Here is a 139,300-nt window from a genome sequence, read left to right as displayed (position 1 = left end):
GTGCCTCTGCAGTGGGGCGCCCCTTAGAGGCTGGCTGGGGGTTTGGGGGGAGGCGGTGGCTTTCACAGCTGCAGCCGACCCCACCATGTCCTGAGACCTGCATTGGTAACAGGAGGGGCCCACTGTTGCTCCCCCTCTCTGGACCTGTTCCCTCGGGGATGGGAGGAGGAGGTAAGGAAGGGAAGTGTGGGGCCAACCTGTTTTCATCGAACCTCTAACTTTTCTTGAGTGCCAGCTGGGTGCCTAATCCTATGTTGGCTGCCAGGGACTCAGTGGGGAACCAAAGCAGACAAACCTGAGTTCGAGTTGATAGGGTACGGGTAAGGAATGCCCTGGCAGGGGGCAGAGCCAGTGCAAAGGCCCTGAGGCAGCAGGGAGCACCATGCTGCAGCGGAACAGGAGGAGCCCGTGTGGTGGGAGCAGAAAAGGAGAGAGGAGCAGGGTGGAGGGTAGGGAGCCTGGGTTACAGTATTGCTCAGCGTTAACTCTCAATATTTATTAGCGCCTGCTATGTACCAAACACCGACCTGTGGGTTTTACCTGCCTCATCTCCCCGGGACCTTACCACTACCCTATAAGCACACTCCTCTTACAGACAGGAAACGGAGGCCGCGGAGGGGAGGTCACTGGTCAAGGTCACGGAGCAGGTGCCCAGCAGAGCTGCGGTTTGGTCCTGGGTTTTGAGCAAGACAGTGGTCCCTTCCTTAGCAACAGCCCCTCAGCCACTGCCCTCACCACCCACGCCCCCTTGTTTCCCCCAACTTCACTCCGGGACTCCCTGCTCCGTCTTCACGGGGTGAGGAGAAGGACGTCTGTAGGTTCTGATGCCCGGAGTTTGGTTTGAACCCACCTGCCCTTCTCTGTGACCTCGGGGCGGCCTGCCGCTCTGTGCCTGATTCCTGGCCGGTTACAAGAGACTGTGGGAGACCCTTCTCTCTCAGACGAGGTGAGAGGGGGGAGGGATGGGCCTCACCAGTAAGGGCTGGGAGCGCCCTGTGCCTCACACCCTCTCTGGGCCCAGCCCTGCTGTGTACCCCCATAGCCCTAGTCAGGCCCCAACTCTCACTGTGCTTTGTGTGTGTGTGTGTGTGTGTGTGTGTGTGTGTGTGTGAATTCTGCTGTGCACCCTGTGGCCCTTTGCCTCCTCCTTGGGCCCAACCCAGCTGTGTGTTCCGGTACCTTTTCTGGGTCCGGATCCCCGCTGTGTACTCCCTGAGCCCTGAGCCCTTCTCCCAGTCCCTGTGCCCTGCACCCTCTCTGGGCCCCACCCCCACTGTGTGTCCCTACACCCCAAACCCGCTCTGGGCCCCACCCCCACTGTGTGTCCCTACACCCCAAACCCTCTCTGGGCCCCACCCCCACTGTGTGTCCCTACACCCCGCACCCTCTCTGGGCCCCACCCCCACTGTGTGTCCCTACACCCCAAACCCGCTCTGGGCCCCACCCCCACTGTGTGTCCCTACACCCCAAACCCTCTCTGGGCCCCACCCCCACTGTGTGTCCCTACACCCCGCACCCTCTCTGGGCCCCACCCCCACTGTGTGTCCCTACACCCCAAACCCGCTCTGGGCCCCACCCCCACTGTGTGTCCCTACACCCCAAACCCTCTCTGGGCCCCACCCCCACTGTGTGTCCCTACACCCCAAACCCTCTCTGGGCCCCACCTCCACTGTGTGTCCCTACACCCCAAACCCTCTCTGGGCCTCAGTCTCACTGTGTGCTTGCTCCGTGGGTCTCTCTGCCCTGCACCCCCCCCACCTCCCAGCTCCAGCCACCACTAGGTGGAGTGAGGAGGCCAGTGGAGACCCAGCACAAGCAGAGCCCGGCTCTGAGTCTCCCGCCACTGCTGGGTGGATGCCTCAGACACCAGCAAGCGCGAGCCTCCTGCCCGACAGACAGTGGCCCTCGGAGGGAAGCACCAGCTGTGGTCAGACAGATGGGAACCAGGAGCCCAAAGGCTGGTGTCCAAAGCACCTGAGCGGCACACAACTGTGACCTTGGCCCCCGACCTCTGACCCCCAAGATGCCCCTGTGGAGTTCAGAATCTCCATCTCCTGATGCCTGTCCACAGTCCGGCAGCTGGGCATATGGGCAGCTGGGGAAACTGAGGCTGGATGCCCGGCCAGCAGGTGTTAGGGTGCGGCTGAGGCTCAGGGAGAGTTCTGAGTCTGAGGATAACCTCCCGCCCACAGGCAAGGACTCCATGACACGGGAGACGGGGGGCTTCTCTGAGGAGGCAACGGCCCCGCTGAATCTGACGTATGGGGAGTGCTGGGCAGGGGTGTGCCAGAGGGACAGTTTGCTGCGGTGAATACACTGTCCCGTAGAGAGGACTCCCGTTTCATTTCGTTGTTGGTTGTGTGTGTGTGTGTGTGTGTGTGTGTGTATGTTTGCTGTGCAGAAACTCTTGTTTCATGTAGTCCAATTTATTTATATTTTCCTTTGTTTCTTCTGCCATAGGAGATGTATTGGCAAAAATATTGCTACATAAGATGGATGAAATTTTACTCCCTATGTTTTCTTCTAGAATTGTTATGGTTTCGAGATTTACATTTAAGTCTTTTATCAATTTTGAATTTATTCTTGTAAGTTGTTGGTTTAGTTTCTTTTTTGCATGTGCTGGTCCAATTTCCCCCCTCCTCCCCCCAGCAAAAAAAAAAAAATTTATATATTCAGCAAATCTCCATAAAAAAGCTACTAGACTTAATAAATGAATTCGGTAATGTATCAGGTTACAAAATTAACACCCAGAAATCTAAGGCTTTATTATACACCAATAATGAACTCAAAGAAAGAGAAACTAAAAAAACAATCCCATTTACCTTTGCACCAAAAAAATTAAGGTATCTAGGAATAAACTTAACTAAGGAGATAAAAGACCTGTACTCAGAAAACTACAGGACATTGAAAAAAAGAGATAGAGGAAGACATAAACAAACGGAAGAATATACCATGTTCATTGGTAGAATCAACATAATTAAAATGTCGATACTACCCAAAGCAATCTATAGATTCAGTGCAATCCCCATTAAGATAACAACAGAATATTTCACAGACCTATAACAAACTCTCCAACACCATTTTTTGAAGGGACTGTCTTTACTCCATTATATGCTCTTGCCTCCTTTATCAAACATTAATTGGCTAGAATGACATGGGTTGATTTCTGGGGTCTTTGTTCTGTTCCATTGGTTTATATGCCTGTTCTTATGCCAGTACCAGGCTATTTTTATTACAATGGCTTTGTAATATAGTTTGATATCCGGTATTGTGATGTCTCCAACTTTGTTCTTTCTCAAGATTGCTGAGTATATTTGTGATCTAAATTTTGGAAAAATTATTCTAGATCTTGAAATATACCATTGGTATTTTAATAGGGATTGCATTGAATCTGTATATTGTTGGGTAGTATGGACATTTTAATTATGTTAATTCCTCCAATCCATGAACATGGTATATGCTTGTATGCCGCGCCAGCACAGCCAAGGGTTCAGGGAGCCTGAGGGAGGGCCGGCGAAGGATGAAGAAAAGACAGACGGAAGAGAATAAGCTGGGTCTATGTGGATCTTCTATGCCTGGCTGAGGCCACAGAACAGATCCAGACTGCAAGCTGATGCTTTATTTTATCGTCAGAGATAAACAAGGTAGTGGTCACCATAGTTACAATGTTCTTGTGAGTTTCACTTGTTTTGGCAGCACTTGCTGCACCTCCCACAGCCCATTAGCTACTCAGGAAGGATCTAGGGAGTGTCATAAGGTCAAGCTTGATTATGCTAAGAGGGCTGTGCCCTCTAAGCTGGGACTTGTTTTTGGCTTTACCAACAGGTCAGTCCAAGGCTTAACCCTATAACTGCTCCCTACACACTTGCACTTGTTTTGTGTGTTCCTCTGTTTCTTTTTTCTATGTCCTATACAAGTTTTTTTTTCTGAGTACAGGTTGTTTTTTTGTTTGTTTGTTTGTTTTTTATCTCCTTGGATAAGTTTATTCCTAAGTATTTTTTGTTGTTGTTGCAATGGTAAAAGGGATTTTTAAAAATATATATTTTATTGATTTTTTACAGAGAGGAAGAGAGAGAGATAGAGAGTTAGAAACATCGACGAGAGAGAATCATCGATCAGCTGCCTCTTACATACCCCCTACTGGGGATGTGCCCGCAACCAAGGTACAGGCCCTTGACTGGAATCGAACCTGGGACCTTTCAGTTCCCAGGCAGATGCTCTATCCACTGAGCCAAACCGGTTTCAGTGGTAAAAGGGATTTTTTTTGTTTGTTTTGTTTTTCTAAGAGTTTATTATTGGTGTATAAAAATGCCATTGAGCCCTGGCCAGTTTGGCTCAGTGTAAAGAGCATCAGCCTGTGGACTGAGGGGTCCCAGGTTTGATTCCAGTCAAGGGCATGTACCTCGATTGCAGGCTCCTCCCTGGCCTGGGCCCTGGTTGGGGCTCATGCAGGAGGCAACCAATCGATGTGTTTCTCTCACATCACATCTGTCTTTCCCTCTCTCTAAATATCAATGGGAAAATATCCTCAGGAGAGGATATTTTTTTTAATTCTATCACCTATAAAGTAAAATTTTTAAAAATGCCATCAATTTCTAGATATTATTTTGTATACTACTACTTTACCAAATTCATTTATTAAATCTAGCAGTTTTTTGTGTGTGGAGTCTTTAGGATTTTCTATGTACAATATCATGTCATCTGTGAACAATGAGTTTTATTTCCTCCTTTTCAATGGATGACTTTTATTTTTTCTTCTCTGATCACTGTGGCTAGGACTTCCAGGACTATGCTGAATAAGAGTGGTGAAAGGGGACCTCCCTGTCTTGTTTCTGATCTTAAAGGAGACGCTTTAGTTTTTGCCCATTGAGTATGATGTTGGCTACAGGTTTGTCACATATGGTCTTTGTTATATTGAGGTATGATTGCTCTATTCCCACTTTGCTGAGAGTTTTTATCATAAATGGGTGCTAGATTTTGTTGAATGCTTTTTCTGAGTCTGTTGACAAGCTCATGTGATTTTTTTTTATTTTTCATTTTACTTACGTTTATTGATTTGTGAATATCGTACCAGCCTTGCAGCCCCAAAATAAATTCCACCTGCTCATGGTGTATGATCTTTTGAATGTATTGCTGGATCTTGTCTGCTAATATTTGGTTGAGGATTTTAGCACCTATGTTCAAGGATATTGGCCTGTAAGTTTCTAGCCATCTTTATCTGGTTTTGGAATTAGAATAATGCTAGGCTTATCAAAAGAGTTTGGAGGTCTTTCCCCATTGGGGTTCAAGGCACCAAGAGTCACGAATCGGGCCCTGCATCTCTCCGCTTGCTCCCTACAGCCCAGCCGCCTGTGCTTCTTGGAAACAAACCAGTCTTGTTCTTGCCGCAGGGCCTGTGCACAGACCGGTTTCCTCTCCTTTGATCGGCCAGGCAAAGAGCAGCACCGCCCCCTGCTGCCCACCTGTGACCACGCACCCCCTCACCTGCTGATTCAGATTTTTAAAAAATATATATTTTATTGATTTTTTACAGAGAGGAAGGGAGAGAAATAGAGTTAGAAACATTGATGAGCCGAAGCCAGTTTGGCTCAGTGGATAGAGCATCAGTCTGCGGACTGAAAGGTCCCGGGTTCGATTCTGGTCAAGCGCATGTACCTTGGTTGTGGGCACATCCCCGGTAGGGGGTGTGCAAGAGGCAGCTGGTCGATGTTTCTCTCTCATTGTTGTTTCTAGTTCTCTATCCCTCTCTCCCTTCCTCTTTGTAAAAAATCAATAAAATATATTTAAAAAAGAAAAAGAAAAAGAAACATCGATGAGAGAGAATCATTGATCAGCTGCCTCTTGCACACACCCCACAGGGGACGTGCCCACAACCACGGTATATGCCCTTGACCGGAATCGAACCCAGGACCCTTCAGTCCACAGGCCAAAGCTCTATCCACTGAACCAAACCGGCTTCGGCTAATACAGATTTTTATTTTCAGTTCAACAACGTTTATCACAAATGGGTCAGGTATTGTGCACCTTAGTGAGCGAGGTGCAGTCCCTTCCCTCCGGAAAGCCACAATTGAGGACAGGAGACAAATGTCCTAAAAAGATGGAGCCTACACGAATAGAATAAATTACCCAGAGAGCAGTGGGTTTTTATTTTTATTTTTCCCCCCAGATATAATTCAAGTACTATGAAGTTCACCCACTTAAAGTCTACAGTTCCGTGGTTTTTAGTACCTTTGCGGAGTCATGCAACTACTATCTAACTCTAGAACATTCCATCACCCCAAAAGAATCCCATCTCCATCAGCAGCCACTCCCTATCCTCCTCCCTAAGCCCATGTCAGCCACGAATCTACGGTTCTGGGCATTTCATGCAAATGGAAACTGTGTAGTTTTGTGTTGTCTTCCTTCACTGAGCGTCATGTGTTCAGGGTTCATTCATGTTGTAGCGAGTGTCAGTGCTTCCCTCCTTTTCATGGCTGAGTAATACTCCACTGTGTAGATGTTTCCACTTTAAAAAAAAAAAAGTATTTTATTGATTTTTTACAGAGAGGAAGAGAGAGGGACAAAGAGTTAGAAACATCGATGAGAGAGAATCATCGATCAGCCGCCTCCTGCACACCCCCTACTGGGGATGTGCCCGCAACCAAGGTACATACCCTTGACCCGAATCGAACCTGGGACCTTTCAGTCCGTAGGCTGACACTCTATCCACTGAGCCAAACCGGTTTCAGCTGTTTGTTTGTTTTCCTGTTCTTTTCTCCGTATTGGTCAGGGCCAGCATCAGGGTCCTAGGAGACACGTGTGAACATTGCCTGTAGGCAGCTGGCAGTGTTCACACATGTCCCTCTGGGCCAGCTGTCCACTCTGCCTTCCTCCTCTGGGCCAGCTGTCCCACTCTGCCTTCCTCCCTCTGGGCCAGCTGTCCCACTCTGCCTTCCTCCCTCTGGGCCAGCTGTCCACTCTGCCTGTGGACCATATCTCTGGCCACTTCCCCGTATGGGATCCACCTTCTCCCTGATTCCCCATCTGCCCCCACCCTGCACAACATACATGGCCTCTGCCCACTCCCCTCACCCAGCCCGTGCTCTGGGCCAGGCCTGGTTCACTGCCCCATGCTCCCTTCTTCCTGGAGCAACCCCGGGGAAAAGTTCAAAACCAAAATGAGCCCGGGACGCACCCCTGTGGCTCCCCATCACCCACAACGTGAGTAGGAATCGGCGTGGCCAGACCTCGCTGTGGGCTGCGTGATGAGGCTGGAAGAGTCTCAGAAGGACGGAGACATGGTGCTCCTTCTCCCAGGGGCAGGAGACAGGAGAGCGGGGACGTGGGCAGAGCGGGACGCTTTCTGGGTGAGGAAACGCAGGCTCTGGGGCTGAGAGGTGAGATGGGGCTCGGTGAGTGCTGTTCGCAGCCACGTGAAGGCATGCCAGACCCCCGATGACCAGACCCCACTGCCTGGCCGGCATTCCCATCCAGCGGCCCTTTCTGGTGGCTCAGAGACTCTACTGCTGCTTCTGGGCTGGCAGCGAGCTGGGGAGGGTCATTGCCAGAGACCCTGAGACCGGCGGGCACAGCGCCAGCCTAATGAGGGGCCCCGGGGCCCCTACCCGGCCTGGGCTGGGAAGAAAGGCCATTGTCTCTCTGTCCCCGCCGTAGCAGGACTGGGACTTTTGAAGTTAATAGGAGATGAAGAGGCTTCGCGGGGCCTTTGTGTGCCTCGCTGGCGATGATAAAAGTGCCGTGAAATCAGCAGTGTCACCAGTGCCCAGGACCATGGCAGGCCCCGGGACTTGAAGAAAAGAAGGCGGGGAATCCCCAAACAGTCATACAGGTGCGTGTGAACGTACGTGTGTATGCAGGGCTCTGGCCGAGGCAGGAGAGTCTGAGATACCAGGATGTTTTATCAGCAAAAAAGGTTTCTGGCCCTGGCTCGGGAGCTCAGTTGGCTAGAGGGTCATCCCAATTCACCAAGCGGGTTTGGTCCTCTGTCAGGGCACACACAGGAATCAACCAATGAGTGCATACATAACTAAGTGGAACCACAAATCAGTGTTTCAGTTTTTAAAAAGTTTCTGGCCCTGACTGGTTTGGCTCAGTGGATAGAGCGTCGATCTGCTGACGGAAGGGTCCCAGGTTCGATTCTTGTCAAGGGCTTGTCCCTTGGTTGCGGGCACATCCCCAGTAGGGGGTGTGTAGAAGGCAGCTGATCCATGTTTCTCTCTCATCTATGTTTCTAATTCTCTATCCATCTCCCTTCCTCTCTGTAAAAATCAATTTAAAAAAATAATATATATATATAAAGTTTCTGGATTTTCAGAACTGGGTCTGAGAGTCAGAAGCCATTTCTCACCCGTGGCTTGAAGCTCTCTGCTGGCATGCCTCTGCAGACGGGAAGCTCACTCTCTTGGCTTCCAGACAAGGCTTCCTTGGGTGTGAAATTACAGCTTATCTGGGTGTGGACTTCCAAAGTTGGGGAGGAAAGCTGACATAGGCCGGAGGGACCGTCATGTTTTTAAACAGCTTAATTGAACTATTTGCATACCTTACAGTTTGTTCATTTAAAGTGTACAACTCATTTGTCTTAGTGTATTCACAAAGTTATGTGTCCACCAATACCCTCGATTCTGGACTGTTTTCAGCCTCAGAAGAAACTCTGTCCCCAACAGCTGTCGTACCTCACCTTTCCCGCCCCAGCCACCACGAGCCCACTTCCTGTTCCTGTGGATGAGCCCGTCCTGGACATCTCACATAAACGGAACCACACGCTGTGTGGCCTTTTGTGCCGGCTGCTCTCGCTGACTGTCGTGTGTTCACGTACTATCCGCGCTGTACAAGTGTCAGAGCTTACCCCTTCTCCTGGCTGAGTGACATTCTGCGGTGTGGATGGACGTTGTGTGTGTCCATCCTCCATGGAGAGGCCATTGGTTGTTTCCCCTCTTCGGGGGTTTATGAGGGGAACAATTCTAGGAGAAAACCTTTCTTCGGACCTCCTGTTGGGCATTAAACCCTCACACAAGTGTAACGCCAAAGCAAAGGGCAGGTCCCAGTCCAATACATCTGGGGCACAGGGGCGTGGAGGCAGGTGGCAGGTACAATGTTGCTCCTTGGAAGCTGCCCCGCTCTGCCCGGGGATGCCCGGGGAGGCCTGACCCCCCCGGGGCCCTAATGACCCATGTCCCCTCCTTTCCTCAGTGCGCCTTTCCCACCCCTGAAATGGTTCCATCCCCTGCTTTTCCTGAAGAAGTTCTGAGATGGAGCAGAAACAGCGTTGGACAGAAAGGCCATGGGTCCAGAGAGGACACAGGAAGGCCAGAGGCCATGCAGCAGGTGGGAGACAGAGGAGAGATGTCATTTGAGCTGAAACCGGAAGGGAGAGAAGAAGCCATGTTCTCGGTGAAGATGAGCGCCTGGGCAGAAGAAACAGCAAGTGCAAAGGCCCTGGAGTGGGATGCAGCCTCTGGGCGGCAGGCATGCTGGAGCAGGGGGAAGTGGAGGGAGAAGTGGGGTTCACCCCAAAGGTACTGGGGAGCCACGGCAAGCTTTGTAGCAGGGGAGGGATGTGATGGAGGCACATTCCTATCAGGAGGACCGTCCTCCTTGGCCGTCATTGCTTCCCTCGGGAGTTGCATAAAACAACGTTGTCCCCACAGACCTCGCTCCCTGAAGGAGACTTTGAACGGTGCATTCCGCAATGCAGGCCACTGTCTTTTATGATTGCTTTGGTGAACGGTGACCTCGCCTGACTTTTGCAATATAAAGAAGGAAATTAGGACGGTAACTTTGTCATTGAGATGAAACTTACACCGCATAAAATCAGTGAGCATATCCTCGGGTGAGGATTAAAAAACGTGCATATGTTTTAGTGTCATTCATAGAACCATAAAGTCCTAGAAGAAATTCTAGATAAATATATTCTTTAAGTCTTGAGGTGAGGAAATCCTATCTAAACACACTCTCACATCTCAGAAACTAAAAGAAAACCTGCACAGATTGGACCTCTGAAAAGTTTTTTTTAAAAATTGCATTGTGTAAAAGCTGGGATAATTAATATCCTTCAAATAAAAACATTTGCCACTAGTCAACAAAGACCAACGACCCAGTAGAAAAATGGGCCACGGCGGTAAAAATGCAGCTATCAGGGAAGAAATGCGATGGGCAAGTGGAAGTGACCATCAGCATCCAAAAGCAGAGCATTCCCCTGGGCGCAAAGGCCTTTTCTCTGGTCTTGGAGACCAATAGCTTCTGGCTGTGAGACAGGACACGGCGCACAGAACACGTGGAAGACACAGAGCAGCACCCAAACAAACCCCGGAATCCGCGCCCTGAATCCTCTCTGGCACCGAGAGGCACATCTCCAAACCTCAAACACACGTGTGTGTTCTGGCACATGTGTGCGCTGATCTGTTCTTGCTTTTGCTTGTTGATTTGTGACCTGTTATCACTCGACAGTGTGTCACTACACGGCCCTCTTCCTGTGTGGATTCTTCTGGGACAGAGTCTGTGGAGCCTGCCCTGTCCTGGTGGCGGGGCTGTGGCCGTCATTCACTGTGACTTCTCGCGTGGGCAGACCCCTCTGGGGCAGGCCCTGCACCGGTGTTGCCTATTTGCCCCTCCCGGAGGGCCTGCTGGCGTCACACACTAACCCCCAGGAAGCAGACAGAGCTTTCCCCATCCCGGTGCTGCTTGGAGGGAGGCCCTGAGGGGAGAGGGGCTGAGGTCTGGAGGGTGGGGCGGAATGACCTGCTGGGGGGACCCCCTGAAGCTGGTGGTGTGACAAATGGGGACGGCCGAGGCCTCCACATTGGATCCCGGACACTCGCTGTGGGGTCACTCTCTGCACCCCAACCTGCCTTCCCATCTCTGACCCTGTCCCAGCTGTGCCCAGGAGTCCTGGTGGGGCTGGAATGGCCGATGGGGGGCGGGAGGCAGGGGCTCAGCAGGCCGGCTGAGCGCACTCAGGGGAGCCCGTTGGTCACGGCTGCAGGAGCCGAGGCCTCTGGTGGGCCAGGCATGGACACACAATGCTCCTGTCAGTGAGTTTTCTGCTGTCCCAGGGCCGCTGTGCAGATTGGGGGCTGAGAGCCCTTGCAGAAAGGCTGTCTTTGTCATTATTTAGTGCGTCCCCCTGGGGAGACAATAGGGGGTACTTTCCTCTTTACCCTCTGGACAAGGCGGGCGATGGCTTTCGGCTGACGGCGTCACGGCCAGACCCTCAGCCATCTGGGCACTTGAGGGACGGGGCCCACACCCCCTGCTCACCCTGCTCTCCCACTGCAGGCTCTCCGGGGACCGCCTCCTCCTCACCGGGGGCGTTCTGCACTGTGACTGGTGTGCCTCTCAATGCCAGGCCTAACCCAGTTAGAGGGGCTGAGGGGTGGGAGGCGAGCAGCCGCTTGGCCTGCTAGGTGCCCAGGTGGGAGCGGGGCTTGGGGTCCTCAGCCGGCGCAGGACCACCCTCAGAGCCGCATGTGTGTGTCATGGTCAGGCGGGTGGGGTTTCGGGGAGGAGCCCTGGTCCAGGCCGCTTCTGGGGGTTCTTCCGTGAACTCGTGGGGTCACTCATCCTGCTCGTTTGGACTCGGGTCCCGGGGGGAGATCTCAGGACCCACCAGCACCTCCCGCATGTTCCCCGTCACCCATAACCCGGCTGTTCCGTGTTCTAAAAACTATTCCGTTTTTGGGGTTTTGTGTGTTTTACTCATTTTATGACCTTTAAAAATTAAGTTATATGGGAAGCTGGGAGGCTGGAGGAACCCGGAGGCTGGTGACCCTTGAGCTCCGGCGAAGGTCAGGGCAGTCTGCCCACTGTTTAGTCCAGACAAGGACAGCTAAAACGACTTCCCCACAGACAGCCTGGTAAATCCTCACCGATAAGATAGTCTGCCCCTCACTGGAAGTCGCCTGCCTAAGGCTATGGGTGTATCCCAAGGTGAATAAAAGGAGGTGAGACCGGCCCAAGCGGAGTCCTTCCTCTTCCGCTGGGCTCCCGCCTGGTCCCCAAATATTTCCAAAAATATTATTTCCTGTCTCGTCTCTTTGATTTGAGTGCAGCCCCACTCCCACAGCTCAAACCCTGAACCATGCAGGACGTGGGTATTCACAGTTAGACTACATGTTCTGTAATGTCTATTTTTTCTTGCTTTTAAACTTTTAAGTAAAGGAATCATACTCTGGGGGGGGAAAAACAACTCAGCTCCCAGGATCTAAAAACAAAAAGTAACAGTTTTGAGTTTTTGGTTTTTTTTTTTTAAATACTTAAATGTTTGGCTGTTTACATTAAAAAAAAAAAATGTGGCTAAAACCGGTTTGGCTCAGTGGATAGAGCGTCAGCCTGCGGACTGAAAGGTCCCGGGTTCAATTCCGGTCAAGGGCACCTACGTTGGTTGTGGGCACATCCCCAGTAGGGGGTGTGCAAGAGGCAACTGATCGATGATTCTCTTTCTTTCTTTCTTTTTTTTTTAAATATATTTTATTTTATTTTTTATTTTTTTTAAAAACATATTTTATTGATTTTGTACAGAGAGGAAGGGAGAGAGATAGAGAGTTAGAAACATCGATGAGAGAGAGTCATCGATCAGCTGCCTCTTGCACACCCCCCCACCGGGGATATGCCCGCAACCAAGGTACATGCCTTTGACCAGAATCGAACCCGGGACCCTTCAGTCCCCAAGCCGACGCTTTATCCATTGAGCCAAAGCAGTCCCAGCCGATGATTCTCTTTCATCGATGTTTCTAACTCTCTATCTTTCTCCCTTCCTCTCTGTACAAAATCAATAATATATATATATATATATATATATATATATATATATATATATATATATATATTGATTTCATAGAAACATCAATGATGAGAGAGGATCACAATCAGCTGCCTCCCGACGCCCCACACCAGAGATCTAGCTCGCAGCCTGAATGGGAATCAAACCAGGGCCTCCCGGTTTGTAGCCGATGCTCAGCCACTGAGCCACCCGGCTGGGCAGGAAGCGATTATTTTAACAGCTGGTGGCTTCTCTAGGACCATTTTTAAAAATTCTTCTTGCCCTGGCCAGTGTGGCTTAGTTGGTTTGAAATATAGTGGCAACCATACTTCGGTAAAAACTGCTGTTTGAATTTTAACCCTGCTAAGTGTGGCTGTTGCATCTGATTAAAACACTGGGTACTTACCTCAGCTTCCAGGTGGAGACCTGGAGGCTAAGGCAATTTTCCCTGGCCTGGGCCCAGGCCCACAGGAGATTGATTCCCACGGACTCAGTAGCTTCAGGGATAGAAACTGTAGATAACCTTTAGAGACTAACCGCTGAGCTCTGCTTCTGTGTTATCGCTATCGCAAGTTAGGGCCACATTCCAATGTCCAGCAGGATGTGACTGGGAACCAGCCCTGCGGGCTGTCCCCAGTCTTTAGAATTTAGTCTTTAGGATTTAGAATTTAGAACAAAGGAAAATTCCTGTGGTTTGAACCTTTAAAAGGGACTGCCTATCCCTGAAACGGTGCAGTCATTTGGAGTCCACCTGCCTGTGGTGCTCTTGTGGCTGTCCTGGCCAGTTCAATAAATCCTTGCTGCTTTTTAAATTAATTAATCAGCCTCCGGTGGTCTAATTTTGAACCCAGGGTTCGACCCCACAACAGGTTAGACGTCATCCAGTGAACCAAAAGATTGCAAATTTAATTCCTGGTCAGAGAACAAGCCTGGGTTTTGGGCTTGATCCCCAATGGGGGGCATGTAGGAGGCAGCCGATTGATGTTTCTCTCTAAAAGTCAATTTTAAAAAATTCTGTTCTTTTACCTGAAAAATGAATAGAGATCTACACACAGCAGGGACTCTCTATTGGGGTTATTCTGTCCCCAGGGGACACTGGGCCACGTCTGGGGACTTCTGTGGTTGTTACTTGTGGTTGTCAGGACTGCTGGCATCAAGTGGATAGGGGCCAGAGATGCTGCTTAACACCCCCTGGTTCCCAGGATGGCCCCCCCCCAGAGATACCCCCAGTGACCCCAGTGTCCAGAGGAGCACCCTGCCCTCCACTGAGCATTCCCTTTATCTGTGTCTGTGTTCAGACTTCTTTCTTCTTTCCTTCCTTTCTTCTTCCTTCCTTCCTTCCTTCCTTCCTTCCTTCCTTCCTTCCTTCCTTCCTTTTTTTCTTTTTTTTTTTTTATAAGGTAGGGACTATGATTGCTTCCATTTAAAAAATAATTTTATTGATTTCAGAGAGAAAGGGAGAGGGAAAGATAGAAACATCAATGATAAGAGAGAATCATTGATTGACAGCCTCCTGCACACCCCCCACTGGGGATCAAGCTGCAACCCAGGCATTTGCCCTTGACTGGAATTGAACCTGGGACCCTTCAATAGAAGGCTGATGCTCTATCCACTGAGCCAAACCAGCTAGGGCTTTTTTTTTTTTTTAATTTAAACAGGGACACTATCACATTGGATTAGGGGCTACCCTGCTCCAGTAAGACCTTATCTGAGTAAATAACACTGTTTCCAAATCAGGTCACATTCTAAGGTCCTGGGGGCTGGGGCTCCAACAGGAGAATTGGAGGTCACAATTCAAGCCCTGAGCCCGCCTTCTCTTTGTGTGAAGGAGTCCCTGCTGCCAAGGTGGTGCACTGATAACTTGTCAAGGTCATTTGAATTCTAGTCCTATCCTCCCAGGGGCCATTTGCTTCAGGAGGCAGGCACACTGCTTAAAAGCTTCCTTTCAGCTCATCCCCTCCATCCTGGGGACTGGCACCGTTTTCCAAGCTGGAAAGCGTTTTTGGATTACGTACGAGGTTACTGTCATGCCCTGCCTGGGGACCCGTGGGCCTTTCATCTTTTTGGGAGCAGCATGGAGTGGCTGCCTGTTCCCTGGCTGAGGGAGACAATGGGACAGTCTCTTTTAGGGAGCCCCCACAGGCCCACTGCTTTGCAATTCCCAGGCGCCCCCAAATGAACAGGGGTATGTAGTTGCTGCAACTTATTGGGAACTTTATTTTAAGCCACTGTACCACCTCCCTCCTCCCCCCCCCCCCCCCCCCCGGGGCACAGCGGTAGCCTCACTCCAGTCTGGGGATCCTGTGGGTTCCATGTGTCCATGTTTTCCCAATCCTTCTGAAACTTTGCTTATGCCGTGGAATGTTAGCACTTTTCGTGTACTGTGGGGTTTTTATTTTTATTTATTTTTAAATATATTTTATTGGTTTTTTACAGAGAGGAAGAGAGAGGGATAGAGTCAGAAACATTGATGAGAATCATCTATCAGTTGCTTCTTGCACGCCCCCTACTGGGGATGTGCCCGCAACCAAGGTACATGCCTTAGACTGGAATCGAACCTGGGACCTTTCAGTCCGCAGGCTGATGCTCTATCCACTGAGCCAAACAGGTTTTGGCAAATTCGAGTTATTGATGTGGGGGTGGGGGAGGGGGTGAGAGGATGGGGGGGTGCTGGCCTGTATGCTGGTGGGGGACTGGGAGGGGTGGTTGTGTGGGGGTTGTCCGCGGGGTCCATGTGTAAGCGTTTCAGACAAAGAGGAAATTTATGCCCGGGAACAATGTGAGGTAATATGATAGAGGACCTTGAAGAAAACAAATAAAAGATGGCTGTAGATTACCCTCAGTCTGGGGGAAGAAAGGAAAGGAAGAAAATAAATCCCTGTGAGGTGCTTTTTTGAAATGCAGATGGCGTTGTGTAGCTCGCCCTGAAATGCCTAATGGTTGAAATGAAAGGCTTGCTTTAAAGAATCAAAGGCAAACAGGACAGAAACTCAATGGGCCTAATCCTCACCTCCGCTGAAGAGACTCCGCAGCACTCGCCCTTTTCTGGTTGGGGAGGACAGAGACAGGAAAACCATTTGGAAGGGGAGGGGGGGAAGGGGGGAAGGAGGGGAGGGGGTGTTCCTGGTGGGGTCACATTCCCGCCAGGCTGTCTGTCACTCTCTGATCTGAACGGTGAACACCTTGGGAAACATCGCACATGGTATGCGAAATGTTTGCTTGTACGAATGGGGTGTAAAACAATTTTTAATGTGTCAAAATAAGTACAACGTAAAAACTTAACCATTTGTTACCATTTTAAAGTGTGCAGTTCAGTGGAATTAAGCACATTCACATTGTTATGCAGCTGTCACCACCATCAGTCTCCAGAACTTTCTCATCTTTTCAAACTAAAACTCCATCCTCATTAAACATGAATCCCCCTTCCCCTCCCTCAGTCCCTGGTTCCTGATAGATCCTCCCTTTCCCCAACTGATGGACGGAGTATGACGTAACCTGCACCTGCAGCCTGGACATTCCTGAGCACCTAACCAGGCGCCTTATATGGACTGTACACTGAACCACCAATCAGCACCTGCCCAATACCCTAAGCCCCTGATTCCCAAGCATCTAAGTGCCTAATCATGTGCCTTATATGAAACCACCAATCAGCGCATGCTGAGTACCCTAAGCCCCACCCTTTCCCGTTCCTCCCCCTCAAATGGCGTGTTCCCTAAAAGGCGTGTTCCCCTCTACATGTGTTGCTACCTCCCCTTACGGGGGCAGCCTGGCAGGGGTCCTTCCCCTCTAATAAAGCCTGTAGTCCTGGTTTTTGGCGCTGTCTCATCTTTCAGTTCCTACCAGCTACTTTCCATCTCTATGAACCTGACTCCTTTAGGGACCTCCTGTGTGTGGAATCACATAGTGTTTATCTTTCTATGTCTGGCTTATTTCACTGAGCATAATGTCCTCAAGGTTCGTCCATGTTGTAGCAGGTGTCAGAATGACCTTCCTTTTCAGGGTTGAATAATATTCCTTTATGTGGATGGGACCATGTTTCATTTGTCCTTTCATCTTTTTTAAATAAATCTTTATTGTTCTGATTATTACAAATGTGTTCCTCTTCCCCCCCCCCCGCCACAATTGCTCCCCTACCAGGTTCCCACCCCACCCTCTGCCCTTTCCCCACCCCCCATTGTCTTCATCCATAGGTGCACAGTTTTTGTTCAGTCTCTTCCCGCACCTCCCACTACCCTTTTCCCTGAGAATCGTCAGTCCACTCCCCTTCCATACCTGATTCTATTATATTCACCAGTTAATATTGTTCATCAGATTTTTTAATTCCCTTGGTTTTTAGATTTACTTGTTGATAGTTACATATTTGTTGTTCATAATTTTTATCTTTATCTTCTTCCTCTTCCTAAATAACCCCCTTCAGCAATTCATATAATTCTGGTTTGGTGGTGATGAACTCCATAAGCATTTTTTTATTTGTGAAGCTCTTTATCTGGCCTTTGATTCTGAGTGATAGCTTTGCTGGGTAGAGTATTTTTGGCTGTAGGTTCTTGCTATTCATCACCTTGAATATTTCTTGCCATTCCTGTCTGGCCTGCATGGTTTCTGTTGAGAAATCAGCTGACAATCCTTTATAGGTAACTACCTGCTTTTCTCTTGCTGCTTTTAATATTCTCTCTCTGTCTTTTTTTTTTTTGTTTGTTTGTTTTTTTTTTGTTTTTTTTTAATAAGTTTTTATTTTTCATATTATTACAAATGTTCCTTCCCCCCCCCCACCATTGCTCTCCTCCACCAGGTTCCCACCCCACCCTCTGCCCTTTCCCCTCTCCCCATTGTACTCATCCATAGGTGCACAGTTTATGTTCAGTCTCTTCCCACTCCCCCCTCTCCCCTTTTCCCCAAGAATCGTCAGTTCACTCCCCTTCCATACCTCTGATTCTATTATATTCAACAGTTAATATTGTTCATCAGATTTTTTTAATTTCCTTGGTTTTTAGATTCACTTGTTGATAATTACGTATTTGTTGTTCATAATTTTTATCTTTGTTTACTTTCTCTTCTGAAAGAACCCCCTTCAGCAATTCATATAATTCTGGTTTGGTGGTGATGAACTCCTTTAGCTTTTTTTTATTAGTGAAGCTCTTTATCTGGCCTTCGATTCTGAGTGATAGCTTTGCTGGGTAGCTTATTTTTGGCTGTAGGTTCTTGCTATTCATCACCTTGAATATTTCTTGCCATTCCCGTCTGGCCTGCATGGTTTCTGTTGAGAAGTCAGCTGACAATCGTATAGGTGCTCCTTTATAAGTTACTACCTTCTTTGCTCTTGCTTCTTTTAGTATTCTCTCTTTATCTTTTGCTCTTGGAATTTTAATAATGATGTGTCTCGGTGTGGTCCTCTTTGGATTCCTTTTGTTTGGAGTTCTGTGCGCTTCCTGGACTTGTAAGTCAAATTCTTTCACCAGGTGGGGGAAGTTTTCTGTCACTATTTCTTTCAGTATGTTTTCGATATCTTGCTCTCTCTCATCTTCTGGGACCCCCATGATTCTGATGTTGGTTCGCTTGAAATTGTCCCAGAGGTTTCTTACATTATCTTCAATTTTCTGGATTCTCTTGCCTTCTAGCTTCTGTGGAGGAGTGTCTTCTGGCTCTTTATGTTCCAAATCTTTGACTTGATTCTTGCGATCTTCCCTTCTGTTTTTAGGACTCTGTAGAATATTTTTTATTTCAGACAATGTATTCTTTATTTCTTGTTGATCCCTTATCATTTCTTGTTGATCTCTTTTCATATCCTCATAGGCCTTATCCATCTTTTCTAGGAAATTCTTGAAAAACCTTATAAGCGTAGATTTGAACTCTATATCCAGACGCTTTTTGTCCTCCATTTCTTTCGTTTGTGATCTATTTTGTTGCCGCATTTCGCAGTTACAGATGGGACGGGGTTTCAGGGTGGAGCCTGCAGCTTTGGCTTCCGTCAGCCCCGCCCTATGCGGGTCCTTCAGTGCTCGCTGCCGGCGCCTCTGAGAGAAAGGTGCCCTCGATTTTCGCCTGCTGCCAAACAGTCTATGCTCTCCCACAATGAGCCCGGTATTGGGGTTCAGTTCAGTTGGAAGTGGAGTTGGAGGTGGCGTTCAGAGCAGTCTGGAGCCCCAGTCTCCTTCCCGTCAGGGCAATCCCGCGGCACAGCCGACCGTCCCTTCTCTGGGGGCAGTGTGTGCGCCTCCGGGACCTCCTTTCTCTGCTACCCCAGGGTTCCGACTTACAGCCCGGCTCCCTATGGCTGAGCCTGGTTCCCCGGGGTCTGGGGAACTGGGGTTCAGAGCAGTCGGGGGCCCAGCACAGTCGGAGTTTTATCTCCTTTCCGCTAGGGAACGCCCGCCAGGCACTCGGCCTCCCTCCTCTCCGGCTCCGACCTCTTCGCGTGCGCCGCGTGTCTCCGTACCTTAGGCTTTTACAGCTCCTCCGTGCTTCCTTCTGGTTTTCTCCTTGCTTCTTGTTGTAGGATTTCCAGTCAGTCGACTTTCCTGTAGTTCTGGGTAATGTCCATTTTATATTTTAGTTGTATTTTATTAAAATTGTTGTGTGCGGCTGCGGCTAGTTGCCTACCCGAGCAGCCATCTTGGATTCTCTCTGTTTGTTTGTTTTTGTTTTGTTTTGTTTTGTTTTGTTTTTTGGCATCCCTGGGTGGGACCGAATCTCTCTGTCTTTTGATCTCGGAATTTTAATTATTATGTGTCTTGGTGTGGTCCTCCTTGGATTCCTTTTGTTTGGGGTTCTGTGGGCTTCTTAGACTTGTAAGTCTATTTCTTTCCCCAGGTGGGGGAAGTTTTCTGTCACTATTTCTTCCAGTATTCTTTTGGTGTCTTGCTCTCTCTCTTCTTCTGGGATCCCCATAATTCTGATGTTGGTTCGCTTGAAATTGTCCCAGAGGTTTCTTACACTATCTTCAACTTTCTGGATTCTCTTTTCTTGCTTCTGTGGAGTGGCCTCTGGCTCTTTGTGTTCTAAATATTTGTCTTGATTCTTGCGATTTTCTAGTCTGTTTTTAGGACTCTGTGTAATATTTTTATTTCAGACAATGTTTTCTTCATTTCTAGTTGATCCCTTATTATTTCTAGTTGCTCCCTTTTCATATCCTCATAGGTCTCATTTATTTTATCGGCTTTTTTTTTTTAGGATATTCTTGAATAACCTTATAACTGTAGTTTTGAACTCAGTGTCCAATCTTTTCCTCCATCTCCTTCCTTTGTGTCCTTCCTCTTGTCTGCATTTTAGCTGTTTCCCTGATTTGATGGAATAGTTTTGTGTGCTAGGTGTTCTGGTAGAGCCCAGTGGCACAACCTTCCCAGTTACCTGCGGTGGACAGTCTTGGTGTAGCCCTTTGTGGGCTGTGTGTGCAGTCTTGTTGTTAAGCCTTGCTGGTATCACTGGGAAGCGTTGATCTCCAAGCCAATTGGCTGTGAAGATCAGCAGTGTCTCAGCTAGGAGGGCTTCTGTACTCCGCTTGGATGGGGCGGGGTCTCAGGATGGCACAGACAATCTTTGGTTCCCTGTCAGTCTCGCCTTAGAAAAGTCCTGTTCACGGTGAGTTCGGAAGCTGTCCGTTCATTTGTTGATGGACACTTGGGTTGTTTCCACCTTTGGGATGTTATAAGTGTGCTGCTGTGAACATGGGTGTGCATGTATGGGTGTGGTGCTTTCAGTGCTCTGGGTATGGGCCCAGCAGCGGAATTTCTGGGTCATATGGTGAACCATGTCCAGCACAGCCAGGGGTGAACCTGAGGAGGGGCAGTGCAGGATTAAAGAAGACCGACAAGAGAACACAGTTGGGGCCAGATGGATCACTGTCTTGATGAAGAAACAGTGACCCAGCCTGTAAGCAGAAGCTTTATTTTATGGTCAGATCACACAAGACAGTCTCTGCCTCTGTCTGCACGTGGCTTTTCCTCTTCTCAAAGTATCTAATCTCCCCACCTCCCTCTTATAAGGACACTTGTGGCAGTTGGGGCCCATCCAGACAATCCAGGGTCATCTTTCATCTCAAAATCCTTAACTTAATCACATCTGTAATTCCTCCCCCCCCCCCCCAATAAGAAAACACTCAACAGGTCCAGAGATTGGGATGTGGATATATATTCTGGCCCTTATTTAGCCTTCCACACCGCACAGTGAAATATCACTCAGCCATGAAAAGGACTGAAGCATTGACACTCACTGCAGCATGGATGGACCTTGAACACATGCCGCTCAGTGAGAGAAGCCAGACTCCAAAAGCCACACAGTGTTGTGGGTCCATTTATATGAAATGTTCAGACCAGGCAAACCCACAGAAATAGGAAGTGGGTTAGTGGTTGTCAGGGTCTGAGGAGGGTGACAGCTGATGGGGATGGGGTTTTATTTTGGATGATGATAATGTCCTAAATAAGATGACAATGATAGTTGTAACTTTGTGAACATACTGGAAGCCAGTGAATCATACACATCAAATGGGTGAATTGTATGGTGTGTAAATTATAAATACACTATAGGTCCCTCAGGGTGTAAGTCCCAGATCAGAAAAGGCTTGGCATTCTGTAGATGGTTTTAAATTTAATATTTTTGGTCTTGAAAAAACATACAGAAGTCATACAGATCCCAGATAACCAAAGGAAACTAAGGAACACAACAGAATCCTGCCTGATTCCTCCTCCAGGACACCCACTGCCCAATGTCAGCACAAAGTCACCATGACTGGGCCAGGTCTATAGTCTTGGTTCCTTGGTGACCTGAGCATGTTGGGGTTTTGTTTTAATTAGCAGCGTGGTTCTCCTTGGGTTTCTGGTAAATTGCAGGCATTTTTCTGATAATCATGTTAATTTTCATCCTTTTTTGCCGACACTGTCCATCCACTGGGTGCTAGCCAGGCCCTGGGTGCCTAGCTCCCCCTGGCTGGCAGGCTCCGGGATGTGGAGGCTTGTTCTCTACTTTGGCTGAGTGTGTCTAGATCAGAGAGCATGTGGCCGAGCCTGCTTCAACGCACAGATGTCCTGAATGGATGTTGTTCGTCCCTGACTTCCACTTTACCCTTGGGGTTGTCTGTCTGTCTCTTGAACTCCATGGCTCCCACTTCTCTTCCAAAACAGCAGTTACCTGTCATCAGGGCCTCCCTTGATGTTCCCTCATACTAATTAAGGTACCGTATTTTTCGGATCATAAGACGCACTTTTTTCCCCCCAGAAGTGTGGGGAAAAAGTCCCTGCGTCTTATGGTCCAAATATAGCCTACACATATACTGTAAAAAAAAAGTTTTTTTACTTGCCTGGCTCTGTGTGGTCTCTGTGTGCTTGCCCAGCTCTAAAATGGTTCTAAATGCTGCTGTTTACTTTACAGGGTTGATTACATGTGTTTATGACTGTGATGTTGGGTTTTAATGCACATAAAATATTTTAGGACACTATTTGTTTCAGAATCTTTTTTTCTTCATTTCCCTTCTCTAAAAACTGGTGCGTCTTATGGTCCGAAAAATACGGTATTTTCCTAAACAAGCTTTATGATGAGTCTCTAAAATGAGTTGTGGTGCCAGCTGATCAAATTAATTTTCCCCATCTTCTTATGATACAACTAGGGGCCCAATGCACAAATTTGTGCACCTTGAAAGAAACTGTGGGCCGAGAGGCTGCAGTAGGCACGGGGTGGATCTCAGCCCATCCTCTGCACCCCCCTCCCAGCCCCTCCTGCTGTGGCCCCTGGTCCCGTCTGCCAGCAGCGCCACTCCCACCACCACCACTCCCACATGCTGAAGGTGCCAGCCCCACTCGCACCCGCTGATGGCACACAGCAATTGGGGCTGCTGCCCTGATCACCCCACAGGAGCAGGGGGAAGTGGAGCCCTCAGGGGAGATCAGGGGCGGCAGCCGCCACTTGCACCGCTGACAGCTCTGAGTGATTGGGACCGGCGCCAGACAGTGGCAGCAGGTGCGAGTGGGGCCAGCACTGGTAGTGGGTGCAAGTAGGGCTGGCGCCAGCACCAAGTGCAAGCACTGGGTGGGACTGCAGTACTTGGGAGCAAAGAATTTTCAGTAACCACTAGAGGCTTGTCCCAATGACAGCAACAGGTGACCCGCCTTGGTGTGGTGCCCCCGTTCACCTGCTCCACCATCCTGCTCTGGCCAATGCCCATCATGTTCCGCACATGCCCCCGGTGGTCAGTGCATGTCATAGCGAGTGGTTGTTTGGTTGCTCTGCTGTTCAGTCTATTTGCATATTAGCCTTTTATATTATATAGGATAATAATAAATGATACACCACTTCTTATCAGTGGGAGGTCAGCCTCTGGGGAAAGACAAGTGTGTAGACAAATAATTACATTACAATGAAATTAACCCTGCTTTCTGAGGTTAACCCTACCCATCAGCATTATGACAAAAGAAAATGCACTCTGGCTATAGCATTTTGGCCCAAGCAATTGGAAGTAAATCAACCACATACTCACACCTCCCAGGAGAGAGAACCAAACAGACAGGAACAGCTCCAGTGGCCACCATAATTAGGTACAGACTGGTCCTGGGCTCAGAAGGAGGGGTGCATGGAAGAGCTAAAACTTGAGCTTGGCCATGGAGCACAAAATGAAAACTGAGGGAGGCAGGAGAGGGAACTGGTCATTTCGCCGTGGTGGACAAAGGGTCTCCTGAATGTTTGTTTCCTGCTGTGGGGCTGGGCCTCTGTTCAGGGTCTCCAGGGTGGCAGTCAATGTGTAGGTGAGGCTGTGTCTCCTCTGAGAGTAGGCTAGGGCCTATCCCAAGCTCACAGGTTGTTGGCGGAATTTCCTTCCTGGCAGTTGTATGACTCATTGCATCCTGCTTCTCTATGGCCCAGAAGACAGCTTCTTTGACCTTAGGAGGACCCCTATCTCTCTTTTGAAGGTTCCTCTGATTAGGCCAAATCCACTTTTGATTAACTAAAGGTCCACTTTAGATTAACTAAAGGTGCATTCATCAGGGACTTTAATTCCATCTGCAAAGTCCCTTTGCCTTTGCTATGTAATCCTATATAATAAAAGCCTAATATGTTGTGTCTGTTCGTTTGACTATTCGACCAGTTGCTATGATGTGCACTGACCAATAGGGGGCTGACGCTCCAATCAGTAGGTTAGCTTGCTGCTGGGGTCCAGCTAACTGGGGATTGGACAAGATGGGCCAGACACGCCTTAGAGCCCTCCCATATTCCCTCCCTGGCACCAATCATGCACCAGTGGGATCCCTGTGCCCTCTGAAACCCGGGATCCCTTGGGGGATGTTGGAGACCAGGTTTTGACCTGATCCCTGCAGGCCAGGCTTAGGGACCCCACCAATGCACAAATCTGTGTACCAGGCCTCTAGTATCATATAATCAGGGGTGCAATCCCCAGCACATCACAGGTTCTATCCACACCCAAGGGAAGAAAAGTGAGCCATTGGAGCCTTTAGCACACCTCTATTGTTGGACGTTCAGGTGACTTCTGATTTTTTACACAATGTAAATCATGTACAGAAAACCTGCTGCCTACACATTTTGGGGCATGTTTGTCTCCTTGTAAATCACTGGAAGTGGAAATGGCAAGGCTGGAAAGTCTGAAACATTTTATTTTTTTAATTTATTTTAATATATTTTATTAATTTTTTTACAGAGAGGGAGAGGGATAGAGAGTTAGAAACATCGATGAGAGAGAATCATCGATCAGCTGCCTCTTGCACACCCCCTACTGGGGATGTGCCTGCAACCAAGGTACATGCCCTTGACCGGAATCAAACCCGGGATCTTTCAGTCCCCAAGCCGGCACTATATCCACTGAGCCAAACCGGTTTCGGTGAATCTGAAACATTTTACAGGCATTTGACAGATAAGTTGCTTTTCAAAAAGTTACCAATTCACATTGCCCTGTTTACAAAGGCCCACCTAACCCTGTGTTAGGGCCAGCTGTGATTATTCCTTTCCTCTTTGTTAATTAGATGGTGGGTGAAAATGTATAAATCTGTTATTGAACCATGAACTGAATCAAAGATTAAAACCTACTCATCCATGCACACCTAGTGAGCCAGCCTGAGCCAGAACTGGATCTATATTCTAAAATGAACGAAATGGAACATCAAAATAGCCTCTGAACTGAGACTCACCCATTCAAGTACCTAATTAGGCGATAAGGGGACCACACCGGAAACCTTGACCATGCCCGACCTTATAAACACTGACTATAATCCAATCAGCAGCCAAAGTCCCGCAGGAGCTTTATAGGTGATGAACACAGTCCCCTTTAAACCAGGTTTAACACCAGAAATTCGGAGAGCTAGGGGCAGGTGTGCCACCCCAGGAGGATGGTGGGTGGGCAAAGGCCTCAGGGCTCAGGCCCTGGGATACAGCTCCTTCCCTCCTTCCCACTCACCCCACAATGCAGCCCTGGGGGCCACATTAGGACCTGAAAGTCCCTAAACCCCAAAAAGATGTAAACTGAACCTCCACTCACCAATTTCCATTTTCCACCTGACATAACACTTCCATGCTGGGCCCTTATTAGCACAGGATTGAAATATGTCAAGAAGCGACAGAAAAATACATCCATGTATTACATCATTATGGTGTACACCTGACACTAATATACAATAGTCCCCCCTTATGAGTGGTTTGTTACCCAAGGACAAGTACGGTCTAAAAATATTAAATAGAAAATTCCAGAAATAAACAATTCGTAAGTTTTAAATTGTGCGCCGTTTAAGCAGCAGGATGAATTTTCTCCTGCCTGCTCCATCCCCACCATGCCCTCCAGGTGAAGCATCACGTTGTTCTGCACACACTCCACCCGGTCACTTAGCAGCCTCCTTGGCTGTCAGAGGGACTCAGATGAATTGTGTTCAAGTCACTCTTATTTTACTTAATAGCCACAATGGCTCTCACCTAACTTTTATTACAGCCTATCGTTATCATTATAACATTTCATTGTTAGTCTCTTTGTCATAGTTATATTAGTGTGATGTTTGATTTATATTTTAAGGATTTAAAACAGTGTGAGAATAATTATTTGTGTGATTTAAAATAGGAGTGAAAACATTTATTTTTTATTTTTATTTTTTTTAAATATATTTTATTGATTTTTTTTTGCCCCCCTCCCTCCCATACATACCCTCCCTCCCCAGAGTTTTATGTCCATTGGTTGTACTTATATGCATGTATACAAGTCCTTCGGTTGATCTATTATGAAAACATTTATTTTTATGAGTGATTCATAGTTTAAGTGTAAATTGTATTTCTGATCTTATTCTGATTTTAGTTTAAGTAAAAGAAATTATTTGAAATGTGTTCTAGGCTTAGTATAAGTAACTCCACTCAGTGTGACTTAAATCGATTTTGTAAAACTTAAGTTTTGAAGTGACTCGGAGCCCCGACTGTGTGAATGCCCTAACATGTGCTTATCTGGAAAGTTGTAACTGTGTGAACGCCCTAACATGTGCTTATCTGGAAAGTTGGAAACCGAGGCAAAAAGTACCTGTGAGACCCCCAATAGGACACACTGAAGACCCATTGGTTACACCCAGAAGAACAAGGGAACACCCAGAAATGGCCATAAAAGGGACCTAGAGGCACTGGTCAGAGACCACGAAGGGCTCCTCCACCCGCCGTGCTCTCTCCGCTCCCTTGTCTCCCTGTCTGAGATACTGCGTGAAGCTCTGCCCGAGTGAGCTGTCATCTGCCCGGGAGCCGAACCTCTGAGGCCTCGATCGTGACCGAGACGCTGCGCGGCGTGTTCCTGTCCAGTGTGTGTCTGTCAGTGCGATCTCCAGGTGACCTGCCTAGGCTTCTGGAAACCACCAGGACTCTGGTAAACAAAGCCTGGGATTCGTGCATCTTAATATTTGTCATCTTTTTTTTCTTTTTTAAATATATTTTATTGATTTTCTTACAGAGAGGAAGGGAGAGAGATAGAGAGCTAGAAACATTGATGAGAGAGAAACATGGACCAGCTGCCTCTTGCACACCCCCTATTGGGGATGTGCCCGCAACCAATGTACATGCCTCTGGCCGGAATTGAACCTGGGACCTTTCAGTCCGCAGACCGACGCTCTACCGCTGAGCCAAACCAGTTTCAGCAATATTTGTCATCTTAATATGTGTTTAGTTTATGCTTGGTCAATCTTAATTAAGTACTGTGGGCAAACCCGTATAAGTCCAGTTCTCTGGCTGAGGGACCCCAGTCACCTGTGCATACGTTCCCACCTGAGGGTGAGTTGGAACGCTCTTGCTGTACCTAATTTATAATTTAAACTTCATGTACTGCTGATCTTTGTAAGGAATAAAGTGAGCCCCCAAATTCAGGGATCCTGGTGGAACACAAAACACACTCAAGACATGCCAGGCAGCAAGGCAAATGTCTGTACTTCTGCAAGAGGGTGCACGTGGCTCAGCTTTTTAATCCTTACAAAGGTAACCTGCCCCTTATGCTTGATGGGAGAACAGGTTGGCCTTTGCCATTTAAATATGGTGGCCATTAGGGGAGCTGCAAGTTATGGGTCCAAAATGGTGGCTGTCTAAAGCAAGCAGGTCAAACGCCTGCATGCAGCCCACCAGCCAAAAGTCTGACACGCTTGGTCTAAACTGTTCTTTGACAGAAAAGATTACTTGTTTATGCTCACATCTTGAACATCAGTTTGGATTGCACAGGTCCATTTACTCATGGAGTTTTTTCAATAAATACACTTGGCCTTCACGGATTTCACTGGCGAGTTCAGTCAACTGCAGGTTGAAACCAGTATTTCCACATTCCCGACTGCAGGTTTTTTATTCTTTTCTAGCCAGCTTGCCCAAACTGTGAGGACAAAAATATTTCTCCTCTCACCATGTTAATGCTTCCAGCTGTTATAGAAATCAAATTAACAGGGGCAGAGAAAATTAAATTTTAATACATACATGTGGGGAATTCACATAAGCATGAAAATTCCAGACAGTGAGGCAGCATTGGGTATGTGACATTTTGGACAAAGGAGAAAAAGGTGGTGGGGAAAGGGAATTAGATTTTAGAAGTAACTGAGGAAGAGCAGAACATAAGGTACATAATTCTTTTTTTTTTTAAATATATTTTATTGATTTTTTTAGAGAGGAAGAGAGAGGAATAGAGAGGAATCGATCAGCTGCCTCTTGCACATCCCCTACTGGGGATGTGCCTGCAACCAAGGTTCATGTCCTTGACCTGAATCAAACCTGGGACCTTTCAGTCGGCAGGCTGATGCTCTATCCACAGCCAAACCAGTTTTGGCAAGGTAAGTAATTCTTACTAAGCAGCCCAGAAACTATGGGACAGAGGGTAGCAAACAGGTCCCCATTTGACACCTTCCCACCCACCATAGTCAATGCAAATTAGGCTGCTAAGGCAACATCCTAAGATTTCCCTCCTGGAGCTGGTCTTTGCCTCTGAAATCTCTGGGGCAGAAGTGGGAGGGACTGAGACTTGTTTCTTTTCTTTCTTTTTTTTTTTTTAATTTTATTTATTTATTTTTTAAAATATATTTTATTGATTTTTTACAGAGAGGAAGGGAGAGAGATAGAGAGCTAGAAACGTCAATGAGAGAGAAACATCGACCGGCTGCCTCTTGCAAAACCCCTACCGGGGATGTGCCCGCAACCAATGTACATGCCCCTGACCGGAATCGAACCTGGGACCTTTCAGTCCGCCGACCGACGCTCTACCACTGAGCCAAACCGGTTTCGGCTGAGACTTGTTTCTTAACCAGCTTCAAATTAATAGCCCAAAAGGCAGCTTCAGGTGGCAAGTTTTGGTCCCCTTCCGTCCCAACCCCGGTTGTTGAATCCACAGATTTAAAGGGCCAAAGATGGAGCCAAAAGGTATAGGAAGGAGCCCTGGCCAGCGTGGCTCCATGGTTAGAGCGCTGGCGAGCGCACTGGTTCGATTCCCTTAAGAGCTGGGGGTGGGGATAAAGGTATAGGATCGGTGGTACAGGGTCTGCACACCTCAAACCGCCCCCCCCCACGCCTGGGTCAGGGCCAACCGCACGGGGGTGGGGGGTAGGATATCTGTGTAGAGGGCTGGGCACTCCCACGGCTTCAGGCCTCAGTGGGGGTCTTGGCCAAGATGCCAAGGGTGAGGAGGGGCACGGACAAGGGGAGATTATCGTGTTCTAAGACATTACTTCAATTGAAAAAAACACCAACAGCATCATAGAGAGAGAGGCGGGGGCCCTTTGGACCGACTGCAGAGCGCCGGCCTTCCAGGAGCCTCCTTCCCCAGGCACTGGACTGAGGAAGCAGGTTATTTGCAACATGCGCGGGGGTGGGGGTCGGTGCTGAACTTGAACTGTTTCAGCAGAGGATCTTCAGGAATAAGGCTCTCCCAGATTCTTTTTTTTTTTTTTTTTAAATCTTTTTTATTTTTTATTAAATTATTATCTGTGTACATATTTTAACATTACCCCCCCTCCCATACAAACCCTCCCTCCCCAGAGTTTTGTGTCCATTGGTTGTACTTATATCCAGATTCTGGAAGGTTCCCTCAGGGTCCGCTGAGGCTACGGGCGCCCCAAGGCGGGTTTACAAAAAATCTTGGAGGCCCAAACCCCTTACAAACTGTGGCGGAGAAGTGGCCGGGAAGATGGAGACCGCCCGCCCGCCAAGTCAGTCCCGTGCATTCCTGCCCACCCGCGCCCGTCACTCACTCACTCCGCGCCCGCCAGTCCCGCACCCACCTGTCAGTCAGCCAGCCTCGCGAGCGGCCCGGCGGAAGGGGCGGGGCGAAGGCGCGAGCGCACGCGGTTCATTGGTCCGTTGGCGGGGAAACTCCGCGGCGCCGCGAGACTGGCTCCGCCCCCGGCCGGGAACGGCGGCGGCGGCGGCGGCACGGTGTGCGGAGGTGGTGAGCGCAGGCGTGGGCCGCGGCCGCGGCGGCGGCTTGGGCGGCGCGGGTGCGACCGCCGTTGGGCCGCCGCGGCCTTCTAGCTCCCCACGCCGGGCTTGGAGACGCCGCGCTCGCGAGGCCAGGGGTCCGGTGAGCCCCCGTCGGGCTGTGCCTTTCGGATCGGCAGGGACCGAGGATTGAGGCGGCCGTGCCTGGTGGGGGAGGAGCGAACCCCGAAAGAGGTTTCTCGGGGCGTTGACCCCGCGCTGCCGCGGGAACCCCTTTCCCCTGCTACCTGAGCTGCTGCTCTGTTCACAACTAACCTCCCCGATTGCCCGACCCTCCCCTTCTGCAGCCCGACCTCCCCTGCTGCCTGAACTCCTCTGCTGCGTGAGCCCCCCTCTCTGCTGACCGGCACCTCCCCCCCCCCCCTCTGCTGCCTGCAGCCCTTCCGTGGCTGCCCCCACGTCCCTTCCTCTGTCGCTTGTACCCCTCCTCTGCTGCTCGACCCACCCCTTTACTGCCTGAATTCCTTCTGCTGTGCAAACCGCTTTTCTGCTGCCTTAAGCTCCTCAGCTGAACCCCCGCCTTTGCTGTCTGGCCTCCCCTCGCTGCTGTGGTGAACCCCTCCTTTACACAGACGATGCCCCCTCGCCCCCTTTCCGTTTGAGCTGGCAGCCCAGCCAGCTTTCCCATTGATGGAAGGAGCGTCTGCAGCTGTCCCATCCTTCAGGGCCATGGCGGCTAACAGAGCAGGCCTTTCCCTCCGATTTTATTTTTTTTTGCTCTGTGCCCTAAATGGGGGAGGGTTATGGATTTTGTTGGTTTAAAATGCTTCCCCTGCTGAAGTCCCGAGGCAGTCTTCAACATAGAGATGATTTTCTAAGGAGCCCTTTAAAAAACAATCTAGACACAGCCTTTGGGGTGGGAGTTTGGCTATTTTATTTATGAAAACAAACAACAGGTGCTCTCCTGGGTTCCAGGGCCAGTCATCTCGTTTTGGTATCAAGTATCTCTGTGCAGTTCCGTGCAGGGTTGCACATGAGGCTAAGCCCCCATAAAGTGGGCCTGAAGGGTTGGGTTGGCGTAAAAATTACCAGCAAAACACGTGGGAAACCGCCTTGAAAATTTTGTTGCAGGGCCCTTTGCGCCGGACCTTCAGGCACTTCGTGTCTAATCTTGACCTCGTGCCCCATGAGCCCAAATCATGACGGACGCCAAGTATGTCCTGTGCAGATGGAAAGAGCGATTATGGCCTGCAAAGGTGACAGCATTATTTTCTAATTTCAGGAATAGAAATGACTTTTGGGTGACAAGTAAAATATTTATCAAGAGGGACTTAGGAGTTGCTTCAGTGGAATAATTGAGCCTGAACAGTTGGCTGCTGTTTCTGTTGGCACCAGATCTCATTCCCCATTTAATGGGATTCTGGTGGAGTACTTACAAGGTTAAGCTGCTGGAAATGTGGTGTTTTTTCACACTGGAAAAAAAAAAAATAACAGCTCTAAAAGGCATGTATGGCAGTAACTCAAGGAAATTTCTGGCAGGGAGCCCTGTGATAGTAAATAATGGGAGGATCTGGGGAGACTTTCCAGCCAGAGCTGAGGAAGAGAATCAAACCCAATGTAGAAACCCATCCTAGTCAGGGTCTGCCACCGATCTCTTGTGCCTGTTTTCCCACTTCAATATCAGGAAGATTAGACAGAATATCTTTGAAGTTCTATGCTTTATACTGCTACAACATAAACAGATGAACAAAAATAGGTCCAGAGGCAAACACTGATCAGACCCTCAACCTCAGAGGGAAGGCAGGGGAGGGGGAGGTGGTAAAAGATCAACCAAAGGGCTTGCATGCATGTGTATTAGCATAACGAAAGGAAAAGACACTGGGGGGTAGGCGTTTGTCCTGGGGGGTGGGAGTGGTGGTGGTAGGGGTCAATCGGAAAAAGGACATACGTAATACTTTAATCAATAAGAAAAAAATCCATAATAGAAACCAAAAGAGGGATATGTAACTATGTTTTGGAAAAAGAAAAATAGAACAAGTAAGGGGATTGTGGTGGATTGTTTTAGTAAATGGGAGAGTGGGGAAACTAGGGTCACCAAGGAGAGGTTAGAACAAAAACTGAACTCTAGCCAAGCCAGTGTGTGGGCAAGAGTTCCAGCAGAAGGAACAGCTGTTAAGATCCTAGTGCAGTGTATGCATGCATATCAGCATGACCAATGGATACAGACCACAGGTGGTGGGGGCTTGCCTGGTGTGGGAATGCTTCAGGGGGTGTCAACTGGGGAAAAAGGAGACATGTACAAAACTTTAGACAAAAAAAAGGATCCTAGTGAAGAAATGGGACTATTATGTTAATAAAACAGGAAGGAAATTAGTATGGTTGGGGTTCTGTAAGCAAAAGGAAAAGTATAGTAAAAAGTTAAAAGTGCAAGAAATTATCTGCTACATTTGTACCTGTTGTCACTGCTTCTTACTCTGTGTCAATTGTCTGTTGTGTCTTAATAACAAGGATTTTTTTTTTTTTTTTTTTTAAACATAGGTTTTGGCCAGAACCGAGATGTCAACAACTAAGAAAAAAAAGGGATTTTTCCTAAATGTTCAAATACTCTCCTTAGACAAAAAGTTAAGTGTGACAGTTTTTTCAAGACTTTATTTCCTTACTAGGGACCTAGTGCACAAATTTGTACACCTTGAACTGTGGGCTGCAAGACTGCAGTGGGCACCAGCAGGTCTTGGCCATCCTCTGCCCCCCCACCTGGCCTTTCCTGTCACTACCACTCCACTGACAGCATGAAGCGATTGGGGCCAGCACCCGCAGTGGGTGCAAGTGGGGCTAGTGCCATCAGTGGGTCAGTGGGTGTAAGCGGCGGCTGCCGGCCCCAATTGCCCCTCAGGAACAGGGGGCGGGATAGAGAAACCCTGGGGGGCAGTCAGGGCTGGTAGCCACCGCTTGTACCCACTGAGGCACCCACTGGGTGCAAGTGCTGGACAGGACCATGTCATGTGGGAGCAAAGAGTCTTCAGTAACCATCAGAGGCTTGCCCCATGATAGCCACTGGCACCTGCTTTGGTCTAGCGCCCCCACTCACCTCCACCATCCCACTGCAGCCAACACACGCCATGTTCCACACGTGCCCCCTGGTGGTCAGCACACATCATAGTGATCTTGTTCCACCATTCGGTCTATTTGCAATATTAGCCTTTTATTATATAGGATAGGATGGGATTTCTGATTACCATGCCCCCACCAAAATAGTGAAGTCCATGCCTAAAGGCTTATTAAATTTTTCAGTTAGTATAACTTCAGTTATTGTAACTGATTAGTGCTCATCATAATCTTAAGAAGTAGCTGATTTTAATTTTATGTCAGTTTGGAAATTGAAGACCTACACAAGGCAGTGTGTGATCTTCAAGGAGACCAGTACAAAAATGGAATAAATATAAAATTACACTAGGGTAAACTCTCATCATTGGTGTTCAAATAGGGGTATTTTCTGCCCACTGGTTTATTTGTGTCTCCCTCTCCCCTCCAGAAATTTGTGTAATAGACTCATCAGTTTTCAATCCCTCTAATACACTATTATTTAGAACTCGGAAGGCACACACATGATTCTGGCAGCATATGACGGTTCTCCTGATTACCTGGAATGTTAGGACATAAGATTATCTAGAGTGAAGATAAAAATACTCAGATCAGATAGGACTGGCATCGTGTGTCTGATGGAAGAATTCCCAATTCTAAATAGAGAATTAAAACCAGTGGGCTTCCTTTGCATCTCCCCACCCCTCTTTCTTCAGAGCCTCCTCCTAAGCTTGTTTAGTCCCCAGCTTACACTTTCCCCGCGGCTGGGGAGGTAATTGAATACTGGAATTTGAAAGGAAAGCATATCCTTTTAGACTAGAACACACCTGCTGGGCTGTAAACATCTATTAGTGACATTATTCTCTGAAAATCGAATTGAAGGAATTATTCGTGCAGTTGAAAGTAGGATTTGCCTTATAAAAGTCACAGTTTGAATTCATTTGTACTCTTAAATCCAGCCAACCTTTTCTGTCTCTTTAAAAGGGGGAAAAATACCACATGAAACATTCACTAGGGTCCTTGCTGACTCAGACCTCAGGCACATGGTTTCCTAGTTGGCTATAACTTGGTTTAAGTGAAAAGTTGAGAAGAAAAGCCTAATTCTTTTGTAATCTGAAGAAAACATGCTTGAAAATGTCTCCAGTGGCCTTGGTGGGTAGCAGGTAGTATATAACAGTCATTTCTGTCCCTGCAGGGTGAGGGTGAAAAGCACAGAAGCCAAGATTCTGAGGAAGTCCCACATCGAGGACATCGCCACCTTATTGGGTAATAAGGACATGTGGGGACTTACCAGTTAGTCTTGTCATCCACAGCTCCTTACCACGGTGTTTATAAAATAGGGTCTGTATTCCTATGTCTTTGGAAAAGCAGCTGTTTATTTTCCAAGCAGGTTTCACCCTTGCACACCCTGGGCATGTCAGCCATCACCTCTCATTTGCCACCATCTATTTGCTCAGGTTGTGTTGGAGGCCAGTTGTTTGAGGGTGCTTTTATATGAAATACAGGAAGTCCTGTGTTGATGGAGGTTATACCCACTGAGCTGGGAGATTTCATTTGTCACTAGTTCCCATGAATAGCATCAGGTGTGTGTGTTGGAATGAATAAATGATGCTGTTTCAGCAGAAGGGCCAGGCTGAACTCAATGCCCGGAGTTCTTTCAATCTCTTTCCTGCCTTTGAGATGCCCTTGCAAAAAAGTATGGAAAATTGACCTGCCAACAAGGAGTTCTTTCAGTCGGTTATTTCCCACTCTACCCTCCACCTCAGAATGCATTCCTCTCAAGTTCTCCTTTTAATATATTTTTATTGATTACAGAGAGGAAGCAAGAGAGCGAGATGGAAACATTGGTGATGGGAGCCCTAACCGGGTTGGCTCAGTGGTTAGAGCGTCAGCCTATGGACTGAAGGGTCCCAGTTTCGATTCTGGTCATGGGCATGTACCTTGGTTGTGGGCATATCCCCAGTGGGGAGTGTGCAGGAGGCAGCTGATTGATGTTTCTAACTCTCTATTAACTTCCTCTATGTAAAAAACCAATAAAATATATGTTAAAAAAAAAAAAAGAATTGGAGTTAAAAAAGAAACATCAGTGATGGGAGAGAATCATTGATCGGCTGCCTCCTGCACTCCCCCCGCTGGCAATCATGCTTGTGCCCTGGCAGGAATAGAACCATTCATAGGTCGACGCTCAACCCCTGAGCCACGCCAGCTGGGCCCTCCCAATCCTTTATGTCCTTGGAATGGGTTCTCATTGACCTTGATTGAATTGGAACTTGTCAGACTACAAGAGGATTTGTGAAACATCTGAGTATGTTTTGCTGGCAAGATTATTTTGTAATCTGGAGAAATTTATTTTTGTCAATCAGATTAAGGTTACTCAATTTGTTCTTTTTTTTTTTTTTAAGTGCACAAGTTTTTTTGTGTTTTTTAAAAATATATATTTTATTGATTTTTTTACAGAGAGGAAGAGAGATGGATAGAGAGTTAGAAACATCGATGAGAGAGAATCATCGATCAGCTGCTTCTTGCACACCCCCTACTGGGGATGTGCCCGCAACCAGTGAATCGAACCCGGGACCTTTCAGTCCGCAGACCGACGCTCTATCCACTGAGCCAAACTGATCTCAGCTCAATTTGTTCTTTTTTTTTTTAATATATTTTATTGATTTTTTACAGAGAGGAAGAGAGAGAGATAGAGAGCTAGAAACGTCGATGAGAGAGAAACATCGACCAGCTGCCTCTTGCACACCCTCCACTGGAGATGTGCCCGCAACCAAGGTACATGCCCTTGTTCGAAATCTAACCCGGGACCTTTCAGTCCGCAGACTGACGCTCTACCACTGAGCCAAACTGGCTTCGGCTCAATTTGTTCTTTTAAAAAACGGAGCCCCGCAGCCCTGAATGCAAACCACAGCCAGTTATGGTTTTGCAGCCCTGCCCCTCTGGGGAAGACAGAGGGGAGAAGTGTCAGTTCTCCCTGTAGGTGGAAAACTAGCTATAGAATGAGGCCGAGCCTGTAAAGTGATGCTCTGATGGCAGTGCCCGGCACCTGGATGTCACCAGGTTTGTTTGTTTACATCCTTCAGCCTCACAGAACAAGGTTTCAGCCAGACCGGTGGAGGAGTTGACCTACAGACGGTCGCTTAGAGTGGCTCTGGATATTTTGAATGAGGAAACACATTCTCATCAAGAAAACTCTTCAAGGGAAGAAAGAACTGCTGTGTCTGCAGGAGAGAAGCACGTGGAACTGGCATCCTCACTCTGTGACCGCAACGCTTCATCTCTCCATGAGGGGGTGCTGGGCAGTTCCGGACCTGAGCCGAGGGAACGTGTACACCAGGAGCTGTCAGGCTCGTCCACTAGTGAAAATGAGATCAAGTGCCAAGTGGACCACAAGAAGGGGATTGGGGAAAGTGAAAGCCCACTTACTCGGGCGGTGTCAGCTGGAGGTGACTCTCAGGACCAGAGTAAATCAATAATACACCTCGAAAATGGGACGACCCTGAGTGAAAGCGGCAGGAATCTGGCACAGGAACCCAGCAGGTGTCTGAATGGCTCTTCACTTTCAGTGGGAGGTGAGAAGAAAGAGAGTGAGGAAGAGACGGACAGCCCTGCAGTCCTGAACTCGCCTTCTGCAGCTATGGAGCAGGGTCTGTGTGCCAAAGGTCGCCACTCAGTTTTGCCATCAGGCAGCCCTACTGTGCACCCAACCTACCCGGATGTTCAAGGCCCACCTGGTAAGCAGCTGTGTTCTGATGGCAGCAGAGGTCTGGGCAAAGGGGTTGCATGATTCTGGGAAGTGCCAGTAGGCTTGGCCCTTCTATCCTCCTCACTCCCTCAGATAACACAAGTCTTCATGTCCTGGAGGAAGGTAGGTCTGTTCTAGTGCTGGGACAGGGTGGGGTTCTGATCTCCCCTCAGCCAGATCCAGAGCCAGGCCCCATCATATATATATATATATATATATATATATATATATATACACACACACACACACACACACACACACACACACACACACATTTTATTGATTTTTTACAGAGAGGAAGGGAGAGGGATAGAAAGTTAGAAACATCGATGAGAGAGGAACATCAATCAACTGCTTCCTGCACACTCCCCTCTGGGTATGTGCCCACAACCAAGGCACATGCCCTTGACCGGAATCGAACTTGGGACCCTTCAGTCCGCAGACCGACGCTCTATCCACTGAGCCAAACCGGTTTCGGCCTATCCCATATATTTTTAACCAGATCTTAATGAGATGAGTACTAGAATTAATCCAGAACAAAGATTTCCCAATTCCTTTTTTGTCTGACTCTTGAACTGGGTCTTAATTACTCCACTTCTCCCCATGTTTGTGTTGCTATTTTTGTTTTGAAGGGGAGGGAGGAGTTGGGGTGGGGCCTGGTGCTGCGTGCCTGCAGACCGTTGTGGGAGGCACTGTAGTTATGAGAATGCTGCCTTCTAGGATTGACTGCTTTTTTCTTAAACCGTTGCAGAAGTGAGAACATGGGACTCTCTAAGTGATGAACTCACTATAGAGGCTCATAACTTCCCGTGTAGACACATTTCTATGCAGCTGCAGTCAGGCTCAATGATTTTCTTTCCATTTCACATCATAACATCCCACTTATTTTCGAAACGCTATTTGAGAAATCTTCATTTCTGCTTACTGGGGTGTCTCAAGTTCTCACTACCCACCTACTGCCCAGGGTTCTGCCCTGAGTCCAAACTTCCCTAATGAGGCCCCTACCTGGCATATTTGCAAGCTGCAGGGAACTGATATGCACCTCCCTGTTCCCTGACTACAGCCCTGCCTTGTCTCCCAGTTGTATCACTGTTCCTGCATATCTGCTGACGTGCTTCACACCCAAAAGGGATCCTGCCCAGAATCCAGTCAATCTCTTGTGACTTCCATTGCTTTTTTGTCTTCCAGACTCAACATCCCCTCTCTGTCTCATGTATTTGTCTTTTAAATGCCCTCTAATGGAAATGTACCCCACTGGAATCGGGCTCTGTGGAGGTCTGTGTAACATGGATCTGTTTTCACTTATGGTCACAGATCTCAAAGTGTTTTTTGGGGGATGAGTCATTCACCATGAAAGTCTAACCTGACATTTTTGGCAGACCATCAGTCCTCTGAAGAGTCAATGGAGTTTGAGCCTGTTAATTCCATCCTGGAGGAGGAAGAGGAGGAGGAGGAACCCCCAAGAATCCTTTTATATCATGGTAAGACCCAGGGATGGGAGGAACACTCTTAGATGTCTCAATCCTCTGGAAGGAAATATGCATTCCTGGACCACCTTTGCCTGAATGTCTATTGCTCTTTCATTCTTCTCCTACTGAGCCAAGACCTTGAAAAGTGCCTCATAACATTGATTAATTTAGCATTCTGCAAATATTTATTTATGGATTGATTGATTTTTAATCTTGCACATCAGATTCTTTTTTAAATATATTTTATTGATTTTTTAACAGAGAGGAAGGGAGAGAGAGAGAGCTAGAAACGTCGATGAGAGAGAAACATCGACCAGCTGCCTCTTGCACACCCCCTACTGGGGATGTGCCGCAACCAATGTACATGCCCTTGACCAGAATCAAACCTGGGACCTTTCAGTCCGCAGACCGACGCTCTACCACTGAGCCAAACTGGCTTTGGCCCTTGTGATCTTTTAAGTGAACTGTGGGAACATCATATTTAAACATCATCACAGTAACTGTTTTCTCAAGCTGATGCATTTGGTGCTTGCCATCGATCTGACTTATCTGTTCTGACTTTTTGTTTTTCTTTCTTTTTAATTTTAGAACCAAGTTCGTTTGAAGTAGGAATGCTGGTCTGGCTTAAATACCAAAAGTACCCCTTCTGGCCCGCAGTGGTAAGCACAGCTCTAGCTCCTAAGGGCAGTTACTTGGTCCCTCAACAGTTGAACCCGGGCAAATGTTTGTTTGTTTTTAATTTTTTATTAAATTATTATCTCTGTACATACACCATTCCCCCCCCTCCCCCCATACCTGCCCTCCCTCCCCAGAGCGGGCAAATGTTTTCATATTATTACTAGGAAAAGTGATGGGCTTATAAGCAGGATTTCTGAAGGCACATGTACCTAAATAAAGGGGGTTTAGTCATTGTGTCACCATTGATAAAGTTTACAGGTCAGATTTTTACCAACCAGGCTTAGAAAAACCTGCTTGGAAAAAAAAATCCACAATTTGTTAATTTTAAATGTGTATTTCAGAGATTTGCCTTGTAGGAGCTTTTTTTAAAAAATATATTTTATTGATTTTTTACAGAGAGGAAGGGAGAGGGATAGAGAGCTAGAAATATCGATGAGATAGAAACATCGATCAGCTGCCTCTTGCACACCCCCTACCGGTGATGTGCCCGCAACCAAGGCACATGCCCTTGACCTGAATCGAACCTGGGACCCTTCAGTCCGCAGGCCGACGCTCTATCCACTGAGCCAAACTGGTTTCGACTGTAGGAGCTTTTTAATCTTAGATTTTGGGGTAGGAAGCCATTGTGCATATGAAAAATGGGATTTGAGGTCCTGGCTGAGGAGCTCATTTGCATCAACCTGATAATGCCAAGGTTACAGGTTCAATCCCCGATCAGGGCACATAAAAGTATCAACCAATAATGCATAAATAGTGGAACAATAAATCAATGTTTTGTGGGGGTTTTTCCTCTCTCTTTCCTCCTTCCTCTCTGTCTAAAATGAATCAAATCACTAAATAAAAAATAAAAACAGGCATTTGAGATCCTGCCCAGTGCCTCACTGTAGTGAATAAGCTTAAATATAGCCAAGTTTGAGGATTTGCTTTTAAGCTGGATGTTGCAAACAGTTAGTTTATTGTTTAGGCAAAGGCACTGTCTTGGCTACTCTTTATCCTCCTTCAGCTGAGACAGGATCTGCATAATTCCTGCCAGAGTTCTTTAATTTTTAGTGAGAGACAGTGGCCTTTAAGTTGGAAAGGTATTAGTCGTAGTCAGGAGGAGCTGTGTTGTCTGGGTGAGTCTGGCCTGCAATCAGACGGGCCTCCTTGCACAGAGTGGCAGCATGGCTTCCGGAAGGGCAGAACCAGACCCTGACATGTTTATGGATAGGATTTGTAGCTTGCACACACACCTGGTGAGCTGGGTGTTCAGAAAGCCCCGGGACAATTGTGGTAGCCTTTATCGGGGCCCCCTCCCCCCTCCAGTACCCCCTTCCTAAGATATACCACAGCCTGCTTATAGTAGGCACCCTTTTCTCGCCCTTTCAGCCCTTCCCTCATTTCCAGCAGTTTCCTGGGAGCCCTGCTGGTTAACAGGTCACCAACATGACAGCATGACCTTCTTGGGGCGTGGATGTCCGCTCCCACCCTTGTCGGTGAGCCCTTTGTACAGCCTGTGAGGCAGTACGGAAAGGGGCTCCTTGGCCCTTTCGTCCAAGGACATGTCTTTGAGTCAGGCCCTGCTTCTGTCTCGCGCCCTTGGCTGGTCCTGAACTAGCCCTGTTCGGCCACGGTTCAATCAGCCATGGCGATTACATAGAGATGACTGCTAACAGCATAAGTAGTTGCTTTTATTTAATATTTTAAGAAAACCCTGTCTGATTCTGCTCAGTTGTCAAACCCCTTAGAGCCACGTGTGCAGCAAAAACTTGGGCAGTTCCTAAGCACGTTCCCATGTGGACTTCACTTCAGTCCCCCAGCCAGCGGCATTCCCCGTCACAGGTGTCAGAGGGTTACCTCTTGTTCAATAAGATGGTGTCAATAAAGGATTTAAAACTCCTGGCTTTCCCTGGATTCTTGATGCTTTGTTTTCTTGGCTTTGCCTGTAGGTCAAGAATGTCAAGCGGAGAGAAAAGAAAGCGAGTGTGCTTTTCATTGAAGGACACATGGACCCGAAAGGGCGAGGGTGAGCCGTCATCCCTGGCTCTTCACGGACGTTTCCCGGGATAGGAGCTGGGGAGCAGCATCCGGGGCCTGCGAGGTCACACAGCTCAGTTTCCCAACTGTTATTTGCGGGCTTTGAAAGGCCATCCAGCTACACATGCACTAGACCCCACTTCCCAGAATCTAGCAAAAGTGGCCCCCTCCATGCAGGTTGTGAAGAGGGACCCTCCCTCAGTCTGAGTTTTGTCATGTGGGTTGTTGTCGGTCTTTCTCTATTCGCTCTTCTTCCTGGGATGAGCATATACGCAATGTGTCACTGCTCCCAGCGAGCTCAGCAGGCACCACACTGCTCACACTGAGGCTGCTGTGGAGCTGGTCCTCACTGATCCTCTGACACTTCGGTGCTGCCACCCTCCTTTGGTCACCAGCAGGGTAGAGATTGGGCCCTGGCATCTGTACAGTGATCCCAGCTGTGTCCCTTTAGGGACCCAGTCAAGGGTACCTGTCACTCCAGGACATGGCTCCAAGGGGCTTCCTTGGGCAGCTGGCGCAGCAGTTGTCTTGGGTGACCTGGTCTGGCAGAGGCCCCTCCTAACGGTCAGAGGAAGAACGTCTGTTCACGTGGTGCCTTACGTCTGTTACCTTGCCTCTGCTTTCTGCAGCATCACAGTCCCTCTCAAGAGGCTGAAGCACTTCGACTGTAAAGAGAAGCAGGAGCTTCTGGTAGGTGGCTTGTTATCTGTGCTTCACTAAACAGCTCCCTCATGACTGGCGACAGTGTTCTTTGTGTAGCCTTTGGAACCACTGTCGTAGGGTACTTCTAGCACCTGCCCTGTCTGCTTTGGCCACTGTCCTCGGGGTCCTGCAGGGGCCCTCCACTACCCAGGAGCGTGCCAGCTGTCTGCCTTGTGGTTCAGGGCTGGAAACAGGCCGTGGCAGGTTAGGGGCTAAGGTGGCAGAGAGGCTTGACATGAGGCCTGTTCCCTCTGGCTCCTTCTGAGGCCTCCCTTTGCCCCCCCGGTACCTGAGCACAACAGCATGAGTTGGGATTAGGACACTCCCCAGGCCACCTGCTCTGCTTCCAGTGGCTGAGTCCCCACAATCCTATGGTCAGCTTTGTTAAACATGAATCCATGAACCATGAGGTGTTGCTCCTTCAAAACCCTGTCCAGCTTTGAAACACTGCTCTGTGTTGTTCCAGCTTTCAAAAAAAACGGAACTGGACAGGGAGTTGAGGCTTCTGCCTGCACCCCCCTGCAGGGTTCCCGTGGCTGGCCAGGGTTTCCCGAGTTTTCAGGGTGGGAAGCAGTCTGTGTCTGAGCCGTGTCCTCAGGAGTGCTGCGATCTGGGAAGCCCGCTGCCCATTCCGGTGTTGTCTCCGAGGACAGCAGGCTTCCGGCTGCAGGGGCAGGTGGGCGTTTGGAAGATGGGCTCCCATACCAGACTCTCCCTTCCCTTTCCCCCCTGATTTTCCAGTCTCCACAGCATGAGCCTTGCTGCGTCTGTTTTGTCTGCTACGTCTAACCCACAGCCAGGGCTGGGTTCCTGGTCCCCATCAGAGTGCGTGTCAGTGGGGCCTGGTTCTGGTCTTACAGGGTTCTATGCTCCCTGAAGGCCAATCTGTAAGTTCAAGGAGCTACTCACCCAGCCATCCAGGCCAGGCGCTGCCTGACTCCTAAGTGCTCTGTGCCTTCTTAGGGTCCCGGTAGCTTTCCCATGGGTGGGAGAAGGGATTGCCATGGTGCAGAAAGCAGAGTAGGACTCTTGCTTTAGGATCTGTATGAGAAGATGGTGTGTGGGCCACTTGTGGTCTAGATTCCTGGAGGGCATCTGTGGCCAGCTTCCTGTTCCCCTGTGAGATGGGTGTGGAGGGGAGCACGAGGTGCTGGGTCCTCTGAGTAACAGTGAGCAGCACTTCCACGGGGTGGATGTGTCGCCTGTCCTAGAGGTTGATGGATTGGCTCTCACGGCCTCTGCTGGCCCTTGGGTGACTATCACTGCTTTGTGGCATCTGTAGGCTCCTGTGTGTCTCCTTCCCTGGTGCTACACTGTCTGCCAGTTAGTTTGGCCTTTTCCCGCTGGAGCTGCTTGTTATGCTTGCATCCCTTGCCTGCTTCATGTGGTGACCACAGGAGGGTGGCCAGGCCAAGGCAGCGGTAACGCAGGATGTGGGCTCGTCTGGAGTCTGGACATTTCCTGGGAACTCTTCCCAGCTCAGGGAGTCTTGCCGGTTATATTGTTCTTAGTTTGGTGGTGGCCAAATGTCACTCCCTTTAGGCTTAGACTGCCCCTCTCTTAAGTCTGGGCACAAAAATCTCTCTCTCTCTTTATATATATATATATATATATATATATATATATATATATATATACATATATATATTTTATTGATTTTTTACAGAGAGGAAGAGAGAGGGATAGAAAGTTAGAAACATCCATGAGAGAGAGACATCGATCAGCTGCCTCTTGCACACCCCCTACTGGGGATGTGCCCGCAACCAAGGTACATACCCTTGACCGGAATCGAACCTGGGACCTTTCAGTCCGCAGGCCCATGCTCTATCCACTGAGCCAAACCGGTTTCGGCACAAATATGTCTCTTAAAAGGATTTATTTCACACTTTAAGGTTCTCTCTCAATGATGGTTATGGCAACTACAATTGGGGTGTTTAGCCACCTTTCTCTTTGAGTCTTCAGGCCTCGGGCCCAGAGCCAGGCTCACAAGGGAGCAGCCTGGCCCCAGAGCTGGGTCTTGCCAGGCATTCCCTGCCAGCCTTGGGAGCCTGCCTGAGGGCACCTGCTGGGTGCCTTCCTAGATAAGGGTGCTGAGCAGCCAGAGGAGGAGTCCCAGCAGACTCCTATTGACACGTGCTCTCTCTCTCGTTGCAGAATGAGGCTAAGGAGGACTTCGACCAGGCTATTGGCTGGTGCGTCTCCCTGATCACTGACTACAGGGTCCGACTCGGTACGCGGGACCTCACGGCCTTGGTCAGAGGGAGCGGGTGTGGGCAGCAGCGTGGGGCTTCCTCTGCAGACCCTCTGGTAGTAAGGCAGAGCGCAGCCATTCCCCATGGTAGTCTGGCCTCGTCCTTGACAGCTGTGTGCCCAGTACAGGTGGATAAGCAGACGCCCAGGAAGAGGTGGTGATGTTGGACATGGACAAAAGATGGGGCCTCCTGTGAACCAGAGCTGGTGTCTGTCCATCCCAAGTTGGGCTGTTGGGAATTGGGAATCTGAATCAGGCTTGTTAGCAGAAACTCCTGGCTTTTTTGTGGTCTCAGTCTCCATGCTGTACCAGCCCTTCCGCCAAAAGGGGTCTGATTGGGGCTGATGTGTAATCGGAGCACCTAGACCCTACAACCTGAGAAGGTTTCCAGAGCATACCTCATGTGCGCCTTCTCCCCTTCTCGCTCCTCTGCAGGCTGTGGCTCCTTCTCTGGCTCTTTCCTGGAATATTATGCAGCCAATATAAGTAAGTCCACCAGTGCCTTGAAAAGTGTGGTCTGCCGTTTAGTCTAAAAGTAACAGGTCTCTAAGCCTTCTCCTGGATTGTGGGACCATTTAGCCCGGCATCCCCTGGGCTCCCCCAGGTCTCCTCTCCCTCCCTGCCATAGGGGCCTGGACACAGGTCCACTTCTAAAGCTACCCTGTGAGTGATAACACCCAAACATTAAAATATATGAGCAGTACTTTTTGTCTTCCTTCCTTGTTTCTGTTTTTATTTAGTGACAGTCACACATATACACTGTCCCATTCCTCCCCTCCTCAAAGAGGGAGATAGATGAATTAATGCTTCTTTTGGGGGCTTGAGGGGCTCTGCTCTTTCAGGTTAAACTTGGCTAAAGGGCAGAGTTGGGGGAGTGAGGAGGGTCTCTGGGAGGAAGAACCCTTTAGGAAAGTGGCTGCCCCAGTGTCCCCATGGCCTGGGGTCTCCACACCCCAGGACGTAGTGAAGGGACCCCACCTGGCCGCAGTCCCACAGACGCATGCCTCGCCTCCTCTACAGGCTATCCTGTCCGCAAGTCCATCCAGCAGGATGTCTTGGGGACTCGGTTCCCTCGGCTCTGCCATGAGGATCCTGAGATGCCTTTGGCCGGGAGTCCCTGGGGCAAGAGGCAGCCCTGCAGGAAAGTCTTGCCTGATCGATCACGAGCTGCCCGGGACCGGGCCAACCAGCGGCTGGTGGAGTACATCGTGAAGGCCAGGGGCGCTGAGGACCACCTGCGGGCCATCTTGAAGAACAAGAAGCCATCCAGGTGGCTGACGACGTTTCTGAACTCGGGACAGTATGTGACGTGTGTAGAGACGTACCTGGAAGATGAGGAACAGCTGGACCTGGTGGTGAAGTACTTGCAAGAGGTCTACCAGGAGACAGGCAGCAGGATGCTGGCGCAGATCAACGGTGACAGCATCCGCTTCATTCTGGACGTCCTTCTGCCTGAAGTGAGTGGCCAGCAAGAAACCCTGTGCATGAAGGTGGTGGGGCCTGTGGTGTGGGCCCAACTATACACCCAGCCCACTTTTGTCCCGGCATGGGCTGTACCAGGCACGGAGCTAGAATGTCACCCTTCCAAAATCTGCCTGGAGGCCCCTACTTCATGGGGTCCCACCCCTCCTGGCCATTCTGTAAGCAGTGGCATAGGGCTAGGGTGTTCTGATCTCATCTCCAGCCCTGGGGGAATAAGATGCGGGCTTTATCTGCAGCACTGGTAGTGACTGTTCCAGAATTTACTCTGAAAATGGGAATTTTAACTTTCCTCAGTACTGGGGCCAGGGGCAAGGAGCAGACACAGGTCCTCGGTTACTGTGAAATTCAGAATGGGCTGCTGGGTGTGAATATACATATACATACATACATACACACACACACACTATATATATACATATATATATATATATATATATATATATATATATATATATATATATATTGAAAAAAGAATATCGTGAACCCTGTGTGTTCATCACCTGGCTGGAATGGTGACCTCAGTCCTTATGTGCCTGCGGTCCTTCCCCCAAATTAGTTTTTTTGGGCGGGGGGCGGGAGGGAATGGTGGAGATCCCAATCATATAAAAAAAATTTTTATATATATATATTTTTTATTTTTTTAAATTGAGTTTAGAGAGAGAAAAGGGGAAAGAGAGAAAAACATCAACTTGTGTTCCAACTATTTATGCATTTATTGGTTGATTCTTACATGTACCCTGACTGGGGATTGAACCTGCAACCTTGGCGCATTGGGTGCTATAACCAACTGAGCTACTTGGCCAGGGCCTAAATATTTTTTATTCATAAATACTGCCTTGTGTATCTCTAAAATGGGTTGATCCTGCTTCCTGGGAACATCTGGGGTTGTCACTGTAGGGGTGTTCCTGGCAGCAAGGCGGTGGGGCCAAGATACTGCTCTGATGTCTCTTGATGTAAGCAAGGCAAAAAGTACTAGTTATTTCACCTAAAAATATTGACAGTGATTCCTTGATATCGGGCATCTATCATGTATTCAAATTATCACTATTATGCCTTTTTATTTTTTAATAGTAAACTCAAAATTTTTCAAAAATGCACTTGTTGGTTTGGGTGCTGCCTTTTGTTACTATATGCTTTTAGTGACAGGAACTTTCCTCTTTAGTCCAGAAAATAATGTTACTGATTTAATTCATAAACTTGATTACTAGCAGAGTTCCATGCATATGTTTTAAGCCATAAATGGGGACCAGTCTAGAGGCCAGATGTGGTCGAACTGTCCCCTTGCTAATTCTTCAGAGCTCGGCGCCGAGAGTGGCCTGACCGGTGTTGACCTGTTCCTCTCTTGCAGGCCATCATCTGCGCGATTTCTGCGGTGGATGCGGTAGATTACAAGACGGCTGAGGAAAAGTACATCAAAGGACCTTTGCTGAGCTACCGGTAGGCTGCTCAGAGCCTTGCCCCAACCATTTTACAACGTATCTTCCAAGGCTTGTATTTGCACACATGTTAGTAGCTGGGACTGAGGCCCTCTTCTTGATACGCTGGACTAGATACACTTTGGTAAATGAGTCACATAAACTTGAAAATATACATTAGCCCTTGGCAGTTTAAATGCCAGACAAACCTGGTGAAGCCAGCAGTGGACGTTCTTGTCCTCTGTTGAGTTTGGGCCGTGGACCCTGGGCCCTACAGTGGATATATACTGAGGACCCATGTAGCACCCTATCGGGGCAGCCAGGGTGACCCCTGGATGTGTACTCAGATCTCTCTGCCTAATCTCTGATTGCTGAGAGCTGATGTTGTATTTTCTTTTTCTTTCTTTTTTTTTTTTTAAATATATTTTATTGATTTTTTACAGAGAGGAAGAGAGAGGAATAGAGAGCTAGAAACGTCGATGAGAGGGAACATCGACCAGCTGCCTCTTGCACACCCCTTACCGGGGATGTGCCCTCAACCAATGTACATGCCCTTGACCGGAATCGAACCCGGGACCTTTCAGTTCGCAGACCGACCCTCTACCACTGAGCCAAACCGGTTTCGGCCTTTTTTCTTTTTAAAAAAAAATATATTTTATTGATTTTTTTACAGAGAGGAAGAGAGGGACAGAGAGTTAGAAACATCGATGAGAGAGAGTCATGGATCAGCTGCCTCTTGCACATCCCCTACTGGTGATGCACCCGCAACCAAGGTACATGCCCTTGACGGGAATCGATCCCAGGACCCTTCAGTCTGCAGGCCGACGCTCTATCCACTGAGCCAAACCGGTTTTGGCGTATTTTCTTTTCTTTTTATTTTTTTAATTTATTGATTTTTTACAGAGAGGAAGGGAGGATAGAGAGCTAGAAACATCGATGAGAGAGAAACATTGACCAGCTGCCTCTTGCACACCCCCTACAGAGGATGTGCCCACAACCAATGTACATGCCCTCGAACCTGGGATCTTTGAGTCCGCAGACCGACGCTCTATCCACTGAGCCAATATTTATGGTTTCGGCTGATATTGTATTTTCAACTCTCCCCTGTGCTGCTATGGTCTGGCTGTTTGAGAACAGGAAGCATTCGTCCTGATGGGTTTTCACCAGTCAGAGAAGGCTCTGATCAAGACGTTTCTCTCACATTGGGGTGGCTGGCTGCCCTTGGAGTTCTGGCCCCGGAGCCCCTAATCCCTCCGGGCATGTTGCCAGGTCTTGCTGGAAGCAGGCGCGGCTGCGTGCCAGTGACAGGCTGAAGACTCAACTAGAGGCACAGGCTAGGGGCTCCCTCCAGGGCTGACTGGGCTCTGTCACAGGACACTCGGGTGAAGACGTTCGGCATCCTTCCCAGGCAGGGCCCCAGCCTCCGTGGATAACAGGCCTCCTGTGCAGCTGCCCACAGAAGAGTCAATTGGCTCTGCAGGCAGCTCACTTAACAGGACAGGAAGGGCCGTTGGAAACAAATTTGGCATCTCTGTTCTTGGATCTCAGGCCTGGCACGATCCATACACAAATCAAGATAGTGGCCTTGGGAGAAGCAGGGCAGAGTAGCTACATCTGGGAGCTCAAACTTCCGCTCCTGTGATCCTGTCTCCATCTCCACACTCTTCCCTCTGCTGGGTTGCCAGCACTAAGTGTGTTAGTTCTTTACAGCCTCTGCCTGCCATGAACATGTCAGATGCCCCCTGGAAATGAGGCTCACTGGCTGACATGACTGAATTAGGGTGAAAACTCTGGCCCCATTTTATTCCTCAGGGACGTGATCTAAGGAACACAATTAGTGATTAGCCTCTGTTTCTGTCCTTTCGCCCCAGTTTTCAGCCACGTGGTCTGTCTGTCGCGGGTTCCATGTACCTGTGTTCCTCTTGTCTTATAAGTTAAGAGGTTGTGCACAGACTGACTATATTGTGCATTGCAAAGGTGTGTGTGCTGCTTCTGTTGTGCTCATTTTGAGGCTGCTTATGCTTCTTGTTTTGAACTGACATGTGCACATTTACCTCTCCAATGTTCCTGTGGTTAGCTGAGCCACCTCAGAATTAATGTGTTTATTTATATCCTGAATGCAATGGCCAGTCAAGTGATTGTTGACACAGTTTTTCTTAACTGAGAGTCACTTAAAAAGAACAATTTGAGTCTTGGAGGTTTGGCTCAGTAGATAGAGTGTCAGCCTGCAGACCCAACATCCCGGGTTCGATTCTGGTCAAGGGCAAATACCTTGGTTGCAGGCTCCTCCCCAGCTCAGCCCCTGATGTGCAGGAGGCAATCAATCCATGTGTTTCTCTCACATCCATATTTCTCTCTGTCATTTTCTTCCATTTTCCCTAGGGATCAATGGAAAACTCTTCGGGTGAGGATTAAAACCCCCACACCCGAAAAACGACAATTTGATATTTCATACTTTCATTTTTTTTTATTTTTGTTTTTAAATACATTTTATTGATTTTTTACAGAGAGGAAGTGAGAGGGATAGAGAGTTAGAAACATCGATGAGAGAGAGACATAGATCAGCTGCCTTCTTCTGCACATCTCCTGGGGATGTGCCTAGAACCAAGGTACATGCCCTTGACCGGAATCAAACCTGGGACCTTTCAGTCCTCAGGCCGACGCTCTATCCACTGAGCCAACCGGTTTTGGCAAATATTTTATATTGTACTTTAAAAAATTATTTTGCCCTGGCTGGATTGTTCAGTGGTTAGAGTTGGCCTTCAGACCCAAGGGTCATGGGTTTGATTCCCTGTCAAAGGCACATACCTTGGAGGCAGGTTCCCAGCCTTGGTAGGAGTGCCTGTGGGAGGCAATCAATCAGTGTGTTTCTCTCCCCCTTCCTCTTCCCTTCTAGGAATCAGTGGAAAAAATAATCCTTGGGTGAGGATTAATTATTTGTTAAAATATATCTTATTGATTTCAAAGAGGAAGAGAGAGGTAGAAACATCAGTGATGAGAGAGAATCATTGATTGGCTGCCTCCTGCATGCCTCCCACTGGGGATCGAGCTTGCAACCCGGGTATGTACCCTGACCAGGAATCAAACCTTGACCTCCTGATTCATAGGTTGATGCTCAACCACGGAGCCATGCTGGTCGGGCGAGGATTAATTTGAGTATCCGGACAGGGCTCTAACCAACTGGACTGTCTGGCCAGGACCATCTTAACCATTTTTCAGTGGACGATTCAGCAGCATTAAACACATTCACATTGTCATGCAGCCATCCCCACCATCATCCAGGACTTTCCAAACTGAAACTGCCCCCATTATACACCCACTCCTCTGTTTCATGCTTTTAAAAACACAGTTACTAAAATGAAGTTGTCACTTTTTTTCTTCTGAAGGGAAAAAGAAATATTTGACAACCAGCTCTTAGAAGAAATGAACCAGCGATGCTGATGTGGGAAGGCGCCATCGTGTGGAGTGAGAGTTGCCAGAGGTCCTGGGCCGTGGCACACGCTTCCTGAAGATGGAACTGGAGAGATGTGTACATCAGATCTGTCTTTTCAGGGAACAGTTCCCAAGGCTTTTGAAAGGACAAAACTGATTCATTTTGCTTTATTTCATTACTTGCAACTGTACAGAATAGTTTAATATAAGGTACACATTTGTCTTTTTATGTTAAAAAGCATTGTATCCAATATTAAACAGGAGTTCTTGTTTTTTAAAGATTTGATATGAATGTATACCTCCAGAGGTAATCATGTATTTTTCCATTTCCCCCCTCCTTTGTGTGGCTTCCTCTTAAGATGATTCCTCTGTTTGCTGTGCCTCCTTACACATTTTTTAAGAAAACCAGTATTTGTAAAAGGCAGAAACAAAGACCAGCTGCTTTCTTGTGCTTTAGCATTTACTATGTTGCTCATGTAGGACAAGAGGCAGACATAAATCTTTCCACAGCCTCTTTCTGCTCGGACTCATGTCAGGGTGAGTCTCCGCTCCAGATGGACGTTGAGGCTGCCTGTCCTCTGTGGATTTCCGTGCATGTCTCAGCGCTGAGCATTGTCACAGCCCAGCCAGCCCTGTTGTCTCAGTAATCTACATGGGTAGCTGTGATGATCCCACATGGATAACTAAGGTCATTGTGTACATGCCTGGTACCCAGCTCTTGATCTGAGAGCCACAGGATTGAGCTTGTTCCTGTCCGAAGCATGAGACGGATCCCAGGGCCCCTGGCTTGGAATTCTAGCTGTATATAAACCCATGCCCCATTTTTACTTGGCCAGGCCTTGAACACATACCAGTTAGAGCCACACACCAATTCTAAGCTGTTGTAGTCAACATTGTTGTAGTCAACATTGGTGATGTTAACTTCAAGGTCCTACCCTATCATTACCCTGGCTTCATTGTCACCCATGATGACAGTGCCCTCTCTCCTGATGTCCCCCTTAGCCGACAGGAATTACTGTGCAGGACAGTCTGAAGGAGATTCTCCTGGCACGTGTGCGAGTAGGTGCCCTGATGCCCTGAGATGTTGAACAGGAAGGCGCTGCACAACCACTTCTGGTTGGTTAACAGGATGTGCTTGGTGGGCAGATGGCATGAGATGTTGGGGGCCCAGAACCCTGCCAGCGATCTTTGTCTCAGTTTACTTTGCTCAAATCAACAGCAGGAAGTTGTTACATGTGGCTCTAACAGATCTGCTGTCATCCCTCCCAAGCTGGCCAGAGGGGTGACAGTGTAGGGCCAGGCCTGGGAAAGAAGGACTGGTGGCCCAAAGCTAAGACCATGGTGGGGTCTGCATCTCATGGGGAAGGCTCCCGATGCCTAGGAGCTTGGTCCTGCACAGGTCACTCTTCCTGGACCAAGTCCTCTGCCCACACTGGAGGGCCCCAGCAGCACTGCCAAAACGGGCCTGGCTCCCTTCCAAAAGCTTGATGGCATTGACAGTGAACAAATACACTGGCTGTACTTGTTGGATAAATGTCCATGAGGCCCCATGGAAACCCTGAGGTCCACCTGGGCCTATTCCATTATTGTGAAGTATTTTTAAATCTCTGTTTCTCTGCTAATCCTCACTGTGTTTCAAGGCTGTGCTTGTAGACTGGAACAGTTCAGACAGGAAGTAAACACCATTTTGGAGCTCTGACTGCTTTCCTGGGCTCTGCGTGCGGTCTGGAGGGTTTGGAGCTTGTGGGGTCCAGCACCAGCCCCATCTGGGGAGGCTTCTAACTACATCCTGGTCCCTTGTCCCAACGGGGTGCGTTCAGTGCTTGCTGTGTTTTGTAGACACTAAGGGTGTTTGTTTTCAAACTTTGGCCGTAGGCAAGATGGCAGTGGTGGCTCGTGGGGTGGGTAGAGGCCTGTTCTCCCTCTACATGGGTGGTGGTAGTTGTTCAGGAAGTCACAACCAGCTCACCTGCCAAGTGAGAAATGTCCTAGAAGGCCCGAGAGGTGGTTGCTGCCCTTGGGGAAGCCAGTGCCACTCAACTGCTTCTCGAGTATTTAGAAGATGGACTTCCCCCAGCACAAGGCGGGGCTGCAGCTGGGGCACCCCACCCACCCACAGCCTCCTGCACCCACCATTCTCAATGGCTTCCCCCCATTGTTCTGGCAGCTGAGCCTGTATTTCTCTTGCAGCAGGCTTTCCCCTCTGCACTGTTGACTTGGGGCGGGGGTGGGGAACATTCTGGGCACTGGAGGAAGGTTTTGAGCAGCATTCCTGGCCCCTACTGCTTGCCAGGAGCACCCCCATAACTGATGGGGATCTTGCTACCTTTCCCTGTCACCATACCTGTGGAGGCAGTGACTCCTGCCTTCCTCCTTCACTGCCTGCCTCCTTCACCCTTTCCCCACGGGCTTGTCTAACTAGTTGCTCTAAGCTGCCAGCACCTTTCTGAGTTTTCTCTGATGCCCCCTGTCCTCCCCCAGGACATCCTGAGACACTTTCCTCCAGCCCAGCCTTCCCCAACCCAGCCCCCCGCCCAGAACCTCACCCAGACCCTGGGACCCTGAAACTACACAGATGCCTTCCCTACGGTCAGTTGACTCCCAGCACCAACCTCTACAGCAGAGCAGTCAAACACACCTCAGGGAAGTAGCCATTTTCTACAGAACCACTTCCTGGGAAGGGCATTTCATTGCATAGTGTTGGCAAGTCTGTTGTTGATCTTTAAAAATTATTTTTTAAAAGTAGCATATTCACAGGGTAAGAATCTCAAGCCACAGAGAAGCCTGTCTGCACAATGAACGTGGGTCACTCTTAGCACCAGATTCACAGCTTCTACTGCCCCACATTTCCTGTGCCCCCTCTCTCCTCCTCTCCCTGTCCCATCTCCCTTTCCTCTCCCCTCTCCCCTCTCCCCTTTTCCAGAAGACCCCGTTCCTGAGACAGGCTCTTTCTTTCCCTGTTTATTGCTGTATAACAAATTGCACCAGAGACCCAGGAGTTGGAAACAACATTCTGATTTCTGTGGGTTAGAAATTCAGGAGCAGCTTGGTGGGGAGGCTCTGTGGTCCCCTGAGGTCTCTCTCAGTCAGATGTGAGCATAGGTTGGGGGCTCAGTTCCCAGGATGCCATGCTCACGGGGTGGTTAACTTTAGGGGAAAGGAAACCCAATAAAGGAGGGTGTCCTTAATGTATCCATATTGGTTCAGGAGTTGTGATAATGCATCATATCAGTGTAACATGTTAACCACAGGTATGGGGTACATCCTCCTATATAATAAAAGGCTAGTATGCAAATTGACAGAAGTGGAGGGGGGGGAGATAACTGGTCGCTATAACACACACTGACCACCAGAGGACAGATGCTCAACACAGGAGTTGCCCCCTGGTGGTCAACTCAGCCAGAAGCCAGCTCATGGCTGGTGAGCATAGCGGTGGTGGCGGGAGCCTCTCCCACCTCCATGGCAGCAATAAGGATTCTGACTGCCGACTTGGGCCTGCTCTCCCAGGGATCGCACATAAGCCGTCAGTCGGACATCCTGGACTGCAAGAGGGTGCAGGCTGGGCCGAGGACCACTTCCCACCCCTGCCAGTGCACAAATTTCGAATTTCATGCACTAGGCCTCTAGTTGAAACTATAATATCTTTGTAACTTTTCTATAAATCAAAACCTTGATGTGTCTAAGACACAAAGTTAATTTAAATATAAAAACCCAGCCCTGGTCAGTTTTACTCAGGAGGCAGTGACTCAGTTTTGCTCAGTGGTTAGAGTGTTGGCCCAAGGACTGAAGGGTCATGGGTTTGATTACTGGCCAAAGGCTTATACCTTGGTCGTGGTTTGATCTCTGGCCCTGGTCAGGGTGTGTGCAAGAGACAACCAAGCCATGTGCCTCTTATATTGATTTTACTCTCTCCCCCTCTTTTCCCTTCCACTCTCTATTAAAAAAGAAAAAAATATATATATTCTCAGGTGAGGATAAAACAACAACAAAAACAAATAAATATAAAAATCCAACTGTGCAATATATCCAGTTTTGGGAACTACAGGGAAAGGTTATTTGTGCATCTGCCAGAATTTTATAGTCCTGTCAGAGTGCCACCCTTTTATTATTATTACTATTATTAATTTTTAAAATTTAAGACAGAGCTGAAACCAGTTTGGCTTAGTGGATAGAGCGTCAGCCTGTGGACTGAAGGGTCTCTGGTTCGATTCTGATATTCTGATCAAGGGCGTGTACGTTGGTTGTGGGCACATCCCCAGTGAGGGGTGTGCTGGAGGCAATCGATGTTTCTCATCGATGTTTGTAGCTCTCTATCCTTCTCCCTTCCTCTCTGTAAAAAAAAAAAAAATCAATAAAATATATTTAAAAAATAAAATTTAAGACAAACAATTGATTTGTTCCACTTATTTATGTATTCATTGGTTGAGCCTTGTATGTGCCCTGATCAGGGATCAAACTTCACAACCTTAATGTGTCAGAACAATGCTCTATCCAGCTGAACTACTCAGTTGGTTTGGCCGCTCTTCATCTCCTCTTTCCCACCTGTGTGCCATCCCTTTAGCTGCAGGGTTCTGGCCTAAGGCCCACCCCCCACCTCTCAGTCCCAAGGGACCTTGAGCTCCTTAAGAACAGGGACCATGCCGAAAACGGTTTGGCTCAATGGATAGAGCGTCGGCCTGCAGACTGAAAAGTCCCAGGTTGGTTGCAGGCACAGCTGATCAATGTCTCTCTCTCATCGATGTTTCTAACTGTATCTCTCTCTCTTCCTCTCTGTAAAAAAATCAATAAAAATATATTAAAAAACAAACAAAACAAAAGAACAGGGACCAGGCCTTGCTTTGCTCAGTACCAGCACAGAGCAGGGAGTGGTCCTGCCAGGAGACCAGTTGTCACTCACCTGCCTTTTTGCCTATTTGGGTCTCAGTTTTCCCATACATAAAATGGGCAGAACAGTTACCTAGCAGGATTGTCAAAAAGAAATGATATACAACGGGAAGTGTTTCGAGAAGTGTTCTTGAAACCTGTTTTGCCAGTTTTGATGTTCAGTAGTGTTCGGTTTTACAATTAACACTGGTTCTAATGCTATCACTTTAAAAAAAATTGGGTTGTGCCCTAGCTGGTTTGGCTCAGTGGATAGAGTGTCCCCCTGCTAACTGAAAGGTCCCAGGTTCGACTCCAGTCAAGGACACATGCCTGGGTTCTGGGCTTGATCCCCAGTCCCAGTGGAGGGCTTGCAGAAGGCAGCCAATCAATGATTCTCTCTCATCATGGATGTTTCTATCTCTCCCTCTTCCTTCCTCCCTGAAATAAATAAAAATATGTTTGTTTTTTAAAAATCGGGTTGCCCTGGCCAGTGTAGCCAGTTGGTTGAGCATAGTCACCTCCTGCACCCAGGTTTCGGATCCCTGCTGAGGGCACATGCCAGGGTTTCAGGCTCAATCCCCGGTAGGGGGCCTGCAGGAGGCAGCCGATTGATGTTTTCAATCTCTCACATGGATGTTTCCCTCTCCCTCTCTAAAAATCAATAAAAATATTTAAAAAAACAAAACACCTAATCATTGCTTTTTAAAAGATCCGACTGATGAAAGGGAACGTTTAGGTTGGAATCATAGTCTTGGAGGTGGGGACAAGGGGGTTTGAATGCGGGATTTGCGTTCCTTGCTCTGTCCTCCCACGTTGGCATGAGTGGCAGCCCTGCTCTTCATTTGCAGAATGAGGACACGTTCTGGTGAAAGGAGAAACTGCACCCGCTGCGAAAAAGGATAAAGATGCTCCCGGGCCGCCCGCTGTCGTGGCTCAGTGACTGAGCTCCGATCTATGAACCAGGCAGGAGGTTATGGTTCTATTCCCAGTCCGGCCATATGCCCGCCCGGGTTGCGGGCTCGATCGACAGTGTGGAGCCGTGCGGGAGGCAGCCGATCAATGATTCTCTCATCATTCTCCCTCTCCTTCCTCTCTGAAATAAAAATATATTGTTAAAAAGCCCCCAAAACAAACAAACAAACAAACAAACAAAAAACAACCCCACCATGCTCAGGGGCGCTGAAACGCTCCCCGAAACTCGGGATTGAACTGGGGACCTTTAAATTTGCAATCCAGCGCTTTTCCAAATAAGCTTGTTCCGGTGAGTGGAAAGGTCCCTATAGTCCATTTTACCCATTTAGCCGGCGCGCAGGCGTGTTTCGTCCTGTGTTTACCGACCGCACACGCTTTGTAAGGTCGCATCTGAGAGAAAAATGCAGCTCGGTCTCTGTGGCGCAATCGGTTAGCGCGTTCGGCTGTTAACCGAAAGGTTGGTGGTTCGAGCCCACCCAGGGACGCAACCTTCTTTTTGCCTTCCTAGTAAGGAAAAAATTGTGCGGGCGCCTGCTTATTGGGAGACGGATTCCCCTGTCCTTTTATCCCTCGTGAGGGTTTGGGGGCGCACTGTGTGGGGGACGTCCACGGAGGCGGAACCTTCTGAGTCTGGGTTCCGTTTTCCCTCAGCAGTCGAACCGCTTTGGGTGACGGCCCCCGGGACTCGGAGCGCTAAAACGGACGGACTGCAGAGGTTATCTGAAGGCCGAGGCCAAGATGGCTGCGTTGGCTGGTGAGCGGGTCGGGGCCCCTAGGTCAGGGCCCCCTGGGGAAACTGAGGTCCGGGTAGCGACGCAGGAACCCCAGCCTCGGGAGGGCCCCGGAGCGGGCCCTGGAAGGGCCCAGGGTTCGCCCCGGGGAGCCGCCCTGGAAGTTCCCGAGAGAGAGGGGGCCTGAGATTGCCACCCGGACCGGCGGGGAACTGAGGCCGGGAGGGGCGCCAGAACTGCCGGCGTCCCGCCTTGCCCGATCCCGGAACCTGCGTCCCCAGATTAGTGATTAAACGCGTAGGATGAAACCCGTAGGGTTGCAAAAGAAAGCAGTTATCCCGAGACAGTTGTCAGGATTCTGTCTCTAAGCCGGGTTGATGAGTTCCTCGTTCATTGTGCTTGGGTATTAACGCAGAAATCCAGCGGCAGGTCCGATTACTGTGGTTTAGAGCAGTGTTTCCCAAAGTGTGGTACGCGTACCCCAGGGGTACGGGAAGAGTTTGGTGGGGGTACGCGTTGCACCGGAGTTTGGTGGGGATATGCACTGCACCGTGCTTAGCTGAGCCTAATTCCACGTTCTCATGAGTACGAGGGGTACTCAGCGTTACGAAAATTGTAGAAGGGTTGTCAAAAGTTGGGGAAACACTGGTTTGGAAGGATGGGTGAAGGTGTCTGCAGCCCTGGTGACACCATTGGGAAACGTCCGTGATTTCTGCTGGCGAGAACCATGGGTCCTGCCAGTAGCGGTCCCGGGATTGGTTAGTGACGCAGAATTGAAAGAAAGGCCAGTTTCCAGTAAGACCGTGACAAGGAGGGTATTCTTTCCTGTGCAAGTTCACCGGACATTTACTGAGCTGGAAATTTATTCAAAGTCCTAAATTTTCAGATGGGACGACTGAGGCTCAGAAAGGGGCAGCTCGAACAGGAGTCTGGGGCTGGGCAGTTAGCCTGTCTTCCATGCTCAACACACACCACCCAAGGCTGAGGCTGTCAGGAACCAGGAGGCCCTACCAGCACTGAGGAGGCGGGCACCACCCCAATAGGAGCAGGTGGTGATGGGACAGGGTGCCAGGATTGAGAGGGCCTGGGGGCCGGGGCACTGCTGCAGACCCCCTGAGAAGTGAGACCTGCCCCTAAGAGGGGCTGGCCTGTGCGCCTTGGGGCTGGCTCCAGGCAGACAGAATAGCACGAAGGCAGCTCCGAACTGTGAGGACGGGAAGATGGCCCTGTGTGGAGCCTGGCTTTTCTCCCAGGGGTGGTGGGGTTTTAATCAGGGGATTGGCACTACCCCGTTCATATTCTGAAAGACCCCTCTTTACCAAACGTTGGTTAAAGTAGAATTTAGATAGACTGAGGGTAGAGGGAAGGTGACTAGGCAGGAGGTCTCATGGGCAAAGACCTGGCTGGTCCAGGCCCCTGAGTGTGAGGCCTCTGGTGCTATCCAACACTCACTGCCCGCACCCTGTGGTTCTTTCTGCAGCTCCCGGCCTGCTCCGCCCAGTCCTTGCTCTGCGGTGAGTGCTTGTGTCTCCGTCTCTGGCCCTGGCCTCCATCCAGAGGCCCTTGAAGAGAGGGCTTAGACTGGGAGGGGAGATGGGATCAGAATACCTCTGAACTGGGAAGGGCTGAGCAACTACGGACGGGGTCCTGTCTGCTGAAGGTCACACACGAGTCAGGGGCAGCACGGACTGGCAGCTGCCCTCCAGCAGGTGGTGTGCTGGCTCCTCTGTCCATGTTGTGGCAGAGCCTGGGTTCAGACCCTTGTCCACCTGTCCTAGTGCCCTCGGGACTCACTTCTACCAAATGTAATCAGTGCGTTTGCTCAGGTGACCACCTCATGCAGGCCTCTTCAGGGCAGGAAGGCAGGCAGCCACTGGGCCTCGTTATGGACAGAGCCTGGGAATCAAGCCCAGGTCCATAGGGTCCGGGCCATGGCAGACCTGAGGAGAGGGTTTTCGTTGTGGAGAGAAGTCGGGGGGCTTGGAGGTGGGCACAGATTTGGGCTGAATGCGGTTTGGTTTGATAAAGTCTTTTCCCCAGAGGTAAAATACTTATTCACTGTAAGATGAAGGGAAAAGCGGAAAAAGAAAGAAGTGTCGAATGAAAACTAGGCACTTTGTCCGTGAAGGGTCAGATGGTAAATGTCTTTGGCTGTACAAGCCAGATGACCTCTGTGGAGACTGCTTAGCTGTGCCTTTGTGAAAACAGCTGCAGACAGCACAGGGACAGATGAGTGTGCCTGTGTGTCAGTAAAATTTATTTACAAATATAGGTGGCCCTGGCCAGTTTGGGTCGGTGGATAGCACGTTGGCCTGGGGACCAAAGGGTCCTGGATTCGATTCCGGACAAAGGGCACATACCTTGGTTGCAGGTTCAACCCCCAGCCCTGGTCAGGGCACATCTGGGAGGCAATAAATTGATGGTGCCACATCGATGCTTCTCTCTCTGTCTCTCCCTCTTTCTTCCACTCTCTAAAAATCAGTGGAAAAATATCCTTGGGTGAGAATTAACAAAAATAGGCGGAGGGCCAAATTTGGCCACTGGCCCCATCCCTGCTACAGTGTAGCCCCTGAAGCAGCATCTCAGGATGTCCCAGGCTCCTCTTCACGTGTGCTCTCTCTCTCTGCAGCTCCGGCGTGGGCGCGGCTGCTCAGGTACGATGTGTCCATGCCAGTTTGGCTGCTGACAGCCCAAGCAGGTGAGGCCAGCTTCCCCGTGGCCCGAACACCCTGAAGGCCGCCCCCCCCAGCACAGTCGTACCCATGGTAACTGCAGGGCCCTCCCACATGCAGCAGAGCCCTGAGGTCCCTGCCCTGGCTGCACATCCCAGTCCAGAAGGGCCTTTGCTGAAGAGTGTGTCAGTTGGCCTCTGTTTTCCACATGAGGACACTGAGTTCCTGAGAAAACAGGGGCCTCTTGGAGCCATAGCAAGGCAGCCTGAGGCACATCCTTGCCGTCTTTCATTCCTTTGTTCAGCAGACCCAGACCTGGGTGCTGAGATGCTGCGGCCCCTGGGTACGGTAATCCCTGGCCCCATGGCCCCTCCCATTACCGCCCTCAGGACCAGCTGTGACCACAGCTCTGACCTGTGCTCTGAGAGCTGCTCTCCGTTAGGTTACAGGGTGGAGGCTGTGGGGGTAGCAGTGTTTCTTTCCTGGGACTCCTGCCTGACTAACACCTCCCTGTGCCGTGTCCCATTCTCAGCACACAGCCTGTCTTATCCAAGACTGGAGCCGTGGTCCCCAAACCCAGCTCACTTCCCAGCAGCCGGGGCGAGTATGTGGTGACCAAGCTGGACGACCTCATCAACTGGGCCCGCCGGGTGAGCCCCCTCCCCTCCTCCATCTCTCCACCCTCTGCTCTTGAGGATTGCACACTGTGCACGTGTACAGCACGCACGCTCACTGCCCCTGTGGTTCAGGGAGCCCAAGAGGCTCGTGATTATGTCAGGATTCATCCTCTGCACCCCCTACCCCGCCAGCTCCTGGCTCTGCCATCCCCTCAGTGTCTCTGTCCCATCCCCTTGTCTCTCCCTCAACCCTTAGTGAAGATTGCCCACTTCCCTTCTATAGTTGTCTTCTGTTCATGCCTCTTTTGTCTCTTAATGTAAAAGTAATCTTCTTGGCTAGAAAAGTAATGTGTGCTGAAAACAGTAACTCCTTCCTGGCAAAAACATTTAAAAGCCTGCCCTGCCCCTACCATCAGCCACGGAACAGTTTTTGTCTTGTATCCATTCCCATAGGTCGTGTGCATGGCATATCTCCCTTCGGACGTGTGTCCTGTCTCCCAAGACAGAGGCTTCTTTCAGTGCCAGGGGGTGCTGGGCTGGACAGGCCCCGTTAACAACCCCTCATTGATGGCTCTGCACTCGCTCAGTCTTTTGTGTGTCTGTGTCACACACAGCACCACAGCAAAGATCCTGCTAGAGCCTCTGGCTCCAGGACAGAGATGTCCACTGTAGCCTGTTTATGATTGTGAGCACCAAGAGACAAGGTCAGGGGCGGGAGGCTCAGGTGCTCGGTCACTCAGGTGGCCTAGCCATGTTGGGCAACCCTTGTACTGTCACCCCACTAGCACATTAGTAGGGCAGTGGGGGACACTTCATAGTCCCAGATTCTAAGCAGAGGAGCAGAGATAGCTCTAGCCAAGGAGCACAGCCGTGGGAAAATCAGACACCAATCAGATAAAGGAGTCAGGGCGCTTAAGGCCATCCAGAAGGACTTTCTGGAGGAATCGGCATTTGGAGTTCTTGGACACCAGGGGGTGTCCAGAACAAGATCCTCAGGGTTAGGCCTACGCCACATGAGGCTGCCAGGCACTCAGAGCAGCAAGTGCCCACGTTGGAAGGATGGGGTTTAGGATGTACTAGGTTACATCAGTGGTATTAAAACTAATTTTATCTTTTTTAAATATTTTATTGATTTCAGAGAGGAAGGGAGAGGGGGAGAGAGAAACATCAATGATGAGAAAGAATCATTGATTGGCTGCCTCCAGCATGCCCCCTACTGGGGATTGAGACCACAACCCGGGCATGTGCCCTTGACCAGAATTGAACCTGGGCCCATTCAGTCCTCAGACTGGCATTCTATCCACTGAGCTAAACTGGCTAGGGCTGTTTTTATTTTTTTAGAGGGAGGAAGGGAGAAGGTGAGAGAAAAAGAAACATTGATGCAAGAGCTGAACATCTATCAGCTGCCTCCTGCATGTCCCCTACTGGGACCAAGCCTGCAACTCAGGCATGAACCAGCTACCTTTCCATGCACGGGATGATGCCCAACAAACTGTCCACACTGGCCAGGACACCTTTTTTTTTTTTTGTAACGTGGCTATTGGCAAGTGCTGACCCACAGGCCTAGCCTACTTACCTTCTCATTGGGCAGCCCTGCACTGGGGCAAGCAGCAAGCTCAGGCTAGGTCTGAGGGGCCTGGCGGTCACATGGTTGCTGTACGGGGAAGAGGGTGGGGAATAGCTGGTGTGTCCTTCTTCAAGAAAGGCTAGAAACCTGTTTTTCTATGTGAAATTGCCCAGTTTCTTTAAACATGATGGTCCACTGTCCACTCACGGGTTGACCACCCCGGCCCCTCAGAGTTCCCTGTGGCCTATGACCTTCGGCCTGGCCTGCTGTGCAGTGGAGATGATGCATATGGCAGCACCCCGCTATGACATGGACCGCTTTGGCGTGGTCTTCCGAGCCAGCCCACGCCAGTCAGATGTCATGATTGTGGCCGGGACACTCACCAACAAGATGGCCCCCGCCCTCCGCAAGGTAGGCCCTGCCCCACACCCACCCCTCCCCCGCCCAGGACTGAGCTGACGGAGACCCTGTCATCTCTTCCAGGTCTATGACCAGATGCCAGAGCCGCGCTATGTTGTGTCCATGGGGAGGTGAGTTCCGGTGGGGCTGGGGCCATAATCTGGCTTCAGGGACGAGACATACCTGTGACACTTGTGTTTTATCTGGGCTTCTGTCTGACCGAGGTCATGGAGGTATAATTTATACTCAGTAAAACCCCACACCTGCAGGAAGCCGAATAGTGACTCTGACACTCTGCTGTGTGCACTTCCCCTCCCCAGAATGTCCCTTCCTGTGGGTTATTATTGCTCCCCATCTGATTTGTCCGTTTCTTTATGCATACATAAATGGTATCACCCTCTGTAGACAGTTCACATTCTCCTTGCCTTTTTAACTTGTAGTCATTCTCTACTTTGTTAAAACCTGTTTAATCACTTTTTTGTTGTTGCTGAGATAGAATTCACATAACAGGAAGTTCACCCTTTTAAAGTGTGCAGTTAGTGGGCTTTAATGCATTCACAATGTATAAAACCATCCCATCTGTCTAATTCCAGGTTATCCCATTATCCCCACAATAAACCCCGTCCACCCATCAGCACTCACTCCCACCCTCTTCCCCAGCCCCTGGCAACCGTGCACCCGTCTCCTGTCCCGTGCCTGTTCTGGACGTTTCATATAAAGGGAATCACACGCTGTGTGGCCTTTGTGCCTGGCTCCTCACTGAGCAACATGTTTCCAAGGCCCATCCATTCATTTCTGCTCTTCCCGGTCTCAGGTGACTGCTGTCTCTCCTAGACTTCATCTCCCTCTTGTCCTTTTTGGCAGCCTAGGCACCTGCCTGCAGTTGAAGGAGGGTGTGGGTTGGGGGAAGGGCCCTGAGGAGGAGCAAGAACGGGATGGCCCGAGAGGCCCTCACAGCACTCTTCCCACTGCAGCTGCGCCAACGGAGGAGGCTACTACCACTACTCGTACTCCGTGGTGAGGGGCTGTGACCGCATTGTGCCCGTGGACATCTACGTCCCCGGTAAGTCCGCCGCCTCGTCTCCGGGCGCCCGGGCCTGCAGGCCCCCAGAGGAGTCCCCGTGCCCCATAGACATGGCGGCTCTCCCTGTTTTAGGAATGAGCAGATTTGGCCTGGCCGACGTGACTCAGTGTTAAGCATTGACCTATGAACCAGGAGGTCACAGTTCGATTCCAGGTCAGGGCATGTAGGAGGCAGCCAATCAATGATTCTCATTGATGTTTCTCTCTCTCTCTCATCCTTTCCTCTCTGAAATAAATAAATAAATAAAAATTTGGGGGCGGGGGGTGAAAAGAGCAGATTTGGGTCTAAGAAGAGTGACACCAGTCTTTCCTTTTTGTCCTTTCTTCATGAGCTCCCCAGTTTCATCCAGATGTTGGACCAGGCCAACATCAAAGGGGTTAGGTTGAGCCAAAACCGGTTTGGCTCAGTGGATAGAGCGTCGGCCTGCGGACTGAAGGGTCCCAGGTTCAATTCCAGTCAAGGGCATGTACAGCGGTTGTGGGCACTTCCCCGATGGAGGGTGTGCAGGAGACAGCTGGCCAATGTTTCTAGCTCTCTATCTCTCTCCTTTCCTCTGTGTAAAAAATCAATAAAAATATGTTAAAAAGAAAAAGAAAAGGGTTTGGTTGAGCTGTACAAAATTGCTGATATTTGGCCATTTTTAAGCTCAGTTTTATATGATTCCACCTAATAGAAACCAATCCAAATAAATGCAGTTAAAAAATAGGAAAAAGTTCCTGGAGGACTTTTTGAACAGTGTCTGCGAGGTCTCAGACTCATGATGGGTGGTGAGACCCCACCCTGCTTAGATAACTAGGGTGTGTGTCCGGGTTTAGCAAATACAAATGCAGGGACCCAGTTAAATTTGAATGTCAGAGAAACAATGAATAATAATCTTTTTCATTATAAATATATCCCATGACATTTGGGATATAGTAATACTAAAAAAAAGTATCAGTGGTTTGTCTGAGGTTTACATGTAACTGGGTGTCTTTATTTTATCGGACCGTCCTGCACAACTCCCTCGCCTCCTCACTGGGCCAATGAGCAGGGGGTGGCCTCCTGGGCATGTACTGGCACCTCCCAAAGGCAGAGAAACAGGTTTCCACATTAGACCTCATTGGAAAATAACATTGATTAATTTAGCATTCTGCAAATATTTATTTATGGATTGATTGATTTTTAATCTTGAACATCAGGTTCTTTTCTTTTTAAAATATATTTTATTGATTTTTTACAGAGAGGAAGGGAGAGGGATAGAGAGCTAGAAACATTGATGAGAGAGAAACATCAACCAGCTGCCTCCTGCACACCCCCCACCGAGGATGTGCCCACAACCAAGGTACATGCCCTTGACTGGAATCGAACCTGGGACCCTTCAGTCTGCAGGCCGATGCTCTATCCACTGAGCCAAACTGGTTTTGGCAGATTATTTTCTTTTTATTTAAATATGTTTTTATTGATTTCACAGAAGAAGGGAAAGGGAGAGAGAGAGAGAAACATCAATGATGAGAAAGAATCATTGGTCGGCTGCCTCCAGCATGCCCTACACTGAAGATCGATCCCGTAACCTGGGATATTTGCCTCACTGGGAATCGAACTGGTTCACAGGTTGATGCTCAACCACTGAGCCGGAACGGCTGGGCTGCAGATATTGAGTGCATTTTCTAGGCCTGGGCCTGGCTTGGGCAGCACTGGGCCCTAGAAAGGCCCCATCACCGGACCAGGCCTTGGGGAACCCCCAGGTTGGGGGGATGGAGCCTGACACCGACGTGCCCCACCCCCCCTATTGTGTAGGACTTTGAAAGATGCATAGAAGTCTGCCCTGCAGGCTTGTTAACCTTAACCAGGAGCCAGACCCTTAGTCAGTCACTGCTTGTTTGACCCATGACCTCAGGCAGATCTTTCCATGCCTCAATTTTCCCATCTACCAAATGGCCATTGTGATCATACTGTCAGGCACTGAGCACCCCAGAGTCAGCTGGAAGTAAATGACTGACAGTTCTTTATCCAGCCTCCCGAGGTGGCAGGCCTGTCAGGTCCTGCCGTCCTTCAGGTGGCAGTGTTTCTCTGCTTCTGCCACCTGAGATACTCGGGTTGGAGACTCTGGGGATTTCCTTCTCAGTGAGTGAGCCTCCCCGCCCTGCCCACCTTGCTGGCTACTTCCAGTGATGGACCAAACTGCCCACCCCCTCTGTGTGTTCTTTGGATGCTGGGGTGAGGGTCCTTCTCAGCCCTCCCACCATGGGAAGGGGTCAGGCAGCCCTCAGCCCACCTGCAGCTCCCGGGTCACTCTTCCTAGGGCCCTGGGTAGCCCAGGCCTTTCTGCTCCGTGTGGCCTGTAGTTGCTGCCCACAGCCGGGCCTTTTGGCCATCCATCTGTTCCAAGTGCCCTGTGCCAGGCAGCAGAGAGGGGTGGTGCTCCAGTAGGGCCCAGATCCAGTCACTGGTCAAGGGCTCCTGGCAGAGCCAGAGCTGTGGGCCCCCTCCCCATGGGCAGACACTGAGGCAAGGTCCCGCCCCCAGGCTGCCCACCTACCGCCGAGGCCCTGCTCTATGGCATCCTGCAGCTGCAGAAGAAAATCAAGCGAGAGAAGAGAATCAAGATCTGGTACCGAAGGTAGTGCCACCGACTGCCACCTCGTATCCTCTTCCTCATCCTGAGAGATGGTCAATAAACCTGAGAAACGCACTGGCATGGAAGCCTGCCCTCAGGGAGTATGGGCAGGGGTCCTGGGCAGTGGAGAGGTGCCCTTGTGCTGGGTGTAGGTGGGCAAGTGCTTCCTTGGTCAGGGTCAGTCCTTAGAGATGCTGAGGCCCTGCAGGCAGATGGCTCGGTCCACATCAGCCCCTCCTAGGGACCCTACACCTGGTCTCCCAGGGCCCCACCATGAAGGAGAGCCCAGAGCACCCCTGGAGCCAGGTGGGGGCTGGGCTGCCCCTGCACTGAGACTGAAGGGGACGTTGAGTCAGAGGAAACAAGAAAGTGGGAGAGTGTCCGGCCTCAGCAGTGACCCTGCACTTCACGAGTGGCTGAGGGTCCTGAGAGTCCAGATGTAAAATTCTGCTTTATTCTGAAGTTCAGCCTGACTTGGTGGGACCAGAAAATCCTCCTCAGTAGCCTGAGGACTTGGGCCTAGAACTGCTACCCTCCTTGCAGTCCGACCTAGTTCTGCACCCCCTAGACACCAAGTGCCAAACACAGGGGAGGGAGGGGCAACCGCCCTGGACAGCTGGGGGACAGACTGTATAGGTGATTGATTGGTGATGTCTCCCTTGGGCAGGATTGGATTCACTGACTTACACAATGGAGCATATATATAGCTTGCCCACTGGATCCCTGAAATTCCAATAACATTGTTTTTTTAAAAATATATTTTTATTGATTTGAGAGAGAGAGAGAGAGAAATAGAAACACTGATGAGAGAGTAACACCCCTCCGCTGCCTCTTGCACACCCCCTACTGGGGTTCGAGCCCACAACCCAGGCATGTGCCCTGACCAGGAATCTTGGTGCATGGGACACTCAACCAACCGACTGGCACAAGCCTGCAACAAATTCCTTTTTCTTTTCGGGGGAGTAAGTGAGAGCACTTTTGCAATGTGTGCTGATGCCAGCCTAGTGTTAGCACTCATTTCATCCCTGGGACCCCAGAAGGAGGCTGAGACTGGTACCCTTGCAGAGGTTAGGGCAGGTAGCTGGGTCTTATAGCTGGTGCTGCTTCAACTGGAGCCTGGGCGGAAGCCAGAGCCTGAGCTCCTGGCCCCGAAGGTCCCCCGAGGGCGGCGCACAGACTCAGTGCTTGGTGACCAGGGGAGTGATCATCTGGGGGAAGGCGTAGTAGCGGCAGTCAGCCGGCGGGACCAGCTCCATCACCTGGGTGCGGATGTTCTCCCGGCGGAAGCCCGACTCCAGCAGCGCCGGCACCTGTGTCTCCTGTGACGGGGAAGTGCCAGGTTCTGTGCAGGCCTCACACACACCCGGTGCCTACCCTTCCTGGCACAGCATTGTCAATGCCAAGGCCCCCAGGGCTGCGGTAGCCTCTGGCAGCAGCTGGCTGCCCAACTGCTCTCCCTGCAGGCAGAGTTTGGTCAAAGGCCCTGAACTAACGGGCACCCTGGGAGAGGAAGGCCTAGGGAGGAGTATGGGGCCTGGCAGCCAGGCGGAGAGCTATGTCCCAAGGGCACTGGGAAGTACCTCGCCTGATTTCCACACAGAGCGCACAATCCACCCGAGAGCAGTCCAGAAGCAAGGAACCTCCCCGGGTCCAAGGTGACTGCAGCTGCTCCCCAGCCTGCCCAGGGTGGGTGGGGGAGGGAGGCCCAGGGAGCTAGGCTGTCGCACCTCAAACATGGTACTGATGTCCGAGTACTTGGACTTCATCAGCTCCCCCCAGGAGGTGAGGTTGCAGTAGGTGAGGATGCCCCCAGGCTTCAGCAGGCGAAAAGCGTGGCCCTGAGAGGGGACAGAGGTGGGGAGGGAGATCAGAGAACCAGGTGGAAGGAGGGGCGCCCTGTGTGGGTGGCAGATGCCCTCCCAGCTGGACTCCCACGCTGGTGGCTGCAGACCCTGTCCCTCCGTGAGGTCCTACCCTGATGAAATTGAACTGGTGCGTGTGCCAGGTCTCCTCAGACAGTGGATACGTGTCGTACAGGATCCCTGCATGGGAGGGTGGAAGTCACATGGTCAGGGCCAAGGCCAGCCGCACCGGGACAATGGCTCCACTTGAAGGTGGAACTTGAACATGGCCCGGGAACCCCAGCAGCCATACCCCAAGCTCACTATGCTGCCACCACCTCTAGGTGATGTGCAATTCAGTGATTCCTTTAGGTATCCTGCTGAGTCTGTGCCTGTGTGTCTGTGCCCCCTTCCCAGACTCAGTTGGCCCAGTCATGTCAGCCCATGTGTTCTTTAAAAGGTCCCTCAGCAAATGAGGAAATTCAGGCAGAGGTTCCCCCTCACCCAGTGCCCAGTCCCCTCACCATCAAAGTGACCATCTGGTAGGGTGGGTGCCACCTCTTCCCACAGGCCTTTCAAGGGAACCACCTGGAGGCGGGAGAAAAAGAAGGCTGAGGGTCAGAGGGATGCCCAGGACTTCTCCACTGTAAGGAGGAGGGCAGAGGAATTCCCAAGGGAGGATACCTCCCTCCCCTCCCCGCCCCCGCCCCCACCGCCCCCACCCCATGTCGGAGACTGCCCAGGCGGGCGAGGGGGGCCTGCAGGCAGGGGTAGCACCTTGTGTGGCTGCCGCTGGGCCCAGTCCTGGAGCCGCTGGAAGACACCGTCGTTGCACTCAATGATCCAGTGCTCATCGATGGCCGCTTCCTGCACTTTGGTTGCTGCGATGGCCATGCCAAAGCCCACCTCCAGGACCCGGCCCCCTGGGCACACAAGAGGCGGGGGCTGGGGAGACTGCCTGGAGGAGGCGGCTCAGGGGCAGCGCCTTGGCAGAGAAACGAGGACAGGAGGGCACAGCGGACATGGGGACACAGTGGCCCTGGGAAGGAACAGTGTGGACCCTGGCCAGCGGCCAAAAAGGGATGACCTGCCAGGGAGGCAGCAGAGCAGCTTGCGGGTCGGGTATTTGAGGGGGTGGGGGGAGGGGTCCAAACCTGGACTTTGAGCCTGACTCTGTACACCAGTGGCACTGATGGCATGCCACCAGTGCAGCTTATCTTTTGGTTACTTTTCTCTCCCCCTCCCACCGTCCCCACAATGAAGTTCACAAAAGAAGAGCAAGGGAGGACCGGGATTCCAGGCCAGGGCCTGGAACAGTTGGGGTGGAGGTGGGGGTGGTGCCCACTGCACCACAACCAGAGGCCTACAGGCCACGAGCCCAGCCCCTGGGGGACCTGAACACTCAGGGCCCTGACACCAGAGGGCAGGGCCACCCGTCACAGCTGTCGCCCAGCCTCAGCCTTCCCAGAGCTATTCTTAGCTGGGGCGGGTGGGGTGTCTGGCACAAGGACACTCCGCACGTGCCTCTGGGCAGCGACCTCCGCCAGGCCCCCTGTTCCCGATCTCAGAGGCGGGGGGGGGGGGGGGGGGGCACCTCATTTCTCCTGGAGAGGAAGTTCTCAATACTTAGGGGGCGCCTACTGGGTTCATGCCCCGTGCCTGTAGCACCCCTTTTAGTCCCCCATTGTCCCCCGTTAGCGGCCCCATTCTCCAGGCTAGGAAATAGGCAAGGAGAGGCTCGGACGTGCATCAGCCAGAGACCTGGCGGGCATGAGTCTGGTCACCCTCGGGCAGGACGCGGAGCTACCTCTGGAGGCGGCGGCGGCCGCCAGCGCGTGCATGTAGGGTGTCTCCCAGCGCTCCATCACCGGCTTGCCCAGGATCTGCAGGTGCATGTCCGACGCGTCGTAGGACGCGGGCGCCGCCAGCCACGCAGGCCGGCAGTTCTCTCCGGGCGCGAAGATGGGGGTCGCGGCTGGGGCGCTCATTTTGCAGGCGGACGGGGAACCCTGACTGCTGCCGAGGCGAAGGGCTGGTCCCTGCAGGGCCTTCTGGGCCGGGGGTGTGTCGGTGACGGGCGGGGGCGTGGCCGGGGCGTGGCCGGGGCGTGGCGTGGCGGACCCGCCCGGAGCGGGAGCAGCTGCGCGAGGACTCCACTGGCCTCTAGCGGCGGGGAAGCAGAAGGCGGACTCCCCGCTCCGCGCTGAACCTCCAGCGCCTGCTGGCAAACTGGGCATAGCAGCTGAGAGCCCTCCAGGTCTGTAGCCTCGCCTTTTCACTCTCCTACCTCAATTTCCTCACCTGTCACTGCCGCAGAAAAGCCCCCTTCCTTGCTGGGGTGGGAGGAACTAATTTTCCTGGCGCTGTTGGAAGTGCTTTAGGTATTTTTTAAAAATCGTTCTATCTTTAGAGATGTTGCAGTGGGTTTTTATTGTCCTCATGTCACAGATGGGTAAACTGAGGCTCCGAGAGGCACAGCCAGCAGTCTCGTGGCCATGGGTGTGGGTGGGTGAGGACTCAGGAGAGAACCCTGATAGTCCCCACTCTCACCGCATGCAGAGCTGCCTCTTCTCTTTCAGGAGCTCACTTCACGTCCCCATAAGCTGGAGGTCCCCCAGGATCCTGATGGGGGCGCTCCCGTGCAGAGGCTTTGCAGTTCTGGGGACCCAAATGTGGTTCCAGCAGTGTGCTGTCCCTTACACCCCGGAAGCTGTGCGGGTAACTCTGCCCTGACATGGGATTGAGGCCCCTCGAAGGCAGCTGCATCTTCTGCCTGCCTGGGTCCTCCCCACGAGCACTGGCCTCCAGGCTCTGCAATGTGACTCCCTTTTCCAACTCTGCACATCAGGCCCCGAGCCCTAAACACTCCATTCCTGCCTTCTCACTGAAAAACAGGCCCAAAGACGCTGTGGTCACAGGGTTTGAACCCAGGCAGCATCTTTTTTATTGTTTTAAATATATAAATATATCTTTATTTTTATTTTAGAGAGAAAGGGGAGAAAGAGAGACATCAATTTGTTGTTCCACTTTTATTGTTTGATTATTTTTTGTCAGTCCTCACCTGAGGATATTTTTCCATTGATTTTTAGGGAAAGTGGGAGAGAGAGGGAAAGACAGAGAGAAATATGGATATGAGATAAACACATTGATTAGTTGCTTTCTGCATGCTCCCCAACCAGGGCCCAGGCTGGGGAGGAGCCTGTAACCAAGGTATGTGCCTTCACCAGAATTGAACCCAGGACCCTTTGGTCTGCAGGCCGATGCTATCCACTGAGCCAAACTGGCTAGAGCTGTTCCACTTATTTATCCATTCATTCTTTGATTCTTGTTATGCCCTGATTGGGGATCATACCTGCAGCCTTGGTGTATTGAGACAATGCTCTAATTAACCAACTGAGCTACCCGACCAGGGCCCAGGTAGCCTCTTAAACAGTTCTGCAGTTTGGTCACTTCCCTGCATCTCTGTGACCATCTCTCATAGTCCCGACTGACTGAGCTTCAGACTACTCCCCAAACCCCTGCAATGTGCTCCTGTGCCTGTGTCACTCCTGGTGGTTAATTTGCATATTACTCTTTTATTATATAGGATTTATTATTTATTATTTTTAATTTTTTAATTTTATTTTTATTTATTTCAGAGAGGAAGGGAAAGGGATAGAAACACTGATAATAAGAGAGAATCATAGATTGGCAGCCTCCTGCATGCCCCCCACTGGGGATCAAGCCTGTAACCCGGGCATGTGCCCTGACCAGAATCGAATGATGACATTCTGGTTCATAGGTCAATGCTCAACCACTGAGCCACCCTGGCTGGCCCGTACTTTCTTTTGAAGGCTGACTAATATTCCACTGTATGGATGGATCATGTTTTGTTTGTCCATTCATTTGTCCATGGATACACCTTTAGGTTTTGTGAATCGGGATGCTGTGAATAGTCATGTACAGGTAAGTATCTGTTCAAGTCCCTGCTTCCAGTTCTCTGAATTTGAAAGGAGTGGAGCTGTTGGATTATATGGTGATTCTTTTTTTTCTTTTTTTAATATATTTTATTGATTTTGTACAGAGAGGAAGGGAGAGAGATAGAGAGTTAGAAACATTGATGAGAGAGAGTCATCGATCAGCTGCCTCTTGCACACCCCCTACTGGGGATGTGCCCGCAACCAAGGTACATGCCCTTGACCGGAATCGAACCTGGGACCCTTCAGTCCCCAAGCCGTCGCTCTATCCACTGAGCCAAACCGGTTTCGGCTATATAGTGATTCTATACTTAACATTTTAAGCACCCGGAATTTTCTGCCCAGGGTTACTCCCATGCTTCCAATCCAGTCCAGAGGGTTCTCACCCTAATGGCTAACTGCATACTCCGCATTGACTTACATCATAGGGTAAGTCCATATAACTGTGCGACCCCCACCTTAGCCAATCAGAGTTTTCCATTGCTTGGTCACAACAATTGATTGAACAAGGACATGTGACCAAGATTGAGCCAATCAAAACCTTCCCTTGAATTTTTGCTACCTCTTTTTGGGAAGAAGTGTTGACCTGCTGGGGCTGTTAAGCAGATGGAACTGCTGGCACCATCTTTGTCCCCACAAGAAGTGAGACTGTTGAGGTAAAAAGTCAAGAGAGAGGATGACAGAGCCAAGAGAATGGAGAGATGGGTGAATCTTCCTGCACTGTTTGAAGGTCCTGGATCCAGTCAAGCCTGAAACTAGCCGGCCAGTGTGTCTCAGCCAGGGGTGATTCTAACCCCCAGGGAACACTGGGAATGTCTGGGGACATTTGTGGTTACCATGACTGGGGGTTCTCCTGGCATTGAGTGGGTGTGGGCCAGGGGTGCTGCTCAACACAAAGAAAAATCTGATCCTGCCCAGCTAGTGTGACTCAGTGGATGAGCATCAACCCATAAGCCAAGAGGTCTCTGGTTCAATTCTTAGTCAGGGCACATGCCCAGGTTGCAGGCTCAATCCCCAGCAGGGTGCCTGTAGACAGCCGCCAATGGATGTTTCTCTCATCAATGTATCTACCCCTTTATCCCTCTCACCTTCTCTCTCTCTAAAATAAATAAAAACATATTAAAAAAAGAAAGAAAGAAAGAAACATCTGATTACAAATGTCAGCCACGCTGAGGGGAAAACCCCTGATTTATATCTATCCCTGGACCTTTCAGTTCCATGAGCAAAAAATTCCCATTAAAGGAAAAAAAACAACAATACAGTTTCAGTTTCTGTGAGATGCAACAACAGATTCTAACACGTTGGGAGGTAAGACACATGCAGGGCTTTGGGAGATGGAAGCTGCAGATGGCTGGCCTGGGGCTTCACCTCCATACGCAGAGCATCCTCGTTGGGATCAATAACCGGGTGGAAGGACATGGGTCAGGCCTATACTTTGATTATTTTTTTAACACAGGCTTAGTTTTAGATTTATAGAAAAGTTGCAAAAAATATGGAGAAATGCCTGGTACCTATTTTGCTTTGTTACCATCTCATGTTAGTGTGGGACATCTGTCATTTATACATTATTATTGTTACCTAAAGTCCTCAGAGTGTGTGTGTGTGTGTGTCTGTGAAATATATTTTTATTGATTTCAGAAAGGAAGGGAGAGGGAGAGAGGTAGAAACATCAGTGATGAGAGAGAATCATTGCTCTGCTGCCTCATGCAAGCCCACTACTGGGGACTGAGCCCCCAATTTGGGCATGTGCCTTAACGGGGACCTCCTGGTCGATGCTGAACCACTGAGCCATGCTGGCCAAGCTGTTTTTCAAATTTCTTTAGTTTTCATGTCCCATTTCTGACCCAGAACCCCACCTGACATTAGTTGTCATGTTGCCTTAGGCCCCTCTGGGGTGTGATGGTTCCTCAGACTTTCCTTGTTTTGTTTGTTTGTTTGTTTGATTGATTATATATATATATATATATATATATATATATAATTTTATTTTATTTTATTTTATTTTATTTTATTTTATTTTATTTTATTTTATTTTATTTTATTTTTTACAGAGAAGGGAGAGAGTTAGAAACATGGATTAGAGAGAAACATCCATCAGCTGCCTCCTGCACGCCCCCTACTGGGGATCATGCCCTTGACAGGAATCAAACTTGGGACCTTTCAGTACGCAGGCCTACGTTCTATCCACTGAGCCAAACCTGTTTGGGCAGACTTTCCTTGTTTTTGGTGATCTGGACAGACTTGAGGACTGGTTGGGTAGTTTATAGAATTTTTCTTTGCTTGGGGTTTGCATGGTGTTTGTCTCAGGGTTAGTTTGACAAAGTGATGGGTTTTGAGGGCAAGACCCTTTCTCATTCCATCAGATCAAGGGTCCCTGCCGGTCCCACAGCTGATCACAATCGATGGCCACGGAACCTCTCTGGTGTGGGGGCTGTTGATCAGAACCAGAACCCTAACCTGATCATTAGCAGGTCTGCAGCATTAGTATTAGTGTCAGGAGAACTAACTGTGACATTTATCATTCCTTTAATGGCCAGGGTTGATTACCTTATTTTTTTATTTTGATGAAATTCACATACAATTAACCATTTGAAAGTGTACAGTTCAGTGGCAGTTAGTACATTTGCAATTTTGTGCAGCCACCACCTCCCTCTAGTTCCAGAACATTCCACCACCCCAAAAAGAAGCCCCTTCCCCATCAGAGGTCATTCCCTTTCCCCTCCCCCAGGCCCTGACGACCACTAACCTGTCTCTTTATGGATGTGCCTGTTCTGGGCACTCCACATAAATGGACTTTGTGTCTGGCTCCTCTCACTGAGCGCCCTGTGTCCAAGGTCCGTCACATTGTAGTAAGTCAGTGCTTTGCTACTTTTCATGGTCGAGTAATATTCCATCGTGTGGTAGGCACATTGTGTTTTTCTGTTCATCTGCTGAGGCACATTTGGGTTGTTTGCACTTCTTGACTGTTATGAGTACTGTTGCTATGAATTTGTCTCTTTAAACTAGGGGTGTCGAACTCAATCAGAGAAGGGGCCAAAATCTAAAATCCAGCCTAAATCGCGGGCCGAATGGTTTACTGAACAGTCATAAACTGACAATGTCATAAACTGACAGCGGAGTGCAGTGATGACAGCGCGGTGCGGGCCACATGGCAAGGCCTGGCGGGCTGGATTTGGCCCGCGGGCCTTGTGTTTGACACATGTGCTTTAAACATTTTACCATGAAGTCCTCACCACATCCTAAGTCTCGCTCCAAACACTTAACACAAACTGGTCCTCACCAGATTCTCACAAAAACTCTCCAAGAGAGCCCAGCCGGTATGGTACAGTGGCTGATCATTGACCTATGACCCAGGAGGTCATGATTTGATTCCCAATCAGGGCACATGCCTGGGTTGTGGGCTCAACCCCTACTACGGAGCATACAGGAGGCAGCTGATCAATGATTCTCTCTCATAATTATTTCTATCTTTCTCTTCCTTTCCTTTCCTCTCTGAAATCAGTAAAACATATACATACATATTTTTTAAACCCTCCAAGAAAATAACTATGGTTGTCCTCATTTTATAGATGGAAAAACTGAGGCACAGATAGGTTAAGTAACTTGCCAGGGTCACATAGCTACTGGGTGGCAGAGCTGGATTTTGAACCCTCCAAGTCTTTTTTTTTTTTTTTTAAATATATTTTTAATTGATTTTAAACAGAGAGGAATTGAGAGGGATAGAGAGTTAGAAACATTCATGAGAGAGAAACATCGACCAGCTGCCTCTTGCACACCCCCCCATTGGGGACTTGCACACCCCCCACTGGGGACATGCCCGCAACCAAGGTACATGCCCTTGACCGGAATCGAACCTGGGACCTTTCAGTCCGCAGTCCGACGCTCTACCCACTGAGCTAAACCGGTTTCGGTGAACCCTCCAAGTCTTAACCCTGGTACTCTGCTGCTGAAGCTCCACTCTGCAGACCACACTTGCAGCCCTGGGGCCACAGAGATGACCAACAGGGGAGGAAAAGCATTGTAAACCAGCTCCAATACTCATCCCCAATATCTCAACCCTGATGGAACCCAGATTCTGGCCTTTGCTCTGCAGATTGTGATGGGGACGCCCTAACGGGGACTGGGAGTCTGGCTTTCAGGCCACTGGGACCTGATGTGAGTCACCCAGCCTGGCTGCCCTGGAATTTCCCGTGGGGCGGGGCAGATCCAAGGTGAAGGTTCAGGAAGTCCCAGTGCAGGTGACGTCAGTGCTCAGGGAGAAGGGTGGGGGTGGGGTAAATCCGGGGGGTGTGGGGGGAAGAGCTCCATTCACAGGAGGCTCCATTCACCTTCTCAGATCCTCACCTGGTACTCATGTTACAGGGACTGGCCAACATATCAATGGAAGGACCAGGAAGGACCAACATATCAATGTCCTGTCCTGTGGGGCTGTTGCACTCCCTGTGGGCCAGGAACATCATGGGGCAGGCTCTGCTCTCCATTGTGTCCCTGGGACTTAGCCTCAAAAGGCACCCAGTGCCGAAACCGGTTTGGCTCAGTGGATAGAGCGTGGGCCTGCGGACTGAAAGGTCCCAGGTTCGATTCCAGTCAAGGGCATGTACCTTGGTTGCGGGCACATCGCCAGTAGGGGGTGTGCAAGAGGCAGCTGATGGATGATTCTCTCTCATCGATGTTTCTAACTCTCTATCCCTCTCTCTTCCTCTCTGTAAAAAATCAATAAAATTAAAAAAAAAAAAGGCACCCAGTAAATGCTTCTCAGATGGGTGTGTGGCCTCCCCTACTTTTGACCCACCTCCTCCTGTGATCACCTGAACCCCCCACCCCCCACACACACATCCTCCCTCCGTCTCCCCTGGTGCTCTAAATCCCCCATAACTCCCATTATCAGGTACAAAGCCAAGCCTCTCTGGAGTGGGGTTGGGGGGAGGGGTCATCCTGAGGGTCCTCCCCCCCCCCCCCCCCTCAACTCTTCAGCTCCAGCCTGGTTCTCAGTGGGCCCTGAGAGAAAGAAACCCAAAGTCTGAGCGCTTCTCTTGGCTTCAGGCAGCAGGTCAACTTCCATGGCCTCAGCCTTGCCACCGGATGAGCTTCAGAGAGGTGGCCCGTCAGTCCTATCCAGTCCAGCCATGTGGGAAGATCCAGTGACTCCAACCCCATCCTGATCATCCCACTCCATTGCTCCATAACCTTCCATGGCGCCCTACTGCCCTAAGGATAAAGGCCTCCTAGTTCTCTGGGGGCCCCCATGATCCCACTACTTCCTTGCCAGCCTTAATGCCCTGCTCCCTGATGCATTTCCCCTTGAGGGCCGTTACCAGTACTGTGCCCTGTTCTCTTTCTTTCTTTCTTTCTTTCTTTCTTTCTTTCTTTCTTTCTTTCTTTCTTTTTTTTTTTAATATGTTTTATTGATTCTTCACAGAGAGGAAGAGGGAGGGACAGAGAGCCAGAAACATCGATGAGAGAGAACCATCGACCAGCTGCCTCTTGCACAACCCCCACCGGGGATGCGGCCAACGCACATGCCCCTGACTGGAATCAAACCCTGGGACCCCTCAGTCCGCAGGCCAACGCTCCATCCACTGAGCCAAACTGGCCTCGGCTGTGCCCTATTCTTAACAGTCTCCTCTCCTCTGGGCTTGACTGGTGGGCTGCCAATCTTTCTTCTTTCCCACCTGCTCCCCATCCTCAGGGCCCAGTCCTGGCCCAGCCTGGTGGGGTGCTCTGTCAGGTGTCACATTTGCCCTCCTGCAGCCTCAGTGTCCCAGCCTCAGGCAGAGGCAGTAAGGCCTGTCTGGGGTGGATCTCAAACCCAAACCCGTTGGACGGGTTAGCTGTTCCCTGAAGTTGCCCTGGCTCAGAGGCAGCCTTGGCAGGGCCTGGCAGGATCCTGCTAGGGGCTCAGGCCAGGCCAGAATGGTGCCAAGGGAGCTGCAGCGTGCCAGCCAGAGCCACCTGAAGACCCCTCGGGGCACGTGGCAGGTGGGCCAGGATACAGGGACAGTGTGGTGGCTGAACAGGTGGGGCAGGCTTGGTTTGGGCGGGGGAGGGTGACTAGCCAAGACCGAAATGGAGGTTTGAACAAACTGACAAACAGAGATGGTGAGAGAGAAAGAGGTGGGAAGGGAAAAAAAGGAAAGTGACTGGAAAAGTGAGGTCAGGGGACATAGAAAAGCTGGCGTGACCTGGGCAGGCCCTGCAGCTCTTGCCTCAGTCTTCTCTTCTGCACCATGCGAGGGTGTGATTAAGGCTAGAGAAGAAGAAAAAAGAGGGGCATGGGAGGAGAGACTGGAAAGGAGGGGAGAAGGAGGACTGGGAAGAGGGGGCAGGAATGGAGCCCCTGGCCTGGGTAAGGGGGTGGCAGTGAGGGGAAGTGGGTGTGGAAAGGAGAAGTGGTGAGGGAACCAGGCCTGGGAGCGGCTGGGAGGGAGGTGCTCCCGCCACTCAGGAAGGCTTGGGGCTTTCCAGAATGTGGAGAAACAGGAAGTGGCTTTGTCCCCTCCCCCAGTTAGGCCAGGCCCACCTGCCCTGCCTCACCTGCCCAGGTCTGAGAGTCTCGCCTCCCTAGATGGGCCCTCAGTTTGCCTCTGTCTCCTTAACTGCAAAATGGGCATAGCCCCAGAGTGCTCCCCAAAAGAGAAACTGAGGCTGGGAGAGGGAGGAGCTTCAGGGTGGCACTTCTCAGAAGGGAAACTGAGGCTGGGGGTTTAATTGGTGGCACCTCCAAATGGGAAAACTTAGGGGGAAAAAAAAGTATTCTTTGTTCAGCTGAATTTTGAATTTTGTGGGTTCACAGGGAAGCCCCAGGGGATCTGACCTTCGGGTTGAAGTTTTCTGCTGTCGGAAGTAATTAAAACAGCTGACCTGCACTGCAAGCTCACTGCACATCCTCTCCTGTCTGTGTGTGGTGTCTTCTATGTCCCTTTAGCAAGGGTGACACAGGCTCAGAGAGAGGCAGCTGCTTCCCCAGCCTCCCCTGGCCTGGCTCTGGGACCCCATTTCTGCCTGTGATCTCCCCACATTGGGTCTCCCAATTTCACCGATAAAAATACAGCACTCCTGGGTCGATGCGAATTTTAGATACACAAAGGCTACTACTTCTTTAATGTAAGTATGCTCCAAACATTGCCTGGGACATGCTTACACTACAGAAGTGTTCTTGGTCCATCCTAATTCCTGGTGGCCGCCCGGGGCCTTCCAGGATTTGCTTGTGGCCCAGAGCAGTCTAGAAGCCTCGCCCCGAGGAGGAGCGAGCACGGCTCCCACGGGCTCCTGCCAGAGGCACTTCTAGACATTCTGAAAAGAAAAGAAAAAAAGTATTCTTTGTGCAGCTGCAATTCAAATGTAACTGGGCATCTTATGTTTTATCTGGCAACCCTATGTCCACAAGCCTGGTCACAGTGCCTGGGGGCACCTCTGGCCGTGTGTGGGCACTGTCCCCCCTGCTGACGGGGCCCTGGGCACCTGTGACCCGTGAATGTTCACTTAGGTGACCCTGTGGTCCAGAGGCCTCACATGCAGACACTCTAACGGCTAAATACTAGGCACTGCTCACTTAGCTGCTTAATCAACTTAAAAGGCAACTACTATGATCCTCACCATCCCCACTTTACCTGAAGGGAAACAGAAGCAGAGAGATTAAGTAACTTTGAGGGCCACATAGCATGAGAACCCAGCTGCACCGGGGCTGGGCCTAGAGCTCCAGAACTGTGTCCCTTCTGCTCGTCCAGGCTGTCTCATGCGATCCCTGGAAATCCCCGAATCTGACTAATTCCCTAGACATCCCCAGGCTTGGCAGATTTCTCCATGCTGAGATGGCTGGACCCACCCTCGCTTGGGCAAACTGCCCCCACTTCAGGCGAAATTACCCGTAAAGACCTCATGCTTTCCCAAGGTGGACGTGGCATTGTTCAAGTGCACATCTGCCTGCCACTCTTGGTGACCTCAGTTCTGCGCTCCAGTTTCCCTGCTAGCAATATGTAGGTAACACCAGTCCCTGACTCTTGACTTTTACCCAGGCCCTCACTCAGGGGTCAGGAGCCTTGGTTCGGTTTACTCTCGGCAGCCACCGCCTTAAAATCCTGAGCCCTTTTGAAACAAGAGGCCCCACATTGTCATTCCTCATGGGCCCCTGAAGATGGAGTGGTTGGTGTTGTGTAGGAGGAACTGGGGAAACGGAGCTGGGCGCCCTCCACCCCCCACATCAGCTTGTTCACCCTTTTGAATCTTCAGTGTCTGTTGCTCAATTGGATTTATTTTTTATTAGTTCTGAAAAATAGTTCCAAAGTCAGGGTTAGGACCCAGATTGCCAAAGCAATACTCACTCTGGATAAATCACTTCTATCTGGGTCTCAGTTTCCCCATCTGCTCTCTTGGGCTTGTGGGCTTGGACACAGGGTGTCTTTGGCCTCAATTTTGTAGGGCAAACAGGTTTTAAACATACTCTTCTCCCTTACCAGACGAGTCATTTGAAGTGCTTTTATACTTTGCCTGGACTATCCTTCCTATTTTTTTTAATATTTTTATTAAATTATTATCTGTGTACATATTTTAACATTGCCCCCCCCATACATACCCTCCCTCCCCAGAGTTTTGTGTCCATTGGTTGTACTACCCTTCCTATTCTTGTGTGTCTAACAAACTCCTACTTAAACTTCAAAGCCCTAGCACCAATATTCCCTCCTCCCTGCAGCCCTCCACGATGCCTTTGGCAGAGACATCACACCTCCCTGGGCCCAAGACCTGATCTTGCAGATAAGTGTGTCTGGCTCTGTCTCCCCTAGACTGGGGCTGCCTGAGGCCTGGGCTGAGAACTGAGTTCTCTCTGGGGGCACAAAGTAGCATCCATTAAGAGTTCACTGAACGAATAAACAAATATATGAAGAGGTGACCTGTAATGTCAGGGGTTAGAATGGGTTCAAGAGGCACTGGCTGGTGGTAAGGTGGGTCCTGGGAAAGAGTTGTAGCACCTTCATTGCTGATAACCTCACTGGGGAGGGAGTTGTGCCTCCTGCACTGGATATGCCTGAACCAGCCAGCCCACCCCAGAATGAGTCCAGTGGGCTCAAGTCACAGGAAAACTGCTTTCTGTGCCGAAGTCTGGCCCCATCTTCTTCTTGGCAGTGCCCCAAATCTCATGTGCCAGGCCCCTGGAAGCCCTAATCATTAGGGATGGGAGCCTCTCAGAACCCGCTGGCCCTGCACCCTGCGCGAGAGGATTCTGCTCTCTCTCCGGGGACCCCTGAGACTTACCAGACACCCCCTCCCCCCAACACAGTTACCCAAGTGACAGGCTCCGTGTTGGGGGGGAGTGTGGGGGGACAGGGTCCTAGAACTCCTATTTGGATGGAGCAACAGAATAATGTTGTTGGGGAGGCAATCAAGGGAGAGAGCATGTCTGGGTGGTCAGGGGCCATTCAGATAGTTGCAAGGAAGTCTCTGAGGAGGGGGCTTTGGAGGCAAGATCTGGGTTGTACCAGAACCCCAGTGGCTTAAGGTCAGGGGTGAGAGTGCCCGAGGGGAGGGCAAGGTCCGCACAAATGGCCTGGAAGTCGGAGTGGCTGGTTCCATACCCATGTCACAGAGGAGGAAACAGAGGTTCGCAAGGGTAAGCCACGTGCTAGGGTCTCAAGAGTAGGTGGCGGGTCGGAATTCAATTTCTGAGCCTACAGAGCGTTCCAGCCCCTCAGCCCGCTCCGGAGCCGGTCGGCACCACGCCCGCGCCCCGCCCACCCAGGCCCCGCCCCCGCGGCATGGCCGGAAGTGCGCGAGCCTCCAAGATGGCTCCCCGGAACCAGGAAGTGATCGCGGCCGCGGCGAAGCTCAGAATCGGAGGCGGCCGGACCCGGCTGTGAGGTGAGGTGAGTCCAGCCCGACCCCCGGCCCTACCCCGCCGCCCCTCCTTGGCCCGAGTCTCGCTCCCCGGCCCGCGTTGGCCCGGGGCTCCCCGGGCCGGGGGCTCCGGGGTTCCGGGAGCCGCGGGCGGGGGGAGCGCGGCGGCTTGTCCCCGCCCTTTCCCGCGACCCCCGACCCTGCGCTGCTCTCTGACCCCGGTCCGACGCGCCGGAGCGGCGAGCCCCTTCCCAGCTGAGCGGTGGCTCCCCGATGCCTTCCTTCTTGGTGACCTCCTGTCCCGAGCTTTTTGCTGACCCGAACTTTACTTTTTTGGTGACTTCTAAGTCCATACATCTCGGTGACATTCCCAGAACCTTGTGATCCTCACTTCCTAATCTCTCCTCCGCGACTCCCTGACCCCTCCCTCCCTGTGACCCTCAACCTCCGTGACCCCAGCCCCTCCCCTTCTGTGAGGCCCCGATCTCTCCCATCTTGGTGACTCCTGGCCCCGACCCCTTGGAGTTTCCCGGGACCCCTCCAGCGCTCCCAGAAGGGCAGACACCCTCAGCTTTGGGATAGGGCCGTGCTTGTATCAGCTGACCTGGCAGAGCATGTTGGGGTGGGAGTGTCGCCAGAGTTGGTAATGAAACCCGGCAGACAAGGACAGGCCAGGGGGTGGGGTGGGGGATGCACAGATGGCCCTCACCCCACAGGTGAGCGGAGGAGCAGCCTGTGTGGGTGGATGGGGAAGGCAAGGCTGCCAGGCAGGTCCTGCCCACCAGAGCTTCCCAGCAACTCAGAACCCAGAGCGGGAGGCTGATGGGGCCTGGAGGGACTGGGCGTGGACTGCCAGCCAGGCAGGAGCCAGGGAGGCGGTGGGTGTCTCCCTGCATAACATTATTAAGATTCTACAAAGGGAAAAAGAATTGAGTAAAAGGTGTGTCGAGGGCAAACCCGGCTTCTGCTTCCCTGAATTTGCCTTGGACCCACCTGCCCTGATGTCCTTTCTACCTGTCCACTGGCCTCCCAGGCTGGGTTTAGTGCCATCTATTTGCCTGGTTGGAAGCTGACGGTGATGAAGTTTGCTGGCAGTTTGGGGTGGTGGTGAGTGTTTCAGGGTGTAACAAGGGAGCTGGTGTTGGACTGAGTTTACCTGGGAACCTGCTTATCTGCTGCAGGGCGTGGTGAGTCTGTCCCAGGAGACCGACCCCTCAGGAAGGCTGCCTGTCGCAGGCATTGAAGTCCCAGAGACGGGCTGGAGGCTGGCCTCCGTCAGTAGATGCGAGGCTGGCCCTTTCTCCAGGCCAGGCAGTACCCTGCAGCGGCTTTTCCCTGCTGGGGGGCAACATGCCAAGGGGCCAGGCACCACAGACCCTGTGAGCGGAGGAGTGGCGCTTTCTTTGAGGCTGAGACCTGGGACCTCATTGGTCAGCCGATTTGTGTCCTTTCTTCCAAGCACCCTGGATTTTCCCAGGGGAGGCCCCAGAAGTGGGTGGTGGTTGCTGTCTGGTTGGGGCCTGTGGCTTCGTAGTGCCATTTGCCCTGAGTCCTTGTGGAGAACACTGAAATCTGGGCTGGTGGGTGGGTGAGGCCAGGGAAGGGCAGGATGGGGAGGGGGCCCCAGGGCTGTCCATGGTGGGGGAGACACATGCAGGTGCCCATCAGACCCTGAGGAGCCCTGTGAGTGCTGTCCGCAGGGGAAAACCGGTGCTGGTACCTGGGGGAAGATGCTCCAGAATTTCAGAAGACGTGAGGTGCTTTTGTTTAACTGAGTGTCTTAGACACGTGAGGTGCTTTTGTTTAACTGAGTGTCTGAGTGTCTTAACATCTGCTCACACCTGTCTGGAGTGAGGGCCCGCCCAGTGTGTGTGTGGGGGGGAGGGGGGGAAGAGATGTCTATGTTCTCACAGGGGGGGGAGGTCCTGGAGTCAGACACGGTCTGGGTTTCCAGGGAAGACCATTGGTTTTCAAGTTGGGGCTGGCAGAGCAGGCTGCAGGTGGGGAGCCCAGGATTCGTGCTTCCCAGGCCGTGTGATCTTGGGCCAGTCACTGCCCCCACCTGGGCAAAACCACAGCCAGGCCTCTGCAGCTCATACCCCTGTCCCACCCCAGGGGTTTGACCAATCCGGGCAGGCCCAGCTCTGTTTTATTTGTCTCAGATGCTCCTCCAGCCAGGGCTGGCTAGAACTGCTGACCCAGCTCAGGACTCTGGCCGCATGAGCGAGCTTGGTCGGGAATAAAGAGGCGACTGTGTCCAGGTCCCCCGAGGCGGCCACCCCCCAGGATGGCCTCTGCCTTTACTGCCAGCGTGAGGGGTTAACGTAATCTCAGAGTGTAAACACAGCATGAAGCTGACATGGTTTAGTTAGGACGGCAGCTTCTCATGGCGCCAATACAGTCCCAGGGTCTGAATGTGTACGCAAGTGCAGGTTTCATATGAAAATGTGTGCCACACTGTGCATGCTGTATGTGGGCATGTGTATGTTTTGTGCTGAGTAAATACATGTTTGTGTCCATGTCTGTTGTATGTATGTAGCATGAGTGGGCTCTCGTATGTATGAGTGTGCAGGTTTGGGTGTTGCATGTGTATACTTGAGATTGAACGCAAGCACATGTGTCATACATGGCGGTGAACATATGTGTGCACTTATGGGTGTATGTGTGTGCAGTTCATTGTGGACAGGTTTGACGCATCTCCACCACTTTTCCCCCAGCACAGGGCAGCGTGGTCAGGCTGCAGGGAGGCTGGGCATAGAAGGCTTGCATACTACTCACCCAGCTTTGGCCTCAAGTGCTGGTGTCCCTGAGTGCCTGGCAAGTGTAGTCACTTCTCCCCTGAGTGGAATCCCCAGGCCTTGTCCTCTGGAACTACCCTCTCCCGTCTCCTGCCACTGGCAGGTCAGTCCCACATGAGTGGCCTGAGCAGGGCTGAGACAGAAAGCAAACTTCCTTTATCGACCTGCCGATGGTGACAACTGCCCTGAGGCCTCCTGTTTCTCTCACTGGGAGGTTTGGCTGCCCTGCCAGCAGGTGCGTGACTCAACTGAGGGCCTGAACTGTGGTTTCTGATGCTGGGGCTCCATCACCTGCTGCTCTGGGCTTGACAAGACCTGTTGTTTGTATTCTAAAATGTAGATGAACCTTCAAAATTATGTTTATTGATAAGCCAGACACAAAGGCCACACAGTGTGTGATCCCGTTTATGTAAAATGTCGAGAACAGGCAAATCCACAGATTTAGGGAGTGAGCTTGTGGTATTCAGGGACTGGGAAGGGGACGAAGGTGACTGTTGATGGGGATGAGGCTTCTTTTAGGGTGATGGAATGTTCTGGAACTACATAGTGATACTGGTTGCACAACCCTGTGAATGTACTAGAAACCACTGAGATGTGCATTATAATGAAGTATGTGGCATGTGAATTGTGTCTCTACAAAACAAAGTGTTAAAAAAGGAGAAGAAAGAAAGGCCGGTCTGTCCTTCCCTCTCCAATGCCCACATGATGTGGCCTGGGGGTGGCGCATGTATACATGAGTGGGCGGAGCATGCCTTCCGCTGCCAGCTCACACATGGCTACTGGATGGTTTGCCCCACTCGGGATGGCCGAGGAGGTGCTATCTGTTCTATGGAAGGTGAATGAGGCTCCCCAGGGGCCCCTCACTAAGCCCCTACTCTATCCCAAACCAGTGCATCTGCAAGAGGTGGTCCTAGGGGATCTGGATTCCTGGTACAGGGCCGTTGGGTGGGATGCGAGTGGGTGGGGTGGGGGGCCCAGAGAGCAGCTCCTCCCTGAAGGCTACTCAGTGGGAGACGGTGGGTCGAGGGCTGGCACTTCTGTGGGCCTCCTGTAGGTTTCCCTGATTTGCTGGCTGGAACCCCCTCCCCGTCCCGTCCCCCCCCACCCCCCACCCCCCCACTGAGGCCAGGTGACAGCAGGGAGGGGAATGGTCCCAGAGAGTCAGTGCTGAGCGCCCCTCCCTCCCCAAGTCACCCATTTACATGTAACTCTTCCTGGGTCGGTTGCTGGGAAAGAGGGTCTCTTCCTCTGCTACACCCAGGGCCGAAGGAGAGTCCGTGGTGTCGATGGCAGGGACACAGCCCAGAGGCCAGCGAGGCTGTGAAGGAAAGGTCCGCTCGTGGTCTCTGGTGTTCTGGCACCTCCTCTGAGCATGTCCCCGGCAGCAGGAAGCCTTTCCAGGCTGTGCTCTAGGCACAGAGTTCCCTTAACTCCCAGAGCATGCTGGGGCCAACCTCTAGCCACACTGTGCCTTCCTCAGTGGGCGTGTAGGGCAGAACCCCGTTTCCCGGCAGATGGGCCTCGGTCCTCTTAGGATAAATACCAAGTGAAACTGAAAGAGGCCTCGATCCTTTTGCTCCAAGGTCTTGGAAGCAGTGTGTCCACGCCCACCAGGAAAGCTGTCTGTCCCCCATTTCCTGGGAGTCCACCCTGAGGGTGAAAGGTCCCCGACACAGGAAGCTTCCATGGTGGGAAGGAGGAGCGGGGTCCTAGCGGGCAGTAAACTTTTATGGCCCTGACTCATCCACAGCAGAGATGGCCCACAGGCACTGGGAGTGTCTGCCGCCACCGCTGTCACTGCGGCCAGGGCTGAGACTGCCACCGTGAGAAGGTAAACCGAGGTAAACCGAGGGAAGGCTCCTTCCCAGGCCCTGGGCCGGCACAGGCTTCGGTGGGGAAGCTGCGCTCAGCTCCCTCACGCCCCTGGCTCTCCTGTGGCCAGAGCCCAGCGGGCTGCTCCAGGGTCTGGGGTGGTCTTGGTGTTTCGGGAGGTGCCCTGGAGGCTGTGAAGTGGGGGTGTAGGGCCCCTTCCTGCCCCCACCCGGTCCAGAGTGGGTGCTGGTGGCCCAGGGTGTGGGAGCCTCTCCTGGTGTCCCAGCGTATATGTGAGCTGGCCGGGGGGAGGCGGGCTTGGGGGCAGTGTTCATTAGATTCTGGCCTCCAGGAATTGGACCCACTAATTTTGGGGGACTCGGGGTGAATGAGACCCAGGTAGATATGGGGGCTGTAAGGGACAGCCCTGGAGGGGAGCTCCGCTGCCAGCACCGTGGGAACTTGAGGAAGGTGCCCCGCAGGGAGGGTTGGGTGTGGTGGCTGGACTTCCACTTTTGAGAAATCAGGGGCTGCCACCTCCAAATCCAGGCTTGCCGCTTCTCTTGAAAAACCAGCCCTTCTGGAAGCCTGGACCACATTCCTGCGCCAGCCAGCCCCCCCGCTGCCCGGCCCCTCCAAGTGCCCCTAGACTTCCGGGAGAGGGGGCCACGTGGGCTTTGCGTCTTTGGGGACCAAGACCTTCATCTCCAGAACCTGTCCCTGTGCAGGTGTGTGTGTGTGTGTGTGTGTGTGTGTGTGTGGTGCTTGCTGCCTGCTGGTCTACTCTTGAGCTGTGTCCTATCTCCGTAACACCCACAGCTGTCCCCATCCTGGTCCTGGGAACTGTGCACATGTCACCTCGTGTGGCAGAGGTGTTTTGCAGATGGAATTAAGTTGAAGATCCTGAGATGGGGGTGATTGTGGATTCCTGGGAGGCCCAGTGTTATAATAGGGTCCTCATAAGCGGAGAACTTTCTCCACTGGAGGCTGAAGAGAAGTGAGAGACTTGAAGCTTGAGGGGACATGAGTGCTGCTGCTGGCTGTGAAAATGGGGGCAGAACGTGGGGGGCGGGGAGTATGGGCAGGCGCCTTCCAAAGCCAACCCCTAGCCCTGCTGGCAGCTACGTGAGCTCAGAAACAGCTTTCCCCCAGAGGATGCAGCACAGAGCCTGGCCTGGGCGCCCCAGGGCTGAGGTGGCGGTCTGGCCTGGACTCCCAGCCCACAGAGCCGTGGGAGGGCCCACTATGCCATTTTAAGCAGCCAAGTTTGTGGTCACTCGTCATGGCAAGAGTAACGGATCCAGCCCTAGCCAGTTTGGCTCGGTGGATAGAGTGTCAGCCTGCGTACCAAAGGGTCCCACATTTGATTCCAGTTAAGAGCACGTAACTCGGTTGCAGGCTCCTCCCTGGCCTGGACCCTGGCCGGGGCTCCTGCAGCAGGCAACCAATCAATGTGTTTCTCTCACATCGATATTTCTCTCTGTCTTTCCCTCTCCTTAAAAATCAATGGAAAGATATCCTCAAGTGAGGATAAACAAAGAAAAAAACAAAATCAATGGAAAAATATCCTCGGGTAAGGATGAAAAAGGAGAGAGAGAAAAATGGGTCCAGGTTCTGTTGATAGGTCTTGGGATTCTTGCTACTGTGATTTGGAGGCCTCTGCCTTTTCCCAGAGAGGGCACAGGGTCTAGCCCAGCCCAAAGCCAGGAAGGGCCTCCTTCTCCTGTGGGACACCGATGCCCTTCAGGCTGGGACAAAGGCCCCTTATGGCGTTCCTGGTACCAAGCTGGACAGAAGAAGCCCAAGGAGAGTGCTGACTGCTCAGACCCCTCACCTAGGATGAGTGTGACTACTAGCTGCTCGGGGCTCTCTGAGGAATTGGGTAGAAAGACCTGGCATGCTGGCCAGCCCGAGGGATGCCCTACATCAGATAGGGACAGCAGCAAGTGCCAGAAGGGACAGTCCACTCTGCATAGACTCCAGAAGACTGCTCAAGTAGGTGTCAAAGGACCAGGAAGTCTGAACCAGGGGGATCTGGCTTAACATTCATTCAGGGGAAGAAGACCTGGGGTTAGAGGAGACCACAAGCTCAGTGTGTCTAAAACTGTCTAAAGACCACAAGTCTGTGGGCTCAGAGGTGTTGGTGCCCCCCCCACACACACACACATACACCTACAAGACCTGAGTAGGCACTTACCAGAAGAGGATGCCCGCACGAAGATGCTAGGCCTCCTGAAGGCTGCACAACTCTGCTGTGTCCCTACCACCCCAGAGGCTTCCCTGGAATCTAAGTTGCTTTATAAAGCACCCACCTCACCAAACAGCTGTCAGATCATCATCATTCCGCCTCACCCTGCATGGGACCATCACAGGGGCCAGCTGGGACAAGCAAGGGGGAACATTCACGGTGACTCCACACACCATGCCAGGGACAATGCTATTGGCATAGGAGCCTGGGACAGTGGACAGGTATATGCCTAAGGACTGACGCAACTGGCAAAGCACATGGTGTTGGTGGCCCCCCCCCCCTCCCCACACACACATACACTCTGCAGGACTCCCCTCGGGCACCCACCTTTCACTGCATTGAGTGCAGAACTGGAAGTTCAGCCTGTCCTCCTGCGCTCTCAGACGGGGCTTCCTTGTGGCCCACCTTGTTCTTTTTGTCCCAGGTGGATGGGCTCCCCACTCCCACCTGCCCAGCATGTGCATGGGGCTGGGGCCCCCGCCATCTTTGGCATTCCATGGCTGCCATGTTCCAGATGCCTCTTGGGGGCTTTGTAGAAATTTGAGGTCATATGCTTGGTGCCAACCTGGTCCCCAGGCATCACAGGGATTTGGGCCGAGGGTCAGGATGGCTCCAGCTGTGGTTTGCCTCCTGTTCCTGTCCAAGTGTCCTGGTACAGATTTACTGACCACATACACTGTATTGGGTGGCTGAGACCACAGAGCTTTGCGCTCTCCCAGTTCTAGAGGACAGAAGCCCAAGACCTAGGTGCCACAGAGCCATGCTCGCTCTGAAGGCCTTAAGAGAAAGTCTTTCCTGCCTCTTCCAGCTTCTGGGTGCTCCAGTGTCACTTAGCTTGTTGCTCCATCTTGACATGGCTTTACTTCCGTGTGTCTGTGTCCAAATCTGGGGTTGGGGGCAAGATGCCAGTTTGTATTAGGCTCACTGTGATCCAGCACGACCCCATCTTAACTAATTTCATCTACAAAGACCCAATTTCCTAATAAGGGTCCATTCACGGATTCCCAGTGGATGTGAGTTTGATGGACACTGATTGTCCCAGTACACCTCCTCTGCCCCTCCCCCGCACTTCCTCCTGAACCACTTCTCTTCCCAAACCCCCCCTCCCCCGTCCCCCATTGTTCCCAGCTGGCGTCTGTCCCTCTGTTGGCCCTTGAGCCCTGGGGTCTCACCCTGGTCTTGTGTCCCCCTTTTGCTGCCTTGTCCCCATGCATCCGACCCAGGTATTCCTCAGTGGTCTGTAGGTAAGGAATGGGCTCCCAAGATTTTTGGTAAGGAAAGAGCCACAGCTGTCCCATCCTTCAGGACCCTCCCCCACAATCTCCATTTGTTGTTGGGTCCAGCCCATCCATGGAGGTGGCTGTCCAGGTGGAAGTGCCCCATTGGGGATCCTGGAAGAGCTGAGCTGAGCCCAGGCAGGACCTTAGTACAGAGCTGGTGCCTCCAAGTCAGGCTGCTGGGTCTCACTCCACACTGACCTCTGCTGGCTTGGCCCCTCTGCCTGCAGCTGCCCATTTCTGCCCCTGACTCCAGCATGCCCTATCTCGTCGGCCCACCACCTCCATCTAGGAGCAGAGCAACCTCTTCAGGATGCCCCACTCTTTTTCCTTTCTGGGTCTTTCATTAGGGACTGACCCCAGACTGGGCCTGCACAGTGAGGCAAGGAGAGGGCTTACACCCAGCTCTGTCAACTTCATTGACGGCCCTCCCCCCAGACAGTCCTGGTCTGCCAAGTGAGGCCTAGCCAGGCCTCAGGAACCACTGGGCCTCTGTCCTAGTAGCGGAGCCTCATGGAGCCCTGGCTGCCCCTGCTCCGCTCTGTCTGGATCTCAGGGCCCTCACCTGGAGCCTGGGGGAGGGATGGCCGGAATGGCTACTGTCCTGTGTCCAGCATGTCCCTGCCAGCTACAGATGTTGTTCCAGGGGGACAGCCTCGCCCTGGCCTGGGAGGACACAGAATAGGTAACGGGTGGCCAGCAGGGTCCAGGCACCAGGTGGAGAGTCTGGGCAGATGGGGTGTGTTCGGGGGCTGAACCAACAGCTCAGTATGGGGTGAGATCCTTGGCCTGTCCTGGGGCTCAGGCTTTCCCAAACCTTGCACTGCCGATGGTCCTGTCCAGGCCACTGATTCCTTGATCTTTGTCTTCTGTGATGACTCATGAAAACTTGATCTCAAAAGGAAATCCTGTGCACATAAATCTTGATGGCAACTGCAGGCCTCTACCTGCCGAGAGCACTGACGCTTCTGTAATGAGACTTGCATCTAAAAATACTCAGCAGGCCCACTGCACACTGGCTCTGATCTTCGTGCCCGCTGGGGTGGGTGCCCTCTGATAGGTGACATGTTCACACTCAGGGGGTGGGGGCAGGGTCCAAAGCTCAGGTCTAAGGAGTGGGGCAGTGGTGGTCAGCAGAGGCCAGAAAGTGGGGACGGTACAGCCTGTGTTTGGGGGGACAGGGGAGCAGGAAGCCTGAAGCTGTGGAGGCAGCGGGGCACTGAGAGGTGATGTTGGGCCTGGGCGCTGGAGGAAGGGGCACCATACGATGGCTTCTGGGGGCTTGTGGATGGTAGTGGGCACAGTGACCCTCCTTCCTTCCCAGCCTCCTCTCCCAAACCTGGCACCCACTCACCCACTTCCTGTCCCTGTGGGTCTCCCTGTTCTGGACATTTCTCATAAGTGGAATCACACTCTAGCCTTTTGTGTCTGTTCTCTCACCAACTCATGTTCCAGGTTCATCTGCATTAGAGTGAGTGTCAGTGCTTCACTCCGTTCTGTGGCTGAGTAATATCCTAGTGCAGCCATTTTTGCCCTTTTTCATCTCATGGCACATAGAAACTAATTGCTAAAATTCTGTGGCACACGAAAAAATCTATTTCTTGCCAATCTGACAAAAAAATTAATTATAATTTTGATTTACATCGAATGGCTCTGTTGTGTTGGCTGTTGTAATTATTTTTATTTGACATTCTTTAGTTGTTGTTTTTTTAAATATATTTTATTGATTTTTTACAGAGAAGAAGGGAGAGGGATAGAGGGTTAGAAACATTAATGAGAGAGAAACATCAATCAGCTGCCTCTTGCACACCCCCTACTGGGGATGTGCCCGCAACCAATGTACATGCCCTTGACCAGAATCGAAACTGGGACCCTTCAGTCAGTCCACAGGTCGACGCTCTATCCACTGAGCCAAACCAGTCAAGCTTTATTTGACATTCTGAGGGAAAAGAGGTCGGTGCCCCTGACTCAACAGTTAGGTATTGCATGTTTTAAAAAAACCTTGTGGTATACCAGTTGAAAATCAGTGTTCTAGTGTGTTTGTCTGTTTATTAGCTGATGGACTTTTTGGCTGTTGTGAATCATGTCACTATGGACATGAGTCTTCTTTTCTCCTGGCTGGACACCTGGGAACACAATTGCTCAATCTGTGGCGACTAGGGTAACTGTTTGGGGAACTGCTGATGTCTCAGCAGGCATACCCGCCTGCTGTGTGTTCCATGGGCCCCTCGCTCTGTCTGCGAAAGCAGAGGATGCACATGCTCCCAGGGCCTTAGCTCCCTGGGTCTCCGCCCTTGGGTCCTGGCTCCCAGTGGACCTGGAGCCCTCCGCACTGCTGACCAACCTCTTTCTCTGAAGGAATGTGAAGGCTGGACCATGGGCGAAAGAGGACATAGTGCTTGAGCCTCCTAGGGCTGCCAAACAGGTTCCATGGGGGTTTCTGGACACGATTGACTGATTCTGGTTCCTGGGACACGGGCTTCTGGGGCTCTGGAGGGGCAGGAGGGGCCATGCAGGCCAGGATGAGGGGTGAGCGTGGGGGAGGATATGTCGCAGGTGGGACTCCCTTGGGCACAGTGCAACCTGAGGGCCATCCATGGTGACACCCCCACCCACATGCTCGTTGGCTGCTGTGGACAGTGCTTTCCAAGGAAGCAGCCGAGCCCTGTGGTCACAGAGCCCAGAAGCACCCTGTATCGATTGGGGCCTGCTTTGTTCGGGGATGTGGCTGCTGTAAGGGGGAGCCGTGGTGGGGAGGGTCTTGGTCAAGGGACATGTCCTGTACTGAGTCTTGGCTACAGAGAAGGGACAAGAGTGAGCCAGCCAGTGCCTGTGGCCAGCTTTGTGAGCTTTCTCTGTTGGGTAGAGGCGGTTTCCACCCGCCTGCTGTCCCAGGTGCTGGGAGCACACTTTCCTTAAGGTATGTCTCCCGAAGCAATTCCTGGGGCCACTGGGTTTCAGAGGCCTCTGGCTCTGCTAAGGGCCTGATGAGCCTTGTCCACAGAGCCCTGGCCAACCAACCCATTCTCCAGACAAGCAAGTGGAGGCTTCAGGAGCCGGGGTGCCCTGAGGTGCCCAATTATCCAACCATTCAAGTCTTCAACTTGTCTGCCTGACCCCAGAACTTTTATAAATACCAGCCAAGGCCACAGTCAGAGTCGGTGTGTGTTCATCGCAGGCAATCCCAGGGCTTCCCACTGGAAGCGTCCAAGCCTGTGTCCCACCAGATCTGGTCTGTGGGAGCCTGGAGGGTGCGTTCAGGAGGTGACTGGCATCTTCCAGGGGCCAGGCCTCGGGGGGGCATGGGAAAGGTTATCCTGCCAGCAGACATGAGCCTGAGCCTGAGGGCGGAGGCTGGAGCAGGGCCGAAGGATGAGGGGTGCACGGCCAGCAGGGTGCAGAACAACTGCCCCCCCTCACTAGGATTGCACAAGCTGCTCTTTCGACTGTGATTACTGGAAGTCCTTAGGATTTCTTCACTCAGGGCTTGGCTGGGAGTGGTGCTGCCTCCCCTTCCTGCCTGCCTCCCTGGGTGATTAATGTCCTGAGGTGGCCTCTTTCCTGAGGAGCACGCTGGCCCGCTGAGGGCCCCTGCTCATAGTGAGGGGTGGGGCCCAGAGTGGGGGTGCTCAGTCACAGGGCAGGGGGAAGTCATGGGGCGCTAGGGTCACCTCTATGTCTGTTCCTGGCAGGTATGCCTGCCCTAAAGAATGGGGACATTCTTAGTGGGAACACTGTGTGTCCTTATCCCGAACCAGTCTGGGGAGCTCTTCCTGGCTCAGCTCGGCCCGGACTCCCCAGAGATCCTCTGGGAAGCCGCTCCTGGCTACAGAGGGGCAGGGTGGCCCCTGGGTGCCAGCTGGTTGGACTCTGCCTCCCAGCCAGACATGCCGGTCACAAAGCCAAGTGCTCAGGGGTCACCCCTCATTTCAGGGGTCTCAGAGCTCATGGCTCTGTATGTGGGTATCGACAGAGCTCTTTAGGGCTCACATATTTGTTATTCGGTGGGCCAGGCTGCCTGAGGTGGTGTTGTGACCGGCAGGGAGGGAATGAAGTGGGGTCAGCAGGCCATGCTGAAGAGGCTGCCCTCATCCCAGAGGTCCAGACCCAGGGACCCCAGGAGGGGGCCCAGGGTGGGGCCCCCTGTGGGTTTTGAGCGTGGAGGCCTAGTGGGGGTTCTGCCCTGACTTCTAAGGGACCCCCTCCCCAGAATAGCTGCCGGGTTGAGGCGGGAACTGAGGGGCATCCCCGGCAGCACTGTTATGTTTGGGGAGCCTCCGCTCACGCCCTCCCCATGGAGGTGAGGTGGTCAGGTTGGGAAAGGGTGTGGTGCCTGGCCCATGGGGCTCTGCAGCTGAGGCCGAGCCTGGGGAAGGCGCTGACCCCTCTGTGTAAGCCCTGCCCAGCTGTCCTTCTCCCACTGTCCCTTGTCCCTAGGGAAGGTGTCTTTGTCCACTGAGGTTAGAGGCCGATCTCAGGACATGCCGTGTCTCTCCCCAGGTAATGATGCCTCCACCTTGGATCAAGAAGCCCAGATAGACGCCCCCGTGGCCCAGGTCGAGGAGCTGCCTGATGCTGGCAGTGGGGTCCACCATGGACAGGGAGTTCCCACAGCATGAAGCCCAGCCAGCTGGCAACATGATATGCAGCCTGTCAGCTCTGCACAGCCCACGGTGTGGACCCAGCGTCCAGGTGAGCCCGTACCCCCAGGACTGGCCCTGGCGTGGGACACTGCCTTCGGGGGAATCCTGACTGCCACCAAGTTCCTCACTGTGAGCCACTAGGTTTCTTCCGCAAAAATCATGACATCCCTCGGGGAGCCACCTGGGCCTAGCGGCTACCTTCACTTGTGGGACTGGGACCACTGCAGTGGCTCATGGTTGTTTATTTTTCTTCAATTTTTATTCTTTGTAATTCAATAGACCTTATTTTTAAAGAAATATTTTTATTGATTTCAGAGAGAAAGAGGGGGAGAGAGAGAAATAACAATGATAAGAGAGAATCATTGATCGGCTGCCTCCTTCATGCCCCCTACTGGGGATTGAGCCTGAGACCTGGGCATGTGCCCTTGAACAGAATCGAACCTGGGTCCCTTCAGGCTCTATCCACTGAGCCAAACCGGTCAGGGCTAGACTTTATTTTTTAAGTGGTTTTAGATTTATAGGAAAATTGCACAGAAAGCTTTTAACAACTGCAATCTATACATATAAAAGCCTAATAAGCAAATTGTTCGACCGGGAGTTTAATGGGAATTCTACCTCTCGCTATGACGCGCGCTGACCACCATGGGTGGCGTGAAACCTGACAGGTGATGTGGTGCTGGCGGAGGGCCCCAGTGGAGGTGCTGCCAGTCCCAATGGGCCCTGACAAGAGCGGGACTGCGGCGGGATGGTAGAGCAGGTGAGTGGGCAGTGCCAGGCAAGGCGGGTGCAAGCAGGGGCTCGATTGCCTTGCCGATTGCCGCACAGATGGCAACCACCAGCAGCAGGCGGGCCCAGCTCCTAGGTGCTGAAGGAGCCATGTGTGGGGGTGGGGGGGCGGGCTTGGACCCTGATCAACTGCCCTGCAGGTGGGATGATGGAGCAGTTGAGCGGGCGGCACCAGGCCACAACTGGTGCCAGGCGGGGCTGGGAGGCTGAAGGCACAAGCTGGGGTACAATTTCCATGGGCCACCCCGAGGGAGATCCCACCCATGCATGAATTCATGCACCAGGCCTCTAGTAAGTAACTTAAGCAACAAAACCACTACAGGTGCCAGCCTAAGTAACAAAACCATCACAGGTGTTGGGCTCTCATGTCACAGAGGCACAAGTGGCCCCAGGAGAAGGGTCTAGAATTCTCCAGCAAGTCAGGCCTGGCATCTCCTTTCCTGGTGGAAGCAGAGCTCCTCTTCCACTGTAGAAAGAAAAACTGCATTCTTCACCCTAGCTGGTTTGGCTCAGTAGATAGAGTGTCAGCCTGTAAACTGAAGGATCCCAGGTTCGATTCCGGTCAAGGGCATGATCCCCAATGGGGGGTGTGCAGGAGGCAGCTGATCAATGGTTCTTTCTCATCATAAATTTTCCTATCTCTCCCTCCCCTTCCTCTCTGAAATCAATAAAAATAAATTTTAAAAACATCATCAATAACAAAGCTGCATTTCTCAGTGGGGAGATTGGTGAGGAGAACAAGTGTGGTGCTGAGTGGCAGAGAACAGCCTGAGAAGCAGCAGGGATGGGCAGAAGGCTAGGTGGGCAGAGGGAGTAAGATTCAACCTTAAGGTTAAGAGGAGCCAGGAAATGGGCCACAGATCAGATGGAGCTCAGGTTCCAGTGCTGAAACCACTGGGAGGCATCAGGCCCATAACCCGAGCATCAGAAGGGCTGGGAGGACTCGGACCCTGAATTCCCTCCAAGCTCAGCTGTGCTCACATGATGTCTTAACATGACAGGGCATGAAATCCGAACTTACTCAGACTTGGCCTTGAACCTTGGGCAGGCAGCGAGTTGCCACTTGCAGCTCAAAGCCTAGCTGAGGTCTAGCAGGGGCTCTCTAGGGTCCAGGTCGCACCATGAGCTGGTGTAGCCTCCTCTCTCCTTCCTACTGAAGCTGTGTCCACATGTCTCCTGACCCTCCTGAGCCTCTGCTTATGTTGTCGTAGCTGATAACTTCCCGTTCCTCCTCTTTTTAAAAAAAAATATATTTTATTGATTTTTTTAGAGAGGAAGGGAGAGAGATAGAGAGTTAGAAACATTGATGAGAGAGAAACATTGATCAGCTGCCTCCTGCACACCTCCTATTGGGGATGTGCCCGCAACCATGGTACATGCCCTTGACCGGAATCAAACCTGGGACCTTTCAGTCCACAGGCTGACGCTCTATCCACTGAGCCAAACCGGTCTCGGGCCCATTCCTCCTTTGATCCCCTTCACTGTCCCTTCGTGCCGCCCCATGAGTGGCATTGTGTCTGTTTCTGGGTTCCATGGTGCCTGTTTCTTAGGCTCAGAGCACAGATTGCTGTTCTTCTAACACAGGATTCTTCCTTCTCAGTGTCTCATAATTTGCTTAATTATTTCCGTAGTGTTGGGCCTTTGAAGCGGTTCCAATTTTCTGTTAGTATATGTAGCGCCCTGTGTTTTCCTTCCCCTCTTCAACTTGTCCCACCGCTGTTTCTGGAATACAATTTCTGGGTCAGAATGTGTACTGACTGGGTAGCCGAGGTCAGAAATGTGGGTTCTTGCCACGTTACCTTTATGGTGACTCAGGAAGCCAGCAGAAGGCCAGGATGTGAGCTTTGCCTGAACAGCCTGTGAGGACCTGAGGGTTCAGACACTGGCATATAGGGCAGCTATAAGGACCGTGCTGCAAGGAAGGTACCAGTTGAGCCCTGGCTTTGGGTCTGGGCTCCTCTCTGGGCAGTCAGATGTGTCTGACCAAGGCTGGACCACTCCTCCCCAGGCTGTGCACTCAGCCTGTTTCTCTGGGGCCACCAGTTGTGGGGGTCGCCCCTCGGGCCACCTCAGGTCTGGCCAGGGAGCTACTGGCACCCCCTGGAGCCTGTGCAGCCTTCGAGTTTGCGAGTCAGAGCGGGCGACCTGCTTCTTACTTCTGCCTCCTACTGGGAGGAACCAAGCTCAGGAAGGGAAGCAGAGTGGACCAGGTGAGAGGTGGAGCTGGCCCCAGGATATTCAGTGTCACTAAAGTAGCCAGATTTAGCAAATAAAAACACAACTGAAACCAGTTTGGCTCAGTGGATAGAGCGTCGGCTTGTGGACTGAGGGGTCCCAGGTTCGATTCCGGTCAAGGGCATGTACCTTGGTTGCGGGCACATCCCCAATAGGGGGTGTGCAGGAGGCAGCTGATCGATTATTCTCTCTCATTGATGTTTCTAACTCTCTATCCCTCTCTCTTCCTCTCTGTAAAAAAATCAATAAAATATATTTAAAACAAAACAAACAAACAAACAAAAAACCAAACACAACTGTCCAGTGAAATTTATGTTTCACATAAACACATAATTTTTATTGTGTGTGTCTCATGTAATACTTCACACTCAAAATCACTTGTTGCTTGTCAGAAATTCCAGTTTTACTAGATTTTACTAGATTTTATCTGCCTTCCTGGCAGGAGTTGTATCTTCTTAGGCCTTTACAGATGGCCTGGCAGCTAGGGCTAATGACCCAGGGCCTGCCCCTCCCCAGAAGAGGGCCAGCCTCTGTCCACAGATGGAGAATCCCCGGGCAGGCTCTGAATGGCTCGAGTCAGGTGCCTGACTCTGGACCAGTCACATCCCAAGTCTGCCCTAGAAGGCAGAGCCACCATTTCTGGCTGCACTGGGAAATCACAAGGAAGACTCTAATTGGTTGATTTGTGGTGCCACCTCTGGGGTAAGGGTTTGAAACTGGGTGGTCCCCCCTTTTATTTATTTATTTGTTTGTTTGTTTGTTTATTCTTAATCCTCACCTGAGGATATTTTTTCCATTTATTTGTAGAGAGAGTGGAAGGAAGGGGTGAGGGAGGGGAGAGAGAGAGAGGGGGGGGGAGAGAGGAGTGGAGAGGAGAGAAGAGAAGAGAAATTGTGAGAGAGAGACACATCGATTGGTTGCCTCTTACATAGGTCCCTACCTGGGCTGGGGAACTTGCAGCCAAGGTACAGGCCCCTCTGGAATGGAACCAGAGACCCTTTGGTCCAAGGGCCACCACTCCAACCACTGAGCAAACCAGCCAGGGCAGTTTTGTATGTTCTTTAATTGATTTTTTTAGAGAAGGAGAGAAACATCCACATGAGCCAGAAACATCGATTGGTTGCCTCCCATATGTGTCCTGACTGGGGGGATTGAATCTGCAACCTAGGTATGTGCCCTGATGGGGAATCGAGTCCCCAACCTTTTGGTGTGTGGGATGACATTCCAATCAACTGAGCCACCCGACCTGGGCCAAACTGGGTTGTTCTTGATTGGAAGCCTTACTAGAGCTGAGAACTGGGGAAGAGATGGGGGTTGCTGGGTAGACAAAACCAGGAATCACCCCCACCATCCTGCCTTCCCTGCTGTGGCCTTGAGTACCTCGAGAACCTAGGGGTCCCCTGGTCCAGGCACTCTACCAGGCTCTCCAGACCTGATCTAGGTGTAGGCAGAGCAGATTGAGGAATGAACAACCCCTTCAGTCCCCCCAACCCAGACACCCACAGCCCCCGGCCAGCTGTGCCCCTGTGAGCCCATAGTATAGGCACCTGCTCCCTGGCCTGGCCTGGCTGAGGTGCTGTCTGTGCACACGCCCGAGACTGTTTAGGCTGGTTCATCTAAGGGGGCTGAGCCTGGTCTGGAGTAGAATGTTCAAGAAGTACCTGTGACCTTGGGAAGTTCATGTCCCCCTGGAGCTGGATTTCTCTTCCAATAGGACCACAGGGGTTAAGTGACTCTGGACCAAGGCCCTAGGGAGAAGTGGGGTTCTTGAGGGACCCCATCCTCTCCAGGCCACAGCATGGCTTCCTTCCATAGCGGATTCATTGTAAGAGTGTTTGTACTGCTGGTATTCATGCTGGGGACAGGCCTTGTGCTTCTTTTTCTCCAAATTTTTCATTTATTTTTATTTTGCAGCCTGTGCAAAAACTGAGAACAGGCAGGCCAACCAGGGCCTCTGCCAGTCAGTAATGTCTCAACGTGCCTCTCTCCCTTCTTCCTTGCATTGATTCTCTGGGACTGGACATCTGGACACTGGAAGGCCCCTTCAGGGATCAGGGGTGGGGCATAGTGATGGGAATTTATGGCTGGCTCCCGCCTTGGCATGAAGGGGGCACAGGAGAATAGCGCTGTGGTGGTTTCAGACTTCTGGGCTGGTTCTGGGCAAGATTTGGGTCAAGGTCTCAGAGAGGGAGGGCACAGTGGCCTAGGGAGTTGCATTCAGTCACTTTACCAAGGACCAGGACCTGTGTGGGCCAGGTGGTGGGACGCTGCCGTCTGCTGGGCTCCTGCCTTGGACTTGCCATTCGGCTGGGCCACCTGGGACCACTGGAGACCCTGACTGCAGCCATGTGCCTCTCCCAGGGGACAGCCTTCCTGATGGGGTCCTATTGGGCTTCATTGCTGGTGAAGCTGTGGCTTGCTTTAGGGGAGGGGACTCCTGCCCAGTTGACCTGTGTGTCAGCGTAGGACATGCCCCTTCCATTGTACAGAGGGGCTGGCGTTTTCACGGTCCCATGCTTTCAAGCTAGTCCTTTCAAGTCCCAGTTGCAAGGCCTCTTATATACCCATTGACGACCTCAGGCTCACTCTTCCTCACTGCTGGTTCCCAAAGCAGGTTCCTTGGAACCCCTACTCATACGCTCTTGGAACAGGCAGAGTTGGCTGATGCTGGTAGCTCCCTTGGCCCATGGGAGCTCTGAGGAGTTCTGAGAAGTGTGACCCCCTCAACTTGACTAAGAGAGGTTTGACCGTGAGGGTCTTGCTATGGCAGGGGCCAGTTCATGGTGCTGGTGGGAGCCCCTTGCCCTGGCCTCGGCCCCCACCCCTCTGAGAAGTCCTATCTCGCTGGGTAGGCCACACATCTTCCCCATGGGGCCTGGCCCTGCCGGGACTTGATCTATCTCGCTTTGCGTCTGGCCTTATCCTTCACTTCGTAGAATGGGGATAGGGAGCCTCCAAGCAGGGTGTTGGATCACCAACTCACAAGTTGTTAAATACAGTTTCCTAGGCCCCAGGCCTGGGTGTCAGATCTTGGGCAGCTGGCAGTCTTGGCTCCCCAGGCCGCTGGGATTCTGGGACCACACCCACCTATCCCCACCTGGTCCTGTATGTATTGATCAATACCTTCATCTTTGCTGCAATCATCTCAATGGGTTCTCCAGTGCATGTGGGGAAACTGAGACACACAGCGGTTAAGTGAGTCCCAGGTGACCCAGCTAGGGGCCAAAGGTGGGCTCGTACCCTGACCTTGAAGCCCCTGGCTTTGGACCACTGGAACCCTACCAGTGAGTGAGGCAGTTCCCTCTTCTCCCATCCCTTCTGGTCCCCTTATGATGCATTTGTTCTTTTGCAGAGCACCATGCTACACTACCCGTGGTGGAACACCCAATATCCAGTCTTCTCCAGTGAAAGCCAGTAAGTGCCACAGCCCGGGTCTCATTCCATAACCACATCTCCCTCAGGGGCTTCCCTCTGCCTTCCTGTTCCATAGTCAAGAATTAAACAAAACTCGAACTCGTAGCTGGAGGACTTCAACCTCCTGCCAAGTGGGCTATGGATCTGGTCTTGGCTGCTTAGAAGCAGTTGAGATCAACCAGCTATGCTTTGTCTTAGTGAGAACCCACCAGGGAAAAGGGCAGAGGTAGTGGGAATGAGCCAGGGAGGGACAACAGGTGGGGAGGGTGAGAAACTTTGGGAGCAAAAAGAACCAGGCATGCATCTTCTTCCAGAGGGCAACAGGAGCTGGGTTTTGTAGGGCAAATAGGAGTTTGCAGAGGAGCATGCCTGGAAGCAGGCCAAGGGATGGTGGATGCCAAAGCCTCGAGGCATATGTAGCTGGACCCTCTTTTTCTGGGACATGGGTGCTTGGACCCCTCCTCTGAGCTGAGTTTCCGAGAGACCAGAGTTCTTCCTGGTGGTGGGTGGCCCCACTCATGTTCTGCACTCAAAGTGGGGAGGACAGTGCCCCTACCACACCTTGACAGCTCACCTTTCCTGTCTCTCTCCAGCCCTTATATGAACGTTGTGGGCCAATCCTGCACAGACACCAGCTACAGCCCCATGGCCGCCACCCCCAGCTTCCTGCCAAAGAGTGACTTTCCTCAGGTAGGAGACTCAAGTTCAAGCAGCCCCTCAAGCCCTCAGTGGCCCAGTGCCTACCCACGGGATCCCTGCTCCCTCTCAGGTCGGCGCCAACCACCGCTCCTGAGCCACGCGCCATGTGGAATATAGCTTATTTTGGGGAATAACAATGCGCCTTAGCCCTGCCAGCCCCACTGTTCTGCCTGGCAGAGGCAGTTTCATCACAGTAGAGAGCTGGGTCAGAGGTCATGTAACGGAGGATGGGGCTGTCCCCATCTCTCCTTTGCTCACCTCCCGTGTATGGGTGATGGGGCCGCCTTTTAGAGCTCCTGATTTGCTTTCCTCAAACCTCGGCGCCTTCTTCCTTCTCCTAGCCTAGGCCCTGTGTTCACCTAAGTGTCTAGGGGAGGATCCTCCATCCCTCTGCCCCCAGGCAAGAGCGGGCCCATCAGGTGCAAACACCACAGTGAGTGTCTGTGTCCTCAAACCTAGCGGCCATTTGAGAACATGACACACACCAGTCAAAGGAAGATAACGTTTGATTTATTCTCTTGGGGGACATGGGGGCAGCTCAGCTCCCAAGGAATCCTGCCTCCCTGGCCTCACCATCAGGATTTTTGCATAGCGCCCCATCTCTTCATGGCAGCTCTGGAAAACTGAGCTCCATGGAGATGATTCTCGGGAAGAAGCCCACCTTCGGTCTAATGCTGGCACCTTTCCTGGGACCGCCGAGGCCTTGGCACTGCATTTCCCTGGGAAACTTCAAATGCTCCCTGAACCTGTTCTTTGTGGCATGTGGTTTGGGAACCACAGGTGTGAGGGTGCTGGGGCCAATCAGGGAGGGAGGGGGCAGCAGCCGCTCAGCTCCCAGCCTCAGTCTCCCCCTGTGAAGTGGGGGATGTGAGGACAGGCTGTGGAGGGATGTAGCATAAATCAGTCAGTTAAAACCCACTGGACTTGCTTGGATCCAGGCAGGCCATTTATCTGGCTTGTACCCACTGGCGCCAAGGCTTCAGCAGGACGGGGCAGAGAGCTGGACCGGGGGAGGAGGGTGGTGGTCTGTACTGTGATAACCAGTGTTCCCCCCTCAAATCCACATCCACTTGGATCCTCAAAACGGGTCCTTCTTTGGAACTAGGGTCTTCGTAGGAGTAATTAGCTGAAAGTGGAGTTGAGAGGATGCTGGTTCTCAGCCGGCCCTAAACCCAGCTAGTCCTTAGAAGAGGAGACACAGAGGACAAAAGCATGTGACCACAGAGGCAGAGATGGACCATGTGGCCAGAGCCAAGGACACCGGGAGTAGGAGAGACGGGAGGGACCCTCCTGGGATGTTCGCCCTCCACGGCTGTAGGAGCAAGTGTCTGCTCTTTTTTTTTTTTTCTTTAAATATATATTTTTATTGATTTCAGAGAGGAAGGGAGAAGGAGAAATAGAAACATCATTGATGAGAGAATCATTGATTGGCTGCCTCCTGCAGGCCCACTACTGGGGACCGAGCCCACAACCCAGGCATGTGTCCTTGACTGGAATTGAAACTGGGACCCTTTAGTCCGCAGGCCGACGCTCTGTCCACTGAGCCAAACCAGCTAGAGAAAGTGTCTGTTCTTTTTGGTGATCCTTGTAGCCACCCAGGAAAAGATGAGGCTGGGCCTCATGGAGATGGGAGCACAGGGCTTACCTGCCCCTCGGGGCCTGCAGAGGAAATTTGAGCCCCCAAGTGTCTCAGGATAGAGGCAGTGATGACAGAGATGAGAGGCCCTCTGGACATGGCCCTCCAATCTTTCCAGGTGGGTTCGAAGATTCTTCCTTCAACTCTGGAGCATGAGGACACCCTGGGCCTCCAGTTTAGCAGGTGCCATTGCACAACCTTGGGAGGTGCCATTGTCCAGTGGGTTCAACCTCTCAGGGTGCTCTGGCTGTCAGCTCAAGACCCTCCCCCATTTTCTGCATCTCTGCGTGTTGGCTTGTCCTGCAGAGCTGGTGACCTTCTCAGAACTCTGATTAAGTGCCTCTCAATTTGTCTCGGACATGACTCCAGATCCAGACTAGTTATTTCCTGATGCTGTTTCCCCATTTGGGGCATCACCTGACATGTGAAGGAGGAAACTGAGGCATGGGGTGTGCAGAGTCCACGGCCCTTGGAAGCCTCCCAACCCTTGTGGCCACCCACCGGGCCTTACACCCCCATCTCTCTAATGCATTCAGCTCCCCCACCTCCCCTGCTCTGCCAAGAAACAGCGCGGTTTCTCAGCCTAGAACCCCTCGGGACACCACAGCCGCCTTTCCTAGCACTCAGAGGTCATGTATCCATCCCACAGATGTTTATTGAGCGCCTGCTGAACACATGGCGCCCTGTCCCCCACTCCAGTCTTCTTGTTAGGGCACCTTGGACCCAGTTCTCCATTTTAAAGCAGCAGAATGCCCTGGCAGTTGCTTGGAGCATCGTCCAGTGCACCAAAAGATTGCGTGTTCGATTCCTGGTCAGGGCACATACCCGGGTTGCAGATTCCCCGATTGGAGTGGGTACAGGAGGCAACTGATCATGGGAGGAAACCAATCAGTGTTTCTCACATCAATGTTTCTCTCTCTATTTCTCTCCCTTCCTGCCTCTAAAATCAATTAAAAAAAAAACACCAACACCAAAACAAACTAACAAAAAACACCATATCACCCAGCCAGCATGGTGGCTTACTGGTTGAGCGTTGACCTATGAACCAGGAGGGTTTCGGGCTCAATCCCCGGCAGGGGGCTTGCAGGAAGCAGCTGATCCATGTTTCTCTCTCATCATTGATGTTTCTTTCTCTCTCCCTCTCCCTTCTTCTCTGAAATCAGTAAAAAAATACTATATATATATATATATATATATATATATATATATTTTTTTTTTTTTTTTTTTAATAACAAACACCAGATCCTTGGGTGAGGATTTAAATGAATAAGTAAGGAAAGCAGACCCTTCCTCCAACAAAATCTTACCCCAGTGTCGAGTGTGGGATCATACAAACATGAAATCAGAGTTTGCTCGGGGTAAGGGGTCCTAAGCCCTGTCGGTCAGCCTCCTGTACCTCCCACATGACCCCCATGATCCCCAGGCCTGTGATCCAAGCCAGGAAGAAGTCCAGACGGAGCCTAGTATTCGAAGCCCTTTATAGCCCACCAAAGCACCTCTGCTCCTGATCCAGGCTGTGACATCAGCATAGTGGCTGGCTTGGAGACAGCTCTAAAGATGTCCCAATCCTGGTCCTGGGACTGTGGACATGTCTCCTCATATGGCAGAGGGACTTTGCAGATGAGATTAAGTCAAGGATCCTGACATAGGATTGAGCCTGGGTTACCCAAGGGGCCCAGGACCCTCCCTTCTGAGGTACCTGGACCTCTGTCTGGGCCCCTGGAGGAAGCTTAGTGCTGGAAAGCTTCTCTGTGTCTGTCCCCTGGCCAAGCCAAGTGCTCCTTAGACCCTTCGGACCCTCTGACACTCAGCTCTCTCTTTTCTTTTCTTTTTTTAATATTTTGAAATTGAATTGGTTTTTAGGGAGAGAGAAAGAGAAACATCAATATGAAAGCAACACATCAATCCGATACCTCCTGTGTGCCCATACTAAGGATTGAGCCCTGACAGGAAATTGAACTGGCAGTCTTTTGGTGCATGGGATGACCCCCAACCAACTGAGCAACAATGGCAGGGCAGACACCTGGCCTCTAAAACCCTTTTATACAGTTTGTTTAAGGGATCTGGGGGGAAGCCTGAAAAAAAGAGTGCATTTCACTGAGTGGGTGTATTAGAATACAGCCCCAAAGAAGTCCTCATCCTGGTCCCTGCACCTGTGGATATTACTTTACAGATGGGATTAAGTCTAGGACCCTGAGATGGAGACAACCCTGAATTCCCCATTGGACCCAGTGTCCTTATAGGGTCCTCATAAGAGGGTCAGAGTCAGAGATGGAAGAGGCTGTGCTGCTGGCTGTGAAGATGGAGGAAGGGGCCAGAGCTGCGGTGCCTCTAGAAGCTGGAAAGAATTCTCTCCTGAGCTTCCAGAAGGACCAGCTCTGCCCACACTGTGTTTAGATCCGTGAGATACATGTCGTACTCTTTTTCTTTTTTTTCAGGTAATCTTTTTTAAAATTTTTTGTTTTGTTTAAAGTATTACATATAGTAGTACCATTTACCTTCCCCCAATCTCCCCTATCCCCTGTCACTAGCCCTCATCCCACCCCCCACCCCCAGTGTCTTGTGTCCATTGGTTGTGCTTATATGCATGCATACAAGTCCTTTGGTTGATCGCTTTCCCCCTTCCCCATACTCCCCAGCCTTCCTGCTGTAATTTGACAGTCTGTTCGGGGCTTTACTGCCTTTGTATCTATCTTTTTGTTCATCAGGTTATAATGCTCTTTATTTTCCATAAATAAGTGAGATCATGTGGTATTTTTATTTCATTGCCTGGCTTATTTCGCTTAACATAATGCTCTCCAGGTCCATCCATGCTGCTGCAAATGGTAAGAATTCTTTCTTTTTTGTAGTATTCCATTGTGTAGGTGTACCATGGTTTTCTAATCCACTCATCTGCGGATGGGCATTTAGGCTGTTTCCAAATCTCAGCTATTGTAAATTGTGCTGCTATGAACACAGGGGTGCGTATATCCTTTCTGATTGGAGTTTCTGATTTCTTGGGATATTTTCCTAGGAGTGGGATTACTGGGTCAAATGGGAGTTCCATTTTTAGTTTTTTGAGGACACTCCATACTGTTGTCCACAGTGGCTGCACCAGTCTGCATTCCCACCAGCAGTGCACGCGGGTTCCTTTTTCTCCGCATCCTCACCAGCACTTGTCATATGTTGATTTGTTGATGATTGCCATTCTGACAGATGTGAGATGGTACTGCATTGTTGTTTTGATTTGCATCTCTCGGATAATTAGTGACTTTGAGCATGTTTTCATATCCATGTCGAACTCTCGATCTCTAGAACCATAAGGTAATAAACTTGTGTTGTTTTAAGCTAGGAAGTTTGTGGTAATGTATTACAGCAGTGAAAGGAAACTGATACACCATGCAAAGCTCTCCTGTGGCCCATGGCACACTCTAGAAATGTTCCCCACTGTTGTATAAGTCAGAGGAATTGGAATGGGAAATCTAGAGGGGGTATTGGGGGTGAAGAGTGAATATAAACCCATGTGCCTTAATATCCTTCCTAGTAACTAAACTTAATTCCCAAGTTTCCTGGCAGCCAAAGCAAAAAGAGCAAGATGAACTGTGTGACTCCTGCTACCTCCAAGGAGAAAGCTTCTTCCACTTTCCCTTTAGGGCACAGAGCAATCCCCCCGGGGCCAGCACTCTGCCCACACCTCCACAGGGAATGCATCCAGCCTGTGGTTCTCCAGCCTGTGGTTGGCCTCGGCCTGGCTTTGCTGTCTGAGGTCTTTGCTCTTCTCTTGTCTCCTGACATGGAATCTCAGGGGTATTGGGTCCCTCCCTTGATTCTGAACAGGAGCCAATCCAGGCCCAGGAACACTGGGGGCAGGTCGGTCATGCCTCTGTGGGCCTCCACTTCACAGATGCCAGGGTCCTCCAGCCCAGGGGATTCTGCAGTTCACAAGCCTCTCAGAGGTAGCTGTGCTGGGTGTGGTCCCCCGTCACCCTTCCCTGTCCTGCCCAGGGCCTGAGACCCAGGTCTCTGAAAATGTAAGCTCTGACACTTTTTTTTTTTTTTTAATGTTTTCACGACAAAACAAATCTTAAAAGTATTTTATATTTACAGAAAAGTTGCAAGAACAGTACTGAAAATTCCTGGCCACCCTTATTCACCTAGCTTCTGTGCATGTATGTCATCATCCTGTATAACCTTGGCCCATGTGTCACAGAGCAGAAATGAGCTTGATTCAGTGCTGGTGACAGGCTGGAGTGCCAGGTGGACACAGGCCTCTGAAGAGTTTGCCTATGTCCCGTTAGCCCCGTTAGTTAGCCCCGTCTCTTGCTGAGACGGGGGCTCTGTGCTTATGGCAGGGGTCCCACAGACGAGACCCTGTGTCCTCCTCAGTGCTTTGTCTCTGAGACCCTGGTACTGATGCATCTCATTGCCAGTGGGATTGACCTTGACCCCTGTTGGGGAGGCCTCTACCAGGTCCCTCCGCTGCCCACTGTCAAGCTGCTACTTGTCCCTCATCCTGTGAGAGACACACAAGGCCGTGCCAGTATCCTGGTCCCTTGTGGTGGGGGTGGGAATGACCTTGTGATCTGTCGGGAGTTGTTGGCTACAGCAATTGTAACCGTGGTGTCCATCTAACAGATTGTTTTCTTCCCTGCTATAATGATAGCTGGCGTCTGTAGGGACAGCCGCCCCCTCCCCTTAGCTATTCATTCATTTATTCATTCATTTATATCATCGTGGGCTCTGATCAGGAGTGTCTGCTCAGGATTTCCTGTATCCCTCTGTGTCCCCATTGGAGCACTTCCTCCCTTGTAGCCACTCAGGCTGGCCCAGGCTCATGCTGTGTCTTCCCGGCCTTGGCCCTTGTATCACCCCCCTCCCAGAGGAAGGGCCTCCTGTCCTTCCAGCTCCTGTTGGAATGAAGCCACACAGGCCCCACGTCCCTGGTTGGTGACCTGAACAGCTCAAGGGGCCCCACATAAGGTCTCACATCAGGGTGTGCTGAGGACTCTGGGATGTGAACATGCAGCTTTTCTTTCGTCTTATTTACTTATTTATTTATTTACTTACTTACTTACTTATTTATTTATTTATTTATTTTTATTGATTTCAGAGAGGGAGGAAGAGGGAGAGAAAAATAGAAACATCAATGATGAAAGAGAATCATTGGTTGGCTCCCTCTTGCCCCCCCCCCCCCCCACTGGGGATCCAGCCTGAAAGCTGGGCATGTGCCCTGACCAGAATCGAACCTTGACCTCCTTGTTCATAGGTTTGAAGCTTAATCACTGAGCCACGCCAGCCAGGCTATTTTTAAATTGAGATACAATTTGCATATCATACGATTCAGTGGCTTTTAGTACACTCATTGTGTTGTGCACCCATTACCTCTGACTTCTATCAGAACACTCCATCACCACAAAAAGAGACCTCGTCCCCATCAGCAGTCATCTCCCCATTCCCATCCCCTAGCCCCTGACAGCCACAAATCCACTTCCTGGATGTGCCTGTTCTGGACATGTCACACAAATGGAATCACACTGCGTAGCCTTTGTGTCTGGCTTCTCTCACTGAGCTTCATGTTTTCAGTGTTCTTACACGTAGGCAGTGTCAGCACTTCACTCCTTTGCATGGCTGGCTAATATTTTACTTGTGAATGGACCGCGTTGTGTTTATCTGTTCATCCATTGGTGACCATTTGAGCTGTGTCTACCTTTTGGCTGTTGTGAATCCTGCTGCTGTGAACGTCCTGTACAGGCCTTTGTGTGGACATGTGTTCCAGATGTAGCTGAATCTAATTGGGGGTGATATCTGGGGACATGTCAGAAATGGGTTAGGGTGATATCTGGGGACATGTCAGAAATGTAGTTGAATCTGATTGGGGGTGATATCTGGGGACATGTCAGAAATGTAGTTGAATCTGATTGGGGGTGATATCTGGGGACATGTCAGAAATGGGTTGGGGTGAGAGACTTGAATGGAGTTCCATCCCCCTGCCGTCCCACATGCTCATTTTCTGGAGTCGGTGCTGCCCTGGCACCTCCTTCCAAGACCACCTGGACTTTGGCCAGGCTCTAGAGACGGCTCTTTCCCACATGCTGAACACACACACACACACACACACACACACACACACACAGAGGAAGCATTGCATTTCAGGGCTTCTGGGAAGCCAAGATGAGGTCACGGCTCAGAAAAGTACTTCGAAAACTCTCGGCAGCTTCCTATTTGGGGAGGGGCGAGTGGCCTCAACTGATTGGCAAATGGATTTCATGGGATCAGAGGTCCTGGCTTATAGCATGTTCTTAGCAGTTACCAGCACTGGCAGAAAGAGAATGTGGGTTTCTTCTCACCGGAGCCTGTGGGTTTACCCCTCCAAGGTCTGTGCTGAGGACCAGGACCCTGTGGGAGCCGGAGTGTGGTATCTCCAGAGGGTCTCTGTGGAAGTCCGGGCACCCAGACACCAGGGAACAAGGAAGTGAGGGAGGTTTGGGAGTCCAGGGGCTGTCCCACAGGTTCTTGGAGGGTCCAGCTCCTCTTGGCTGCACTGCTGGAAGGAGGTCAGGGGTGGTGTGCTGGTGAGGCCATTGGGCCCACATCAGGCAGCCATCCCTTTGATGGGCTGACAGAGCAGAGCTTTCTAGAGGGCTGTAGGGGTGAGTGTCCTGGGCTACCCCACCAAAGAACCACAAACCTGGCAGCTTAAAACCATAGAGACTTACACCTTCCCATTTCTGGGGCCAGATGTCTGAGATCAAGGTGTTGCAGGGCTACCTTCCCCGCTGAGGCTTCAGAAAAGGGTCCTTCCCGCCTCTCCCAGCTTCTGGGGGCTGCAGGCATCCTGGGCTTGCGGTTGCATCACGGTAGTGTCTGCCTCTGTCTTCATGTTGCCTCTCCCTGTGTGTCTGTGTCCAAATTTCCCTATTCTTGTAAGTCATTGCATTAGGGCCACCTTAATCCAGTGTGACCCTATTTACCTAATGACATCTGCAAAGACCCTATTTCCAGTAAGGACCAGTTCTTAGGTTAGGACTCAAACCTGTTATTTTGGGGGACACAATTGAGCCCTCAACTGGAATATTCTGGCATTGAGCTGTGCTGCTCACTCGCCAGCCTCAACTGAACTCACTGTAACTCGGGGACAGACAGGCCATCTGTGGCCCAGTTATGTGGTTGCCCGAGCACTTGAGCGTGTGTAAAGAAACTGGTGGGATAGGTGGAGAAGGTAAGGAGTGAGACCAGAAAAAACAGATGGGGGCTGGGGGATTCTCAGGAAACCTGGGGCAGTTGGGCCACGCCTACCCTTCTGTACTCAGCCACATGATGCACATGATGGAGGGTCAACCTAGGGACCACTAGCTGGGCAACCCCACAGCCCAGAGAGACACCAGACAGGAACAGCCACACTCATGGGGCTGGATCCATGGCCATCCATGTCCTTGAGCATGGCTGACACCCAGGTCACCCGTTTCACCTTCACCAGGACCTCTGCTCTGACCTGACTCAGTCCCCCCCCTTATGCCCCTTCCCAGTCCCATCCAAGACCCACAGCCCGTGGTGGCTAGGGTGGCAGGGCCATTGGCAGGCCAGACTTGGGGTGTGTGAGGTGGGCAGGAGCCCAGTGGATGATGATTTCCCTAGACAGGGGCCCTTCCTTGTCCTGGGACCCCAGCCATACCCAGGGCTTCCCTGTCTCCTTCAGGTCACCTTTGCCAGGTAGTAAGCCATCTGGTGACGAGATAATGAGAGACAGTGGTTATAAACTTTGCTAGCGCTGAAACCGGTTTGGTTCAGTGGACAGAGTGTCAGTCTGTGGACTGAAAGGTCCCAGGTTCGATTCCAGTCAAGGGCATGTACATTGGTTGCGGACGCATCCCCGGTGGGGGGTGTGCAGGAGGCAGCTGGTCGATGATTCTCTCTCATCGATGTTTCTAGCTGTCTATCCCTCTCCCTTCCTCTCTGTGAAAAATCAGTAAAATATATTTTTAAAAAAACACAAAAAACTCTGCTAGCAACTTGACAAATTTTATGCCTATTAAACCCAGTAATAAAGAGTTCGGTGTTTTTTAATTTTTTTTATTTTTTACTATTATGTTTTCCTTTCATTACAGATTAGAAGAAATTCTGTTTAAAATTGAGACAGAATTCACATACCTTAAAACTTACCTTTAAAAAAAACAAAAAACTTATCCTTTTAAAGTATATTTACAAAGTTTGTGCAACTATCACCTCTCTTCTTTTAATGTAAATATATTTTTATTGATTTCAGTGAGGAAGGGAGAGGGAGAGAGAGATAGAACATCAATAATGAGAGAGAATTATTGCTTAGCTGCCTCTTGTACACCCAGGCATATACCCTGACCAGAAATCAAACCGTGACTTCCTGGTTCATAGGTTGACACTCAACCACTGAGCCACACTGGCAGGCCCATCACCGCTCTTGTTCTAGAACATTTCTTCACCTGAAAAAGAAGCCTCACCCCCTTAGCAGTCACCACCATCACCTCCCTCAGCTCCAGACAACCACTAACCCACTTTCTGTTCCCGTGGATGTGCCTGTCCTGGGCATTTCACATAAACGGAATCACACTTTGTCTGGCTTCTCTCACTGAGCACCGTTTTTTCAAGGTCCAATCCAAGTTGTAGCAAGTTCTTTCAATTGATTTTAAAGAGAAAGGAAAGGTGAGAGGGAGAGAGGAACGTCCATTTGAGAGAGAAACACGGATTGGTTGCCCCCTGCACACAACCCAACCGGGGATTGAACCCACAACATGAGTATGTGCCCTAAACCGGGAATCAAACTTGCCACCTTTTGGTGTGTGGGACAACAGCCAGCTAAGACACACCAACCAGGCACTTGACTCCTTTTCACGGCTGAGTAATTCGCAGTGTGTGATTGGATCACATTCATCTGTTGCTAGACATTTGAGTTGTTTCCAGCTTGTGGCTGTTGTGACTCTGACCTCAGTGGATGTGTGTACAGGTTTCTGTTGGCATGCTTTTTTGGATGGACACCTAGCAGTGGCATTGCAGGGTCATGTGACTGTGATCTTTGGAGGAACTGGGCACTGTTTTACAGAGACGCTTATTGCACGTTCTCACCAGTTCCAACTCTTCTGCGTCTCACCAGCACTTATCACTGTTGTGTGAGTTTCACAGTCCCTTGGATGTGCCGTGTATCTCGTCTCACTTGTGACCCCCCTTTCCCTGTTGCCTGTGGTGTTGAGTATCTTTTCATGAACTTATTGCCAGACGTACACTTTCCTCCCACCCATGGCAGCCAGGGCCTGGTGGGTATCCCACAACTTGCTCTGTTGTTGGGGTCTGTGTTGCCCTCTGGCTGTATGGGGAGACAGGATAGGGGCTGCTATGGCCTCATTGGACTGCAGGGTTGGACTCTGTGACTGTTCATTCTCCCTGACTCGGTGGGAGGCCCAGGGTCCCTCTTCTCAGCCGTGAGGAGTGATCTGAACAGTCATTCCCACTGGGTGGGTATCTGTGCCTAGGCTCTGGGCCCACAGGGTATGATGGTTTTGCATACCCTGCCCACCAGCCCTTCCTGGTCCTACTCCTGTGCTGCACTGAGGGAGGCAGGGGGCATGGGGAGGAATGGAGCTTCAGGGGCAGGCAGAGCCCTTGGCAAGGCTGGAGGGTAAGGAGCAGGGTGGGCCTGGCTGAAGAGCTGGTGTGCTGGGCCTGGGAGGGTGTGGGAGGAAATGTAAGAGTGGGATGGACCTGTCTCCTCCCCGTGTTCTGGGGGCTTATGCCCTTTAGGATCACTGCTGTGGGCATCTCAGGGGCAGCCGAGGGTCCCTGCCAGGCCCAACTGTCAAGGGGAGGAGGCCAGGTAGAACAGAACCCAGTACACCACCAGTCTGTGAAAACTGAGGCAGAATGGGGAGGGTCTTCCTTAGCATCCCAGCTGTGCGCCGTCCCCCCCCCCCCCCCCCCCCAACATCTCATCTGAACCCTGAGTGCCTGCAGAGGAGCCTGGCCACTGTGGACGGGGCACCCGGGACCAGCAGGGTGCAACCTGGCGGGCTGGTGCATTGTTGTCAGCGTCTGTGGCTAGATTCCGCCCTGTACAGTAATTGTCCCTGCACTGCCAGTAATCGCCCTGACTTACCAGGCAGGCATCATTTCCTGAAAGTCAGCGGGCCTTAGGGGAAGTAGGCGCTGGTGGTGACTAAACCAACATGCAAATGCAGCTGGGCTGAGGGCTGAGAGCAGAGCCGTCTGCCGGCCCAGCCCAGCACCAAGGTCATGAGGGAGTGCTCCTTCCAGGGGACCCACCGGTGGCCAAGCCATGTCCCAGCTGCAGTTCTGGCTGCAGCTGGCAGCACTCAACAAGGTAACCCTCCCGCTTTGCCTCGGGGTTCAATCGGTCCCCTCCCACCTGACAGGCAGGTCAGGCCACTGAGAGGACTGACTGGACCCACCAGACCCGGGTGTCCCCTTCCTCCTGGTCCTCCTGGCTCACGCTGGCTTTTTTTTGGCAGGGACAGTGAATCTGCAGGAGTTTTCTGAGAATCTGGGGACGGGGTGAGGGGAGGGACCGGGGAGGCGCTGCAAAATGAAAGTGCTTGCGGCCAGCGGGGGAGGTGGGAGGGGCTGTGCTGTGTGCCTGCTCTGATCTGGGTGTCCCTGGCGTGGGACCTTGAGAGTTTCCTGGGCTCTGGGATGTCCTGGGGCAGTCATCAGAGCCTCTGCCAGGATTGGGTGTGACTGGACAGGTAGGAATGCACCTCTAACTCCTCCTCTCCCCATGACCCAGGCAAGTGTTAGCCCCTGGTAGGGTGGGGGCAGGGGGAGGCAGTGAAAGAACCCATTTGAAGATAATTTCTGGGGTCTGAGCAGTTGTAGCCCTCCTGGAGGAGGCCCACAGCCCCGTCAGGGCGGAGCGTCCATCCTGTCCCATCCAGCTGGACTGGGAGGAGGGTTACTGTCTGGCCAGCTCTTCATCTGATCCAGGGGATCCCCAAAATGCTGCAGATATGGTTACCACAGCAAATGATCCCATACTCTCTTGGGTAACCAGCCGGTCCCTCCGCGTTCAGGGGCTGCAGCAGGAAGAGCAGTCTGGGGTCTGGGAAGCAGGTGTTCCAGGTGGGGACCCAGGGGAGGCGGCTCTGGGTTTGAGTGGTCTTGGGGTTCCGCTGGTGGCTGCTGGGGATCAGGTTCCCGCACAAGCTGGTGGGCAGGCAGCCTACCAGGGAGAGGTCCCTTCTCACCCCCATTCAGCTGCCCACCCTGCACAGGGAGTGGAGCTGGGGGGGACCCTGGAGGCCTTACCTCCCCCTGGCCTGTGGTGATCCGCATGAGGTCCCTCCTCACTTTGCCCCAGAATCCACGAACCCCCACATTGCTAGCTGTTCATCTGGGCATCTGGAGGTAGTGACCACAGAGTGGGGCAAAAGTACCCACTTAACATGATTTTTTTTTTTTCTTTTTATTTATTTATTTATTTATTTATTTATTTATTTATTTATTTTAATATATTTTATTGATTTTTTTTTGCCCCCCTCCCTCCTTCCCTCCTATTTTTATTTTTATTTTTTTAATTTTTTTTAACATGATATTTTAAAAACAGTTTTAGATTTACAGCATTATGACCGATGGTATATATTCCAGTGTGCCCTGCCCAGTCCCCCTGCCTACACCTGATGTCACTGCAGTACCTTTGTCACAGCTAATGAGCCAGGACTGAGTCATCATTAATAACCAAAGTCTGGATTTACTAGATTTCCTTAGTTTCCCCTCATGGCCTCTCCCTGCCCCGGGACCCCATCAGGATCCCCTGTGATAATAATCATCATGTCCTCTCAGCCCCCGCCCCCCAACTGAGTCGGTTTCTCCTCTTTCCTATGTGGATGCCCTGGGCTGTGTGTCCTACAGGATGTCCCCCGTCAGGGTTTTCTGGCGCTTTCTCATGTTTGCACTGAGGGATGTGCCCTACTCATTTGTCACATCAGGGTCCCCGTGTCCCCATGGCTCCTCATGGCTAACGTTGATCCTCAGCTCCTGGCGGGGGCGCTAATCAGCCTGCTCCACTGGGAAGACCTCTCCCCTTCCGCTGTCCTCTCAGGAGGGGTATCTCTGCACACCCACACTTTGCCGGACCAGTCTTCTTTCTCTGACCCCCAGCCTTGCCCACCGCTCAGGGGCCATTTGCCTCCAGAAGGCAGGGCCACCTCTCAGGGTCTCAGGAGCCAGCATCACTCCTACCAGGCTCAGGCAGTACCCATCACGGACCTGCTCAGATGTGGCCCCAGAGGGATTTCAGCCAAGATATCTGACCACCTCCACCTGCACCCAGACCCCATCCTGCCCAGCCTGCTGGGGTCTCTGGCCCTGTCACTTATAGGGACCGGGGAGTCACTTACAGCCTGGCTTTCCTTGGCATCATCCAGCAGACTTGGGCTGGGCCATGTCTGACTGCCTCTGACCTGGGAGGGCAGAGCCCAAGGGAGCACCAGCCTGGGGGTGGCAGGGCCAGGCTCCCCCATGGTTGTCTCAGTTTCCCCTAAAACAGCTGCGCTGCTCTGTAGTTGCTGGGCTCTTGGCATGTGTGTGCTAGGCACCCCAGGAGTCTCAAAGTGCGCCCCCTTCGGTTCCTGCCTCTGTCCTGGAACTTGGAGCTTTTATTAACCTATCTACGCCACCATCTGTGTCTGGTGCCTGAGCAGGTCCTGCCTTCTATGGGGCAGCCGAAGGCCCCGCCTCTTCCCCTGACTGTCCAGGTCATAGTCCTGCCAGCTGGAGAGGGGGGGCTGGGTCTGCACTGCCTCCTGCTCCCACCCCCACTCCCACGTGGATCCAGGCTGCTTGCAGCTGGGGGGCAGGCAGGGATGAGGAAGGGCCTGGTTGGTGGTCTGAGCTCTCTCCTTGCACACCACGGGAGCGTGTGGCTGGCCCCTATGGCTCCCTTGTGTGCACAGATGGCCAGGGCTCTGGAGGGTAGCAGGAGGCTCATTCAAGGCCCCCTGACTCCTCGTTGGCACCAGGACTGGTCTTGTCCAGCAGATGGGCAAGACTGAGGCTCTTGCATCCAGCCATCTCAGGGGAGGCTGCTGGGTGGAACCAGTTCCATCTCCTCCCACCCATTCCCTTGGAGCTGCCTCTTTCTGGGGCTGTATATGCACCAGTATCAGAGTCAGAACTTCTGGGAAGCTGATGAGGTTGCCTGCGTATCCCCCAAACCCCCAATCCCCCCCCACTCCCCCGGAATAGGAGTCTGATTCAGATTGCTGGGAGGGGAGCCAGGAAAGGGCCTCACAGGGGCATGGGTTAGGCCTGGGCCCTGGCTGAGACCCAGGCCAGTTAATTGTGGCATTACAGGTGCATCAGGGTAGGTTCCGGGGTCCCCTTCCTCCCTGGAGTCCATCGCACTGAGCCCGAGACCCCCTCTCATCAGCCATTCTTCTTGTCTTCATCCACTGGTTGGCAGGACACTCGTGTCTCCCAGCACACCTGGCCTGGCTCTTCAGTGCCTCCAGTGTGTGAGTGGTGCACAGGGCGTGGGGCTCCAGGAGGGCAGCCCTGCCTGGATCCTCACCGTGGCCTCACTGGCCCTGCCTGCACGGGAAATGCTTAGGGCCTGGAGTCAGTGTGACTGGCCCTCTGTGGCTTCGGCTGGGCAGGCTGGGGAGGTTCTTGTGGGGCTTTCTCTTGGTAGTGTTGGCTGAGGACTGCTCGCCTGCAGCCCCCCCAGCTCCTGGACTTCCAGGTCCATCTGCAAAACGGACACTCACTGCAGGGAAGTCTGACTGGGGGCTTGCTCCCGCCTGTCCAGGACCCCAGGAAACCAGGGGCTGGTCTCCACGTGTCCCGATGTCCAGTGCAAGCCAGGCACTCAGTGCCTCTGACTGAGGGGTGTGTGTGTGTGTGGGGGGTGGCACGAATACCTGATGTTTCTGATTTTTAAAAAAAATATATTTTATTGATTTTTTACAGAGAGGAGGAGAGAGGGATAGAGAGCTAGAAACATCAATGAGAGAGAAAACATCGACCAGCTGCCTCTTGCACACCCCCTACTGGGGATGTGCCCGCAAACAATGTACATGCCCTTGACCGGAATTGAACCTGGGACCTTTCAGTCCACAGACCAATGCTCTACCACTGAGCCAAACCGGTTTTGGCTCTGATTTTCTTTAAATTTAGATTTATGAACTGTGTGTAAACTCCATGCAGCAGGCTTCTCCCAAAGATGTGGGGCCCCTGCTGAAACCGGTTTGGCTCAGTGTATAGAGCGTCGGCTTAGGGACTGAAAGGTCCCGGGTTCGATTCCGGTCAAGGGCATGTACATTGGTTGCGGGCATATCCCCAGTAGGGGGTGTGCAAGAGGCAGCTGATCGATGACTCTCTCTCATCGATGTTTCTAACTCTCTGTCTCTCTCCCTTCCTCTCTGTATAAAATCAATAAAATATATTTAAAAAAAAATAGTGTCACCCACACAAGAATGGGCCAGGGACACATCCCCAGTAGGGGGCGTGCAAGAGGCAGCTGGTCGATGATTCTCTCTCATCGATGTTTCGAACTCTCTATCCCTCTCTCTTCCTCTCTGTAAAAAAATCAATAAAATATATATTTAAGCTGAAGCCGGTTTGGCTCAGTGGTAGAGCGTTGGTCTGTGGACTGAAAAGTCCCAGGTTCGATTCCGGTCAAAGGGCATGTACATTGGTTGCGGGCACATCCCCAGTAGGGGGTGTGCAAGAGGCAGCTGATCGATGATTCTCTCTCATCGACGTTTCTAGCTCTCTGTCTCTCTCCCTTCCTCCTCTCTGTGAAATATCAAAATATATTTAAAAAAAAATAAAAAAAAAATAAAAAAGAATGGGCCAGGGAAGGCATGAGGCGGGTGTCACCTTCTGGTGTCACCCAGTGGGGTCAGTGCACAGCTCATGGGGTCTGGCTTCTCTCATAAGTGTCGTGTTTTCAGGAGTCATCCATGCTGTGGCCAGTGTCAGAGCCTTGTTCCTCTCATGGCTGAGCAGCATCTGCACCTTGGCTAACCCTCCTGCACCTGTCATGGGGCCGCCCTGGCTGTGCCCTCACCCAGCCTGTCTTCCAGGAATCCTCGTACCTCGATGAACTCTCCAACGCCTCCATCTTCTCCTCATCTGTGGACTCCCTCTCGGACATCGCGGATACCCCTGACTTCCTGCCCGCCGACAGCCTCAGCCAGGTGCCCACCATCTGGGACGTGAGCACCGGCTCCTCCGCCCAAGACAAGGTCAGTTCACCCTGCGGCCTCCGTGCCAGTAGGTGGGTCAGGGCTGTTCAGACACTGATGAGCCTGCTGGTCCAGGGTCCTCACGTTTCCTGTACAGCCCAGACAATGCAAGGGTTTGCGGAGGAAGCTACTATGTTGGGGGCCTTGCCCCTCCTGTGTAAGTGCTGTCATAGCCAGGCACCACCCCTCCTGTGCCTCCAGTGGCCCAGTCTCCATGCTCTGCTCTGTGTTGGGCCTGCTGAGGAGATGGGGGTCCCCAGGATATGAGCAAAATGTCATTTCTCCTGGTTCTCACCCAGGATGGTCCTGCCCCCAGGGAATACTGGGCCATGTCTGGGGACATCTGTTGTTGTCACAACTGGGGGTGCTCCTGGCACTGAGAGGGTGGGGGCCAGGGATGCTGCTCTCTCCTCCACAGTACTTGGGGCAGCCCCCTACAGAAAATGACTCAGCCCCAATCTCAGCTGTGCTGAGGGGGAAAGATCCTGGGCTTGCTAAACATAAAGTCACGTGACGGGATGGAAAGGTGGCGGGAATCCCTCTGGAGAGGCCATTTAGGGCTGAGGGCTGGAGGAATCATTGGCCAGGAGAGGTGGCAGGAACAGCTCGTACAAGGACCCTGTGATGCCCAGCCAATGTTGCTCAGTGGTTGAGTGTCGACCTATGAACCAGAAGGTCATGGTTTAATTCCCGGGCAGGGCACATGCCCAGTTTTCTGGCTAGGTCCCCAATAGGGGGTGTGCAGGAGGCAGCCAGTCAATCAGTGATTCTCATCATTGATGTTTCTATCTCTCTCTCCCTCTCCCTTTCTCAGTGAAATATATCTATATCTATATCTATATATAGATAGATACCGTGTTTCCCCGAAAATAAGACCTAGCGCATGGAAAGATAAGACATCCCCTGAAAATAAGTGCCACTTTGGGAGAAAAAATTAATATAAGACACTGTCTTATTTTTGGGGAAACAGGGTAGATATCTATATATATATTTATATACACACATACACACTAGAGGCCCAGTGTACGAAATTCATGCAAGGATAGGCCTTTGCAGCCCCGGCTGCTGGGATCCTAACAGCCCCGGCTGCCTCATGGCCCCACGGCCCCATCCCCTACCTGCACCCGCCTGGGCCTGGTGCTACCCGTGTGCGGCACCACACATCCCTAGTTCCCTGGTTCTGCAGAGCCCCCCCACTCTGCCCCAATTGATCGCCCCCTGGCCAGTGGCATGGGCCTCCCTCTTTGGGTCAGTCGTGGAGCCCCCCAGTTGATTGCCCTGCTGGCCTGGTGCCAGTGTGTGTCATAGCATGGTAGTCTGGACAGTCATTCTGCTGTTCGGCTGTTCAGTCGATTTGTATATTATACTTATATTGTTATAGATTTATATTTTTATTTTTATTTTTTTTAGTATATTTTATTGATTTTTTTACAGAGGAAGAGTGAGGGAGAGTTAAAAACATCGATGAGAGAGAATCATCGATCAGCTGCCTCTTGCACACCCCCTACTGGGGATGTGCCTGAACCAAGATACATGTCCTTGGCCAGAATCAAACCCGGGACCTTTCAGTCCATAGGCTGACGCTCTATCCACTGAGCCAAACCGGTTTCAGCTAGATTTATATTTTTTAAAAACAGACCCTATGATAGGAACTAGCCTGATGGACCCCAAGGTCAGTAGTGGGCCCTGTGCCTGGCCAGGTGGGAACTGGGAGATGAGGCCAACCCAGAGCTGTCACAGGTGAGCAAGGTCCCCAGGTACGCCAGGCCCAGGCTCCACCATATGCCCAGGACCAGGCAGTAGGGGCACCAAGCATGGAGCCTGCAGGGGGACAGGGAGTGCCCAGGGCAGCCCAGGGAGGTCCCTGCCTTGGCGGCTTTGGTGGACAATCCAGGCCCGTCTCAGTGTCTGGGTGAAAGGGCCCAGCAGGACAGGGCCATTACTCATGCCTTCCAGGGCCCCTGGGTGGCTTCCAGCTCCCGGGAAGAGGGTGTGAGGGCAGCCGAAACCCAACACGCACAGCATGCAGCGAGCCAGCCCACCCTCCCGGAACCCTGACTCAGCCTTCTGGGAACCTGGCTGAGGTTATTTGTTTTTGTTAGTTTAAAAAAAAAAAATGGAGAGGGACTTGAGTATAGGTTTCTGACTTCCCTAAAGGCACTTTCACTGATTTTTAGAGAAATGAAGGAAAAGGGAGTGGGAGGAAGAGAGAGATATAAACATTGATGCGAGGGAGAAACATGGGCCGGCTGTCTCCTAAATGTCCCCCAACCAGGGCCAGGAATCATACCCACAACCAAAGCCTTTCAGTGCACAGGACCACACTCCCACCAGCTGAGCCAGGGCATTTTAGTTTCTTAAAAAGAAAACTTTGGCCCTAGCCGGTTTGGCTCAGTGGATAGAGCGTTGGCCTGAGGACAGAAGGGTCCCGGGTTCGTTTCTGCTCAAGGGCACATGCCTGGGTTGTGGGCTCAATTCTCAGTAGGGTGCGTGCAGGAGGCAGCCAATCAATGATTCTCTCTCATTGATATTTCTATGTTATTTGGGGTGTGTGTGTGTGTGTGTGTGTGTGTGTGATATATATGAGAAAACATTGGCCATGGTCTTAGCTTTGGAAAAAACTGGAGTCATAAATTCATTTATCACATTACTGAATCCCCTGGTGATCCTTGTCACTCGTGGTCCAGGACATCCAGCACTCACAGTCATTGGTCTTGAGATAGTGGGAGTCTGTGTGGGGCTGAGGAGAATGGCCACATGTTACTTCCATGAAGCTTGTTTTGTAGCCACATAGTAGGTCTCGGCCACCAGAACTAGCTGGCAGGCAGCAGGAAGGAGGCAGTCAGCAGGTCCTAGGCAGAGGCCATGAGGAGGGCATGGAAAACCTGAGTCTAGGCCAGGGGTCCTATCGAGGTGCTTCCTTGGCACGTCCAGCCTGCAATCTCATGGTCACTCTCCTCTTCATCTCGCCTCCAGTTCCTGCCCACTGGGCCATTTACTGGCCTTGAGGACCCTGTGTCCTCCCTCTCCAGCACCCCACTTCTCGTCAGCTACCAGGTGAGCTGGGCCCTTCCCCAACCCTGCCCACCCCTCCTGGGACTAGGGAGGGCCATTCACACTCAGGCACCTTCTATGTGTCAGACCCTGGGCTGGCTTAGAAGCACGGTCTGCCCATTTTACAGGTGGGAGGACCTGGGAGGTACCATGTTGGGGCAGGGGACAGGTGGGCTCGCTCCCCACCACCCCTGTCACTGGTCTGGCTGATGGACCAGGCCCCAGCCCCTTGGGGAGACTGGCCATGCTGGGCGACAAGACTGTCCCCACTATGACGACACCGGCCTTCAGTCTCAGAGTCAGCCAGAGGAGGAGGAGGAGCCGGAGGAGGAGGATGCAGAGGAGCTGGGCCACACGGAGATCTATGCAGACTATGTGCCATCTAAGTGTGAGTGCACAGCCTCCCCTAGCCCCTGGCATGTGGGAGGAGACCCCTGGCGGACACCCCAGCAGGCACCACAGACCCCCTCAGGGCTCCTGCAGGGAGGTGCCCGGTTCCAGGGTCCCTCAAGCAGCGAAGGTGGGCCTGTTAGGGAGGGGTGGTTCTATAATTGTAATCTGAACCTTGCCCAAACCTGAGATGGCTCAGAGGTTGCAGTGGAACGTAAGCCCATCTCCTCCCAGCCCAGCATCCTTCCTGCCCAGCAGGGTGTTATGGGTCTGCCCCCTCTCCTCAGTGCAAAACTCTGATGGGTCCCCTTCCCCTAACCCTGCTCTGCTGGCCCCCATCCTGGTCCCTCCCACATACTGGTCCAGCCCAGTAAGACCCTGACCACACCCCTCCAGCCAAGGTCGGGAAGCAGCATCCAGACCGTGTTGTGGAGACCAGCACCCTGTCCAGCGTCCCACCACCGGACATCACCTACACCCTTGCCTTGCCTTCCTCGGACAGCGGGGTCCTGTCTGCCTTGCAGCTGGAGGCCATCACCTACGCCTGCCAGGTGACCCAGGAGTCTCCCACCAACCCCATCCCTAGTTGGGGGTCTCAGTGCCCCAGCTGACTCTGTACCCCATGGGGGTTTTTTGGTGCCCACCCAACCCATCCCATATGGCAGGGTGTCTCGGGGTCCACCTGACCCCATCCTGCATGGGGGTCCTGATCATTGCACCACACACCCACAGCAACACGAGGTCCTGCTCCCCAGTGGGCAGCGTGCGGGCTTCCTCATCGGTGACGGTGCTGGCGTGGGCAAAGGGCGCACTGTGGCCGGCATCATCCTCGAGAACTACCTGCGGGGCCGCAAGAAGTCCCTGTGGTGAGTGTCCCCCTGCACATGGGGTGGGGGGGCCCAGGGGACATGGGGGATAGCCGACACCCACCAGCCTGCACCCTCCAGGTTCAGCGTCTCCAACGATCTCAAGTACGATGCCGAGCGTGACCTGCGTGACATCAATGCCCCTGACATTGCGGTGCACGCGCTGAGCAAGGTGGGCGGGCGGCCCTCTCCCCCGTCTCCTGGTGAGGGGTGGGTCCTGGTGACCCTGCAGACGTGCCTATACCCACTCCTCTCCCCAGATCAAGTATGGTGACAACACTACCTCAGAGGGTGTCCTGTTCGCTACCTACTCCGCCCTGATTGGCGAGAGCCAGGCTGGTGGGCAACATCGCACTCGAATCAGGCAGATCCTGGAATGGTGTGGGGCAGCCTTCGATGGCGTGGTATCCTAGCTCACTGAGGGGTGGGAGGAAGGAGGGGCGGAGGGGGCACCGGAGGGTGGGCGGAGGAGGGGACTGGAGTGGTCAAAGGAGTGGGGGGGAATGGGTACAGAGGGTGGGACTGGAATGCCTGTGAGAGGACCTGAGCTTAGGAGGCTCGCCCCAGGGGAGGCTCCCGCTGTGACCACTGCTGTCTGCCCCTCAGTCTGGCGAGGCCTCCTAGTTCCAGCCCGCGGGACTGTGACCGCAGGCTCTGGGTGGCGGTTGGCAGTGGAAAGGTGCCACCTTGGGCAGAGGTGTGGAGTGCGGGCCTCTTCCTCCTCCTGTCCCCATCCCAAGATTTGGGGGTCTCTAACTTTCCCTCCTTTGCTCTCAAAACTTGGATACTCGGTTAACTTCGTCTTCCACTCCTACCCAACTAGAAGAGCAAAGAATAGGAGAGTGACCGCAAGTGCACAATCAGCTTAACATGTCTTTGTTAACTTTTGCAAACCCCAGTCCCCCAGGCTCACCCCGTAAGTGGGGCACCAGGTGGGGGGCCCTCAGCTTCTGGAGAATTGTGCAAACCCCCTCCCCCCACTACCATGTACACAGGATCTGCCCCTGGCATGGCAGCCGCTTCCTATGTCCCCTCTGTGCAGCCCTGGGCTGGCTCGGTGCTATGGGCAGCCTGTGGGTGCTCATCCTCCTGTGTGCCACCTCCCCCGGTTGTCCTCCATATGCCATCTCCTGTCACTGTCCTCCCCACCTGAGCCGGGCAGGTTTGCTTGTCACTGTGCAGCATGCTGCTCTGTCTGTCCTTGCTCAGCCATTTCGCTGTCACAGGGGCATTCTGGGGGTTTCCAGCTTCTGTGTTATATACAGCCCTGTGTGAGCCCCATCACCCCTTCTCATTGTGCCTTGGGTCATTTCAAAAGTGGGGTGACCAGCTCTGGTGCTCCTGGTCCCAGTCAGATATGAGAAGAGGGACGTGGGCCCTGTGTGTCCTTTCTGGTCACGTGGGCAAGCGTATGGCTTTACTGGTTGAGTAATGCACAACAGCTGGGTGCCCAAAGAAGCACAAGGTTATTGGTGCATCCTGGGCCCCCGATGACACCTTGCACAGCTGAGGAGAAGGATGGCGTAAAAAGATGTTCAACCCCAGGGGCTGCATGCTCAGCCCCAGACTCACCTTTCCATTTGGATTTCACAAATCCTCTGTCCACCCTTTACATGCACATCATTGTACATGTGCACACGCGTAGACCTTGTTTTTAAAATAGGCTCAGTATAGGCATACGTGTCTGTAACTTTGGTTTTTTTATATTGTAAGTGGAAGTGTGGAAAGTTACAGAGGTAACAGAAGTGAGCCAGCTGGAATGCGGAGGCTCAAGGAAGAGGTGACAGAAGCAAAAGAAGGGCCCTTGGCGCTCAGGAGAGGGAGAGGCGGAGGCGATGTGCCCCGGGGGGGAGAAGAGGGCGGCGGGAAGGGAGGTGAGGGCATGCTCCTGAGAGGGAGAGGGCCTGCCTGTAACTTTCCCCCCTTAAACTATTGAGAACCTGCTACATCGTATGACAATTTGTTTCTTCAGTATATTTTTTAAATGTGATCAGTGTAGATTTGTGAGGAGTCACAGAGAGAGACCCCAGCTCCCGGTGGGAAGTCACTGCCCACCTCTCTCTTCCAGAAGCTCCTGTCCCCACATCGGTGCCCATATGTGTCAGTGTCGCCTGTAAGCTCTTCAAAAGGCTGTCACTCATTCCCACCCGCAGCTGTGTGGGGCCCACAGGCTGTTTCTCACTCATTCTGACGGCTTTACCCCCCCCAAAGACCCCACCTGTGGTCAGAAACACACATACGCCGGGCACCTCGCTGAGCTCCCTGAACCAGGAAGGGCAGGCTGGGGCGATCACCTTCCAGAACTGCCCTTAACTCACACCTACCAACGATCGTGTTTGATGAGTGCCACAAAGCCAAGAATGCCAGTTCCACCAAGATGGGCAAGGCTGTGCTGGACCTGCAGAACAAGCTGCCCCTGGCCAGGGTGGTCTATGCCAGTGCCACAGGTGAGGGGGCAGCTGCCAGGGGCAAGGAGGAAGCCTGATCATGTACACACTCTGTGCTGTCTGGCCTGGTGTAGCCATAGTGGGGTATCACAGGTGCCACCCATTCATTGACCTCGAAACCTGGCCCAAAGGTGGCGCTCACTCTCCCTGGGCCAATGGTAACTTCCATATCTTCGTGGATGCCACCCCCTATCAGGGACTCCCCTCTGCCACCTGGCTCCAGCTCCTTGGCTGTAGGTGCTTTCTTGGGACCTTCAGGTCCCTGTACCTGGTCCTTGGGTCATTTCCAGTGTCATGTCCCTTATCTCCTTCTCCCCCCCAAACCTTGCTGGGTTGGACAAGCTGATGATAACTACCACCTCCAACTCCCCAGGCGCCTCTGAGCCCCGAAACATGATCTACATGAGCCGCCTGGGCATCTGGGGTGAGGGCACACCCTTCCGGACCTTTGATGACTTTCTGCATGCCATCGAGAAGAGGTGAGTGCCCCTCCCTGCCTGTGACGGGCCGCTGAGAGGTCCACAAGGGGGCTCATCACATGCAGAGGCCTGGCATCAGTGTGCCCAGTCCACATCCGGGCCCACACCTCCAGCAGCCAGAGTGAACTTAACACACAAATCCTGCCCTTTCTCTGTCTACACTTTCCATCGTTCTAGGAGGAAGAGCCCCTCCCTGCCTTTTGCGCACCACCACCACCCACCTCAGCCCAGGGGGGTCAGGCAGATGGGAGCAAAGTCCCCGTGTGCCTGTCCCTTCCTTGTCCTCCAGGGCTCAGCTCCAGGGGTCAGCCCTTCCACAGCTCCACCACTTGATGGGACTCAGCATGTGGTCAGGCAGGTCCCTGCTAATGCTCAGGCAACTTTGTCTCCGTCCACAGGGGCGTGGGTGCCATGGAGATCGTGGCCATGGACATGAAGGTCAGCGGCATGTACATTGCGCGCCAGCTCAGCTTCAGTGGTGTGACTTTTCGAATTGAGGAGATCCCGCTGGACCCGACCTTCGAGCGGGTCTATAACCGTGCAGCCCTACTGGTGAGCAGGTGCCCGGGGTCTCTAACTGCAAGGACACATCATGCCTTTCCTCTTGGAATTACATCCCTGTCACCTTCAGCATCTGTCTTTAAAAACACTACAGGGATTTGTCAGGTTACAGAAAGGCTGAAGCAGCCAGCCCACTTGCCAAGGTCTTTGGCTGGAGCCTAGCAACTCAGTTCTGTTCAAGGCGGGATTCTTTTTTTCTTTTTTTTTAATATATATTTTCTTGATTTTTTACAGAGAGGAAGAGAGAGGGATAGGGAGTTAGAAACATCAATGAGAGAGAAACATCATCAGCTGCCTCTTGCACACCCACTACTGGGGATTTGCCCGCAATCAAGGTACATGCCCTTGACCGGAATCGAACCCGGGACCCTCAGTCCGCAGGCCGACGCTCTATCCACTGAGCCAAACTGGTTTCGGCCAAGGCGGGATTCTTATGTGACTGTAGTGATGTGGGCACAGGGCTGGGCCCCACCCACCTCCCCATGATGTCATGAGTACTTTGTCTCTAAGCTGTTTCCAGTGTCCACATCTCTGTACACTGTGGCCTGGCCCTCATCTTCACCACCTTCTCCATGTGCGGTGGGTTCCTGTGTCCTCACTGTCACACCTCCATGAGACAAGCCCTGAGCATTGGCTCTGCCCGTGCTATATCCTTGCCTCAAACCAAGACGGGGTCTCCCGCTCAGCACTGCTGACAGCACCAGGTCATCCTATGTGGGGTCCATCCTGGGTGCTGAGCAGCATTACTGGCTCCCACCCATCCGATGCTGGGAGAACCCCCCTGCCCCCCCTCCCAGTCATGGCAACTACAGATGTCCCAGTGCCCCTGGGAGCAGGATCGCCCAGGGTGAGGGCCCCTGGTCTAAGTATCCAGAGTATGGTAATTGCCGAAGGAGTCCCTGCAGGTGCCCCTCCCCTTCCTGAAATCACCGGTGGCACCACGTGTTTGTTTGTTTTTTAACATTTCTGCCTGTTAGGTATTGGCAGAGCCTTTGTGTTGCTCTGTGTACAAGCCTCCCCCCCCTGGCCCCACATTCCAGAGGGCGGGGCCGGGGGACAGTCGGACAGTAGTGAGCTGGGCCGCGTGTGCTGTCGTTGCAGTGGGCCGAGGCCCTGAGCGTGTTCCAGCGGGCAGCCGACTGGATCGGCCTGGAGTCCCGCAAGTCCCTGTGGGGCCAGTTCTGGTCGGCTCACCAGCGCTTCTTCAAGTATCTGTGCGTCGCAGCCAAGGTGCACCGGCTGGTGGAACTGGCCCGGGAGGAACTGGCTCGGGACAAGGTGAGTTGGCAGCAGTGGTAGCTGGGCCTCATGGCTGCACCCCGGATGCTAGCACTGGTGCCTGAGGGAGTGAGGTGGTGGAACAGGCACCAATATCCAACAGTCACAGAAAAGCCCAAATGTAGCTGGACTGAGTCCAGGAAGACAAGGGTGAGCTCAGGTCCAAAGGTTCTGGTTCTGCCTGACCCCAGCTCCCTGCAGCCGGGGGCCGGAGTGGCCTTGCCCTGGACTCTCCGTGTCCAGAACTGGTGGGTCCCCAGAAGAAATAAGACACAGAGTAATGAGGTCTGGAGAGCTGAGGTCAGATGTTAGCTGCGGTGCAGAGTTCCTTCATGGGTCTGAGTGTGTGAGGCCCTGGCAGCCAACGGGACCCAAAGGGAGGCAGGAAGAAGAAACTGAGGCAGGCTGGGTGTCTGACTTCAGGGGCTTCCCTCTGGCCCCTTGGGGCCCTGCTCCAGAGCTATGGGTGGGGGTTCCAAGCGGGCTCACCCCCACCTCATCCCCCACAGTGCGTGGTCATTGGGCTGCAGTCCACAGGCGAGGCCCGGACGCGGGAGGTGCTGGATGAAAGGGATGGGCAGCTTGACTGCTTCGTCTCAGCCGCCGAGTGAGTGATGCAAGCCGGGCGGGCAGGGTGGCCACACCCAGGGAACCCCTCCCGGGCGCGCTGGCCTCCCAGCAGTGACCTGTGGCCTGGCCCTGCCCCAGGACTTCACGTGCTGACCCCTGTCCTCAGGCCTCAGGCGCAGCTAGGTTTTAAAGCCACAAAGGTTAGCTGTGGTGACTTGGGGATCAGAGGGTCTGGTGGAGGGTCCCAAGATTTCAGAATGAGCTTCCAGGAGCCAGTCCCCCCACTCCTCAAAATTTAGGGACTGGCCTTCAGGGTCCCCAAAACCCCAAGCCTCTCTTCCCAGCCCTTAGTAAGCATGGGTTCCAGTGTGTGCCCCCCTCATTCTGGCTTATCCCCCCTGGCCCAGCATTCTCTCCTTTCTCCAGGAGCTCCCAGCCCCACATACCCAGCCCACCTACCCTCATCTTGGGGGTTACCAGATGTGTCCACCCCCTCGTCCCTCAGAGGTAGTCAGCTCCACCCAGACCACCAGCCCCCCTCCCAGTCGTAGCAAAACTGCCCCTTGAGACGCTGCCCCGCTGTCCTCTGGACCCAATCGCACTCGGCAGACGGGACAGCATGTTCATCTTCATGTGAGAATAAATGGCTTCTCCTTTCAGGGGCGTCTTTCTGTCACTAATTCAGAAGCACTTTCCTTCAACCAAAAGAAAGCGAGACAGAGGGACCAAGAGGAAACGTAAGCACCCACCCTGCCTGCAGCTGTGGCCTGTGGCCCTCCTGCTGCCTCTCCAGCCCTTCCTTTCTGAGCACCATCCCAGGTCAGCTGGCCACTCCTGCTGCTCCCGCTGCTGCACAGGGTGCCCTCCCCACGTCCGCCTGCAAAGGTGGACTAGGAAGAGTGAGGTCACAGACAAACCACGGCGGGGGCAGTGAGCAGAGTGCCCCGACCGCAGGCTCCCAGGGCGAACTGGTGGGGGCAGCCTCTAGCCACACTGCCCGCTCATGAGTTGTCACGTGCTGGGCCCCAGGCCAGACCCCCACAGGATGGAGAAGCAGGGCTGGGCCAAGGTGACCCCTGGCTCCTCCCCTGCAGGGCGGCGGAGGGGCCGCGGGGCCAAGGCGTGCAGGCCAGCATACGAGGCAGCAGGTGTGATCCGAATCAGCGATGACAGCAGTACCGAGTCGGATGCTGGCCTGGACAGTGACTTCCACTCCTCCCCCGAATCCCTGGTGGACGATGACGTGGTCATCGTGGATACCATTGGGCTTCCTGCTGACGACCGCGGTGAGACCTGTGACCCCCATTTCCCTTCTTTATATGCGGGGAATAGGTGCAGAGAGGGGAAGTCAGCACCCCACACTGGTCAGCAGCAAAGCTGGGTTCATACAGACAGTCTGGGCTTAGAGAGAATGTCTGGGCCCCCACACGACCCTGCACCTGGCTATCCCCAAGGCTAGCGGGGACCCCCTTTCAGTAGGCTGAGCCCTGTGAGTGGGTTGTGGGCAGGTCACCTAGCCAGTCCCTCTGACTCTGTGGCCCCACAGGCCCTCTGTGCCCCTCACAGCGGGACCCCCACGGCCCCGGCATCCAAGAGCAGGTGGAGCGGCTGAAACAGGACCTGCTAGCCAAGGTGCATGTGCTGGGCCGGGAGCTGCCAGTCAACACCCTGGATAAGATCATAGACCAGCTGGGGGGCCCTGAGCATGTGGCGGAGGTGAGCTCTGGGCCCCCCCTCCCTGACTGAGGTTTTGGTGCCCCCTGGTGGCCACTCCAAGTCCCTGCCAACTCTGAGGTTGGGGGCAACTACAGGGTCCAGCATGGGGTGGGGGGCAGAAAGTGCCCATCTCCCACGACACCTTGTGTGCCCCTGGGCCTGTGGGTTCTGGGCGCAGTCCTCGGGCCCCAGGCTGGACCCCCCCACCCCCAGTTTTCCCTGCATGTCCTCCCTTCCCACCCACACTAACTATGCTCTTTCCTGGGCTGTGCCTCTGGTGCCTCCTCATATCCTTTGTAGCCCCAGGTGGTTGGTCTCAGGGCAGAGACGGTGTTCTGGCCCCTCCCCTCACACACACTGCTCCTTGCCCCTGCCCTGCACAGATGACGGGTAGGAAGGGCCGTGTGGTGTCCAGGCCTGACGGGACTATTGCCTTCGAGTCTCGGGCAGAACAGGGCCTCTCCATCGACCACGTGAACCTCAGGGAAAAGGAGCGCTTCATGAAAGGGGAAAAGGTTAGGGGGCTTGGGGGCTGGGGGGCAGGGTACCCGTGTGCCAGTGCCCGTGGGCAGGGAGGAAAAGCTTAAGAGAGGCCCCGGGCAGGGGAGGCACAGTTTTGAGTCCTAAGGGGCTACCTCGGGACCACTAACCACCCTGTCCCTGTTATGGCTGTGTGCATGCGAGTGTGCATGTGTGCCTGAGTGTGTGTGTGGGGGGGGGGGGCATAGAAGCTGCCTCTCACCCCGTCCTGGTGGAAGCCGCCTGAGGAAACAGGGGAAGTGGGCATCCAGGAGTGACCCAGGGATGGTCCACACTCCATTCTAAGCCCATGTGGCCACCTCCCCATTGCCCAGATGGAAGGTACCTCAACTTGCTGTGTGGGTCACCCTGATGTATTGAGGGTGACCCAGGGCATAGGTACGTGGGAGAGTTAAGGGAAGACTGCCACCCATCACGCCAACCTGACCTGTCTGTGTCCCCCCAGCTTGTGGCCATCATCTCAGAGGCCTCCAGTTCTGGAGTCTCCCTCCAAGCTGACCGTCGGGTCCAGAACCAGCGGCGCCGGGTCCACATGACACTGGAGCTGCCCTGGAGTGCAGACCGTGCCATCCAGCAGTTTGGTGAGCCCTGCCCCTCCCCAGGAGGCCCAGCCTCTTCCTTTTCCCTGCCCCAGGCCAGCCCTCGCCTTGGTCCTGCCCCGCTGGGGCAGCCCCTGAGAGCCCCCTCCGTCTGTCTCCAGGCCGGACCCATCGATCCAACCAGGTCTCTGCACCAGAGTACATCTTCCTCATCTCAGAGCTGGCTGGGGAGCGCAGGTTCGCCTCCATCGTCGCCAAGCGCCTGGAGAGCCTGGTGAGTGGTAGGCTGGACCAGAGAGCTAGGCGAGAGCTGGGCGGGGGGCCGTTGGGGGAGCTCCCCAGGAGGGGAGTGAGGAAGGGTGTGACAGCTGCCCATCCCTGGCAGGGGGCTCTGACGCATGGGGACCGCCGCGCCACTGAGTCCCGAGACCTGAGCAAGTACAACTTTGAGAACAAGGTACCCGGGAGGTTGGTGCTTGGAGAGGAGGGGTTCCTGGGACCTAAGCACAACTCTGACCTGGCCTCTCTGCTCAGTACGGCGCCCGGGCTCTCAGCTGTGTCCTCAGCACCATCCTGAGCCAGATGGAGAACAAGGTGCCCCTGCCCCAGGGCTACCCAGGAGGGGATGCTGCCTTCTTCCGGGGTGAGCTGGGATGTGGCACAGAGGCGGGGGGCGGGGGGTCTCACTGAGGACCAGGGTGGGGCACCGGGATTGGTAGACTGAATGTGTGTCCAAATATCCCTTTGACACACACCAAAGGGACACTAGTGGCAGAGGGACCTGGGGCTGGCTAGGGCAAGAGGCACGTGTGAAAGCCCTCCCTTTCTGCAGACATGAAGCAAGGCCTGCTATCGGTTGGCATCGGTGGGCGGGAGTCCAGGTCCGGCTGCCTAGATGTGGAGAAGGGTGAGTGCCCCTCACTTCTAGTGGGCTGGGTAGCGAGTGGGTGGAGTTGACGCGGCCTGAGGTCCTCCTGCCCCCGCAGACTGCTCCATCACCAAGTTCCTCAACCGCATCCTGGGGCTGGAGGTGCACAAGCAGAACGCGCTGTTCCAGTACTTCTCCGACACCTTCGACCACCTCATTGAGGTGGACAAGAAGGAGGGAAAATACGACATGGGCATCCTGGGTGAGTGCCACCAGGGGAGAGGGAAGGGCCTAAAGGAACCGACAGCCAGCACCCCACACACCAGGCCCTCGCCAAGAACACCAAGGGCCAAGGGAGCCTCGTACCAATAATGCTTTTATTCATAACATTTACAGAGAGCGTAGACCCCTGCTTTACTTAACTGCCCCCAGAACAGCTGTGCAGGGAGGGGTCCTGAGGGGTTCATTGGGCCAGGCTGACTCTGCTGGGGAACCTCTCCCTCTGCGGGGCACCTGAGAACTTGGGGTTGGTGCCCCCCAAAGCCCAGAACCAGAGCCAGCTGAGCAGCACGAGGCCCTCGCCCTCCCGGGGGCACCTTCTCACCTGGTGTCCTCCCCCCAGACCTGGCCCCAGGCATTGAGGAGATCTATGAGGAGAGCCAGCAGGTGTTCCTGGCCCCCGGACACCCGCAGGACGGCCAGGTGATCTTCTACAAGGTGAGCAGACACCGCCCCTGACCCCGGCCCCGGCCCCCGCCCCCATCCTTAACACCCACGTGCCTGGCAGATCACTGTGGACCGTGGCCTGAAGTGGGAGGAGGCATACGCCAGGTCACTGGAGCTGACAGGCCCCCATGATGGCTTCTATCTCTCCTACAAGGTGGGCAGACCTGGGGACAGGACCCCAGGCTTGGGGAAAGGGGCACAGTGCTAGAAGCCGGGTACGGCTGGGGGGAGGGGGGAAGGAGAGTGAGGGGCAGCTTGCAGCCTCATCCCCTCTCCAGCACACCCACCATGGGAACCCCCACCTGGGCTGTGTGCCTGTCTGCCCCCAACCTCACAAGACACCCCCCCCACCATCCCCCGCCCAGGCTCGTGGCAACAAACCCAGCTGCCTCCTGGCTGAGCAGAACCACAGCAATCTCTTCACCTTGTATAAGCCCAACATCGGCCGGCAGAGTCAGCTGGAGTCCTTCGACAGCCTGTGCCGGAAGTTCCACCGGGTAGGGATGGGGATGGGGGAGGAGGCAGGCAGGGAGGCCCCAGGATGCTCATGTCCCTGGGCTTATGTGTCCCTATTGTGTCCCGCTGTGACCCTTCCCTGCTGGGGCTTCTGCAGCCCCAGGCCTGCCCTCTGTGTGCAGCCCAGCTGGCCACAGGAGGGGGCTGCCAGACTTGAGATGAGCCAGCCTGGGGTGCTCCAAGCTTCGTTTTCCCCAGTTGTGAACTAGAAGTGTGGACGGGTCTCTCACTCAGGGTCTCACCCGACTGTCCCCCTAGGTGACGGCGGAGGAGGCCAGGGAGCTCTGGGAGAGTAACTACACCGTGTCACTGAAGCACTGCAGCCACACTTCGTGGTGAGGACCCGGGTTGGACTGAGTGGGAGGGGGCACACTGCATTAGACAGTCCTGCCCCATTTTCTCTGGGCAGCTCTGCTAGAGATGGTCCCACACACCACACAGGGGAAGGGGCCCTTTGGGCATGTGGGGCATCCTAGGACCCCCAAGAGTTGGCATTTACAGAGACGAGCTGAGCTAGAATGGGGGAGAAGCCTGCAGGTTATCATGGGTAGGTGTGGAAGGCACTGAGTGTCTGAGCTGCCCTGCCTGCCTGCCACACAGGAACCGGCAATGCCGGCTGGTGCAGGAAGGCAAGGACTGTGTGCAGGGCCTGAGGCTGCGGCACCACTACATGCTGTGCGGGGCACTGCTGCGCGTGTGGGGCCGCATCGCTGCTGTCATGGCTGATGTCACCAGCAGCAGCTACCTGCAGATTGTTCGCCTCAAGACCAAGGACAAGAAGAAGCAAGTTGGTGAGTGGGTGGGCGAGCCAGTGGAAAAGGGGATTATGGGGATTGGTGGGCTCTGCACCAGAGGCCTGACCTGCCGTCCCCATACGCCCTGCAGGCATCAAGATCCCAGAGGGCTGTGTGCCCCGTGTGCTTCAGGAGCTGCAACACATGGACGCAGACGTGAAGCGCAAGAAAGCGCATGGCCAGGGCTTCCCTGTGCCGTCACCCGCCCTGTGCCCACTGGCACTGCCCTGTGGTCCTGGAGAGGTCCTGGACCTCACGTACAGCCCACCAGCCCAGGTCTTCCCACCGCCCTCGCCCTTCGCCTTTCCGCTGCCCCAGGACCCTGCGCCCACTCTGCTCCTGGGTACCCCGGATGCTCCAGCTGACCCTGCTACCCTCGTGCACGAGGGCTGCGACATCAACTTCAAGGAGGTGCTAGAGGACATGCTGCGTTCTCTCAATGCTGTGCCGCCCCCAGAGCCCCCTGGCCCCCTGGGAGGCGGTGCAGGGGTGCCAGGGGGTGGGGGGGGGCCCGAGCGGCAGAGCGTCATCCAGTTCAGCCCCCCCTTTCCCAATTCCTAGGCCTGAGCTGTGCCCCAGCCAGGTGTTCTTCCTGGATGAAACCTCTCTGTAATACACCACATCTACACAGATATGGTCTAGTACCAAAGTGGGTGGTGAGCAGGGCTCCGGTCCTGCCAACTACTGAAAGGAAGGGGGGCGAGGGTGCCCCTCATCCGGGTAAACAAGGCCTCCACTGCAGTGCCTTCCTGGTCGGTGCCTGGGCAGATCCAAGATGCTGCCACCCTGCCCAGTGCGGCAGCGGGTGTGTATGTCCCACTCAGGGCTCGGGCAGGGCCTGGGGGTGGAGCTGCCCTCTATGTGCCTCTCCTGTCCTGCCCTCCAGGCCTGGGTGGGGCTCTCCTCCCCAGCCCCCCTTTTCAGGCCTAGAAACGCCGGAACCCCTGAAATACACAAAACTGGGTGGCCCCTAAGAGCTGGAAACTCAGGAAACCCCCAGTTCTCAGGGCCTTGTCTCTGGGAGGTTGTGGGAGGCAGACCCCCATTAATATATGCAATTCCCCCCTACCTGCTCTCTGCTCCCTAAATTATTGCCCAGTGCCTCTGCCAGACCTCGGAATCTTTCTGGGAGCTGGAGGGGTGGGCAGCCCCTTGTTTCTATGTGTATTTATAATTCAGTGTATATATGTAAAAATATCTTTTTTAAAATATATGTGCCTTTTCACTACTTCCTAGGCTGTCTGCTCCTCTGGCCCACAGGGTGGTAAGGAGGGAAGGTGGGGGTGGGGGTGAGGGGTGCCTGGTCCCACTTTGGGCAATGAGTTCAGGGGATGGCTACCGTCTGCGAGGCAGAGTTTGTGTGGAACTGGACTGTTCTTTGCCCAGACACTCCTCACTGGGTCATTCATTGCTTTCAGTCACAAGGGCTCATCCCACTCACTGGCCTTGTGGGTGACAAGCCAGGCGGGAGGAATACACCCACTCACCAGGGCCGCTGCCCACTGTGGTCCAGCACAGCGGAAGTCAGCTGCCTTTGGACCAGCTGAGCCAGGCTCGTGATGTCTCGGACCAGACACTGCCTCCTGCCCACTAGAGATGAAGCCCACGGGGACCCTCATAGTGGCGATACCAGTTCCCCAGGCTTTGGCCTTTCCCCCAGGGCTTCCTTCCAACAGGCAGGGCAGCCCAGAGACGGAGGCCTCAGGAGCTGGGTCTGGTCTTGAAGGCAGGAATGGATGCCAGGCCCCTCCTTGGAGCTGTGGGGAGCACATCAAGCCTCTGGTCCAGGGGCAGGGGACTGCCCCCAGCCAAGAAGCTGACAAGGGGCAGAAAGCACCTCCTTCTGCAGGTCCCCACCTACGGCAGGCCTTCTAAAGCTATCTGAAGATGGGGGCCCAGTCACTCTCCAGCAATACCACTCCCCACCAGCTGGCCTCACATTATTCCCCATCTTAGCGAGGAGGGCTGTGGACTACTCCCAGATTACACCAAATGAGGACCTTGAGCAGACTTGGGTGCCCTGGTTCAGGGTCCATACAACAGGCCAGTCTGTTGAGCAGGCCCTACCCAGCGTGACTCTAGCCAGGAGCAACTTGGTGGATGCTGTGCTCCAGGTGCCTGCCTGCCGCACCCCCCCCCCCCCTTGGCCCACTTGAGAAGACCACGGCCCTGGGCAGGCCTTAAGAGAGACCTCGGACATGGCTCTGGGCCAGGAACAGCACCAGTTAAGAATTATCAGCTCTGCCAGTGCCTAAGGGGTGGGGCTGTCAAGATTAGAAGCAGGGCTGCAGGGTGAATGCAGTCATCCGAACCTCAAGGGAACTCCACCCCATGACCTCCCAGGGAGACAGAAGCACCAAGCCAGCCAATTTGTATGTTTTATTCCCACAAGGCAGCCAGGGGTGGAGTGCGGAGCTGCGAGCCAGGCCGGGCCGAGGGGCCTTCCTCCGGCAGAGGTGCACGCCGGGTTCTCGGGTCTGCCCCACCAGCAGGCTGGTTTTTAGACAGACTGTCATGAGTGCCGGGTGGAAGGCTCGGGGCGCAGGCGGTGGGCTCAGATGTGGGGGGTGCACACTTGTGGAGCTAAAGGTAGCAGGGCAGGTCCTTCTCTATGACCTGTGGGAGAGGCAGGGTCAGAACATGTCTTCCCAAGGCACCACTCCCAGCAGGCTCCCTGGAAAGGCACCTACCTGGGGCTCTTCCATGGGACCATACCGCTTCACCACACAACCGTTCTTGTCAATGAGGAACTGCCGAGACACGGGGTTTCAGCAGAGGAGGCCCCCGTGGGGCCCCTGCAAGAGGGCTGGGGGCAAGCCAGCAGCCCCCACCTGCTGCCCCATTAGGGTCAGGCTTAGGGCCTCTTGGGATAGGGGTAGTGAGCTGGTCTTGGACACAGTCCTGGCCTATTCTGTCCCCCAAAACCCTTCCTTACCTTGGTGAAGTTCCATTTGATGGCACTAAAAAAAAGCAAGAAGTCATGAGGAAACCCCATGGAAACTGCAGCCTCCCCTCCTCAGCCCCTGGGGAACCATCCTGCCCGCCCTCTCCTCCCCCCACTTACTTTCCCAGGATGCCCCTCCCCTTGGGCTGGGCTTTCATCCACTTCCACAGAGGGTGGGCGTCATCTCCGTTCACACAGATCTTGCTATACATATCGAATTTGACATTATAGCCAGCAGCGAACTCTTTGATCTCTGCATTAGTCCCTGGCTCCTGTGGCAAGTAAAGAAAGGTACCCGGGTCAGTGTGTGTGTGTGTGGGGGGGGCGGTGGAGAGAGGGGGAGCGTGTATCCCATTTTAGTCCTCCCTTCCACGGGCAGACCTTCTCCCCACGTACCTGCCTCCCGAACTGGTTGCAAGGGAAAGCCAGGATCCGTAAACCGCACTCAGCATATCGGGCGTGCAGGTCGACAAGCTGAGTGTAGTTTACGTCTGTTTTGCCTCATTGCGAGGCCACGTTGGTGACGATGCACACGAAGCCCCTGGAGGTGGGATGGGGTGGTCAGAGTTGGTGACCTTCCCTCTGCCTCCCCCACCAGGCAGGTAGGTACCCACCGGTACTTGTCCAGGTTAACCGTGCGCCCGTCGATGTCCTTGGCTGAGAAATCGTGCATTGACTGAGCACAGCGCCAGTCATCACGGGAGGCGCACTGCAAGACACAGACCAGGGAGCAGCTGAGCGGCTGGGGCACCTCGAGGCCCGAAGACCCCGGCCAACTCGTCCAACCAGATCCCCACCAGGTCCCCACCGCAGGAGATCCCAGGTGGATCCCTGCTGAGACTGGACCCTGGGACAAGAAAAAGACAAGAGCTCCTCCTCGTCAAAGGTGCAGGCAACCTGCGCGCGCAGGGCACATTTAACTGCAGACTCCAGGGCGCAGGGAGGGTTGGGGATCGCACCAGGTGCCCCAGCCGGCAGGGGACACCACCACCTTGTGTGGGGGGCCCCGCGCGCACCGGATCCTGATACAGGTCACAACTGCTACTCTTCCAGGAACGGGGCTCCTTCTGCCGGGGGCGCGTCCTCCTGCGATCGTAAGCTGGAGCCTTCCGACGCCCGAGGGCGCGCCGCCGCCGCCGCCGTCTTTGCCGCCGCCTGCTCGGCAACCGGCGCCGCTGCCTGCAGCGACCCCGGGAGCCGGCGGCTGCGCGGCCCATGCCAGCCCTTCGGACGCTCCTGTGCCCACCAAGTGCGGCATCCGGGGACAAAGGGCCGGTAGCTAGGACTCCGGCCGCCCCTCTGTGACGCCACCGCGCAGTGTCCCGGGGCGTACAGGGAGGGGGAGGGGCGGTGTCGCCCCGAGGCGCGTGACCCCGGATTAACCAGCCCAAGGGGGCTCCCCCACTCTCCGGGCCCCAGCCTGGGGCCAGTGGCCTAGAGGCCCCCCGCTGTCCCGACGCAGCGGCCCGAAGGCCCGACCGCTCAGCCCTTCACAGCTGGCCAAGACCCCCAGCCATGACCCTGCCTGTACCCCAGCCCGCGCGCTACCCACGGTCCAGCGAGCTCCCACCCAAGGTCGCCGTGGCCCTGCGCGCCACGGTGGAGGCCGCGCGCCCGCCCTAACGGCCCGCCGGCCCGGCCGCCGGCACCGCACTCACCATGGTGCTGGCCACGCCGGGCACGGCAAGAGCACCACACAGAAGCGCTGGCTTCAGCAGGCGGCACAGGCGGCTGAAGCTCATCTCTGCGGCGGCGGGGGCACCCCGGAGGCAGCAGCTCCTCCCCTCGCCGAGCCGACCAATGGACGCGCGCCGGCGCGCCTGCCCTCCCATCCTGCAGCCACGCCCACCGGCGCCCTCATTGGTCAGCTGTGACGCGTGACAGCGACAGCCATTGGGAGGCTGGGGTGAGGGGTGTGTGGGGGCGGGGCCTGAACGGGCTGCGGTTTTGTTGTTGTCTGTGACTGCGCATGCTCGCTGGCGGGTGGGCGGCCGCCTCCACGCCAGCGGCTCGTTGGTGGCCCGTTGACAGTTACCGGGTAGTTGACCACGGCGCCGGGGGGTGCCACACAACCTGAGAAACTACTGGAAACCCGAAGGGAGGGGTCTTGAACTTGCAGAAAAATCGCTCCAGCTCTTTGAAAACTGGAGTTTTTATTTTAATGTCAATAAAACCAAACTGGGGACTGCGCGAGGCCCCTCGGCTCCATCTGGGCGTCCAGGAGGGCCTGGGGTCACCTAGAGGCGGGTGTCCCCGGCCAGAGCCGCCCACTGCCGCAGTGTCCGCCAGCGGGGGGGCGGGGAGAGCTTCACGGTCCTTAAACCACTTATCTAGGTCACACCTGAGCCCTGGCGGGGGTGGGGGGGTAGGCGGAGTCATTAAAACGGGCTCCGTGGGATCCCCCCCCCCCCCAGGGAGAACAGGTGGGGATGCCCAGGTGTGTGCTTACAAGGAAAACAACCCCCGAGCGAAGTCTCCACTTCTACATTACAGGCGGTGCGTGCACAGCACTGGAGGGCCCCACCTCTGGGCTCAGGCACTTGGCCACAAGGGCAGAGAAAAATGACCCACCTCATTCTTGGGACCTGAGTCATGGAATTCCACAGCAGGCCTGGCTGCCCCATCCCCCAGCCATGACTGGAGCTTGACCCTGGGACTGCAGAGTGGTTGCAGCATTTTTGTGTGTTGTCAACTTCTTATCCCTTTGTTGGACCCTCCCATGAACATTTCTGCAGAACCCAGGGGGGGGGGGGCAGGACTCTAGGGGCTGGGTTCATTTGGGAGAACCACTGAGCCCCCTCCCTCTGCCCCCGACCCAGGCCTGTCAGAGGGCAGAGCAGGTGGAGTTGTGTGGTAAAGGCAGTAGAGGAAGAATGTCCCCCTGCCCGGTTGCTCCATGCCCCTTCTTACACAATGGTCTTTATCATGGCTTCCTTACTCCAGCGGAGCCTCCATCGTCTGGGAGTCACCCCTGGGGGTGGGGGCATTGTTTCAGCTGGGCCTCCTCACTTCTCAGAAAACCCTCCTCAGTTCCTCCCCTTGGCAGCACTGAGTATCCCAGACAGTCTGGGCCTTAGGGAAGACTCAGCTGTTACCACTTTTAAGTTTGATCCATTGTTATTCGCTGTTATCCATTTCAGAGTTGCCAGAAAAACAGCACAGGGTGAGCCCCCGTGGAGTACAGCAAGGGTAAGAGATGGAGGGTGGGACTTCACCCCTTGCCTGACTTTGTCCCACATACACAGAAGAACAG

General features: G+C 52.6%; 5 protein-coding genes and 1 long non-coding RNA gene across 9 annotated transcripts; 3 read left to right on the top strand and 3 right to left on the bottom strand.

Annotated features, from left to right (window-relative positions):
• Positions 1-26,348: 26,348 nt before the first annotated feature.
• On the top strand, positions 26,349-51,578 carry PWWP3A (PWWP domain containing 3A, DNA repair factor). The gene is made up of 14 exons (XM_084885402.1): positions 26,349-26,576; positions 30,740-30,864; positions 32,147-32,229; positions 33,885-33,955; positions 35,773-36,423; positions 37,814-37,915; positions 38,492-38,562; positions 40,510-40,586; positions 41,227-41,287; positions 43,454-43,529; positions 43,986-44,036; positions 44,571-45,007; positions 46,381-46,469; positions 49,834-51,578. The coding sequence occupies exons 2-14, from the start codon at positions 30,808-30,810 to the stop codon at positions 49,886-49,888; spliced, it is 1,881 nt and encodes a 626-aa protein (XP_084741528.1). The 5' UTR covers positions 26,349-26,576; positions 30,740-30,807; the 3' UTR covers positions 49,889-51,578.
• LOC311623425 lies at positions 36,437-81,681 on the bottom strand. The gene is made up of 3 exons (XR_014795145.1): positions 81,223-81,681; positions 76,727-78,470; positions 36,437-36,863 (listed from the first exon to the last, which is right to left on the bottom strand). It is a non-coding gene; the product is annotated as an uncharacterized lncRNA (long non-coding RNA).
• NDUFS7 (NADH:ubiquinone oxidoreductase core subunit S7) lies at positions 56,091-65,455 on the top strand. The gene is made up of 9 exons (XM_084885405.1): positions 56,091-56,171; positions 56,366-56,468; positions 57,926-57,959; positions 59,075-59,143; positions 59,650-59,767; positions 61,533-61,712; positions 61,785-61,831; positions 62,675-62,763; positions 65,290-65,455. The coding sequence occupies exons 2-9, from the start codon at positions 56,453-56,455 to the stop codon at positions 65,385-65,387; spliced, it is 651 nt and encodes a 216-aa protein (XP_084741531.1). The 5' UTR covers positions 56,091-56,171; positions 56,366-56,452; the 3' UTR covers positions 65,388-65,455.
• On the bottom strand, positions 66,140-69,287 carry GAMT (guanidinoacetate N-methyltransferase). Its single transcript, XM_084885403.1, has 6 exons — positions 69,029-69,287; positions 67,999-68,144; positions 67,746-67,809; positions 67,355-67,422; positions 67,108-67,218; positions 66,140-66,699 (listed from the first exon to the last, which is right to left on the bottom strand). Exons 1-6 carry the CDS (start codon positions 69,207-69,209, stop codon positions 66,559-66,561), a joined length of 711 nt encoding a protein of 236 aa, XP_084741529.1. The 5' UTR covers positions 69,210-69,287; the 3' UTR covers positions 66,140-66,558.
• Positions 80,882-134,331, top strand: SBNO2 (strawberry notch homolog 2). Of its 4 annotated transcripts, none has more exons than XM_084885397.1 (32): positions 80,882-81,034; positions 93,641-93,832; positions 100,157-100,218; positions 100,812-100,908; positions 117,598-117,759; positions 120,736-120,816; positions 121,105-121,201; positions 121,600-121,754; positions 121,936-122,069; positions 122,151-122,241; positions 122,330-122,473; positions 124,399-124,516; positions 124,890-124,995; positions 125,394-125,547; positions 126,658-126,834; positions 127,344-127,441; positions 128,065-128,141; positions 128,499-128,690; positions 128,951-129,120; positions 129,504-129,635; positions 130,106-130,241; positions 130,361-130,473; positions 130,585-130,656; positions 130,734-130,842; positions 131,032-131,106; positions 131,186-131,329; positions 131,690-131,784; positions 131,855-131,947; positions 132,159-132,290; positions 132,568-132,644; positions 132,910-133,100; positions 133,195-134,331. In XM_084885397.1, the coding sequence occupies exons 2-32, from the start codon at positions 93,713-93,715 to the stop codon at positions 133,662-133,664; spliced, it is 4,074 nt and encodes a 1,357-aa protein (XP_084741523.1). In that variant the 5' UTR covers positions 80,882-81,034; positions 93,641-93,712; the 3' UTR covers positions 133,665-134,331. The 4 variants fall into 4 exon arrangements, with proteins under 4 accessions (XP_084741523.1, XP_084741524.1, XP_084741525.1 ...); XM_084885398.1 differs by having other exon boundaries at positions 80,903-81,029; XM_084885399.1 differs by lacking the exon at positions 80,882-81,034 and adding an exon at positions 85,464-85,634.
• A 1,136-nt stretch (positions 134,332-135,467) lies between these two features.
• GPX4 (glutathione peroxidase 4) lies at positions 135,468-137,877 on the bottom strand. The gene is made up of 7 exons (XM_084885404.1): positions 137,706-137,877; positions 136,662-136,756; positions 136,444-136,588; positions 136,168-136,319; positions 136,039-136,063; positions 135,794-135,853; positions 135,468-135,719 (listed from the first exon to the last, which is right to left on the bottom strand). The coding sequence occupies exons 1-7, from the start codon at positions 137,787-137,789 to the stop codon at positions 135,687-135,689; spliced, it is 594 nt and encodes a 197-aa protein (XP_084741530.1). The 5' UTR covers positions 137,790-137,877; the 3' UTR covers positions 135,468-135,686.
• Between the last annotated feature and the right edge of the window lie 1,423 nt (positions 137,878-139,300).

Source organism: Pipistrellus hanaki, assembly GCF_964339955.1.
Source record: "Pipistrellus hanaki genome assembly, chromosome: 5".
Taxonomy (NCBI): Eukaryota; Metazoa; Chordata; class Mammalia; order Chiroptera; family Vespertilionidae; genus Pipistrellus; species Pipistrellus hanaki.
The sequence above is the reverse complement of the archived record's forward strand: the minus strand, read 5'-3'. Positions and strand labels throughout refer to the sequence as shown.

Excerpts from the sequence above, each read along its gene's own strand:
- NDUFS7 (XM_084885405.1), top strand. Across the intron at positions 61,713-61,784 it reads TGGCCCCCGCCCTCCGCAAG|GTCTATGACCAGATGCCAGA; the intron begins GTAGGCCCTGCC and ends CATCTCTTCCAG. Across the intron at positions 62,764-65,289 it reads CGTGGACATCTACGTCCCCG|GCTGCCCACCTACCGCCGAG; the intron begins GTAAGTCCGCCG and ends TCCCGCCCCCAG.
- PWWP3A (XM_084885402.1), top strand. The coding sequence starts at position 30,808 with ATGACGGACGCCAAGTATGTCCTGTGCAGATGGAAAGAGCGATTATGG. Across the intron at positions 30,865-32,146 it reads AGCGATTATGGCCTGCAAAG|GTTTTGGCCAGAACCGAGAT; the intron begins GTGACAGCATTA and ends TTTTAAACATAG. Across the intron at positions 46,470-49,833 it reads GGACCTTTGCTGAGCTACCG|GGAAAAAGAAATATTTGACA; the intron begins GTAGGCTGCTCA and ends TTTCTTCTGAAG.
- GAMT (XM_084885403.1), bottom strand. The coding sequence starts at position 69,209 with ATGAGCGCCCCAGCCGCGACCCCCATCTTCGCGCCCGGAGAGAACTGC. Across the intron at positions 68,145-69,028 it reads GGCCGCCGCCGCCTCCAGAG|GGGGCCGGGTCCTGGAGGTG; the intron begins GTAGCTCCGCGT and ends TTGTGTGCCCAG. Across the intron at positions 67,219-67,354 it reads ACCAGTTCAATTTCATCAGG|GGCCACGCTTTTCGCCTGCT; the intron begins GTAGGACCTCAC and ends GTCCCCTCTCAG.
- SBNO2 (XM_084885397.1), top strand. The coding sequence starts at position 93,713 with ATGCTGGCAGTGGGGTCCACCATGGACAGGGAGTTCCCACAGCATGAA. Across the intron at positions 131,330-131,689 it reads ATACGACATGGGCATCCTGG|ACCTGGCCCCAGGCATTGAG; the intron begins GTGAGTGCCACC and ends TCCTCCCCCCAG. Across the intron at positions 132,645-132,909 it reads CACTGCAGCCACACTTCGTG|GAACCGGCAATGCCGGCTGG; the intron begins GTGAGGACCCGG and ends CCTGCCACACAG.